General features: G+C 37.7%; 8 protein-coding genes and 5 pseudogenes across 9 annotated transcripts; 3 read left to right on the forward strand and 10 right to left on the reverse strand.

Moving 5' to 3' along the window:
- Positions 1-16,852: 16,852 nt before the first annotated feature.
- On the forward strand, positions 16,853-17,827 carry LOC147358605 (olfactory receptor 5D3-like; annotated as a pseudogene).
- Positions 17,828-25,264: 7,437 nt separating this feature from the next.
- LOC147358606 (olfactory receptor 1165-like) lies at positions 25,265-27,069 on the forward strand. 2 transcript variants are annotated; one of them, XM_086342076.1, is made up of 2 exons: positions 25,265-25,280; positions 26,135-27,069. In XM_086342076.1, the coding sequence occupies exons 1-2, from the start codon at positions 25,265-25,267 to the stop codon at positions 27,067-27,069; spliced, it is 951 nt and encodes a 316-aa protein (XP_086198202.1). The 2 variants fall into 2 exon arrangements, with proteins under 2 accessions (XP_086198202.1, XP_086198201.1); XM_086342075.1 differs by lacking the exon at positions 25,265-25,280 and having other exon boundaries at positions 26,028-27,069.
- A 10,147-nt stretch (positions 27,070-37,216) lies between these two features.
- LOC147358607 (olfactory receptor 1165-like) lies at positions 37,217-38,164 on the forward strand. The gene has a single exon (XM_086342077.1). The coding sequence runs from the start codon at positions 37,217-37,219 to the stop codon at positions 38,162-38,164; it is 948 nt and encodes a 315-aa protein (XP_086198203.1).
- Positions 38,165-51,971: 13,807 nt separating this feature from the next.
- LOC147358608 (olfactory receptor 5W2-like) lies at positions 51,972-53,015 on the reverse strand. The gene has a single exon (XM_086338195.1). It carries the CDS (start codon positions 52,914-52,916, stop codon positions 51,972-51,974), a length of 945 nt encoding a protein of 314 aa, XP_086194321.1. The 5' UTR covers positions 52,917-53,015.
- A 16,739-nt stretch (positions 53,016-69,754) lies between these two features.
- On the reverse strand, positions 69,755-70,832 carry LOC147358609 (olfactory receptor 5W2-like). The gene has a single exon (XM_086342079.1). The coding sequence runs from the start codon at positions 70,815-70,817 to the stop codon at positions 69,888-69,890; it is 930 nt and encodes a 309-aa protein (XP_086198205.1). The 5' UTR covers positions 70,818-70,832; the 3' UTR covers positions 69,755-69,887.
- Positions 70,833-75,313: 4,481 nt separating this feature from the next.
- LOC147358610 (olfactory receptor 5W2-like) lies at positions 75,314-76,246 on the reverse strand (annotated as a pseudogene).
- A 4,494-nt stretch (positions 76,247-80,740) lies between these two features.
- On the reverse strand, positions 80,741-81,673 carry LOC147358611 (olfactory receptor 5W2-like; annotated as a pseudogene).
- A 4,488-nt stretch (positions 81,674-86,161) lies between these two features.
- Positions 86,162-87,109, reverse strand: LOC147358612 (olfactory receptor 5W2-like). Its single transcript, XM_086342080.1, has one exon. The coding sequence runs from the start codon at positions 87,092-87,094 to the stop codon at positions 86,162-86,164; it is 933 nt and encodes a 310-aa protein (XP_086198206.1). The 5' UTR covers positions 87,095-87,109.
- Positions 87,110-91,582: 4,473 nt separating this feature from the next.
- On the reverse strand, positions 91,583-92,530 carry LOC147358613 (olfactory receptor 5W2-like). Its single transcript, XM_086342081.1, has one exon. It carries the CDS (start codon positions 92,513-92,515, stop codon positions 91,583-91,585), a length of 933 nt encoding a protein of 310 aa, XP_086198207.1. The 5' UTR covers positions 92,516-92,530.
- A 4,468-nt stretch (positions 92,531-96,998) lies between these two features.
- Positions 96,999-97,931, reverse strand: LOC147358614 (olfactory receptor 5W2-like; annotated as a pseudogene).
- Positions 97,932-112,289: 14,358 nt separating this feature from the next.
- On the reverse strand, positions 112,290-113,237 carry LOC147358615 (olfactory receptor 5W2-like). The gene has a single exon (XM_086342083.1). The coding sequence runs from the start codon at positions 113,208-113,210 to the stop codon at positions 112,290-112,292; it is 921 nt and encodes a 306-aa protein (XP_086198209.1). The 5' UTR covers positions 113,211-113,237.
- Positions 113,238-124,103: 10,866 nt separating this feature from the next.
- Positions 124,104-125,069, reverse strand: LOC147358616 (olfactory receptor 5W2-like). The gene has a single exon (XM_086342084.1). The coding sequence runs from the start codon at positions 125,031-125,033 to the stop codon at positions 124,104-124,106; it is 930 nt and encodes a 309-aa protein (XP_086198210.1). The 5' UTR covers positions 125,034-125,069.
- Positions 125,070-134,676: 9,607 nt separating this feature from the next.
- On the reverse strand, positions 134,677-139,283 carry LOC147358617 (olfactory receptor 5W2-like; annotated as a pseudogene).
- Between the last annotated feature and the right edge of the window lie 4,896 nt (positions 139,284-144,179).

Genomic DNA, 144,179 nt, shown 5'->3' on the forward strand with positions numbered 1-144,179 from the left:
AGTGCCAAGTGGTTTATAGTCTTGGATCTCAAAGATGCATTTTTTTTTGCATACCACTGGCTAAAGAATCCCAATATCTTTTTGCCTTTGAGTGGGAGGCCCCAGGAGAAAAACACCAACAGATGACTTGGACAGTATTACCTCAGGGGTTAAGAGATAGTCCCCACCTGTTTGGACAGACCCTTAGCTGGCATCTCCTAGATCTGGACCTGGGACCTAATGGGAAAATATTACAATATGTAGATGACCTACTAATCTGCTCTCCAGATGAGAAAAGTGCCCAACAACATGCAATTCAGGTTCTAAACTTCTTGGCAGAAAGGGGATATAAAGTCTCCCATGCTAAGGCACAGATGGTCGAGACAAAGGTCACTTACCTGGGAGTTCAGATTACACACGGGTCTAGGAGGCTGTCCTCTGATCGGGTACAAGGAATTATCCAGTTGCCCTCCCCCATGACTCAAAAACAATTGGGAGCTTTCCTGGGGCTAACTGGTTATTGTAGAATATGAATACCCAACTATGGTCTAATTGCCCAGCCCTTATATGAAAGCTTAAAGGGACGAGATGATTCAATCCCACTGATTTGGGGAACTCCTCAAAAGAAGGCAGAGGCTACACTAAAACAGGCCTTAACTCAGGCACCTGCGTTGAGGTTAGATCCAGAAAAAGTATCCCAACTTTATGTCCATGAAAGAGAGGGAATAGCCTTGGGAGTGTTAACTCAAAGGTTGGGATCTGAGCCCCAGCCTGTAGCTTACTTACCCAAGAGGCTCGATCCAACTACCTGAGGCTGGCTCCCCTGCTTTCAAAATCTTGCAGCTACTGCAATCATGATAGAAGATGCTTTAAAACTCTCCTTCGGAGGAAAACTAACTATTTTTACCAGCCACCAAGTAAAACAACTCCTAAATGGGAGAGGCCATTTATGGATGTCTGATCAAAGAATCCTCAGATATCAAGTAATGCTGATGGAAAATCTATGCCTCACTATATCCCCTTGTGAGGTTCTTAACCCAGCCACACTCCTACCAATCCCTGAGGGCTCTCTCCCTTTTCACTCTTGTCTAGAAACCTTGGACCACTGGACAAAACCCCGAGAGGGATTGTCAGAAGATCCTCTGACCAATCCTGAGGAAATCTGGTACACTGATGGGAGCAGCTTTGTCTTGGATGGAAAAAGAAGAGCCGGGTATGCAGTAGTCTCCAATTTTGAGACCATAGAGGCTAAGCCTCTGCCACCAGGTACTTCAGCCCAATTAGCTGATCTCATAGCCCTGACTCGAGCTTTAGAGCTGGGAAAAGGAAAAAGAATAGCCATTTACACTGACTCCAAGTATGCCTTTCTGGTGCTACATGCACATGTGGCTATTTGGAAAGAAAGGGGCCACTTGACCACCTGAGGGTCCCCAATCAAATATGGTGATCAGATTCTTTGACTCTTGGAGGCAGTCCAACTGCCCACTGAGGTTTCAGTCTCCCACTATAAAGGACACCAAAAAGGGAGCATGGAAGTGGTACGAGGGAACCAAGCAGCTGATCAGGCAGCTAGGAGAGCAGCATTACAGAACCATGACCTAATAGGGATTGCCATCTTAGTTCCACAGACTAATTTGCCAGAAACTCCTTCATATACTGAAGGTGAGACTCTTAAAGCTAAGAGAGAGGGCTTTTAAGAAGATCATATGGGGTGGTTCCAAAAGGAGGGACTCCTTTTTCTGCCTGGGAACCTCCAATGAAAGTTGGTTAACTCCTTACATGCCACTACTCATTTAGGAGAAAAGGCCCTCCAAAGATTACTAGAAAGGTCCTTCAGAGGAACAAGCTTCCAAACAACTGTAAGACAGGTGATCTCCTCTTGTCCCACTTGCCAATTAAACAACCCCCAAGGAGCTAGAAGATCCCAGCTGGCCCAGCCCGTCCAATGACGTGGGGCCTACCCAGGAGAGGACTGGCAGATGGACTTCACCCAGATGTCAGTTTCTCAAGGGTATAAATATCTATTAGTTATGATAGATACATTCACAGGATGGATTGAAGGCTTTCCCACCCAGACTGAGAAGGCTGAGGAGGTGGTAAAAAAAACTGTTCCATTAAATCATTCCAAGATTTGGTCTGCCCAGGTCATTACAAAGTGAGAATGGGACATCATTTACTTCTAAGGTTACCCAAGGGGTCTCGAAAGCATTGGGCATTACTTAATATCTCCATTGTGCCTGGAGGCCTCAATCTTTAGGAAAAGTAGAAAGAGCCAATCAATTCTTAAAATCAGTGATAAACAGATCGACTGTTAAACAAACAACATCCATTTTGCTTAGTTTTTGATCATTTTCATTTTGTTATAAGAAACTTCAACTGCTTCCTGTTTGAAGTGGGAAACTCAGTAAGGAAGAATTCAAAAGATTTTAAGACTACCTTACAGGATTGCTTCATGATAACAAACAGAGCCATGAGAAATGTTTTAAGTGTGAAAGATTACTTCCTCAGGGTTTTGGTATTTTTGTTGTTGTTGTTGCTGTTGTTTTTTCCTGGGTGCACCTTTCTCAATGATCTCCCCTGATAGATAAGAAATAATTGCTTGTTTCTGGAGGAATAAAAAGAAGGAATATCCTCAAAAAAAAAAAAAAAAAAAAGATAACCCAAGAGACCTCCCTGGGATGGAAGGAGGCTTTTTCAATAGCTCTCCATGCACCCGCATTGCCCCTAAGGAACAGGTTGGTCTTAGTCCTTATGAGATGCTATATGGGAGACCTTTTGTTTATGTCAATGACCTCTTCCTAGATCCAGAGGTTCAGACCCTCCAGTCTTATACCATGGCCATTGGACAATTCCAACAGGATATATGCTTGTGAGGTATGAACCAGGACCCAAAAGATTATCTAAAGAGTCACCACTATATGCTCCAGGAACTCAAGTCCTAATTAAAGTCTGGAAAGATGGGTCCCCAAAGGCTCACCTCCAGCCCACATGGAAGGGCCCCTACCCTGTAATACTTTCTACCCCCACAGCAGTTAAGGTACCAGGATATGACTCCTGGATTCACTACTCATGAGTCAAGCCATGGAAGAAAACAGAAGAGGACACTCGATACACCTGTGAGCCCCTGGGAGATCTCAGATACCTATTCAGAACTACCAGTGAGTGTCATTCTAAAGAACACCCCCAAAATCTGGTTTCTGGGGATAAAATTTCTCAGGATAACTCTGAAGAGCCAACACAGCTTGACAGAGACTGTACTCCAAAACAGACAGGAGATAGATCTTCTGATCCCTGAACAAGGAGGGACTTGAGCCATCCTGGCCATGTGAATTTAAAAATGACCAATGTCCCTACTAGTCCTTGTTATGATTATTCCATGTACTGTCAATTGTCTAACCTGTTTTGTCTCTGCCCAGGTCAACCAGCTACAACATGCAGTGCCAGTTCAACAAAGATATAAAACTACAGCTGACCACGGAAAATATCACACACCCTTGGACACTGCTATAAGGACTCTGAGGATTGAGACTAGCAAGAGGGGAAGGCCCAATGCCCCTCACCATCCCAGTTCAGCAGGAAGTAGCCATAAAGACCTCGACACCCCTAATCCCAAAGAACTGGGCCTCCCATCTCTTGAGGGGGGAATGTTAGGTAGATAGAATAGGGAAAAGGAGTCCAAAATGGCGGTGGCTAAAAGACAAGGAAGGTCGAACGAAGGGCCAAGGACCAGAGTGAAGACTTCAGGCAGAACAAACAGCACTCCTGGCTAAGCCCAATTTGCATAGGGCAGGCCCAGGTGGAGAAAAAAAACATATAAAAGGAGGAGCCAAAGCACTTTCTCACGGACTCTCTCTCTCCCGCGTGCATGCGTGCGCTCTCTCTCTCTCTCACTCTCTCTCTCCTGCTATCTTCTAAATAAAATAGAGCTGTAACACTGATTTGCTTAAGAGCTATAACACGGTTTGTCCAAGACACAAGAGCTGTGAAGCGCCGAAGGCTTTAATGTCCCTCGCTCCAAATCTTTGTTGTGACGAGACAAAGAACCAAGGAACATACACTCGCGTGACACAACCAACTCTTTTTTGGCATAATGTCTTTTTTCTATTCATGTTTTATTTTACATTTATGAAATATTTTTAATATTTCCAAATAATTATTTAAGGAGATTTAGTTCAATTCAGAGTGTTAACGGTTTTTGTCTGTTCTGAGTGTGTCTCTGTGTACATATGGTGTTATTACAGGGACATATTCATTGTTTGGAATATTTTGACACATTTTATGCTTTTCCCCCCCTCCCTTTATAGTAGCATTGTATGGATACAGATTTTTTCTTTTCTTTTTTTGATAACTTAGTGGAGTAAGTTTTGGGTTTTCTGTGGCTTACAAGAATTCTAGTTTAGTGCTGTTTTCTTCTGTAGTGTAGTGAAATGAAGTATATGTGAATACACACACACACATACATATACTCACACTTATACACAGATATGTATGAATGTATCTATTTTGTTGTCAGTCAGTTGCTAAGTCGTGTCTGACTCTTAGAGATCCCATGGACTGCAGCATGCCAAGCTTCCCTGTTCTTCACTATCCCTCAGAATTTGCTCAAATTCATGTCCAGTGAGTCAGTGATGCCATCCAACCATCTCATCCTCAGCCACTCTCTTCTTTTGCCTTCAATCTTTCCCAGCATCAGGATCTTTTCCAATGCATTGGCTCTTCACACCACGTGGCTAGAGTACTAGAGTTTCAGCTTCATCATCGGCATATACCTAAATCTATATATAAATCCCTCTCTATGTAAAATGCATGGTTGTTGAGAGATTTTGATTATCAGTTTTTTGCGTGTATGTTTCTTTTATCTTGTTTCTGGAAGATCCTTAACACAATTTACTCATTTTGCTTCTGTTAACATTTATAACTCTATGGTCATCCTTTTCCTTTCCTCCTCTGTCTTAGAAAGAAATTTCCCTGAAGTTTGCACCTCAAATTCTATACAATTGCTAGCCTTTTTCTTGCAGCCAGTGCTGCTTCCTATCAGACTTTTGACCTGCTTTCAATTACTGGTTATGTGAGTAGAACTTTATTATTTATTTTACCTGTTTTGTCCCTTTTATACTAATAAGATCTCCACTTTCCTTTTCTCTTTTCTAAACTGTGTCTTCAGATTTCTTCATTTACACACTTAGAATTATGGTAATTTGAGACCCAGAGGTCTTTGCACTTCTCATGAGTATTTATTTACTTACAGGTAAATTTCACTTCATGCAGTTATCTTTCCCACAGTGATGCAAAAGTATGGTTTATTCATTTGACTCCCCTGGTCTGAAAAGTTTTTGGGAGGATGAGTGGGAAGATTAAATTTTAAGTCTTAACAGTATCTTAAGGACTTTTAATAGCTCTTGCCAGAAGAATGCTTTATCTATTTTAATTTTTTAATTAAATTTATCTAATTTAATTTTTTAATACTGATAATTGATATCAGTATGCTATATCATGTAATTTATTTTGATTATCACCTACATTATATCTCATATAGTAATTTTTGCTATGGTAGTCTATATTATTCCTTTGTAATTTTTTAAAGGCATGATTTTACAGTTTTAAATGGACTGCTTTATTTACTCTTGTATTTGCTAATAACCAAAAAATGATAAGTTTGCTATTAAAATTGTTGTGTTTTACTTATGGGCTAAGATATAGTCAATTTTTAAAATTGCTTAAGAAAGATTGTAAAAAATTCTATTGCTTACTAGTAGATTTCTGTGATATATATGTAATTGTGTTATTTGGGATTATAACAGAAACACAATCACACACACACACACACACACACATATATATATATATCATATATTGTTTTTAGTTTGAATTTAGAGTCTATTTCTCTTTTCATTTCCTATAGTTTTGGCTTATGAATATTTTTGCTTTGTCATTGAATTATATATATATATATATGTTAATAACATAACTTTGTTATGCATTCTTGTTTTTGTAATATATTAATAGTATTTGCTTTTGTAAGTATTTTAATATTTATACTAATATCTGCACATATTATTAACCATACTTTTGTGTATTTCTTATAAAATTAATTGAAATGAAGTGTTAACACTCTTCCTCACCTAAACTATGTGATTATGTAAGTGATCAAGAGCCAACACATCGCTCCTAGTTCAAAAACGAAAATTGGAAAAACAAAGATAAAAATCAAAGGTGAGTTGATGCTTGAATGTGATCTAGTAAATTGCCATCTTTGAACACTGGTTTCCTTATTCCTGAAAGAGACTACCAACTAACAAATTACCAACTAACAAAACAAAACAAAAAAAATGAAAAACAGAATTATTTTTTATTCTATGGACCTAGAAAATAAGGGGCTTCCCTGGTGGCTCAGATAATAAATAATTCACCTGTAATGTAGGAGACCCAGGTTCAATGCCTAGGTCAGGAAGTTCCCCTGGAGGAGGAAATGGCTACCCGCTCCAATACTCTTGCCTGGAGAGTCCCATGGACAGAGGAGCCTGGTGGGCTACAGTCTGTGGGGTCACAAAAGAGTTGGACACGACTGAGCAGCCACGCACACACAAACCTGGAAGACAACGTCTCAGTTAGTTCAGAGAAACTGCCCTGAAAAGGGAAGGGAGGAGTCAGAATGTAAATGCATTGTGCAACAAAACCCAGGTAGTCAAACCATTAGAAGATTACTGGAAATTAAAGAAAACCAGATAGCTCACGTTAATAAATTTAGGGCTTTTCTGCGCCTGGGAAGAGGGAACAGTCTGGGCTCCTTGATATCACCCCTTTGAGCTGCACCTTAACTACTTAGGGTCAGGACCCTGGTCTTTTGTATCCTGTGTTCCCTCGGGTGCAGCTCTGTTTCCATCCAGAGTTCCTCAGGGCTCACCAGCCTGAGCGAGAGGTGGGGGTGCAGGAGCCCTGCTGATGGCTTGATGGCCTCAGCATCCTCTGTCGGTCGACACGACAGGTCACAGTTTTCCTTCACAGAATAAAATGTTTTCAAAGTTACATTTAAATCACGAACATCTTGCTTTCTATCGATTTCTGCTACTTTCCCTAAAGCAATCAATGCATATTATGTGTGCCTTGGTTTAAATTACAGTGTCACTCTGCCATCTAGTGGATATGCTATTTGCACCACTTGTTAGGGAAAGAAATTCATACTCTTTGCCACTAATTTGCAGAGGGATTTTATGCTACTTGTGGCTCAGAAGGTAAAGGATCCGTCTAGAGTGTGAGAGATTCTGGGTTCGATTCCTGGATCAGGAAGATACCCTGGAGAAAAGAATGACAACCCACCCCAGTATTCTTGTCTGGAGAATTCCAGGCGCAGAGGAGCCTAGCGGGCTACAGTCCACAGGGTTGCAAAGAGTCAACCATGACTGAGCGATTAGCACTTTATACTCTTTGATCCTATGAAAAAATTCTACCAATTACTATGTAATTTTGCTAAGAATGAGACCAAAAATAGATAATGTAGGGTCAAACTGGGAATGTTGGGGGAAAATAAAACCAACATTTCCTTCCCATTATGTCAAACTAGTATTTAAACTGTATATGAACTTAAGGGGAAAAAATAATCTCTTGTGTAATGAGAAATAATACTGGACTGAGATGATCAGATTTACTTTAATTCTTTAATCTTTTCTGAAATATGTGCCAGACTGGAGGCCCAGACAGATCAAAGAAAGATAAATAAAACTGCCTTTGCGCACACTGAGTGGCCCAAGACACCAGGGTGCCCATGATAGCCTGCACTTCACACTTGCCATTCTCAGAAGTATCTACACATAAATACATGTGGGGGAAAAAAGTGCAAGCGTTAGTTGCTCTGTCGTGTCTGACTCTTCATGACCTCATGGACTATAGCCCACCAGGCTCCTCCATTCATGTAATTCTCCAGGCAAGAATACTGGAGTGAGTAGCCATTTCCTTCTCCAGGGGAGAATCTATCCCAGTCTAGGGATAGAAGCCAGCTCTCCTGCATTGCAGGTCAAATCTTCACCATCTGAGCCACCAGGGATCTATCTAAAACTACGTATTTACATGTAATCCTGAATTTAGGAGGCTACTTTGAATTAAATTTCTTACTTTTTTAAAGTATGTTTTACCTACATACACTTATAGGAATGATCTCTTCAGTTATGTGCTGTGCTCAGTCACTCAGTTGTGTCCAACTCTTTGTGACTCCATGGACTAGAGTCCACCAAGCTCCTCTGTCCATGCGGATTCTCCAGGCAAAAATACTGGAGTGAGTTGCCATTTCCTCCTCCAGGGGATCTTCCCAACCCAGGGATTGAAACTGGGTCTCCTGCATTGCAGGAGGATTCTTAACCATCTGAGTCACCAGGGAAGCCCCTCCTCAGTTATAGGTGAAGATTAATAAATTTTGTATTGAACTGAGTCCTTATGTGTTAAGGTGGTTAGAATGTACTACTTAATTATAGTAATAGATATTTTATCAGATGGAGTAGTTAAATCAACCTGTTAAAGATGTGTAAATTATGGATTTTGAGAATTATACAGATAATTTTAAAACAGTATTTTGAGAACACCAAGCAAAAAGTGATCTTAGTGAAAGCTCTAGGCCAATGTGAGGATCAGTCACACAATATGGGACATGTAGAGAGACATTGTGGAGTTTAATATCTTTTCTGCATTCTTTCTGAAGAGTCTCCCCCTGCTTTTGAAAGTTTGTGTCTCTAGAGCCCCTTCTTATATACTTTTAGTGAAACTGGGCAACCCAGAGACTCTGAGTCATTCACACTATTCTGTTTATTGACACTGGATAAAAAAAGAAAGTTCTTTTATTGTTGTTGTTCTGAAATTACCTTCCTGTGGCTTTTAAAAGTTAATTCATTTAAAGTTAAATTTCTCTCCTCGGGACACAGAAAAAAAGGCCAGTGTTTCTTTCATATTCTAGCCTTGAAATATTTGAAGACAGTGGTAAGAGTCTCCTTTTGTTTTCCTTCTGTGTTCCAGATGCCTTCAGGTCCTGGATTGGTTTATCAGATGCTCTAGCTCCCATCTTACACCTCACTGTTTATTACTTCACACTGCAGGTGCCTATATAATTATTGCTAGTTTCTAGGAATCATTGACTCATCTGCAGTGAGATGTTGTCAAGAACATAATGTTTGTTTCTGAATCAAAATGAAAATGGGAGTTACTTCTTTCTGTTTACATCAACTACTAACCCAACCACATTGAATGCCATGATTATTATATTGAAACTGAATCAATTTCATTCCCATTGTCGACGCCGTTTTACAACCATAACCTCTTCATTACTACATACTTGTCCTGTGGGCATGGAACTCTATTTTAACTCTATTCAGCAGTTGGTACTAATCCTAATTGCATTCTTTACACAATTTAGATTCTCTGGTCCTCTGATCGTATCTCATAATTTTTGTTTTTGTTCAGTCTCGCAGTCATGTTAGACTCTTTGCAAACCCATGTCCTACAGCATGCCAGGCTTCTCTGTCCCTCACCATCTCCCAAAGTTTGCCCTGCATAAACTCTACTTCTAATTGAAAAAAAAAATGAACATTCAAACTCCTACCTTGGTTCAGACTGTCTTCTCTGCTTAAAATGTCTTTTGTTTTTCTTTCTTATCCCTTCAATCTCTCTTAACACTATAGTTTGACTCAAAGTTCAAAGTCCTATTGTGATTTTATTGATCAGGAAATATCTTGGTCATTATTCAAGTATCTCAACATGTGAAGAGCACTCTTAATATGCTTGACAAACACTTAATGAAAAATAAATGAGCAAAACACAAAAATATTATGCACAGTGGCAATGCAGAAAAATGCAGTATTTTTAAAAGCAAATTATTATTTGTCTCACTACATTACAATTTTACCATAACAATCCCATTGTTGACCTTCCCAGGTGGTGCTAGTGGTAAACAGCCCAACTGCCAATCCAAGAGAGACAAGTTTGATCCCTGGGCTGGGACGATAGACTGGAGGGGAGCACTGCAACCCACTCCAGAATTCTGCCTGGAGAATCCCATGGACAGAAGAGCCTGGCGGGCTTTAGTCCATACCCTCACACAGAGTCAGACACCACTATAGTGACTTAACACACATGCACCCAGTTACATTATCATAAGCCATAACTGAGAACAAGTTTAAGTACTCTGCATTGCCACTCAGAGGACATCTGCCCACTGATCTGGAAATAGTTTTAGACTTTGAACAATCAAGAAATGCATTCTATTGCATAGGTCGACAAGGTGTGATCTGCAAACCAAATCTGTCCCACTATCTTTTATAAATAAAATTTTATTGGAACAGAGTCATGCCTATTGATTTATGTATTGTCTACAGGTGAATGCATGCTGCAAGATGCAAAAGTGCATAGCTGAAATCGAGACTATGTGGCCCACAAAGGCTAAAGTATTTACTGTACAGCTTTTTCCAGAAAAAAGTGCTGCTTCTTGTTCTATTAAATTAAGTCACTGGAGTTGAGATGTTTATATGTTAAGATATGGTAGCTTCTTAAATAATAAATATGTCCCATAAACCTAGACTATAAATTGAAAAATAGAATACCAACTTTTTTACAATTTCAATAATAAATGTAAGAATAAAAAAGAATTGTGCTCATATTTGTAATAGTAATGCAAGTTGTATTATCTTAAGAAAACCAATGTTTTTTATAGAAAATGAAACACAACACAATGTTAAAGGATAAAAAACACTATAATATGATTCATATTGTATAAGTTTTACAACCAAACACATCAATATGTCCCTCAGATACAGAGAAAGTGAAAGTGGCTCAGTTGTTTAGACTCTTTGCGACCCCATGGACTATACAGTTCGTAGAATTCTCCAGGCCAGAATACTGGAGTGGGTAGCCTTTCCCTTCTCCAGGGGATCTGCCCGACCAGGAATTGAACTGGAGTCTCCTGAATTGCAGGAGGATTTGTTACCAATTGAGCTATGAGGGAAGCCCACAGATGCAGATACAGAGGGACAACCAGACATTCAACAAAAATTAAGAATCTTGGATTGTTATCCAATAGCTGATTTTGCTTTAGTATATTTCTGCATTTTGCAAGTATTTAAAGACAAAAATATAGTGTCTCATTCAACATTTTTAAAAGATCAATGGACTAGTGTGCATGATGAAATTGTTCCCCAAACTTTGGGAAAAAATGCATATGCAACCAAAATATCACAAGGGCATTATTTCATCTAATTGCCTCATTTGTGGTCTCAAGGCAATAGTTAAATCATATTCTCTAAGGTAAACCTCCTTAGGGTTTTGGTGGCATATATATGTGACAGTTTGATGTTATGGTTCAGCTTTTTTGGTCTCCTTTTCTCTTTGTCATGTCTGAATATATATTTAATACATTATAAGAGAAATTCATTTTTTTCTGAAATATTCATTGCAATATACTCTAGATTCCTGTTACTATTTTTCAGGCTTATTACTATATTTAAAAAATTGACTTCGCAGCAGAAATTTTCCTGGAATCCATTAAAATTAGAAGCTTTATTAAATGAGCCAGTCAAATTCTTCTACACTCAGGTGAGTTGAGTTTTATTTCACTTTAAAAGGAAAATAATATGTTTATAATATGTTCCATTAATCTTTGCAGGAGGCAAACAAACATGTGTATAAATCTAACTGCCAGGTTACCTGTTTAGCTGACTAGAAGTCTTTGATTATGTATCTTTCACCACATTTATTATTGTTCACCAGGCTACATCACTAGGAAATATTTTTGGTTTTTCTGAATTACAATATTTTCATTTCCTTTATACATATAAACTTTAATAATAAACATGAATCATAAATTGTTATTTGTGCTTATATGGATTATTGCCGGGAGCCAGAGTAGGGAGCTCCGCCCATGGCAAAGGTCATGAGGAAGGAGGCTCGGCATATGCAAAGGCAGGATCGAGCCTCAGGAGTCCCCCTGGATATTCTTGAGCATCTACCCCCAAAAACCAGAGTCTGCCTAATTTACTGCTTTGTGCTCTCACCTCTGACTTTACTGGGGGCTGTTCCCCACCACCATCTCACTCTCTCTGATAAAGAGTTAACTCACAGCTCCAGTTAATAAAGTTCCTGGGCATTCAGATCAGATCAGTCGCTCAGTCCTATCCGACTCTTTGCGACCCCATGAATCGCAGCACGCCAGGCCTCCCTGTCCATCACCAACTCCCAGAGTTCACTGAGACTCATGTCCATCGAGTCAGTGATGCCATCCAGCCATCTCATCCTCTGCCGTCCACTTCTCCTCTTTCCCCCAATCCCTCCCAGCATCAGAGTCTCTTCCAATGAGTCAACTCTTTGCATGAGGTGACCTAAGTACTGGAGTTTCAGCTTTAACATCATTCCTTCCAAAGACATCCCAGGGCTGATCTCCTTCAGAATGGACTGGTTGGATGTCCTTGCAGTCCAAGTCAAGAGTCTTCTCCAGCACCACAGTTCAAAAGCATCAGTTCTTCAGCGCTCAGCCTTCTTCACAGTCCAACTCTCACATCCATACATGACCACAGGAAAAACCATAGCCTTGACTAGACGGACCTTTGTTGGCAAAGGAATGGCTCTGCTTTTGAATGTGCTATCTAGGTTGGTCGTAACTTTCTTTCCAAGGAGTAAGCATCTTTTAATTTCATGGCTGCAGTCACTATCTGCAGTGATTTTGGAGCCCAGAAAAATAGTCTGACACTGTTTCCACTGTTTCCCCATCTATTTCTCATGAAGTGGTGGGACTGGATGCCATGATCTTCGTTTTCTGAATGTTGAGCTTTAAGCCAACTTTTTCACTCTCCTCTTTCACCTTCATCAAGAGGCTTTTGAGTTCCTCTTCACTTTCTGCCATAAGGGTGATGTCATCTGCATATCTGAGGTTATTAATATTTCTGCTGGCAATCTTGACTTCATCGTGTGCTTCCTCCAGTCCAACATTTCTCATGATGTACTCTGCATATAAGTTAAATAAACAGAGTGAAAATATACAGCCTTGACGAACTCCTTTTCCTATTTGGAACCAGTCTGTTGTTCCATGTCCAGTTCTAACTGTTGCTTCCTGACCTGCATACAAATTTCTCAAGAGGTGTATCAGGTGGTCTGGTATTCCCATGTCTTTCAGAATTTTCCACAGTTTATTGTGATCCACGCAGTCAAAGGCTTTGGCATAGTCAATAAAGCAGAAATAGCTGCTTTTCTGGAACTCTCTTGCTTTTTCCATGAACCAGAGGATGTTGGCAATTTGAACTCTGGTTCCTCTGCCTTTTCTCAAACCAGCCTGAACATCAGGAAGTTCATGGTTCACATATTGCTGAAGCCTGGCTTGGAGAATTTTGAGCATTACTTTACTAGCATGTGAGATGAGCGCAATTGTGTGGTATTTGAGCATTCTTTGGCATTGCCTTTCTTTGGGATTGGAATGAAAACTGACCTTTTCCAGTCCTGTGGACACTGCTGAGTGTTCCAAATTTGCTGGCATATTGAGTGCAGCACTTTCACAGCATCATGTTTCAGGATTTGGAATAGCTCAACTGGAATTCCACCACCTCCACTAGCTTTGTTCATAGTGATGCTTTCTAAGGCCCACTTCACTTCACATTCCAGGATGTCTGGCTCTAGGTCAGTGATCACACCATCATGATTATCTGGGTCATGAAGATCTTTTTTGTACAGTTCTTCTGTGTATTCTTGCCATCTCTTCTTAATATCTTCTGCTTCTGTTAGGACCATAGCATTTCTGTCCTTTATCGAGCCCATCTTTGCACAAAATGTTCCTTTGGTATCTCTGATTTTCTTTAAGAGATCTCTAGTCTTTTCCATTCTGTTGTTTTCCTCTACTTCTTTGCATTGATCACTGAAGAAGGCTTTCTTATCTCTTCTTGCTATTCTTTGGAACTCTGCATTCAGATGCTTATATCTTTCCTTTTCTCCTTTACTTTTCACTTCTCTTCTTTTCACAACTACTTGTAAGGCCTCCCCAGACAGCCGTTTTGCTTTTTTGCATTTCTTTTCTATGGGAATGGTCTTGATCCCTGTCTCCTGTACAGTGTCACGAACCTCAGTCCATAGTTCATCAGGCACTCTATCTATCAGATCTAGGCCCTTAAATCTACTTCTCACTTCCACTGTATAATCATAAGGGATTTGATTTAGGTCATACCTGAATAGTCTAGTGGTTTTCCCTACTTTCTTCAACTGAAGTCTGAATTTGGAAATAAGTAGTTCATGGTCTGAGCCACAGTCAGCTCCTGGTCTTGTTTTTGCTGACTGTATAGAGCTTCTCCATCTTTGGCTGCAAAGAATATAATCAATCTGATTTCGGTGTTGACCATCTGGTGATGTCCATGTGTAGAGTCTTCTCTTGTGTTGTTGGAAGAGGGTGTTTGCTATGACCAGTGCATTTTCTTGGCAAAACTCTATTAGTCTTTGCCCTGCTTCATTCCGTATTCCAAGGCCAAATTTGCCTGTTACTCCAGGTGTTTCTTGACTTCCTACTTTTGCATTCCAGTCCCCTATAATGAAAAGGACATCTTTTTTGAATGTTAGTTCTAAAAGGTCTTATAGTTCTTCATAGAACTGTTCAACTTCAGCTTCTTCAGCATTACTGGTCGGGGCATAGGCTTGCATTACTGTGATATTGAATGGTTTGCCTTGGAAACGAACAGAGATCATTCTGTCGTTTTTCAGATTGCATCCAAGTACTGCATTTCAGACTCTTTTGTTGACCATGACGGCCTCCATTCCTGAGCATTAAGAGTGTTTAAATCCAAACCCCTCAGATAGCACTCTAACTGGCCTGACAAATTTCCCTGGACTCCTACAGCTATGCATATGATTTGTTTACAGTCTCTCAGCCTAGAGGGGCATGGGAAGCTTAAGATATTCAAATAGCTTAGAGCCTCTCAGAGAGTTAGAAACTGTCAGATTGATGAGCCAATGTTTGCTGCCAAGTTTCCACATCCCCTGTATTGTATCCTTGAATGTGTATTAATTAATATAGTTGGTATGTAGAAAAAATAAGTAGTGGCCTTGGTGTTAGCAACTTTAGACCCTTAAAGTAATAAAATTTTTCCTTTGTTGTAAACCCACTGCACCTCTGCCCTATAGGAATGCAACTTTTTCTAACACCTTTGGAGGATGGTGCCAAACTGTAAAATAATTACTCTTAGAGAAAATGTCTTATGGTTGACAAACCTTTATCAGAGTCATAAAATGTTAATAGGCCTTCTGGCCAGAATATGATGTAAATCGCCTAAACCATTTGTATATGATAAATTTGCAGGGAAGGAACCCTGGTTTCGATAAGGATCAAAGACTGCTGACTTTGCATGATTTCACATCCCCTATTATCCTCTATGTGCAACTTAGGGTATAAAAGCCCCTGTTGAAAATAAAGCTATGGGCCTTGCTCACCGAAGCTTGGTCTCCCCATGGCATTCTTTCTTTCACATTCTGGCTGAGTCTCCATCTGGAGCACGGAGGTCCTCTGCGACCATTTATTTGCCTGGGCTTCTAAGACACACTTGAGAAGGTGCCTAAGGTGGGGCACCTTCTGCTATTTGAGAGGGTGCCTGTGGCCTCTGTGGTCAGAGCTAACCTGATGTCACAGGTTATATTGATTTTCTGCATAAACCAAGCTACTCAGCCTCTTTTCTCCACTGAGTTTTACTGCTGAGCGATCCTCATTCTATTACTCTTTATATCTTTGATGAATATTTAAATAAAGCCAGTGAACTTGCCGAAGCCGTCTCCCCTTCGAATTCCCTAGATCAGCTGGGGCTGAACCTTGGCAGATTATATCCTGGAATAATGCTCTAAGACACAAATTGAGGCTGAGATCTTATAATTTTATAGTTTCTAAAAAGCCTGTTACAGGACTGAGTACATAATGGGTCTGCAATGGGAAAATTATTCCAGGGTAATTGCACAGAAAATAAGATAAATACTATGCACAGCACCTGTGCTCACAGCTGGGCATGGCTGACACTTCCTGGGCTGCATGGGTGATTGGAAACATTGGCCCCAAGCCTGTTGACAAGTACAGAGTGTGGGAGGTGGAGTGAAAACTACATGTGTGGAGAAGGAGTGTGGGGAAGAAGGAACAAGTGTGCATCAGAAATTGTATTAATCTTTGGTGAAGATTTTCCTTTCAACCCTGGACTATTCAAACTTTGTTACCATAGACATAGGGAACATGTCCTGACTTTTGGAAAAAGTGTGTTCAGTTAGAGAATATGCACTCTATGATTTGTATGTTAAATTGAAACATACTCTCAGGGAATCAGGAATTAATCACATGTTTAGGAATGTAAAGGAACACCTGAAGAAAAAGAGTGGGGGAATATGTGAATGACATAGTTATACATATACAGGAAATCTTGAAGTGTTATATGTGTTCTTGGAGTATAAATTATATAAAACCTGAGTGAAAATAACAGAGTGTTTAATTTCAACTCCTAATGAGATATAGAATTTTTAGAGAATTCTATGTGGCATGAACTTCCCTTTATACTGAGTGCAATTTCAGGTTTAGGTAAGAATTTAGGAAGTAGCTTTGAAAAGAATGAATTTTAATGTCAGAAAAAGACAGTAGAGGCATTTTGGAAGAAAAGAGGCTAATTAAAAAAAAGAAAAAAAAAAAGAATTCAATGCACTCTTTTTCCCCGTAAGTACTCATTCTATACCTGGGTCAGGAAGATCCCCTGGAGGAGGGCATGACAACCCATCCAGTGTTCTTGCTCAGAGAATCTCATGGACAGAGGAACCTGGCAGGCTACAGTCCATGGAGTCACAAAAACGTCCGACAAGACAGTGAATAACACTACATTTCATTCAAATTTTGCTTCAGATTTCTCTAAATCAACTTTTATATTTTGTCCACAGGAACCAAGAAAACCAGAGTGCTGAAGTCACTTTCATTCTCTTGGGCTTCTCAGAATATCCTGAACTCCAGATACCCCTCTTCCTGTTACTCTTAACCATCTACTCTGTCACTGTGCTGAGGAACCTGGGCATGATCCTAATTATTACAATAAATCCCAAACTCCACACCCCTATGTATTACTTCCTCAGGCATTTGTCCTTTGTTGATCTCTGTTACTCAACAGTAGTTACACCCAAACTACTAGAAAACTTGATTGTGTAAGACAGAACCATCTCCTTCACAGGATGCATCATGCAATTCTTTGCCTGCATACTTGCGGTGACAGAGACGTTCCTGTTGGCAGTGATGGCATATGACCGATTTGTGGCCATTTGCAACCCTCTTCTCTACACCGTTGTGATGTCTCTGAAGCTTTGTTCCTTATTGGTGGGTGCATAATACACTTGGGGTATAGTCTGTTCCCTGACTCGTACCAACTTTTTATATGAATTGTCCTTTAGAGGAAATAATATCATAAATAACTTTGTCTGTGAGCATACAGCCATAGTTGCTGTTTCCTGCTCTGACCCCTACATTAGCCAGGAGATCATTTTCGTCTCTGCCACGTTTAATGAAACAAGCAGCCTGATGATTATTCTCACCTCCTACGTTTGCATTTTTATCACTGTCCTGAAGATGCCTTCAACTGGGGGGCGCCACAAAGCCTTCTCCGCCTGTGCCTCCCACCTGACGGCCATTACCATCTTCCACGGGACCAGCCTTTTCCTTCACTGTGTTCCTAACTCCAGAAGTTCATGGCTTATGGTCAAGGTGGCCTCTGTCTTTTACACAGTGGTCATCCCCATGCTGAACCCACTGATCTACAGCCTCAGGAACAAAGATATGAAAGAGTTGGTGAAGAAATTAATGAATATTAAATTGTTCTGTGATAAAATGCAAAGCTAGAAAGATTTTTTGAGAGTAAGTTTCTCGATAGCAAATCAAATCATGAACCTATTTTAACCTTGCAATTGACAGGCCAATTTCTGTTCACTTTTTTATTTTATTAAAGTAACTTTAAAATTACAAATAAAAATAAGAATAAAAGACTACTTAAACTAAAATTTTTATACTAATATTTAATTGATATTGTTTCTGTGTATAATATATGACTTTGTATTTATCCTGGTTAAATTTTGGTTTAATTCAAGTCATGCGAACTTTAGGACTTTTAAAAGGATCTGAAGAGTTATAGCCTACAATAAGGAAGTTTATGTCTTAATATAAAAGTAGTACGTTAAGAGCTGCTCAGCATAAAACTCCAAATATATTAAAACTTTATTAATTCCATAAGAAACACTTTGGCTTTGGAAGATTCCCAGGCAAATAAAGACAAATTTGAAATATATCTAACTTAAATAGTTCATAATATGGTATAGTTTAAATATAATTGATAATATAACCAGATATAAAATATTTTCTATGTGCTAGTGCAAGAAAATAATACAAATGTTGGAGATATAATATATATATATATATATATATATATCACTTAAGTTTTTCCACCTACATCATTGTGGCTGTGCATTTTAAAATTTATTTATCTATTTTACTGGAAATTTTACTTAGGTAATTTTTGATTAATTTTAAGTTACAGTATCTTTAAACCAGTTCTCCCATGATAGTATAATATAACAACCAACAAATTGATTAAGATTTAGTGTACATATTTCAGTAAAGCATTAGCTATTTATTGATGAAAACCAAACATTTATAAACTGCAGTAGGTTGCAACAACAGCTATCTTCGAAATACTGAGTTTACTGAGGCAGCTCTGCTGATAACGAGGCAGGTCACTCGAGCTTCAAGGCTGAGCTAATGGGACTAACTAACTTCCAGTCTACAGACCTGTATGTATGTCATGCTTCTTGGACCATTCTTATGTTGAAAGCAGTCAAGTCCCTGTTTGGGTCTCATCTACTAACTTTTTACAGGTCAAAGTTAAAAAAAAAAAAATTGGCTAAACTCAAAGGCAAGGTTTGAAAATTTTTGCTTCTTGTAGAGCTGTTATGTTTTAGGTCAGGGGTATAGGGTGGTATGAAGAAGTTGGCTCAATATTTGGGCATGTGTGATGCATGCCTTCTCAGTCAGGTCTGACATTGTGATGCCGTGGACTGTAACCCCCTGGGCTCCTCTGTACATGGAATTTTCCAGGCAAGAATACTGGAGTGGGTCGCCATTTCCTCCTCCAGGGGAACTTCCCAGTGCAGGAATCAAATCCAGGCCTCTCAGGGATTGAACCAGAGTCTCTGGCATCTCCTTCATTGGCAGGCAGATTCTTTACCACTAGCGCCACCTGGAAAGCCCTGGCTCAATATTCACCAAAGATTAGTTAAAACATTTACCTATTCAACCTTGATAATTCCAGGTAATTCTATATCAAATAACAGATAATCCATGACTATGACTGGTTTTACCAAAGGTTTTATAATTGATAGGTCATTGGATTGTTTTAAGCAAAAGCAATTGAGACTAAGTATAAGAACTTGCCTTTCCTATTTGTGTCTTACTAATCATTATCAAGGTTTATAAGCAGAAAGCAGGGAGGGGCCATGTGTTGTAGATATAATTCAACATATTAAATATTGTTTGTTTTCTCCCATGATTTAGAGTTTTCCATGAAAATTAAATATTTACCATAATGCTTTACACTAAATCATATATCTTTTATTGTTTAGGGATATACAACAAAATTCCCAACCCTCTTTATGTGTGGCGATAGTGATAAGAATTTAGCTTTTGCTTGTCATCCAAGGGTCATAACGGAATGTTCCTATCCAGTATAGGGAGCCCCGTCTGGTGTTCTGTGATGACCTGAAGAATGCAAGGAGGAGAGGGGAGGGAGCCTAGGATGGGAGCGGGTAGCCGTTCTCTTCTCCAGGTGATCTTTTCCCATCCAGGAATCAAACCCACATCTCTGGAATTGTAGGTAGATTCTTTACTATCTGAGCCACCAGGGAAGCCCTTACATAAGGGAAATTCAGAATCAAAAATTGTAAGAAGTTTAAAATATAAAATCTACTAGATTTAGTAGGAAATTAGTAAAAGAGCTCTTGATTCAAGTTTATAAAAACAGTTTCTTGATCTGTGATACCTATCTCCATTCTTCCATATTCTACTAACCATAGCATCCTCCACTCCTAAAGATGGTACATTTCCAGTGTGATCATTACTGTGAAATATCATGATTAATTTTTTCAATACTTAAAAAAACTAATTTCCTAGTATAACCTTCTAGTGAGGTTTATGTTTTCCCAAAGAAATTCAAGTGATAATTTTGGGGAAGACTTTCATAGATGAATATTTGGACAATATCTTTAGCTTTAAACACAGAACAAGCATCATGTGAATAAAAAAAAAAAATCAATGGTCTGTAGTAATATTATGGTTTAGAAATTACCCTTTGTGGATACTGTAATGTAATGTTCACTGAACCAAATGTCTTGAAAAACTGGGTGTCTGATGAAGAATACTGTCATAAAAGTTGTGACCACAGGAAATGGTGGAAAATGAGATATGGGTTCTTTTGATTGTCCTGGGGAACTTACAGTAGGAAACTACAAAATTCTGGGCATCAACACTTTGGCAAAATTTATTTTGAAATAAGTTGAAATATCTTATGGTCAGCAATACGTGAACCCTGAACTTCCAGATATTCAAGCTGGTTTTAGAAAAGGCAGAGGAACCAGAGATCAAATTGCCAACATCCACTGGATCATGAAAAAAGCAAGAGAGCTCCAGAAAAACATATATTTCTGCTTTATTGACTATGCCAAAGCCTTTGACTGTGTGGATCACAATAAACTGTGGAAAATTCTGAAAGAGATGGGAATACCAGACCACCTGACTTGCCTCTTGAGAAACCTATATGCAGGTCAGGAAGCAACAGTTAGAACTGGACAAGAAACAACAGACTGGTTCCAAATAGGAAAAGGAGTTCGTCAAGGCTGGTATTGTCACCCTGCTTATTTAACTTCTATGCAGAGTGCATCATGAGAAACGCTGGGCTGGAAGAAGCACAAGCTGGAATCAAGATTGCTGGCTGCTGCTGCTAAGTCACTTCAGTCATGTCTGACTCTGTGCCACCCCATGGACTGCAGCCTACCAGGCACCTGCGTCCATGGGATTTGCCAGGCGAGAGTACTGGAGTGGGTTGCCATTGCCTTCTCTGATAAGATTGCCAGGAGAAATATCAATAACCTCAGATATGCAGATGACACCACCCTTATGGCAGAAAGTGAAGAGGAACTAAAGAGCCTCTTGATGAAAATGAAAGAGGAGAGTGAAAAATTTGACTTAAAGCTCAACATTCAGAAAACTAAGATCATGGCATCTGGTCCCATCACTTCATGGGAAATAGATGGGGAAACAGTGGAAACAGTGTCAGACTTTTTTGGGGGGGCTCCAAAATCACTGCAGATGGTGACTGCAGCCATGAAATTAAAAGATGCTTACTCCTTGGAAGGAAAGTTATGACCAATCTAGATAGTATATTCAAAAGCAGACATTACTTTGCCAACAAAGATCCATCTAGTCAAGGCTCTGGTTTTTCCAGTAGTTATGTATGGATGTGAGTTGGATTGTGAAGTAGGCTGAGCACTGAAGAATTGATGCCTTTGAAGTGTGGTGTTGGAGAAGCCTCTTGAGAGTTCCTTGAACTGCAGGGAGATCCAACCAGTCCATTCTAAAGGAGATCAGTCCTGGGTGTTCTTTGGCAGGAATGATGCTAAAGCTGAAACTCCAGTACTTTGGCCACCTCATGCAAAGAGTTGACTCATTGGAAATGACTCTGATTCTGGGAGGGATTGGGGTCAGGAGGAGAAGGGGACGACAGAGGATGAGATGGCTGGATGGCATCACTGACTCGATGGACGTGAGTTTGAGTGAACCTCTGGATTTGGTGATGGACAGGGAGGCCTGGCGTGCAGCAGTTCATGCAGTCGCAAAGAGTTGGACATGACTGAGCGACTGAACTGACTTAACTGAACTGAGCCCCAAAAGAATCTTCTTTTTTATTAAACCACTAGGAAAGTTCCCTAAAGTTCTAAGTGGGAAAACTCTGTGTTAGAGACTATATAGTCCTTCACATTATAAAATAATTTTCTGTCTCACATGATCTGTGGCATTTTGCAATATTGATGGCATTCCAGTATACTATGGTCAGATCAGATCAGATCAGTCGTTCAGTCGTGTCCGACTCTTTGCGACCCCATGAATCGCAGCATGCCAGGCCTCCCTATCCATCACCAACTCCCGGAGCTCACTCAGACTCACGTCCATCGAGTCAGTGATGCCATTCAGCCATCTCATCCTCTGGTGTCCCCTTCTCCTCCTGCCCCCAATCCCTCCCAGCATCAGAGTCTTTTCCAATGAGTCAACTCTTCGCATGAGGTGGCCACAGTACTGGAGTTTCAGCTTTAGAATCATTCCTTCCAAAGACATCCCAGGGCTGATCTCCTTCAGAATGGACTGGTTGGATCTCCTTGCAGTCCAAGGGACTCTCAAGAGTCTTCTCCAACACCACAGTTCAAAAGCATCAATTCTTTGGTGCTCAGCCTTCTTCACAGTCCAACTCTCACATCCATACATGACCACTGGGAAAACCATAGCCTTGACTAGATGGACCTTTGTTGGCAAAGTAATGTCTCTGCTTTTGAATATGCTATCTAGGTTGGTCATAACTTTCTTTCCAAGGAGTAAGCGTCTTTTAATTTCATGGCTGCAGTCACCATCTGTAGTGATTTTGGAGCCCAGAAAAATAAAGTCTGACACTGTTTCCACTGTTTCCCCATCTATTTCCCATGAAGTGGTGGGACCGGATGCCATGATCTTATGATATTTCCCCCCAATTGCCTGTTTGTGTCTGTTAGGATACAGTCTGATTTTGTATTAGGCAAAAAAAAAAAAAAAAAAAAAAAAAATACTTCTCACTTTGAAATATTTCTTCAAAAATCTGTCTGGTTTCATTCACAATTTACTTTAATATCTCTCTAGCCTGGACTCTTGGAGAAGGCAATGGCACCCCACTCCAGTACTCTTGCCTGGAAAATCCCATGGACGGAGGAGCCCGGTAGGCTGCAGTCCATGGGGTCGCTAAGAGTCAGACACGACTAAGTGACTTCATTTTCACTTTTCACTTTCATGCATTGGAGAAGGAAATGGCAACCCACTCCAGTGTTCTGGCCTGGAGAATCCCAGGGATGGGGGAGCCTGGTGGGCTGCTGTCTATGGGGTCACACAGAGTGGGACACGACTGAAGTGACTTAGCAGCAGCATTCAATTCTGAACAAAATTTGGAAGACAGGAATTTAGAATCAGAGTAATACTTTATAGAATTAATAAAATTAAAAGTAGAACTTGTTGTACTAATTATCTTTGGTCTACATGGACTTCAGCTATTTTTATCACTTATATTTGACTTACTAATACAAAGCATACTAAGTAATCTATAAAATAGCAAAAAAGTCAAAAACCAAAAACCTTCTATTTCAAGAGATTCTCTTTTAAAAGGTTCCTTTGGTTGGAATTACAAGTATATTTGGTGATTCAATCCCTGGCCTGACCTACCTTCAGTTGAAATATCAGGCCAACTGCTTTGATGTGGCTGACAATAGATGCTCAAACAAGTAAGCAGACATTTTCTTTATTTCTTAGCCATCACATATTAAAAATAGCTTATACTTGTAAATGTGAAATTCTTGGCTAAATCTTCCAAACTTAGCTGCCCTAGAATTGTCAATCACTTTGAATAACTTGTGTAATTTTTTTTCTAATGCCCCACATATGTGTATATCAAGATTTCCTACACAGGAAACTGCGTGTGTATGTACGTGTGAAAGTGTGTATATGTTCAGTTGTGTCTGACATTTTGAGACCCTCTGGATTGTAGCCCACCAGCCTCCACTGTCCATGGAATTTTCCAGGCAAGAATAATGGAGTGGTTGCAATTTCCTCTTCCAAAGAAGCTATGTAGTAACATCTTATTGGGCCAATTACACGGTCTTCTTGGTATGTGACATAAAGGAGTAGGTGCAGGGATCACATGGATGAGTTTAAAATATTAGTGCTCTCACCTCTATGACTCTAGTACAAAATTATCGCTGGATCTATCACCGGGATCATCAGTCAGTCAGTCAGTTCAGTCACTCAGTCGTGTCCAACTCTCTGAGACCCCATGGACTGCAGCATGCCAGGCCTCCCTGTCCATCACCAACTCCCGGAGTTTACTCAAACTCATGACCATTGAGTCAGTGATGCCGCCCAACCATCTCACCCTCTGCGGTCCCCTTCTCCTCCTGCCTTCAATCTTTTCCAGCACCAGGGTCTTTTCAAATGAGTCAGGTCTTTGCATCAGGTGGCCAAAACATTGGAGTTTCAGCTTCAGCATCAGTCCTTCCAATGAAAATTCAGGACTGATTTTCTTTAGGATTGACTGGTTGGGCCTCCATGCAGTCTAAGTCAGTATCATGACACCTAATAAATCTCCACTCTACCAACCCTTAGCTGATGGCACTCGTATTCAGGGCATGACAAATAATAAGCCTACCTGGCTAAATGCAAAAATATGTATAGTATAATGTGCATTTTGTATAGTGTATTGTTAACTGTGTTTTCATATCAATATATGTAGAGAGACATAAGACTAAAAAGCATATCTTATCAGCCATAATTTAGGTTAGGGTCATTTGAAAATATGTTAATATAATTTTTCATCATTTTAAGAAGTATAGGCTCTGTATGGTCTTCCCAAGTGGTGCTAGTGGCAAAGAACTCTCCTGTCAATGCAGGAGACATAAAAGACATACGTGAAGTGAAGTGAAAGGCACTCAGTTGTGTCTGACTCTTTGTGACCTCATGAATTATACAGTCCATGGAATTCTCCAGGCCAGAATACTGGAGTGGGTAGCCTTGAAGAGGGGTTTAATTCCTGGGTCAGGAAGATCCCCTGGAGGAGGGCATGGCAGCCCGCCCCAGTATTATTGACTGGAGAATCCCATGGCCAGAGGAGCCTGGCAGGCTGCAGTCCATGGGATTGCAAAGAGCCCAACACAACTGAAGCGGCCTAGCATGCATGAACACAGCCTCTGTATAGAGGTGAATCATTTTAAGAACATCAGCAATAGATCAATGACAAAAGCAATCATACTGTAAATTACAGAAGAGGAAGTTTCCTTTAGTTATTCTGTTTGTAGCTCATGACAATAAACTCTGTAAGAATTCTTCAGGGTTTGAGTCCCCAGGGTTAGGTGGTTAGATATAAAACAAATTAAAATACCATCATGAAGTATAATTTCTAGGTCTATCTATTACTCAAGGGTGTGTTCATTCTCCTTCTGCAATTTCATGACTGTTGCAAAAAGTACAGGTGATATTTCTTGCTATCTTTATTAACTATATTTTGCAGGAATCATCAGCTTTTTGATGAAAGGACTGGAAATATTTAAACCAAAATTTCAATTTTGATACTCAACGTGTATGCAGCATATTAGTGTTAGCAAGGAATCCATTATAAAAATACACCAAGGATATCTGGCGTTGGTGAGTTGGTTCAACCTAGGATCATCCTTTCACCCTGATCTGAGGGATATGGAATCCAGAAGGTTTTTGGCAGAGGAAACCTATGGGAGCTGAAAACAGCAATATACAGACTAAATTCTACTTTTATTAGTCCCAGGACCATCGTGCATGTGCAGAAATTTACTATTATATATATATTTTTTTATGTATTAAAAGTGTTTAATCTTTCCCAGGTTAATTCTACTGTTATCATGTAACTGCCATTATCCAACCAGTAATTTGTTTAGTTCTTTTTTTTTTTTTTTCATTTTTTCTGATTTCCTTCTATATAGCCTGCGTTTTCATAGAATTATATTCTATCTTGGGTAATTTAATGCTCTAAGCATCACATTCATTTAGGAATCATTTATGTATAATACTACTATTGATGAATACTATTCTTTCTTATTTTCCAGGTAAAGAAACTAAAGTTCTAAAGGATAAAGCTAATTTCCCATAATCAAATTCACTTAAGTTGTAAAGACTTCAATCTGACACTTCAGAACATTCCTGGGTACACACTGATCACACTGCTTTCACTAGCTTAGGTTGAGCTATCTTCAGTTTCTTTCACTCCACCTTCTCATGTTCCACTGCTCAATTTTAATTCTTATTTATTTTTATTTTTTAAATCAAGAGCCATGGTACGGAATGAAGGAAATCAGAGCTCTGTGAGCATGTTCATCCTCTTGGGCTTCTCAGAATACCCACGCCTCCAGGCACCCCTTTTCTTGGTGTTCTTGACCATTTACACAATCACTCTGATGGGGAACCTTGGCATAATTGTGGTCATAAGGACCAGTCCCAAACTCCACACACCCATGTATTTTTTTCTCAGCCATCTATCCGTTTTGGATATTAGCTCTTCCAGTGTATTTACACCCAAACTCCTAGGTATCCTGGTTGTGGAAGACAGAGTTATCTCTTTCAAAGGGTGCATGGCACAGTTTTTCTTTGGCTGTGCATTTGTGATTACGGAGATGTCCATGCTAGCAGTGATGGCCTATGACCGGTTTGTGGCTGTTTGTAATCCCCTGCTCTACACAGTTGCTGTGTCTCCTAAGCTCTGCAGCCTCCTGGTCGCTGGGACTTACATGTGGGGTGGAATGTGTTCCTTGACAATCACATGGTCTCTTTTGGAGCTGTCCTTCTGTGATTCTAATGTCATACATCACTTTGGCTGTGAGTATTCTGCCATCATCTCTACTTCCTGTTCTGACACCCATTTCAGTCAACTGACATGTTTCATCATTTCTACACTCAATGAGGTGTGTAGCCTCCTGATTATCCTCACCTCCTATGCTTTCATAGTTGTCACAATCATCAAGATGCCTTCATCTGGTGGACTCCGAAAAGCCTTCTCCACCTGTGCCTCCCACCTGACTGCCATCACCATTTTCCATGGGACTGTCCTGCTCCTTTACTGTGTACCCAACTCCAAAAGCTCGTGGCTCCTTGTCAAAGTAGCCACTGTGTTTTTTACCGTCATGATTCCTATGCTGAACCCTCTTATCTATAGCCTTAGGAATAAAGATGTGAAAGAGACAGTCAGGAGGTTGATAACTATGAAACTGCTTTGTTCCTCAATATAATTCAGAAGTCCAATGGGAGTGAAAAACCACTTGAATTAAAGACAAGCTGTGTATTAGCCAAATAAATATGCTTGTGCTCATATTATGCCTAATAATTTTCATATATATCTCTGATGCTAGTTTATCTTTATTATAAATAAATATATGATTATGTTTCAAATAAATTGTATGTTGTATTTTAAATTTTTTTTGATGGTCAGATGAGCTACAATTCTCAGTTAATAGAGAAATAATACATTATGGAAGTCAGAGTGAAGAAAAGGGATATCTAGTTAGAGACTCATTCCTTATGCTACAGTTTATGTTGTGATTTGTAACAATGCTGCAAACACGGATAATAACTGTGTTTAGCATCAGGGTTAAGGTTAGGGTTAGTGTTAGGGTTAGGTTTAAACTTGCACTTAGGTTCTCATAACTAACTCTTCTGATTCAGTTTTATAAAATGCAACTTTTAGCTCTTCTCAAAACTTTATTTTACACCAAATAAAATGAGGAATTTTGAGTTAGCCTTATAAAAGTATTACCTGATTTTAAGCAAGAAGATCCTGAAAATAATAGCTAGTCTCTATAAGCATCACTCATTTTTTGGATACCAGTATAATATGGTTCAATCAAAGGTATTTAATTGAATACTGAGAAAAAGTTAAATGTATTTCTAGGGAGATATGATGATTACTCAGTGATAAAGCCCAAGTTAAGAACTGCTCTATTTTCTCTTCTTCTGACAAATACTTGTTCATGTCTCAGGTTTGCACTCATAATCCAAAGGAAAAGCAATGCTCTTCGTCAATAATGAAGCATGAAAAAATTATAATGGGATTAACAGAGATGCTTCTGAATAACTGGACCTAATCATGAATATACCTCATTCAGTTTAATAAGTCTTTCTTATATTCCTTTGAAGTTCCTGCCATTACCACATATTCTTAATTGTGGTAACTTTGAAGTAAATCTCACTATCCATTAGAGCAACTTCTGACATCTTTTCTTCCGTGTAAGTGGATCCTGTTTATCCTTGACCATTTCATTGTCATACAAACCTCAGTATTTATTGTGTTCATTCTTTTAAGGGCTGAGACTCTTAGGGGCTCTAAAATTTACGTGACTTGTTCTTTAGCTCTGCACGTTCAAGCATTCTTGGCTGTAGCCATGCCCTCTCTGCTTCATTCATCTATGCTCCTTCATAATCATTACACATTTCTGAAATTATGATGAGATCATATTAGCTGGTTTTTATTTTACCATTGTTTTAATTTATTCATTTTTATTTTTGGCTGTGCTGCACAGCATGTGAGGTCCTAATTTCTCAACCAGGCATCAAGTCCGTGCTCCTTGCAGTGGAAGCAAAGGATCTTAACCCCTGGACCCCAGGGAAATCCCACCGTTGTTTTTACTAATCTGGCTTTGCTATTTTATTTATTTCTCATTATCATTGCTATGACTGATTTGGTTTCTGAGGGAAGAGAGAGACAACAAAGGCATTTTATATGTTGAGTTCGACATATTGAGTTAAAAATAATTCAAATTCTATCTCTTTCTTTTCTGATTAGTGGAAAAATTGGCATTGATTATATTCTACAGGCATGGCAATAATAAGATATTGTGAAGAATCTATATTAATAAATTACAAATCTTAGTGAAATAAACACATTCCTTGAAAAAACAGCATTAAATCTTATACAATAAAAATAGAAAATATAAGTAAAATCTTATGTCTTAGTGTAATGGATGTCTGTGTGTGCTCAGTCATGTCTGACTCTCTGTGAACCCATGGACCTTAGCCTGCCAGGCTTCTCTGTCCATGGGATTTTCCTGGCAAGAGTACTGGAGTGGGTGGCCATGCCCTTCTCCGGGAAATCTCTCCTACCCGGGATCAAACTCCCATGTCCTGCATCTTCTGTATTGCAGTGACACTGAGTCACTGGGGAAGCCCAAAGTAATGGAATTTGTTTTCAAAAACTTCCTCACAAAGAAATCCTATGCCCTGTTTATTATGTTGGTGAATTTCCCCAAACATTTAAGAAATATGTCAATCATGCACAAATCTTTCTAGTGAATAGATTAAGAGAGGATACTTAATAGTGCTTTATATTCACTTAGTCAGATTTTAGCAATCAGTTCAAAGAAAGATATTATGAGAAATAAATTTATAGATCAATCTTTCTCATGAGGTTAGTGAATGAATATTCAAGACATAATATTAACACATTGGATATTGTTCCAGAAACTAAAAGTGGTTTAATAGTCATGAATTAATAACCATAAATCAACATATTAAAATAAAAGGGAAGATACATAATTCATGCAAATTACAGTTCTAGAAAAATAATTTGGTTAAATACAAAACTTATTCCACTCTGAATGGTTGATTTTTCTCAACTCACATTTAATAAAGTTGTTATTAGCTACAGGAAACTTTAAGTAATCCTCATATTAGCTATTGAAACTACTGTGATTAATTTAAAAATTTTTTGGCTGTAATACTATGTATATATCTAAATTAACATCTCTCAAGAATGTACAAATCCAAAGGCAGTTCCCCAGAGTTTTAATTGAAAAGTTCATACTTCTTAGATGGCTGTGACAAATATTTCTAGCATCCATGTCTTGAACAGAAATTAACCTCTTCCTGATAGTATGGGATTCTCTGGTGATTCAGATGGTAAAGAATCTACCTGCAATGCAGGAGACCAGGGTTCTATCCCTAGGTTGGGAAGATCCCTCGGAGAAGGGAATGGTCAGCTATTCCAGTAGTCTTGCAAGGAGAATTCCATGGACAGAGGAGCCTGGTGGAATACAGTCCATGGGGTCTCAAAGAGTCAGACGACTGAGTGACTAACATTTTCACTTTCTTGTTAGAGTATAGAATGCCAAAAATAGGTTATCATTGTGAAAAATATGACCTGTTGACCAGGATGATGAATACCAGAAATGGCTTTCTTTTGGTGTAATGAAGGTATTCAGGGCCTACAACTTAGCTATCAATAGTTTCTTGATAATCCTTATGCTTGCAGGAGACCTGTGTTCAGTCCCTGGGTTGGGAAGATCCCCTGGAGAAGGAAGTGGTAACCCACTTCAGTATTCTTGCCTGGAGAACTGCATGGACAGAGGACCCTGGCAGGCTACTACATGGGGTTGCAAAGAATCAGACACCACTGAGACACAGCACACACACACATACATGTTTGCGTGAATAAGTCTTGCAAATTACACTTTCAAATAGTTATTTATATTTGGTCACCATTAGAATACAATTATGCAATTGATGTTTTTATATATACTTATTTACACAGCACTACTTCATTCTGTTATTATTTTCTCATATTTTTGTTGTAGATTCCTTAGGACTTTCTGTATACAGAAACTAGCTGGCAAATAAAGAGAGTTTTACTTTCTATTTTTCAGTAATTGTAATTTTCTTTCCTTATTCAACAAAAATCTAAAATAAGATGTTAATTAAAAGTGGTTAAGGACATTATTTTCTTGGCTGTTATATACAGAGTTAGGAGAAAATCCAGTTATTTTACTTTAGGTAGGATTTTTTTCTATTTTATGTTTCTACACTAGACATAATATTAGCTAGTGGTATTTTTGTAGATGGTCTTTATCAGGTTGAAGGAATTTTCTTATATATCTTGTTTACTGCTATGCAGGTAATCATTTTTTTTTCCTTTCCGTCTGAGTCATTGTTTACTTTCCTATCATATATGGTAATATTTTATTTTCTAGTATTTCATTCAGTATTTCTATGATGAAGTACATTAGTTATCTTGATCTATGTTTTCTGTTTGTTTGTTTGTTTACAACATCTTTAGTGTTGGTGTTGATGGTTGTTGATTAGTTACTAAGTCGATTCTGACTCTTTTGCAACCCCGGTGACAGTAGCCTGGCAAGCTCCTCTATCCATGGATTCTTCAGGCAAGAATACTGGAGTGGATTGCCATTTCCTTCTCCAGGGGATCTTCCTAATACAGGAACAGAACATGTGTCCTCTGCCTACAGATAGATTCTTTACCTCTGAACCACCAGGGAAACCCATGAAACACCAGAGATGGACAAAAACTTAGAAAATGATCTGAAATATTGGAGGTGGCCCCTCCTCACTGTTAGAGATACCCACACGCTTTCTTTCCTGACGTGCCTCTCTGCCTTGCTTCTATCTTAACTAAACAGTTTCTCTGCATGCTCTCCCACTTGTTTTGCTATGTCTCTAAAAATAAACTTTGTACCTTCATTTACAATTTTTGCCTCCTTGAGAAATGCATTTTTTACTGGGGGACTTGTATACTTATAGCTGCTAGTAACCCGCATCTCAGCTATCAGTTTTTAAACTATGGAGTTCACACATTCTAAACTAATGAATCATTTTCAGGTTTTGCACATTGCTAATTGAGTTGTCTTTGCCTCTTCACACAAATCCTGAGCTCCTGAAGGTCAGGAAGCAGGCCAAAGAATTCTATCATGTGCTTGCACAATGCTGGGTTCTAGATATTTGTAGCTGAAAATCAAATCCAGAAATCTTTGGTTTCTATCATAGAGGTTTCTTAGAACCTCTGTCAGAAGCACCTGGGAAATCAGTTGAACTCACGGATATTTGGCAGAGAAACCCAGGAATGTTCATTTTAAACAAGCCTCTTGGAATATTCTTATGTACATGGATGTTTGGGAATTAGAGAGCTGTCACATACAAATAAACACAATCCTAAGTACGTGTTTCATACAAGGTATAGGCAAAATAGTAACAGCATCAAGTTTAAATAACATTTCCAGTTTTATTTCTTCCTCTAGCCCTTCCTCCCCTTCCTGTCTGAATCATCCTTCTGGAACAAAATTCTAATCAAGTCCTTCCTTCAACATAAACCTTCCCAGTTGTGAGACTATAAAACCCATGATCATAAACTTATCCTTTAAGAATCTTTATGGTCCAGTTGCAAAATGACATTACTTTTTAACTAAGAGCACAAACTCTGGGGCCAGACTGATGGAATTCAAATCCCAATGCCTCCAGTTTGAGTATGAGCTATATTAATGGGAAGAAGAAAAAGTGTTGCATACATCTCTTATTGCTCTGTTTATTCAAATATCCATGCACATTTTTTTTTTTCTACTTATTACTTAAATGCTTGACAGAATTTACAATTTAACAGTATGGGAATTAGGTTCTCTTTGTAGGAAGATTTTTAACTGAAAACTCAATTTCATAAGAAGATATAAGCTATTCATATTTTGTGTTTCATATTTGGTAAGTTTATTTGTATGGTTCAAATGATTTTTCTACATGAACTAGGTAGTTAAATTTTTTGAAAGAAAATTATACATAATACTCCCTAATTATTTTTTCTACATTGACAGCATCTGTAATGAAGTCCCAATATTTTCTTGAGTAGCATTGTGTTATGATCTATTATTTGTAATCAATTTATCTAACAGATTATTGATTTTATGTATCATTTTAAACATCAGAATTTTCATTTTGCTCAATCCCTTATTTCTATTTCACTGTCCATTTTCTATTTTGTTGATCACCATTCTCATCTTTTCCTCCTTCTATTTATTGTGAGATTAAAAGCTATGTTTGCTTTTTTATCTTCTTAAGATGGAATCACAGATCATCAAATTTCTTCTCTTAAGTAAAACATTCAGGAAGTAGGTGCTATTTTAAATAGAATGAAGTATTAATAGAGAGAGTACAAAAATGTTGACCTCATGAGCGACAAATAGAAGTCTAAACTAGCCCTTAAGATTCCCCACCATTTGGTGTACACATATCTTCAACTAGCCATTCAATTACACATTAATCTGGGAGCTGCTGGCAAATAATTTTAAATTATAACTAGTTTTAAATCAGTTGATCATAAGAAAAGAAGACTATCCTGATTGGTGGGTCTCATATAATCTGATGATTTGTTAAAAATGCTTGCTGCTGCTGCTGCTGCTAAGTTGCTTCAGTCGTATCTGATTCTGTGGGACCCCATAGACAGCAGCTTACCATGCTCCCCCGTCCCTGGGATTCTCCAGGCAAGAACACTGGATTGGGTTGCAATTTCCTTCTCCAATGCATGAAAGTGAAAAGTGAACGTGAAGTCCCTAGTCGTGCTTGAATCCCTCTTTAAGCGATGCATGAATTTTAAGAGGGTGTTGAAAGAGAAATTTGAAGTGTGAGAGTGACTTGAATGGAGAAAACAAAGCAGATACCTAGGAGTGGATTCTAGGAACTGTGAATAACCCCAAAACAGATGTCAAGGAAATAATACCCTATTCCTACAACTTCAAGGAACAGAATTATTCCAACAACATGAATGAGCTTGGAAGAGAACCAGTTTCTAGATGAGAAACTTGATGACACTTTGATTTCAGCCTTGCAATAACTTGAATAAAGGGACCAGGTGTATTTTGCCTAACTTTGGGCATACAAAATTGTGAATTAATAAATGAATGTTTTTCAAGCCACTGAATCTGCAGCAGTTTATTATGATGAAATAGACCATTCGTATACCACATAATTGATAGGTTTTATCAATCACATTATTGAAAAATATATACTCAACAAGTTTTAATAAAACAGGGAAACACTGGGATACAATAGTAACTGCAAATGGCATAATATCATATTTCTATTCAGTGTGATATTGAATGTGTTTTTTACAAAAATGTAGATGTCCAAATAATAAAACTTAGAGGAAAGACTGAAATAAACATAACACAGAAACAACACTATGCCTGGTCTATTGAATAGTAATTGTGATTTTCTCTTTCTGAATTTTGGAATTCACGTATTCCATGATAAATATAAATATAAACAGGCTGATTGCTAGTGTTATTTTTCTAAGATGAGAAGATAAACATGCTCAAGCTTCCTAAATGATTTAATGATTTAAAATAAATTATACTCTAAATGAGGATTATGGGATTTTCTTTAAATTGTCTTGTTTGTAGCTCATGGAAAACACCCCAATCACAATTGTCTGGGGTGTGAATCCCCAAAGTCACTCAGGTAGACTTAAATATACAGCGTGATCCCTAAGTTTAGTCACAAGTGTGGCTCACCCTCGGGAGTGCCTCTATTTTTTAATGAGAACAAAATGTAATTTTCTTGATGACTTTACTGAAATATACTTTGGAAGAGGTTACAATACTCTTATTACAAGCTACAACAATTTTCATTAAATATAAGTATTTTTGTTAAATACTTTTCAAGATTCTTATTTAAAGAAGTCTTCAGTAAATTAATCTATAAAGACTACATGACTTCTGGTGAGTTGTTTAAGTGATTTACTTTAATTCTGATGTGGGAAACTCTGAAATCAACAATATTTTTGGCAGAGAAACACCTATGCAACCCTAGTAGCAATGAAGTGGTATTCATTTAATTCATTGCAGGGGAAGAATACAAGATATTGAACTTATTTCTTCTATCGTTAAGATTCATGGGACGCATTTAATTTGGAACTTTGCGTATATAGCTGAATGAAGTCCTTGATGGACATTCAAGTAGTACTATTTGTTTTCAATTAAAAATAAAAAAATTTGGGAAATATTAAAAAGAAATCTTTAAAACTGTAGAGAAATATGCTAGACTTTGCATTAAATTTTTTAATTTCTTTTTTAATTTATTTTATTTTATTTAACTTTACAATATTGTATTGGTTTTGCCACATATCAAAATTAATCTGCCACAGGTATACATGTGTTCCCCATCCTGAACCCTCCTCGCTCCTCCCTCTCCATACCATCCCTCTGGGTTGTCCCAGTGCACCAGCCCCAAGCATCCAGTATCGTTCATCGAACCTGGACTGGCGACTCGTTTCATATATGATATTATACATATTTCATTAAATTTTTTGAGTTTAAAATCATGCAGGTGAAAGCAAGTTGGAACAGTACAGCAAACTTGAGTTCTGAATTAAACCCCAAAGTAGTCTCAAATATGTTGCCTGGTATTTGGTATTAAAAGGTAATAATGGTTTTATATACCAAAAAGTGTGTATTTTGTGCACAAAAATCAAAATTGCTGCAGTGAGTAAAACAAAAGAAGTAGCAATCAAGCAGTCTAGATCATGCAGTGATACTGTGCATGCTAAGTCACTTCAGTCCTTTCTGACTCTTTATAAACAACCCTACAGACTGTAGCCCACTAGGCTCCTCTGTCCAAGGGATTCTCCAAGCAAGAATAGCAGAGTGTGTTGCCATACACTCCTCCAGGGGATTTTTCCCAACCCAGGGATAGAACCTGTGTCTCTTTTGTCTGCTGCATTGGTAGTTTAGTTCTTTTAGAGTTCACAGAAATCCAGACAGAAGAGTTCAGATTATAGGTAGTTTGTATGGAAATGATTTTGAATATGGGTAAGCATTTGAGCATGATTTTAAACTAAGATTGAATGAAAATTAGTCCTGAAGATGGCTGTAGGTAGGCTAAATAAAGATAGCTGCTAAATAGAGGTGTGGTAGGTAGCAATAAAGATGGGAGTGTATTTTGAAGAATATGTTCATTTTGCCCTGATTAAATTTTTCACAGCCTTAACCTTGGATGGAAAGGAAATCATAGAGATACAGACAAGGACAGGGAAAAATGGACAAAACAAATCTTATGCCTTGACGGCTTGAGACATTAATGGAAATGTGCAGCTAAGAAGGAAACATTAGAAAAGAATTAAGTAAGAAGAAGATTTCCTCTGTGTATGCATTTTTTCTATTCCTTAGTCACTATTTGCCCCATTTCAGACTTCGTAAAATTATAGGTGATGCTACATTGTAGAATATTTTGAGGTTATGTATTTCAAATTCAAAGTAAACATGAAAAACAGCATAGAAAACAAGAGAAGAAACTAAATTTGGTGGGGGCCATTTATTACATGTGAAATTCAAGTCTTAAATGTTTAGAAAATACTTAAAGTTGGACTTCCTTGATAGCTCAGCTGCTAAAGAATCTGCCTGCAATGCATGGGACTCCAGGTCGATTCCTGGGTTGGGAAGATCTGCTGGAGAAGGGATAGGCTACCAACTCCAGTATTTCTGGTCTTCCCTTGTGACTCAGCTGGTAAAAAATCTACGCGTAATGTGGGAGACCTGGGTCAATCCCTGCGTTGGGAAGATCCCCTGGAGAAGGGAATGGCTACCCACTCCAGTATTCTAAACTAAATTTGATGTGGGGCAATTATTACATGTGAAATTAAAGTCTTAAATGTTTTAGAAAATAATTCACTAATTTAAGTTATATTTTATACATAATTGTGTAGTAAAAACAAATTTTTAGAATTATATTCTAAAGGTAAGGTTTCAGAGAGCTTAACTTGTCAGAGACATATTAATAAGTGACTGAGGTTTAATTTGAAGGCAAGTTGACCTGATTAAAGAGTCTAGATTGTTAACAAGACATCATTCATATTCTCTAGGAGATACAATATGAGATCTTTTACCAAGGGTTGGCCAGTTGGTAAAATCATTAGGAAAGGTAAACCTGAGGCTTCTCTGATGAGATGGGTGCTGAATCTCTCAGTTGTATGACTTGCGACTCCATGGACTGTCGCCCGCCAGGCTCCTCCGTCCATCAGAGTTCACCAGCAAGGATACTGGAGTGGGTTGCCAGTTCTGTCCCCTGCGGATATTCCTGACCGAGGATTGAACTCATGTCCCTTGCATCTCCTGCACTATCAGGAGGATTCTTTACCACCACACTACCGGGGAAGCCTCTCTTTGATCGGAGAGCACTAAGGAAAAGTGAGAGAAAAACAGGACATCTTGAGCAGTTAGAATGGCCTGAGCAAACATAAGAATTTGCAAGTGCAATCAACAAGTTCAATTAAATGAAGCTAAAGAAAGTAATTATCCATGTAGAAAAAAGGGAGACAGAGCTGAGAAGGTTGAGAAAATTGAAACAAAGACAAATTATGAGTCACTGTGACACTCAGTTCTCTCCAGTCCACCCTCTCCTTGCCCCTCCATCAGAAGCAGACTTGCACTCTCCACACCTGTAGACACATGGTATACCGTTTGGGCTCCAACTGTGTCTTATTTGCATTCCTGGGAAATTCCAGACTTCACCACTGCAGACCAGTCCCCTGTCCAGGCTGGGAAAAAAATACCCTCTATTTCTGTCATGTCTGGTTGCTTAGGGTGAACTCTCTGGTTTTCCCTGGCAGGAACCATAATGATGGATATGAGAAATCAGAGTGCTGGAATCACCTTCATCCTCTCGGGCTTCTCAGAATACCCGCAGCTCCAGGTGCCCCTCTTCTTGGTCTTCTTGGCCGTCTATACTGTCTCTGTGGTGGGGAATCTGGGTATGATTGTGATCATCAGAATCAATCCCAAACTTCACACCCCCATGTACTTCTTTCTCAGACATCTCTCCTTTCTTGATTTTTGTTACTCTTCTGTAACCACACCCAAACTCTTAGAGATCTTGGTTGCGGACACAAGGACTATCTCCTACGTGGGTTGCATGATGCAATTCTTCCTTGGTTGCACACTTGTGATTACGGAGACGTTCATGTTAGCAGTGATGGCCTATGACCGGTTTGTGGCTGTTTGTAACCCCCTGCTCTACACAGTTGCTATGTCTCCTAAGCTCTGCAGCCTCCTGGTCGCTGGAACCTACACATGGGGTGGACTGTGTTCCTTGACTATCACGTGTTCTCTTTTGAAGCTGACCTTCTGCGGTTCTAATGTCATACATCACTTTGGCTGTGAGTATTCTGCCATCATCTCTGCCGCTTGCTCTGACTCTTATTTCAGTAAGATGACATGTTTTATCATTGCTACTCTCAATGAGGTGTGTAGCCTCCTGATTATCCTTGCCTCTTATATTTTCATAATTGTCACAATCATCAAGCTACCCTCAGCTGGTGGACTCCAAAAAGCCTTCTCCACCTGTGCCTCCCACCTGACCGCCATCACCATTTTCCATGGGGTCATGCTTCTTCTCTATTGTGTACCCAACTCCGGAAGCTCATGGCTCTTCATCAAAGTAGCCACTGTGCTTTACACAGTAGTGATCCCCATGCTAAATCCCCTTATCTACAGCCTTAGAAATAATGATGTGAAGGAGACCATCAGAAAATTAGTCAACACCAAAATGTTTTCTCACCCAATGTAATTTTGAGTGAGAAGAGAGATAGAGGTTCTTTATTTTTATTTTTTAATATTAATTTATTTATTTTAATTGGAGGTTAATTACTTTACAATATTGTATTGGTTTTTTCATACATCAACATGAATCCGCCACAGGTATACACGTGTTCCCCATCCTGAACCCCCATCCATCCTCCCTCCTTGTAACATCCCTCTGGGTCGTCTCAGTGCACCAACCCCAAGCATCCAGTATCATGCATTGAACCTGGACTGTCGATTTGTTTCATATATGATATTACACATGTTTCCACATCATTCCCCCAAATCATCCCACCCTCTCCCTCTCCCACAGAGTCCAAAAGACTGTTCTTTGTGCTTTATACAGTATGTTGATGGTTATTACGTTTTCCTTCGAATGTGTGCTTCTCCGCTGATTAGTGTCCTACTCTTTGTGACCCGTTCTCTGTCCATGGGGAATCTCATGTCAAGAATACTGGAGTGGGTTGCCATGCCCTCCTCCAGGGGATCTTTCCAAGCCAGGGATGGAACTCATGTCTCCCAAAGTGCAAGTTGATTCTTTAGTGTCTGAGACACAATGGGATACAATCTCTTGAGAAAATTATATATATATATATATATATATACATACATATATATATCACATGAATATAATGTGATTTTTAAACTGTACTGTGATTTTAAAATCTCACCTTCAGTTTAAAAGAAAAAAAGAAATAAAATTATGTTTATGTCTCACATTCAGAGTGTTTTAGGCAAAATAAATAATGATCATCTAATGCTGTCCATGGGCTTCCCTGTGGCTTAGATGGTAAAGAATCTGCCTGGAATATGGGAGACCTGGGTTCTTTCCCTGGGTAGGGAAGATCCCCTAGAAGAGGGCATGACAACCCACTCCAGTATTCTTGCCTGGAAAATGCCCACGGGCAGAGGAGCCTGGTGGACTACAGTCCATGGGGTCATAAAGAGTTGGATAAAACTGAGCAACTAAGCACAGCACAGCAAAAGGCTGTCCACATTCTAAAATCCTCAGAATTTGAAAATGATTTCTGTTCCATGTCTTTTTTCTGTTTCTCTTCCTTTCCTTTCTCTTTTTCTGTCAAATTATGAAATGTGATAAATAGGTAGACAAGTAATTTTGTATAATCATCCTGTATGTTACTTTCTTCAAGAAATTAAAGACATTATCAGTTCTTCACAGCATATCTGTAAGCATTTTTCTAGTCACTGTGCCTCTCTGATGCCTCTAGAAGCAAACTCCATTGCGGTGTTCAGAGATTTTTCTTCTAAACAGAGAATAGGTTATGAGAGTTAAAACTTAACTTTATCACTTTTTAAATTTGTATTATTAAAACTTTAGAGTATATTCCCTTATGTCTGGCTTATTTGGCTCAGCATTTTGTTTCAAAAGAATTTTTAAGGGATTGACTGTAACAGTAGTTCCATTTTTGGTGCTGAAGAATTTCCACAAAATAAATACATTGATATGATAATATGTTTATTCATACTACCACTACAAATGGAATTTGGCTATTTCTTCTTCTTTATTGATGTATTATTTATTTACAGTGCTATAATAATTTTAGATGCACAACATAGTGATTCATTATGTTTTTAGATTATACACTATTAAAACTTAGTGGCTCAGTGGGTAAAGAACCTGCCTGCAATGCAGGTGATGCTAGAGATATGGGTTTGATTCCTGGGTGGGGAAGATCCCCTAGAGGAGGGCACGACAACCCAATCCCATGGGCAGAGGAGCCTGGTGGGCTAGAGTCCATGGGCTTGCAAAGAGTTGGACACAACTGAAGTGACTGAGCACAGCACAGCACACAAAGGATAATAGGTAAAACTTACGGCGCTAGACAGCGGTATCCTTGTAGCTTATCTATTTTATACAGAGTATTTTGTATAGTTTATACTCCAAAATTGCCCCTCCTCCTTTCCTCTATAAAGTCTGCAAATAATTGCAAGTCTCTCAAACAATTGTTGGAGAGAATTAAAGGGAAATATTGTGCATTGTGGCTGAGAATGTAAATTGGTATAGCCAATTGCATACTGTATGGAAAACAGTATGGAGTTTTGTACACACACACACACACACACACAAAAGGTAAAAATAGAACTACCATATGAGCAGCAATTTCACTCCTGGCTATTTCACCTTTTTTGTCTTTAATGGAAATGCTGCATGAACATTTTTTACAGAAGTATGTGCTAGTGCCGGGGTCCAGCCCAGGCTGATCCAGAGTATTCGAAGGGGAGACGGCGTCAGCGACCTATTCAAATGGTAATTAGAGATATAAAGAGTGATAATATGAGGATAGCTCAGTAGGAAAATTCAGTGGAGAAAAGAGGCTGAGTAGCTTGGTTTACGTGGGAGACCAATAAAACTTCAAGACAAGAAGTTTGCACCACTTACGTAGGCCGCAGGCGCCCTCTCGAATAGCGGAAGGTGCCCCACCCTAGACACCTGCTCAAGTGGGTCTTAGAAGCCCAGGCATAATTAGTAAGCATGGTGGGTTCCGCACTCCAGATGGAGACTTCAGCCAGAATTTAAAGGGAAGAATGACATGGGGAGACCAAGCGTTGGTGAGCAAGGCCCATAGCTTTATTTTATACACCCTAAGTTACACATAGAGGATAATAGGGGATGCAAAGTCAGCAGTTTTTGATCCTTATCAAAAACCAGGGTTTCTTTCCTGCAAATTTATCGTATACAAATGGTTTAGGTGATTTACATCATCTTCTGGCCAGAAGGCCTACTAACATTTTATGACTCTTGACAAGGACTTATCAACAAAGACTTATTTTCTTTAAGAGTAATTATTTTAAGGTTTGGCGCCATCTTCCAAAGATAAAATTGCATTCCTATAGGGCGGATGTTTAATGGGTTTACAACAAAGGAAAGAATTTATTACCTTAAGGGTCTAAAGTTACTAACACCAAGGCCACTACTTATTTTTTCTACATACCAACTATTAATTAATACATATTCAAGGATACAATTCAGGGGATGTGAAAAGTTGGCAGCAAGCATTGGCTCATCAATGAAATCTTTTACTAGTTTTATTCTGACAGTTTCTAACTCTCTGAGAGGCTCTAAGCTATTTGAATATCTTAAGCTTCCCCGTGCCTCTCGAGGCTGGGAGACTGTAAACAATCGTATGCATAGCTGTAGGAGTCCGGGTAAACTTGTCAGGCGAGTTAGAGAGCCATCTGAGGGGTTTGGATTTAAATACTCCTAATTGCCCAGGAACTTTATTAATTGGAGCTGTAAGTTAACTCTTTGACAGAGAGAGCGAGATGGTGGTGGGGGACAGCCCCCAGTAAAGTCAGAGGTGAGAGCACAAAGCAATAAAGTAGGCAGACTCTGGTTTTTTGGGGGTAGATGCTCGAGAATATCCGGGGAGACTCCCGAGGCTTGATCCCGCCTTTGCGTACGCCGAGCCTCCTTCTTCATGACCTTTGTCAACAGCGGAATGTCTCTCGCTGGCTCCCGGCATGCTAGATTGCACATGAGCACTCACTGTGGGAGGTATGCCCTGTCTCTGAGTGTTCTGGATGGAAGGGAGCTTGTTTTCCAATATTGTGCTTGGTGCCATCAAACAAGTTTCCAATGTAGATGGATTCATTTAAATTCCAGCTATCTTGTATGTGGGTTCTAATTATTGTCCATTCTTGCCAACATTTAAAATGGTCATCAGTTCAGTTCAGTTCAGTCACTCAGTCGTGTCCGACTCTTTGTGACCCCATGAATCGCAGCACGCCAGGCCTCCCTGTCCATCACCAACTCCCAGAGTTCACTCAGACTCACGTCCATCGAGTCAGTGATGCCAGTCTGTGAGTAGGGGTACTTCATTTTGGTGATGAATTCAATTCCACTTTACTAATGTAGCTGAATTCCTATAATTTAGTTATTAGTCATTTGACTTGTTTTACTTCTATGTGAAGGGCCTATTCAGGTTTTTTTTTTAAACCTATTTTTCTATTATGTTGTTAATATTTTATTATGAAATATGTATTTCATTATGCATTGTAAATAAAAGTCCTTTGATGTGTGTATCATGAATATTTTCTCCTAGATTGTGGCTTGTCTATTCACTCTGTTGGTGATGTATTTAGGGGCACACATTTCCTTATGTTTAATGAATTAATGAATCAATGTTTATCAAACCATTTCTTTACACAGTGAAGTGCTTTTAATGGCTTATTTAAGCTCCACTTCTTAACACCAAAATAATAAAGTTATTCACGTTTTATGTGCTAAATTATCACAAATTTCATACAGTATTATATTTATACTTTACCCCTCTATTATCAATTCAGGGTTTTCTTTTCTCTTTTTACATTGATTTTTAAATTTATTTCAAACAAAGAGTAAAGTTTGATGGAGCATGACTATAAGCTAATTTTATATTTTGACTTATTGGCCTACTTATTTACTTATTACTTATTGGCCTATATTTACCCCAGAAATACTTATTGAAAAATTCACTCATTTTAACACTGCTCTTGGTGCCAGAATATTCATAAAGTAAACGTCAGTATAGCTATAGTTCTGTATGCTTCTAGGTGTTTTATAATCAGAACTGCCCTTAACTCATAGGCTTTGACATCACGTTGAGCAACTCTTAAAAAGTTACTCTTAATCTTGCAGAGTGTTTAAGATATTCTTTATCTTTACCTGTTAAAACAAACTTTAGAATTATTCTTGTTTAGATTTAGTGTAGAAATACAGTCAAATTGTAGATTGATTTGCAGAGAATGATGTTTGCATCCTCAAGTCTTCTAGATCATAAGCATGCTACATTATTATGTTTATTTATATTTACTTCATGTTTTACAATATAAGATATATCATATTTTTTATAAAGTTCTTACATATTTTAAAAAATCTGGATGTGTGATTATTATTCATACTATTTTAAATGTCATTTGTAAAATGTGTATTGTTTTTCAATTAGGATTCAATGCATTTTGGCAACTCTAAAAATATCTCTTAATAATTTTATAATTTATTTGTAGATTATTTCAGATTTTCAACATGCATATCATACAAATTCTAATCAAATGTTTTCTGGATATGTTGTTTCCAATGTTATTCCTTTTATTTTTTTCTTGTGTTTGGTTGACTAGCTGAAAACATTAGTACAATTTTGAATAAACAGTAAAAGTGGGTATCCTTGACTTCCTCATCTAACAAGGAAAGTATCAATACTTAACATTTCATGCTTAAAGTGTTAAGCAAATTTATCTCATGTATTTTTTTGCATGTGTCTGTTTGTTATATTTTATTTTGTAGTGAGTGAATGTTGAATTTATCAACCTAATTTTCCTCATATTAGCTCCTTTAATATTTTGATGTGTTAAGTTATATTTATAAAAAAATTCTAATCAAAATATGTGTTTTTTCCTGAGAATATTACTATAAGCATTATATATTTATCTTTTCCTTAGTTGATTGGTTTAATGCATCAATATTTAATGTATGATTTAAAATTCTATGATCATTAGTAAGATTGTTCTGTAATTTTCTTTTATTGTCCTTTGCTTGTTAGTTTTTACCATCAAGAGTATATTTGTCTCTTACAACAAAAATGGTAAGACAGTCTTATTATTCAATTCAGTGTATATTATGTAGAAATGAAAAACAGAGTGTGATAGGGAGATACACAAGGACAGTATTCATATCAAAAACACCTATAAGTTAATTGCTATTCAGTTCAATTCAATCACTCAGTTGTGTTCGACTCTACGACCTGATGGACTGCAGCATACCAGGCCTCCCTGTCCATCACCAAGTCCTGGAGCCTACTCAAACTCATGTCGATCGCATCAGTAATGCCATCCAACCATCTCATTCTCTGTCCTCTACTTCTCTCACCCTCAATCTTTCCCAGAATCAGGGTCTTTTCCAATGAATCAGCTCTTCACATCAGGTGGCCAAATTATTGGAGTTTCAGCTTCAACACCAGTCCTTCCAATCAATATTCAGAACTGATTTCCTTTAGGATGGGCTGGTTGAATCTCCTTGCACTCCAAGGGACTCACAAGAGTCTTCTCCAACACCACTTGCCTCCTGCAGGTACCTTATAACTAGCGCCACCTGGGAAGCCCTCTATAGTATGCTCAGTTCCAAATGCTCATAAGTGATTGTTCAAGTAGAGTCTGTTTTATACCATGCCAACCCTCACACTGAACTCAGTGACGTACAATATCCATACTGACATACTCACTGACATAATAGCTTGAAATATAAAAACATGAAACACCTTGTAAGGAAGTTAATAGGCTCCAAATATTGTAGTGCTCAATCCACTGTTAATAAATATATTTCTATTAAATCATGTATGTGCCTATTCAATACCACCTTCCAAGAAAATTCTTTTTTGAAAATCTAATGTAAAGAGATAATTACTCTTTATCCCCTTAATGTTAATTTTTTCCTTAGAAACAGATGATATGTTAAATACATGCAATAATTTATTTGTCTCATCCCCTTCTCCCTCTATACACTCCAAGAGAGTAGAAATTTCTGGTATTATTATTTTATATCTCTGATGCCTAGAAATTTACCTAGAAAACACATTTAGCCTTCAATGAATACTTGCTGGATGAATAAAAATTAAAATTTCTGACTAAATTCATCATATTTAGTACGGTGCTCACCTAGGTAAGGGAGCTTCTTTGGTGACTCAGATGTTAAAGAATCCCCCTGCAATGCAGGAGACCCAGGTCAATCCCTGGGTCAGGAAGATGCCCTGGAGAAAAATGGCAACCAACTCCAGTATTCTTGTCTGGAGAATCCCATGGACAGAGTAGCCTGGGTACAGTCCATGGGGTCACAAAGAGATGGACACGACTAGGTGACTAAGTCTTCACCTGGGGAAGACTTTAGATGATGTCTCCTTAATGAACATAGTTGTCACATGAGATTTAAAAGCTAAAATAACATTAGTGATACACTCATTGACTTTTATGAGTGCTTCTATTGCTGAGTACTGTAACTTGGAATATATTTCTTTGTCTACGTTTAAGTCTTTAGCTGTAGCTGCATACTCTATAAACATTTGACTCTCTTGCAGTTTTCGGAACCACAAAATGACACTTCCATTATCAAAAGGGTCTTTCACAAATAGTCCTTTAATGTAGTTTATTAACACTTGTTGTTGTTGCTGTTGCTGCGTCACTTCAGTCGTGTCCCACTCTGTGCGACCCCATGGACTGCAGCCTACCAGGCTTCTCCGTCTATGGGATTCTCCAGGCAAGAACACTGGAGTGGGTTGCCATTTCCTTCTCCAATGCATGAAAGTGGAAAATGAAAGTGAAGTCGCTCAGTTGTGTCTGACTCTTAGCGACCCCATGGACTGCAGCCTACCAGGCTCCTCCATCCATGGGATTTTCCAGGCAACAGTACTGGAGTGGGGTGCCATTGCCTTCTCCCTTATTAACACTGGTCATGTTCAATTTAGGGATCTTGCCCTTTCTAAGCTAATACAGATTTCAGAAATTCTGAAGAGTTTATTCAAAATTCTCCAAGTCAGGCTTCAACAATACCTGAACCGTGAACTTCCAGATGTTCAAGCTGGTTTTAGAAAAGGCAGAGGAACAAGAGATCAAATTGCCAACATCCGCTGGATCATCGAAAAAGCAAGAGAGTTCCAGAAAAACATCTATTTATGCTTTATTGACTATGCCAAAGTCTTTGTGTGGATCACAACAAACTGTGGAAAATTCTGAAGGAGATGGGAATGCAGACCACTGGACCTGCCTCTTGAGAAACCTGTATGCAGGTCAGGAAGCAACAGTTAGAACTGGACATGGAACAACAGACTGGTTCCAAATAGGAAAAGGAGTACGTCAAGGCTGTATATTGTCACCCTGTTTATTTAACTTATATGCAGAGTACATAATGAGAAATGCTGGGCTGGAGGAAGCACAAGCTGAAATCAAGATTGCTGGGAGAAATATCAATAACCTCAGATATGCAGATGACACCACCCTTATGGCAGAAACTGAAGAACTAAAGAGTCTCTTGGTGAAAGTGAAAGAGGAGAGTGAAAAAGTTGGCTTAAAGCTCACCATTCAGAAAACGAAAATCATGGCATCTGGTCCCATCACTTCATGGAATTAGATACGAAAACAGTGGAAACAGTGGCTGACTTAAATTTTTTGGGCTCCAAAATCACTGCAGATGGTGATTGCAGCCGTGAAATTAAAAGATGCTTACTCCTTGGAAGGAAAGTTATGGCCAACCTAGACAGCATATTAAAAACAGAGACATTACTTTGCCAACAAAGGTCCGTCTAGTCAAGGCTATGGTTTTTCCTGTAGTCGTGTATCGATGTGAGAGTTGGACTATAAAGAAAGCTGAGCACCAAAGAATTGATGCTTTTGAGGTGTGGTGTTGGAGAAGACTCTTGAGAGTCTCTTGGTCTGCAAGGAGATCCAACCAGTCCATCCTAAAGGAGATCAGTCCTGGGCATTCATTGGAAGGACTGATGTTGAAGCTGAAACTCAAATCCTTTGGCCATCTGATGTGAAGAGCTGACTCATTTGAAAAGACTCTGATGCTGGGAAAGATTGAGGGCAGGAGGAGAAGGGGACGCCAGAGGATGAGATGGTTGGATGGCATCACCAACTCAATGGACATTGGTTTGGGTAAACTCTGGGGGTTGGCGATGGACAGGGAGCCCTGGTGTGCTGTGGTTCATGGGGTCGCAAAGAATCGGACACAACTGAGCGACTGAACTGAAGTGAAACTGAGGGTGTTTGTGTCACTCAAGAGCTTTACTACCATTATCTACTTCTCTAGTCACAGATTTGAACGTTGGAGTTTGTCCTTGGTTACTTCATTATGATTCTTTTCCAAAATCACTTTTTCCATCAGGCACTTCTCTGTTTCCAGGGATATCAGATCTCTTAGGGTTTCACTCTTTTGAGGAGCACTTAAATTCTTGTCTTGTTCCTTATCTTTGAGGGAAAGATTTTACCTTTTCATTATTTAATGTGATGTAAGTGGAGTTTGTCACATATGCCCTTTATTTATGTTGAGATAGGTTTCCTCTCTAGCTGGTTTGCTGAGAATTTAATCATGAAAAAAAGTTTGAATTTTGTCATTTGTTTTCTGCATTTATTGATATGATTATATTCCTTATACTTGTGTTTGTTAATGTGGTATATCACATTATTCAATTTGCACACGTTGAACTGTCTTTGCATGCTTGGAATAAATAACACTTGATCATAGTGTATGATCTTTTCAATGCAGTTTTGAATTTGGTTTTCTGATATTTATGTTCGTCAGGAATATTCACCCTTTATTTTCATTACTTGTTGTGTTTTGTCTGGTATTGAGATCAAGGTAATGCTGGATTCATAAAGTGAGTTTGGAAGTACTGCCTATGGTTCTATTTTTTTTTTTTTGGAAAAGTTTAAAAATTATTAATTCTTCAAATGTTAGAATTCACCAGTGAAGCCTTGTGGTCCTGGACTTATCTTTTTTGGGGAGCTTTGGATAACTGATTCAATCTCCTTATTAGTAATTTGTCTATTTGGATTTTTTATTTTTCATCGTTCAGTCTTTGTAGGGTGTTACGCTCTAGGAATTAAACAATTTCTTCTAAGTCATTTGATTTTTTTTGTTTGGGGGGGGAGGGATGTATATTGTTCATAGTAGTTTCTTATGATCCTTGGTTTTTGTGTAGTATCAAGGGTCATATCCCTTCTGCCATTTATAGTACTATTTATTTGAGACTTCTCCCTTATTCTTGATAAATTTAGCTATTTTTTCCTCCATTTTGCTTACCTTTTCATAAGTACAGCCTTTATGTTGATTGACTTTTTCTATTTCATTTGTTTTAACTCTGATCTTTGTTTTTTCTTTTCTATTACTAACTTTTGACTTAGCGTGTTCTACTTTTCTAGTTCCTTGGGGTATAAAAGGTCTAGCTTTTTTTTTTCTTCTTCTTCTTAATGTAAGCATTTTTTCACTGCAAACTTTTCTCTTAAAGCTGTGTTTTTTGTAATTTGTTATTGTACTCTAATTTTTGGCATTATATTTTTCTATTTCCATTTGTCTCAGTATACTTTTTAATTCTTTTTTGATTTCTTCTCTGAACTACTGGTTGTTCAGGGATATGTTTAATCACCATACATTTGCTTTAAACTTATTTCTCTAACTGATTTCTAGTTTTATACTGTTGTGGTTGGGAAAGTGTTTGATATGGTTTAAATTTTCTGTGGCATTCTTGAATGAAGGTCTTACTGTCAGAGTCAGATGATCTGGAGACATGTCAACCCTTAAAGTCTTAGTCACTCAGTCATGTCAGACTCTTTGTTACCTCATGGACTGTAACCCACTAGGCACCTATGTCCATGGAATTCTCCAGGCAAGAATACTGACGTGGGTACCCATTCCCTTCTCCAAGGGATCTTTATGACCCAGGGATCAAAGCCAGGTCTCCTATATTCCAGGCAGATTCTTTACCACATCCCTTGGATAGTCATAAAAGCTGAAGTATATCTATGTGTACCAGTTCCTTCCAGGGAGATACTGGTAAATTGAGGTGGAAGGACCTCAGACAATTGAATAAGTCAATTTTAATTTTATAATTCCATTTATAGGACTTAAAATATTCTTACCTTTAGTTCACATCCACTAGATCTCATAACAGCCAGTTTGTATATCAAATGAATCTTTAGATGCCCTGACTTTATTTTTTGGGGCTCCAAAATCACTGCAGATGGTGTCTGCAGCCATGAAATTAAAAGGCACTTACTCTTTGGAAAGAAAGTTATGTTCAACCTAGATAGCATATTCAAAAGCAGAGACATTACTTTGCCAACAAAGGTCCGTCTAATCAAGGCTATGGTTTTTCCTGTGGTCATGTATGCATGTGAGAGTTGGACTGTGAAGAAAGCTGAGCACCAAAGAATTGATGCTTTTGAACTGTGGTGTTGGAGAAGACTCTTGAGAGTCCCTTGGACTGCAAGGAGATCCAACCAGTCCATTCTGAAGGAGATCAGCCCTGGGATTTCTTTGGAAGGAATGATGCTAAAGCTGAAACTCCAGTACTTTGGCCACGTCATGCGAAGAGTTGACTCATTTGAAAAGACCACGATGCTGGGAAAGATTGAGGGCAGGAGGAGAAGAGGAGGACAGAGGATGATATGGCTGGATGGCATCACTGACTCGATGGACGTGAGTCTGAGTTAACTCCGGGAGTTGGTGTTGGACAAGGAGGCCTGGCGTCCTGCGATTCATGGGGTCGCAAAGAGTCGGACATGACTGAGTGACTGAACTGAACTGAACTGATACAGGGTAGTCAAATAGAGAGAAATTACCTAACCAGATTACACATTTATATTCTCTAAATTAGCAACAATCCACGAACACTCCATTTTTCTTGGACAATATATCTCAAAAAATGATTTCTACCATGTTTCTGCTGATAAATAATAGTTTTAAAATATTGTGTGTAAATTGAGAAAACATAGCACAGGTGAAAACCCCTGAAGTCTTTTATTTAAAAACAAAAACAAAAACAAAAAACCTCTTCATAAGTTCTTTCCAGTATGATTCTGTATAAGAGGTCAATGTCTCACAAATGCCCCCTGTGGTAGCCAGAGAACCTTCTTGGGCTTTAATTTCATTATGAAATGTTTTTGCACAAAGACACTCTACAATGATAGCTAGAAGATCTAAGAAACAGTGGTTTTTTTAACTTTTGCAACTGTAATAAATAAGTGCATGAATTTTACATGCTTCTTCAAATATATGTATTGTTTAGACATGTTGATTCAGTGCTTTAGCATCAGATTCTAGAGCAGAAACCAACAAAATAGATACATATTAAGAATGTATCCAGATGAATGCTCTTTACTTCTAGTGTGATATGTATCTTCTTTATAAATCAGTACCCTGGTATTCACAACCATTTTATATTCTTTCTTAAAATTTATTATATATATGTATTCAAGCCACACACCATATCTTCAGTTAATTTTTATTTTGTTAATTATTTATGTCTAATAAACACTCACAAATGTTATCTACTCTTTTTATTCCTTCCTTTTTCTTTACTTAATTCTCTCTCTCTCTTTCCTTCTCCATTTGTGTCCCAAACATTAGGTAAGTCCTTTGGATAATACAGACAGAATATAGAATCCTTGAGCAAAGATTGTTCACAATCTCATACTGTAGGCCATGATTTCACAAACAGGACACTATTAAATAGAGTGATTAAAGAAAATGGTTGTTTGTGAACTATAAAAAGGAACATTTAATCAGAGCTAAGAAGGGGAGGAGTTGATAGCTAATTATTAAAGAAATCTATGCAATTTACCAAAGCACTGTAAATTGCTTTCAGTTTTGGATTTCTTAATTCTAAAAAGGTGTGTGTATGTATGTGTCTGTGTGTTCAGTTGCATCCAATTCTTTGTGACCCCAGGGACCACAGCCTGCCAGGCTCCTCAGTACATGGAACTTTCCAAGCAAGAATATTGGATCAAGTTGCCATTTCCTATTCCAGAGGATCTACCTGACCTAAGGGTTAAATCCAACTCTCCTGCATCTCTTGCATTGGCAGGCAGATTGTTTAGCACTGAGCTACTGGGAATCCCCTGAAAAGTTATGTTGTTGTTGTTGTTCAGTCACTCAGTCGTGTCTGACTCTTTGTGACCCCACAGACTGCAGCACACCAGGCTTCCCTGTTCTTCACCATCTCTCGGAGTTTGCTCAAACTCATGCCCATTGAGTTGGTGATGCCATCCAACCATCTCATCCTCTGTCGTCCCCTTCTCCTCCTGCTCTCAATCTTTCCCAGTATTAGGGTCTTTTCTAATGAGTCATCTCTGTGCATCAGGTGGCCAAAGTACTAGAACTTCAGCTTCAGTTTCAGCATCAGTCCTTCCAGTGAATTTTCAGGATTGATTTCCTTTAGGATTGACTGGTTTGATCTCCTTGCTGTCCAAGGGACTCTCAAGCATCTTCTCCAACACCACAGTTCAAAAGCATCAGTTCTTCAGCGCTCAGCCTTCTTTATGGTCCAACTCTCACACCCATACAGTTCAGTTCAGTCACTCAGTCATGTCCGACTCTTTGCAACCGCATGAATTGCAGCACGCCAGGCCTCCCTGTCCATCACCAACTCCCGGAGTTTACTCAAACTCATGTCCATCGAGTCAGTGATGCCATCCAGCCATCTCACCCAACTCAAGACCTCTATAAGTATCAAATTATCTTCCTAGAATAATTTCCTTCCCAAATTTTTGGATCTGACAATTAATATCTCCATTCAAGAAAACCTTTATTCTGCACACTATGTTTTGACATTTGTTCCTAGATTTTTGACCCTACTTTTTTTTTTAATTAATGAAAGTCTTAAACTTTACTATGAATTGTATGTGTGGTTAGTTAGTAAATGTTTCTTTATTCATCTAGATTATAACGTCCATTTTTATACAAACTAATGGGTTTTTAAAGAAATGTAAAGCACTTAGAGGCAGACAAAGAAGAATTAAATAGTTGCTAAATATTAATACACTTAAAATAATAATGTTTGAATGAATGGATACACAGAAAAAGTATGATAGAATTTGAAGAGCCAGGAAGTTTTACACAGAGTTTCATAGATAAGGTCAAGACATATAATGAAGCATGACAAGTTTTGAAAACTGCAACAATTTCCTATGGCTGAGCTTTAGTATAGATACTCATTTATTAAATAATTTGATAAAATTATATTTCTCGTGTATCATACCATATAATTTTGCAAAAATAATAACTACTATATGTGTGTGTATATGTGTTATATAAATCTTTGAAACCATCTTTTATTTTTTAGTTTTCCTAGGGCATTTTTCACATCCTTGTTACGTAGGCTATAAATCAGGGGATTTAACATGGGAATCATAAGGGTGTAAAACAATGAGGTCATTTTGTCTTGATCTAAAGAGTAGATTGAACTTGGCCTAAAGTACATAAAAAGCATAGTTCCCTGGAAAATTGCCACAGCAGTTAGGTGGGAGGCGCAGGTAGAGAAAGCTTTGAACCTCCCCTCTGCAGAATGGATCTTTGAGACTGCAAGGATGATATAACAGTAAGAGATAAGAACTCCTGAAATTGAGCTCAATTCAATAACACCAAAAACAATAAATACTGTCAATTCATTGACTTGTGTATCAGAGCAGGAAAGAAGGTAGAGTGGAGGTAAGTCACAGAAGAAGTGGTTAATCTCATTTGACCCACAAAAGCATAAGTGGAATGCTAATGTCGTGTGGATCAAAGCATCTGTCATTCCCACAAGGTAAACCCCAGCCACGAGCAGGGAGCACACCCCACTGGACATGCTGAGCGCATAGAGCAAGGGGCTGCTGATGGCCTTGTATCGATCATAGGCCATCACTGCCAGCAGGAGACACTCAGAATCTGCAAAGGTACAGGCAACCAAGAACTGTAGGGCACAGCCATAGAAGGGGATTGGTTTGTTCTTGGCCAAAAGGTCAACCAGCATCTTGGGCCCAATTGCTGTGGAATAGCAGAGGTCACAGAAAGAGAGGTGGCTGAGGAAAAAGTACATTGGCGTTTGCAGCTGGGGATCCATTCTAATCAAAATTATCATTCCAAGATTTCCCAGAAGATTAATGAGATAAACAACTAGCAACATGGCAAATAAGGTCACTTTCACTTCCAAATCACTGGTAATCCCCAAGAAAATGAATTCAGTCACAGAGGAGCAATTTTCTTTCTCCATTCTTTAATTTTTCTTATCTAAATTTTTGACAAAATGATCAGGAAAAGTATAGATAAATGTATGGACATCTGCAGAATATCTGTAAAGGAGAGCACAGTCTCTTTGTGTAACTGTCATTTTATACTCAGAAAATTACCCAATAATGTACTTACTTTTTGAAGGAACATTTTTACCTACCTGGAAAAATAAAAACAAACAACAACAACAAAAAAACACTATATTACACATTGAAAAAGTTTTATCTAAGTCTGCATGTCATTATGATGTATATAAAACTCTATGAGTTTTTCATTTTCCTAGGTTTTTGCCTTCTTATCTCTGGAGGTATAATTGGAAGAATTAATGTCTTATTTTATGTTCAAAATACCATAGAAGAAACACCAGTGTTTGAAACCTGGCTGTCAGTTATAGGATTAAGCATTTTCCATCTCTGGAAATAGTCATTTGGGCACAAAAATTTGTTACCATTGTTATGTTTCTCAAAATACAGCTCAGATAATGTTGGTTTGAAATGATTTTCTATACATTCTAGAGCATATCAGCAACTATTCATAATGAAAATTATGTTACTGTCCTGGTCTAAGTTACCTTCAGCATTTGGTAGACATAAAATAAGCATTATTGGCCTTTACTATAGAAACATGTTGCTCCTTTGTCACAATTCTCATCACTGATCTCTGCTTCGCCCTGGTGCCAGAGGATCAGAGGATGGATCCCTTGACCAGCCAAAGAAAAACGATACAAAGAAGTGAAAACAACAGAATTTAACACACGCATTTGTGTCTCTTTGATTTTAATTGACTTTTATATTAAAAAGAAAATGAGATGAGGTATAATAAACACTTCTGATATGTACAGTGTCCTCCTTGTGTGTATGTATTTGCATGTGTCATGTCTGCATGTATGCACGTCTCTGTTGATATAAGAATTAGCATATTGGTGACAGATTTTCTTTAAGTATATATTGGCATATGATTTACATGGAGTTAAGTTTGCAAATATTGCTATTTATAGTGTTCTGACTATATTATTTTTTAAATAAAATTTTAAAAAGTATGTATATGCTTCCCCAGTGACAAAGAGTAAAGGCTTTCCCGTGAATCTAAATTAAAAGTAACTAATTAAACAATCATTTTATAGATGCTAGAGACAGATTCTTCCAGTTCTGAGAAGATAATATTTTCTGACTTTTAAACTCATGAGTTTATTATATTGAATTGGTAGGCATAAGTAATTAATTGATAAATCTCTCATTTTTAAATGCTGTTTTTCTCCTATATTCTTACATCTGGAGATTCAAGAACATACCTGGAATAAGCAGGTCTTTCTGTCCTTGCTACTGATGTCTAAAAAATAAACAGCTAACCTTTTATTTTGCCAGGTAGCATTTAGGACTTAAGTCTCTGAAGCGTCCATCCTCTGGCTCAGTGTTTGCTAACATTTGGTTAATTATATTTTCTGCTTTGTATTTTCCCCCATGAAAACAGTAACAACCTTTGCAAAAATTAAGCTTTATTTCTTCACTATTGTCAACATATTGATCTGACAGTATGAAAAATACAGATTATGTTTATTTTAAGCTGCACAGTTACACTGAATCTAAACTCTCCTTACCTAGTCAAAGCAGAGATCTGATGAATTACAAGATTTCCCAACTTAGTAATTTACATCTTCCTATTATTCTTTTTGTTTCTTCCTTTTTGAAATATTCACCTTCCTCATGTCATTTAGGAATATTTCCAGTAATAAAAGTATATGAAGAAATGTCAAAGCAATGCATGAAAAGCCAACAGATTTAAATAATCAGTACCTAAAATCAATTCATTTTGATGAGTGCAATGATTTGATGTAGTTTGTGGGAATACTTGGATTCAACTAACAAACGTTATAAATGAAAAGTGGGGGAAATGTACTTGTTTTACACCTGCACTATATCTTTTTAGAACAAAGATTGACTCAGGTGTTAAAGCTTTTTTATGACTCATAATTTCCTCTCTTATTAGAGAGGCAAAAACAAGATATCTGCACTAAAGAGAATTGATGATGCATTTAAGTCCTCTTAGGCTTCAAAATCACTGCAGATGGTGACTACAGCCATGAAATTAAAAATTGTGCCTTGGAAGAAAAGGTATGACTAACCTTGGAAGGAAAGTTATGACCAATCTAGATAGCATATTGTAAAGCAGAGACATTACTTTGCCAACAAAGGTCCATCTAGTCAAGGCTATGGTTTTTCCAGGGGTCAAGTATGGATGCGAGAGTTGGACTGTGAAGAAAGCTGAGCACTGAAGAATTGATCAGTGCTCACTGATCAAAAACACCACAGCTTTTGAACTGTGGTGTTGGAGAAGACTCTTGAGAGTCCCTTGGACTGCAAGGAGATCCAACCAGTCCATCCTAAAGGAGATCAGTCCTGAATGTTCATTGGAAGGACTGATGCTAAAGCTGAAACTCCAATACTTTGGCCACCTGATGCGAAGAGTTGACTCATTGGAAAAGACTCTGATGCTGGGAGGGATTGGGGGCAGGAGGAGAAGGGGATGACAGAGGATGAGTTGGAAGGATGGCATCACCGACTCGATGGATGTGAGCTAGAGTGAACTCCAGGTGTTAGTGATGGACAGGGAGGCCTGGCATGCTGCAGTTCATGGGGTCGCAGAGTTGGACATGACTGAGCAACATAACAGCAGCAGCAGCAGCAGGCATAAAATACTTTACTTACAAATTTATTTTCCCAAAACAGTAGCTATTTGTTCTAGAGTCTTGAAATCATTACCTGGAAACCTTACCTGAGATGAGCAGGTCTTGGGTAGCTGAATAAGCAGATAGACTTTTATTTTACCAGGCACACTGGGACTTAAATCCCTCTGCTAGTGTGTCTAGGTTTTGACAATATGCAAATACATCATTACATTTATTTCTGCTTCTGTGTATCCCCCTGTGAATTCAGAAATAACTGGGCAAAGTCTGAACTTTTATGCTTCAATATTGTCACCAAGTTAATCTATGGTACGAAGAAGACTGCAAAAAGTACGTAAGGTGTTCCCCACAGTTACGCTCTATCTGGTCAAAAAGGTGCAAAACTTGAGAGTTGTGAGTTAAATTTTATTGGGGGAAAAATGAGGACTGCAGCCTGGGAGACAGCATCTCAGGTAGCTCTGAGAGATTTCTCCAAAGAGGCACTGGGAGAAGGTCAATATATGAAATTTTGATGAAGGGAGAGTTCTATGCAATCAAATGCTTATTTTACAAATGGTTTTCTGCTGGTTACAAGGAGCTAATGTCTCGTGAAGGGATTTAGTGATTTTTCTAGATATTAAGGGATGCAAGGATTAGGATCATAAAATCAGTTTCTGAAAATCAGTTCGGTTCAGTTCAGTCGCTCAGTCGTGTCCGACTCTTTGCAATCCCATGAAACGCAGCACGCCAGGCCTCCCTGTCCATCACCAACTCCCAGAGTTCACTCAAACTCATGTCCACTGAGTCCGTGATGCCATCCAGCCACCTCATCCTCTGTTGTCCCCTTCTCCTCCTGCCCCCAATCCCTCCCAGCATCAGGGTCTTTTCCAATGAGTCAACTCTTCCCATGAGGTGGCCAAAGTACTGGAGTTTCAGCTTTGCATCATTCCTTCCAAAGAAATCCCAGGGCTGATCTCCTTCAGAATGGACTGGTTGGATCTCCTTGCAGTCCAAGGGACTCTCAAGAGTCTTCTCCAACACCACAGTTCAAAAGTATCAATTCTTCGGTGCTCAGCTTTCTTCACAGTCCAACTCTCACATCCATACATGACCATTGGAAAAACCATAGCCTTGACTAGATAGACCTTTGTTGGCAAAGTAATGTCTCTGCTTTTCAATATGCTCTCTAGGTTGGTCATAACTTTTCTTCCAAGGAGTAAACGTCTTTTAATTTCATGGCTGCAGTCACCATCTGCAGTGATTTTGGAGCCCTCAAAAAGAAAATATCTAACATCTAAAGACCAAGTTCCACCAGTTTCCCTGGGGCACAGAGTGCCTCCCTCTGCACCCTGAATTCCCCTCGGGGGTGTCACAGACCAGCAGCTGCTGCAGCACAGGGTTCAGTCTCCACACAAGCAGATGGCAAACACCCTTGTTGTTGTTCAGTTGTTGGCAAAGATTTTTGTCAAGTGCTAATTCGTAGTTGACACCTTCATAAATATTCTCCTTCTTTAGTCAGAAATAAAATAGATCCTTCTTTTCCAAATTCTTTGGATTGTTCATTGTGTTTTTGAAGCATTCTCTGAAACTACCTCATGTGGAGGTATTACTACACTTTGATCATATTTATTTTTATTTAAATGTTACATATATATAAATATATATGCATTTTCATATAACTAGTTCTTTGGGTTTAAATATATTTTCAAGGTTGCTCACCCATCACCATTATCTCCTTCTGGAACATTTGCGTCAATGAGACACTCATGCTAGTGTCTGTCACTACCTCTTCTTCCCTCCCCCAGCTCTGGCAACCACTAGTCTGCTTTCTGAGTCTAAGTGATTGCATATTCTGGCCATCTCACGTAAAAAGAATCATGAAATAATGTGTGTCTATGTGTGTGTTTCTCCTGTCAGATTTCTTTTCTTCAGTTAAATGTCTAAGGTTAAATCAAGTCGCTGAATGCATTGGAATTTCGTTTCATTAAATGGCACTACAATATTGCATTTTATAGATACAACACATTTTATTGATCCATTCTTCAGACAGATGGATGTTGGCTTGTCTCTACTCTTAATCTATTATGAATAATGATGTTTTAACATTTATGTCAACTTTGCCTTTCTAGGCAGCCTTCAAAACCAAACATCAGCTTATTCCCATCCTTCAATCTCATACTGATAGCTTACAGTGAACAATTTGGGAGTTGTGATCTCCAAAGAAGATTTAGCTTCAGGACCAGGGACAAGGCTTGATCACGCAGAGCTTTTGTGTGGCAGAAGTTTTATTACAGTGAAAAAAGACAGAGAAAGCTTCTGACATAGGCATCAGAAGGGGGTGGAGAGTGTCCCACTCACTAGTTTTAACAATCCCTTATATACTTTTACCAAACCCATTCCCCCAACATACATCTTAAATTAACAAAAAACATGTATAATATCATATAAGAAATGAATCACCAGTCCAGGTTCGATGCAGGATACAGGAAGCTTGGGGCTGGTGCACTGGGATGACCCAGAGGGATGGTATGGAGAGGGAGGGGGAAGGGGGTTCAGGATGGGGAACATGTGTACACCCATGGTGGATGCATGTTGATGTATGGCAAAACCAATACAATATTGTAAAGTAAAAATAATAATAATAATAATAAAATAATAATAAATTAAAATAATAATAAAAATTAAAAAAATAAAACTAGAAATAGAAAGGTATTACCAGACCCACTCCCACAACATAGGTTTTAAAACAGCAAGATTAGTCAGAAGGTTCTTGTTAAGAAGTAGAAACATGTCCTTAAGCAAGATACGTTGTTGTTACATAATCATTCAATTCAGTTCAGTCACTCAGTCGTGTCCGACTCTTTGCAACCCCATGAATTGCACACACCAGACCTCCCTGTCCATCACTAACACCCGGAGTTCACTCAAACTCACATCCATCAAGTCGGTGATGTCACCCAGCCATCTCATCCTCTGTCGTCCCCTTCTCCTCCTGCCTCCAATCCCTCCCAGCATCAGAGTTTTTCCAGTGAGTCAACTCTTTGCATGAAGTAGCCAAAGTACTGGAGTTTAAGCTTCAGCATCACTCCTTCGAAAGAACCCCCAGGTCTGATCTCTTTAGAATAGAATGGTTGGATCTCCTTGTAGTCCAAGGGAACCTCAAGAGTCTTCTCCAACACCACAGTACAAAAGCATCAATTCTTTAGAGCTCAGCTTTCTTCACAGTCCAACTCTCATATCCATGCATGACCACTGGAAAAACCATAGCCTTGACTAGACGGACCTTTGTTGGCAAAGGAATGTTTCTGCTTTTGAATATGCTATCTAGGTAGATCATAACTTTCCTTCCAAGGAGTAAGCGTCTTTTAATTTCACGGCTGCAATCACCGTCTGCAATGATTTTAGAGCCCAGAAAAGTAAAGTCTGACACTGTTTCCACTGTTTCCCCATCAATTTCCCATGAAATGATGGGACTAGATGCCATGATCTTAGTTTTCTGTATGTTGAGCTTTAAGCCAACTTTTTCATTCTCCTCTTTCACTTTCATCAAGAGGCTTTTTAGTTCTTCTTCACTTTCTGCCATGAGGGTGGTGTCATCTGCATATCTGAGGTTATTGATATTTCTCCCAGCAATCTTGACTCCAGCTTGTGCTTCTTCCAGTCCAGCCTTCTCATGATGTACTCTGCATATAAGTTAAATAAGCAGGGTGACAATACCAGCCTTGATGTACTACTTTTCCTATTTGGAACCAGTCTGTTGTTCCATGTCCAATTCTAATTGTTTCTTCCTGACCTGCATACAGGTTTCTCAAGAGGCAGGTCAGATGGTCTGGTATTCCCATCTCTTTCAGAATTTTCCACAGTTTATTGTGATCCACACAGTCAAAGCCTTTGGCATAGTCAATAAAGCAGAAACAGATGTTTTTCTGGAACTCTCTTGCTTTTTCTGTGATCCAGCAGATGTTGGCAATTTGGTCTCTGGTTCCTCTGCCTTCTCTAAAACCAGTTTGAACATCTGGAAGTCATGGATCACGTACTGCTGAAGCCTGGCTTGGAGAATTTTGAGCATTACTTTACTAGTGTGTGATGAGTGCAATTGTGCAATAGTTTGAGCATTCTTTGGCATTGCCTTTCTTTGGGATTGGAATGAAAACTGACCTTTTCCAGTCCTGTGGCCACTGCTGCATTTTCCAAATTTGCTGGCATATTGAGTGCAGCACTTTCACAGCATCATCTTTCAGGATTTGAAATAGCTCAACTGGAATTCCATCACCTCCACTAGCTTTGTTCTTATTGATGCTTTCTAAGGCCTAATTGACTTCACATTCCAGGATGTCTGGCTCTAGGTCAGTGATCACATCATCGTGATTATCTGGGTCATGAAGATCTTTTTTGTACAGTTCTTCTGTGTATACTTGCCACCTTTTCTTAATAAATCTGCTTCTGTTAGGTCCATACCATTTCTGTCTTTTATCAAGCCCATCTTTGCATGAAATATTCCCTTGGTATCTCTAATTTTCTTGAAGAGATCACTAGTCTTTCTGATTCTGTTGTCTTCTACTATTTCTTTGCATTGATCAACAAGGAAGACTGTTTTATCTCTTCTTGATATTCTTTGGAACTCTGCATTCAGATGCTTATATCTTTCCTTTTCTCCTTTGCTTTTGGCTTCTCTTTAGATCCCAATACTAAAATATGACCAGTACTCCTGTGGACATATTGTTGAGGCAAAGCTTCAGTTCAGTTCAGTCACTCAGTTGTGTCCGACTCTTTGTGACTACATGAATTGCAGCACGCCAAGCCTTCCTGTCCATCACTAACTCCTGGAGTTCACTCAAACTCATGTCCACTGAGTCAGTGATGCCATCCAGCCATCTCAGTCTCTGTCGTCCCCTTCTCCTCCTGCCCCCAATCCCTCCTAGCATCAGGGTCTTTTCCAATGAGTCAACTCTTCTCATGAAGTGGCCAAAGTATTGGAGTTTAAGCTTCAGCAGCAGTCCTTCCAATGAACACCCAGGACTGATCTCCTTTAGGATGAACTGATTGGATCTCCTTGCAGTCCAAGGGACTCTGAAGAGTCTTCTCCAACACCACAGTACAAAAGCATCAATTCTTCGGCGCTCAGCTTTCTTCACAGTCCAACTCTCACACCCATAGATGACCACTGGAAGAATTATAACCTTGACTAGATGGACCTTTGTTGTCAAAGGAATGTCTCTGCTTTTGAATATGCTGTCTAGGTTGGTCATAACTTTCCTTCCAAGGAGTAAGTGTCTTTTAATTTCATGGGTGCTATCACCATCTGCAGTGATTTTGGAGGTCCCAAAAAGAAAGTCTGACACTGTTTCCACTGTTTCCACATCTATTTGCCATGAAGTGATGGGACTGGATGCCATGATCTTAGTTTTGTGAATGTTGAGCTTTAAGCCAACTTTTTCACTCTGCAAAGCTTAAACCACAACTAATTTTTAATAGTTCCCCACTAAAATCCAGAAGGTGATAAGCTTGTTTCAAAAGAATTTTACTATCATCATTTGCTTCTCTGTTACACATACAGTGTATATAGAATTGTCCTTGATCACCTAATTCTATTCCTATCTTTTGTAATTTCTCCCTCAGTTACTTCCATTCCTTACAGGGTATAAAAATCCCTTGAGTTACATTTTGTTCTGTCAGAACCTTGCTATAGCTTTTTAACAGGGCTGCTCCTCAAAACCATGAGGACTAGCATCATTTTGATCTACTCCCACTCAACAACTGAAACCTGAATTTGGGTAGCTGCATTATTATTACAAGCTGGATAACCTGATATATCTCACAATGGGATTTGTGTTTCATTAAAAATGAAGATCTTAAATAGCTTAAAAGCTTATCTTAAGGAGAAAACATATTCCTCAGATATAAGCAAGTGGGGAAAAAAAAAATCTATACTTAGAGTTTCCCTGGTGCCTTGGTGACACTAAAGCAATTCTGTGTAGGCAAATACTACCCAGATCAAGATCTTCTTCAGAATGTAGTTTTCTGGTCCCCAAATCTATAATGATATAAAATGCATTGCATGGTTCTGAACTGAAGTACATTGTAGCTCTCTCTTGCTCTGAGAAAGACTAGGAGAGCCAGTGGTTGTATAAAGACAGTGCTGTTCTACAAGCAAGGCAGCAGTTTTAGTAACATAAAGATTAATAACACATTGAGAAACTCTAGACAGTATGCACTATATCAATTTCATAAATATATAATGAACACTTGTACAAGAAACTTTTCATTTTAAAAATAAAAATTAACAGTCTTCTACAATCTCATAGTGAATATACTGTGTTTATGGAAAGCCATTTTTAGAGTATAATATACACATTAAAAAGGCATTTTCTAGGTTTAGAAAAGGCAGAAGAACACGAGATCAAATTGCCAACATCTCTTGGATCATCAAAAAAGCAAGAGAGTTCCAGAAAAACATATATTTCTGTTTTATTGACTATGCCAAAGCCTGTGACTGTGTGGATCACAATAAACTGTGGAAAATTCTGAAAGAGATGGGAATACCAGACCACCTGATCTGCTTCTTGAGAAGCTCATATGCAGGTCAGGAAGCAACAGTTAGAACTGGACATGGAACAACAGACTGGTTCCAAATAGGAAAAGGAGTATGTTAAGGGTGTATATCGTCACCCTGCTTATTTAACTTATATACAGAGTACGTCATGAGAAATGCTGGGCTGGAAGAAGCACAAGCTGGAATGAAGATTGACGGGAGAAATATCAATAACCTCAGATATGCAGATGACACCACCCTTATGGCAGAAAGTGAAGAACTAACGAGCCTCTCGATGAAAGTGAAAGAGGAGAGTGAAAAAGTTGGCTTAAAGCTCAACATACAGAAAACGAAGATCATGGCATCTGGTCCTATCACTTCTTGGGAAATTGATGGGGAAACAGTGGAAACAGTGTCAGACTTTATTTTTTTGGGCTCCAAAATCACTGCAGATGGTGATTGCAGCCATGAAATTAAAAGATGCTTACTCCTTGGAGAAAAGTTATGACCAACTTAGCATATTCAAAAGCAGAGACATTCCTTTGCCAACAAAGGTCCGTCTAGTCAAGGCTATGGTTTTTCTAGTGGTGCTGTATTAATGGGAGAGTTGAACTATAAAGAAAGCTGAGTGCCAAAGAATTGATGCTTTTGTACTGTGGTGTTGGAGAAGACTCTTGAGAGTCCCCTGGACTGCAAGGGAATCCAACCAGTCCATCCTAAAGGAGATTGGTCCTGAGTGTTCATTGGAAGGACTGATGTTGAAGCTGAAACTCCAATATTTTGGCCACCTCATGCAAAGAGTTGACTCATTGGAAAAGACTCTGATGCTGGGAAAGATTTTGGGTCATAGGAGAAGGGGATGACAGAGGATGAGATGGTTGGATAACATCAGCGACTCAATGGACATGAGTTTGGGTAAACTCTGGGAGTTGGTGATGGACAGGGAGGCCTGGCATGCTGCAGTCCATGGGGCCACAAAGAGTTGGACATGACTGAGCGACTGAACTGATACACATAGAAGGTTTTCCCAGGTGGCTCTAGTGGTAAAGAATCCTCCTACCAATGCAGGAGTCATAAGAGAGTATGGTTCAAACCATGGGTTGTGAAGATCCCCTTGAGAAGGATGTGGCCACCCACTCCAGTATTCTTGCCTGGAGAATCCCTTGGACAGAGAAATTGGGCAGGCTACAGTCCATAGGGTCACATAGAGTCAGACATGTCTGAAGCAACTTAGCATGAATGCATTCATAAATATAGAAAATTTTAATCTAAAAATGTATACTGCAAGGAAACTTTCAAAAATGGAAAGATTCCTACACCCAAAACCAGAAAAAAAGGCACATTGCTAAATTCCCAGAAATTCTCCACACAGCCACCAGAAATGATGTGCAATGTGATATGGTAGTTTGTATATTTTTGAAGTATACAGTAGTGAAATCATAGAGCTTTTGCTCTTTTATGTCTGGGTTTTTTTCATCGATATTTTATTTGTGAAATTTTTCTACATTATCATATACAGAAGTCATTCATTCATTCTCATTGTTGTATAGTTTTATTACACACAGACTTTGATAACATTGCTTATCAAGGGTCAGTGAACCTGACTCATAATGTTTTATTAGAGCTGGGGCATACCATTTATTCATATATTATGGACAGGTGCTTTTGTGATACAGGGCAAAACTGTTTAGTTGTGACTAATATTTATGGCCTAAAATCCTAAAATATACACTATTAAATATTTCAAGGGCTTCCCAGGTGGTGCTAGTGGTAAATAACCCAGCTGCCAATGCAGGAGACATAAGAGACACAAGTTTGATCCCTGGGCTGGGAATATTTCCTGGAGGAGGTCATAGCAACCCACTCTAGTATTCTTGCCTGGAGGATCCCATGGACAGAGGAGCCTGGTGGGTTACAGTCCATGGCGTCACAAAGAGTCAGACACAACCGAAGCCACTTAGTATGCACACAAATACTTCAAAGAAAAGTTTGTCAAGTCATGATCTAATGTGCTGAAACAAATTTGAACTGGTCCCATTTTTACATGATTTCAAATAACCCAATGATGAATATTTCTGTACATGTATTTCAGTGGATGTATTCATTCTTCACTCTTGGGCATAATTCTAGGAAAGGTATTTGGGGTTCTCGAACATTTATGTCCAGCTATGGTAATAAGAGACTGTCATGGTGTTTACTAAGTGAGGTGGCAATTCTCAATCTATTGTCAATGTGTAAAAGCCACGGCTGATTCACATCCTCAGATACTGCACTTGGTTACACTTTGCCATTTGGTCAGTCAGTCAGTTCAGTCGCTCAGTCGTGTCCTACCCTTTGTGACCCCATGGACTGCAGCATGCCAGGCTTCACTGTCCATCACCGACTCTCGGAGCTTGCTCAAACTCACCTTCATCAAATTGGTGATGCCATCAAAACATCTCATCCTCTGTCGTCCCCTTTTCCTCCTGTCTTCAACCTTTCCCAGCATCAGGGTCTTTTTCAATGAGTCAGTTCTTCACATCAGGTGGTATTGGAGTTTCAGCTTCAGCATCAGTCCTTCCAATGAACATTCAGGACTGATTTCCTTGAGGATTGACTGGTTTGATCTCCTCCTTGCATGATACAATTTCTAACATTTTATTTAAGTTTTATTTACTTCAGTGCTAAATAGTTGGATATCCACTTTTGGGATGAGTATGAGTTTCTGAATCTGAATAACAGAATACACAATAGGGTCACATTTGAAAATGTTTGCCCTTCTGAAACTTATACTACTTAGATGGCTTTGTGTCACCACTACTTTGGGTTAAACAGACTACACATATCAAACAATTTCTTGTTTGAATATCAAGTGATTCTTTTTCTCTTTTTTTGTAATTTTCAAGTCCTTTCCAATACTGGGGGTGAATTTATACAGAAGTAGAATCATGTTTTATACAGACAGATTGTACCAGCTGGAAAGGACCTTAGAGATAATCTAGCTGAAGCCTCTATTTAACTTCAGGGAACCTGAGGGATAGAAAGGAACAGTGATGTGTTAAATTTAGAGTGGACTTGCTGTCTGGGCCATAGCATGTTTCTAACTAAAGAGAGAGATGTCCAGGGAGGTTAAACGTTGCTGCCTCTGGCTATAACACAGAACCTCCTATTTACTGGTGTACTGAACATTATTACTTCACAATTTATAATGAATATACTTGTGCAACCCATAATTAGTATGCCTCTATCTGTCCTCTATGTTAGACATTTACCCATATCTAACATTGATTTTGCCATATTTACACTTCTTTATTTCAGTGGCAAGGATGAAGGAAGAGGTCAAGATATATGACTATAATATTAACACATGACACACTCATTGATAAATTGCATTTGGATATTGATATTTACCATCACACACTGCACTGGTTGTGTGAGAAGAATGTGGTGTTGAAAGATTAAATGGGAAAAGAATGAAGACTATTGAGATAGACAGAGTGTTAACATACTATATTAGTAAACCAATAATTAATGGCAGAATATTGAAACCATGGGCTTCCCTTGTGGCTCAGCTGGTAAAGAATTCACCTGCAGTGCGGGAGCCCTGGGTTTGATCCCTGGGTTGGGAAGATCCCCTGGAGAAGGGAACGGTTACCCACTCCAGTATTTTGGCCTGGAGAATTCCATGGACTGTTTAGTCCATGAGGTGGCAATGAGTCAGACACGACTGAATGTCTTTCACTCACTCATTGACACCATATTTTATCTGACTTTAATATGTTCCAGTCAATGTTTTCTGCCATGTTACTCCTCATAAGCAGCAGTTCAAAAGAAGTTTGAATAAATTAATAAAATATACCAGAAATAGAAACCTATAAACCTTTTATAATATAGCATAGCTATCTTATGGTGTTTTTACCATGAGAACTCTTCTTAACATGCCGTAGTGTTTACAAATACCACCATGAAAGACAAAGGAATTTCATAGGCTTTATTTTTTCATTCTGAAATATTTTTATGTAAGGACATTTTACAATGGCAGCTGGAAAATTTAAGGCCATCTGAGGCTTTTAACTTTGCAATTTTAATGTGTAAATAAGAGTGTTCTTCAGTAGTTTATGATATTTCAAATATATGATTGGATTGTAGCCTAGCTTTATCAGCAAACTGATTCAGTATTTTAGCCTTCAGGAAGCCATATCAAAGTCAGATGTAATAGTCAAATATTAAGATGTTATAGCTTCTTACTTGTAGTGCAATTAACAAATACATGTGTCTTTATAAGAATATTATCTTAGTGTCCATTACAATTTTATGCACCTTCCAAAAAACTGTTGTGTATATACATACAATATGTATACACTGTTGTGAGATATGTGTCTATGTGTGTGTGTGTGTTAAGATACTTAACAAATCTTTAGTTAATTTTGTGTTATTGAGACATAATGAAGTGAAGTCTCTCAGTCGTGTCCGACTCTTTGCAACCCCGTGGACTGTAGCCCACCAGGCTCCTTTGTCCATGGGATTCTCCAGGCAAGAATACTGGAGTGGGTTGCCATTTCCTTCTCCAGGGGATTTTCCCGACCCAGGGATCGAACTCAGGTCTCCCGCATTGTGGGCAGATGCTTTAACCTCTGAGCCACAGGGCTAGTCAATAGTAAAAAAATGTTGCCTACTGTTTTTAGGTAAATTCATGTTTATTTATTTTATACCCCAGGCAAAATTCAGTGCTTGGTTAACAAGGATGGAATGCTAGTTCTTTAGCAAAGAATGCTCACAAACAGGTGATATAAAGTAATGCCTTAAAAGTGATTGTTTGTAAACCATAGAGAAGTGGGCATTTAACCAGGGTTGAAGATGAGGAGGAAGGAAAGAAATTATCTTGGAAGAAGTGCAGAAGAATTGGTAGTTGATAACAACAGCACAATATTGTACTTTAACAATTAGACAGCTGTTCTATATGTCTTTAAAATCTAATCTTTAGACATCTTATTTTTATATAACTTTAACTTATATGCAGAGTACATCATGAGAAACGCTGAGCTGGAAGAAGCATAAGCTGGAATCAAGATTGCCAGGAGAAATATCAATAACCTTAGATATGCACATGACACCACCCTTATGGCAGAAAGTGAAGAGGAACTAAAGAGCCTCTTCATGAACGTGAAAGAGGAGAGTGAAAAAGTTGGCTTAAAGCTCAACATTCAGAAAACTAAGATCATGGCATCTGGTCCCATCACTTCATGGCAAATAGATGGGGAAACAGTGGTAACAGTGTCAGACTTTATTTTTTGGGGCTCCAAAATCACTGCAGATGGTGATTGCAGCCATGAAATTAAAAGACGCTTATTCCTTGGAAGCAAAGTTATGACCAACCTAGACAGAATACTCAAAAGCAGAGATATTACTTTGCCAACAAAGGTCCATCTAGTCAAGGCTATGGTTTTTCCAGTGGTCATGTATGGATGTGAGAATTGGACTGTGAAGAAAGCTGAGTGCCGAAGAATTAATGCTTTTGTACTGTGGTTTTGGAGAAGACTCTTGAGAGTCCCTTGGACTGCAAGGAGATCCAATCAGTCCATCATAAGGAGATCAGTCCTGCATGTTCATTGGAAGGACTGATGTTGAAGCTGAAACACCAATACTTTGGCCACCTGATGCAAAGAGTTGACTCTTTGGAAAAGACTCTGATGCTGAGAGGGATTAGGGGCAGGAGAAGAAAGGGACAACAGAGGATGAGTTGGCTGGATGGCATCACCGACTAGATGGACATGAGTTTGGGTGGACTCTGGGAGCCGGTGATGGACAGGGAGGCCTGGTGTGCAAAGAGTTGCAAAGAGTCAGACACGACTGAGTGACTCAAATGAACTGAACTGATTCAAATGTAATTGGCTAATACCATGTTTAATTATAAGTACACAATGTGATATATGTGTACATTGTGAAATGATTACCACAATAAGGTTGATTAACACAAGCTTCATCTCACAGTGTTACCATTTTGGGTGTGTGTATAGTGAGGACAGTTAAGGTCTACTTTTTTTTTTTTTGATAATTTCTCAATTTTCCATTATTGTTAACTAGATATACCATATACATTATTTATTTTTTTTTAATTTTTTAGTTTTTCTTTTTTTTAAATTTTATTTTATTTTTGAACTTTACAAAATAGTATTAGTTTTGCCAAATATTGAAATGAATCTGCCACAGGTATACATGTGTTCCCCATCCTGAACCCTCCTCCCTCCTCCCTCACCATACCATCCCTCTGGGTCGTCCCAGTGCACCAGCCCCAAGCATCCAGTATCGTGCATCGAACCTGGACTGGCAACTAGTTTCATACGTGATATTATACATGTTTCAATGCCATTCTCCCAAATCTTCCCACCCTCTCCCTCTCCTACAGAGTCCATAAGACTGTTCTATACATCAGTGTCTCTTTTGCTGTCTCGTACACAGGGTTATTGTTACCATCCTTCTAAATTCCATATATATGCATTAGTGTACTGTATTGGTGTTTTTCTTTCTGGCTTACTTCACTCTGTATAATAGGCTCCAGTTTCATCCACCTCATTAGAACTGATTCAAATGTATTACTCAGCCATTAAAAAGAATACATTTGAATCAGTTCTAATGAGGTGGATGAAACTAGATATACCGTATACATTTAGATTCCCCTAAATTATTCATCAAATAACAAAGTGTATACACTTTTACCAATATCACGAATATCCCTTACAAGAGGTAAGGGTCCTAGCAACATTCAACTCACTCACATCTTTTTTTTTTTTGACTATAGCACTCAGCTTGCTGGGATCTTAGTTCCCTGATCAGGGATCAAACTGGACCCAGTTAGTGAAAGCACTGAGTTCTAATCACTGGTCTGTCAGGGAGTTTCTGAATTTGACCTTTTAGATTCTACATATTTGTGAGATCATATAGTACTTGTCTTCCTCTCTATTAATATTTCACTTAACACATGACCTCACAGTTCTTCCATGTTGTAGAAAACATGACTTCTAAAAGACATAGACATGTACACTCAGTTCAGTCACTCAGTTGTGTCCACCTCTTTGTGACCCCATGGACTGCAGCACGCCAGGCCTCCCTGTCTGTCACCAATGCCTGGAGTTTACTTAAACTCATATCCATTGAGTCAGTAATGCCACTTTAAGATCTGAATAACTGTCAGATTCTCTGACTACAAACTTTTCATTTCCCAGATTGAATCTTTTTAAGATTTGACTGAATATCTCTATCCAAAGTATCTTTTTGAATAGTTTTAGATATTTTTGTTTTGAAATTATAGCCCTTTATGTTTATGTCATGATGAATTTGAGGCCAATTATGAATTACTTGACTGTTTTTTTAAATTTGTTTTTAGTACTAACTTCCGTAGTGCAGAAACTATAAGATCTACAATAATATATAAAAAGGCTACAGGCTCAAAGATCACTGAGCAAATGCACAATAAATCTTAGTGTAATTGAAAACAATGTTTTAATTAAACACTGAACAAAAATTACTACAATGAAAAAGACAGAAAAGTTTTTCACATAGTCAAAGTGCTATACGCACACACACACACACACATATAAATCCTTAAAACATAATGAAACAGGAGATGTGTGGGGGAAACAAAGTTAGGATTTAAAACAAATATCACCTTAAGAATTTGAGAAATTATTATTCTCATGTATCCTATCATTTAATTTTAGTAAAACAGTAAACAATATATATATATGAATGCATATGTGTACACAAATGCCTAATACAAATAACTAAAACCATTTATTTTTCAATTTTTCCAGGGCCTGTTTTACATCCTTGTTCCTTAGGCTGTAAATCAGAGGGTTTAACATGGGAATCACGAGGGTGTAAAACAATGAGGTCATTTTGTCTTCATCTAGAGAGTAGGATGAACTCGGCCTGAAATACATGAAGAGCAGAGTTCCCTGGAAAATGGCCACAGCAGTTAGGTGGGAGGTGCAGGTGGAGAAAGCTTTGAACCTCCCTTCAGCAGAGTGGATCTTCAAGACTGATAGGATGATATAACAATAAGAGACAAGGACTCCTGAAATGGAGCTTAATTCAATAAAGCCAAAAATCATGAATATCACTAACTCATTGAGCTGTGTGTCTGAGCAAGATATCAACAGGAAAGGAGGAACATCACAAAAAAAGTGGTTAATCTCATTTGACCCACAGAAGCATAAACGGAATGCTAATGTCGTGTTTATCAAACCATCTATCATTCCCACCAGGTAAACCCCAGCCACGAGCAGGGAGCACACCCCGCTGGACATGCTGACTGCATAGAGCAAGGGGCTGCTGATGGCCTTGTACCGGTCATAAGCCATCACTGCCAGCAGGAGACACTCAGAATCTACAAAGGTACAGAGAACCAAGAATTGCAGAGCGCAGCCATAGGAGGGGATTGATTTGTTCTTGGAAAATAGGTCCACCAGCATCTTAGGGCCGATGGCTGTGGAATAGCAGAGGTCACAGAAGGAGAGGTGGCTGAGGAAAAAGTACATGGGTGTGTGCAGCTGGGGATCCATCCTAATCAGGGTGATCATTCCGAGATTTGCCAGAAGATTAATGAGATAAACAGGTAGAAACATTGTAAATAGGATCACTTTGTTCTCAGTGTTATCAGTAATTCCCAAGAAAAAGAATTCAGTCAAGGAGGAGCAATTCTCTCTTTCCATTCTTCTTAGATCTTGTGCAAATTTTTGAGAAAGTTATCAAGAAAATCACATATGCATGTTTAATGCTTCTGCACATCAAAAAAAAAAAATCATAAGGAAGACCATTTTTTTCCCTTAATTGCCTTTTTATACTTAGAAAATAATCCAGTCTTGTACCTACTCTTCAAAGACGCATAACTCTCTATTCTGCAATAATAAAAGGCATATGAGGAAGACCTTTGAGAACGTTTCAAGTGAATCTAGATGCCATTCATGAGGTTGCTACTTTCTACAAATTCTTCTCTGAGCCTTATTTTTCTTATATCAGAGAGAAAAGCTGGATGATTTTACCTTTCTTCAATTCTTTAAAACCACATGGAAGACACGCCAGTGTTATCAAGACCAGATTCAAGACTTCGGACTGAGCTTTCTCTGGGTTTAAAAATATTCACTTGAGTCCAAAAAAAAAAAAAAAAATGATCACTATTTTTTGTCTCTCAAAAAGACATGACTGGTTTAAGAAGGTTCTTCTTAGTTCCATAAACAGTGAGTACATCACTGACTAGTAATAATAAAAATCATTATGTTACTGGTCTTAGCTTATCTTCTGCTTAGCATCTGGTGAGACACGAAATAAGTTATTACTGACCTGTTCCTAGAAATTTGCTATTGCTTTCCCATAACGCTCGTTACCTCTTTGTGGAGAGGTGACCGTCTAGGGTGACTCTCTTGACCAGTGGAAGAAAAGAGCTAAAAGGAAGTGAAAACAACAGAATGTGCCACATATATTTGCATCACTTTAGATTTTAAATGACTTTCAGTTTAATTGAATGTAAATTAGATGAGGGACAATAAATGCTTCTAAAATGCAAAGACCTTGCTCTCTCTGCTGTGTTTGTGTGTATGCCTGTGTATATATCTTAATGTAAGTGAAAGCAATGGACTTTTTCTTTAGACCTAAGTTAATAAAGTACGTGGTCAACATGGAGGAGAATTTGTACATGTTTTTGTTTTTAATTGTGGTATGCATACTGTGAAACAAAGCACACCTTAATTGTTTTGTTTCTATAAAACAAAATACACTTTAAATTCATGTACAGTTGCTCATTGAAAAAAGGAGCAAAGACTTTTATGTGATCCAGCAGGAAAATAAAATTACATTATGAATGTTAACAAGTTCAGACAGATTCTTCCAATTTTGTGAAGAACATGGTATTTCTGCCATTAAATGCAGACTTTAGTGAGTATGTAGGCATAAAGTCCTTCACTTACAAACTCTTATTTTCCTCCCAATTTAAATATTTTCTCTTATTTTTCTTCAGTTAGGATCTGGAAACGTACCTGGAAAGAGCAGGTCTTGGGTAGCTGAACAGTAATGAGCATTTGGTCTTTTATTTCACCAGGTATGTTGGGATTTAAATCCCTGTGCTATGGCCCTCAGGCTTTAGTGTTATTCAAACACTTCATTAATTATATTTCTGCTTCCGTATATTCCCCTGGCAGAGGAAGACATGGCTAGATAGCATTACTGACTCAATGGATGTTAATTTGAGCAAACTCTGGGAGATAGTGGAGGAGAGAGGAGCCTGGTGCGCTGCCATCCCTGAGGCTGCCAAGAGTCAGACAGACTTTGAAACAGAACAACCACCACAACATTCCCCTGTGAATTCAGAAACAACTTAGCAGAAGAGGAGTTTTTGTGCTTCATTATTGTGTCCAAATTGCTCTATGGAAGGAAGGATACTGCAAGTGATTTGTATGGTGTGTGTCAGCTACCCGGAAACTGTCTCCTCCTTCTCTAGTCAAAGAGGAAACTTAGTGAAATTCTAAAAGATCCTCCTTCATCCAACCCTTTTTGATTGTTCATTGTGTTTTTGAAATATTCCCCTTCACTGCCTCATGTTGGAATATTACACTTTGATCATATTTTCTTGTATCTTGAAGTGTAATCCTGCATCATAAAATCATCCTTCTAATGTATACAGTTCTTTGATTTTTAGTGCACTTTCAAGTTTGTTCACTTTTTACTACTATCTACTTCCTGAACATCTTCATCAGCCCACGAAGAAATCTACACCTTCTAGCTCTCACTCTCCTTTCCTTCCTCTCAAGCCTGGCAACTGCTAATCTTCTTTTTGATTCTATGTGGTTTCCTACTATTGGCCTTGCGTAAAAAGAGAATCATGCTGTGTGTGTGTGTGTGTGAGCGCTTTCTGTTAGGTTTATTTTCTTCAGTAAAATATTTTCAAGTTTCATCCATGTTGTTACATGTGTTAGAATTTTGTTTCATTATGTGGCTGAATAGCATTTCATGTTATGGATATAACACACTTTGGCAATCCATTTTTCAGAAGGATGAACACTAGCTTGTTTCTACTTTTCAGCTGATATGACTAATGACACTATAAACATTCCTGTCAATCCCTTTCAAGACAGCCCTCATTACCAAATACCAGCTTTTTCCCATTCTCCAGCCACATATCATCCAAGGACATTTCACTGATTTTGTGACTTCATCACATTGTCTAAAAAGTGCACTCTTTTCTGAATTATGTTTATTTTATTTAAGATTTTTTTTACTACATTAAAGGCCACAGAAATAAAATCAATGGTTGCTTTGTATTCCCTAAACTACATGGTACTAGTATTTGTAAAGGTAGTGGTTTCTAAATATTTATTGTTATGCATTTTTCACTATCAAATGAAGACCAAAGAATAATTGCAAGGATAAAAACATACTTGCTTTGGGAATTTTTCTATGTATAAAGATCATATGAGTGAAGATGTCTCATTTTAAAAATTGTCCATGGTGATGATTTTTGTTTTGCATTTCTTTTTTAATTTATTTTACTTTTTAACTTTAAAATATTGTATTGGTTTTTCCATATATCAACATGAATCTGCCACAGGTAAATCAACAGAGATCTATTATTTTTCTTAAAATAATTTGTTTACTATTTTTATATTAGTTATATATTGGAAATTATATATATATATATATATATATATATATATATATATATATATATATATATATATAAAATTGGAAAAAAATATCTTGGATGTTACACTTTTATGTCCTCCTTAAGTCCTCCTAAACAGATAGCAATGGAGTTCTCCATTCTTCTAAAACATGGTCTACCATCTTGGTATCTGGTGTGATTGGGCTGCTTCCTAAGGTCACAGAAAGTAAAATAATGCCTTAAGTAGATGGTTGCTTGTGGAACGCAAAGAGACAAAGAAAGATGTTTAACCAGGGCTGAAAATGAGGAAAAAGGAAAGGAAATTATCTTAGATGATATGACACAGTGACAGCCCAATAATGTACTTTACCAAGGCTTTTCCCATTGCTCTTTGTAACCTAATTTTCAACTTCCTTTCTTCTTTTTTCCCCTGATTTATTCAGAACTAACTGTCAAATAGCATTTACATCCATTAGATATACAAAGTGATGATTTGAATTATGTATGCATTGTGAAATGATTACCACACTAAAATTGGTTAACACATTCATCACCTCACATAGTTACCATTGTAATGTGTGTATAGTGAGAACATTTAAGGTCTACTTTTGTAGTTAATTTCAAGCTTATAATATGGTATTGTTAGCTAGAGTCACCATGTGTATTAGATCCCCAGAACTTATTCATCAAATGTAATAGCAAAAAGTTTGCACACTTTGAACAGCATCACCCATTTCTCCCACCTTCCAACTCCTAGCAACCAATAATCTCTTCCTGTTTCTATGAGTTCATTCTACCTTTGTAGATTCCACATACACATGAGATCATACAGTACTAGCTTTTCCCTGACTGACATAGTTTACTTAGATTAAGATCCTTGCGATGATCCCATGTTGCAGAACACATGACTTCTTTACTGCTGAAGACAGGGGATTCTCTGTTTCAAGACCTGTCCAATTGTCACATCCTCTGACTGCTATCTTTTCCTCACCCAAAATGGATCTTTCTTAGATAGGAGACGGAATATCTTTATCCAAAGATGCTTTTACTTTACACTAGTTTTAGATACTTTGCTTTTGGATTTACAGCACTCAATTTTTTTATTCCAGGATGACTTTAAGTCTAATTATGACTTACTTGACTATTTAGTTCATTAGTGTCTAATACTAGCACCAGCTTAAGTTCATTAATACAGAATCTAAAAAATGTACTATAAAATATAAAGAACCTAAGTGGTGGAAGATTGCTCAATACATGTATAATGTCTTAGTGAAATTGAAATAATGTTTGAATGGAAAATTACTCCAGAATTAGCACAACTAGAAATGTCAAAAGCTTTTTCAAACATAGCATGTGCCTTATAGAAACTCTGGCTACATACTAAGCATAACATTTGAGGGCAACTGCAGTATCTCTGAAGAGTGGTGTTTAATACAAATAATTATTCATTTAAGAATCTGAAAAAAATTATGTTTCTCATGTATCATACCATATAATTGTAATTAAGCAATTACTATGTGTGTAGCCATATGTACAGATATATAATAAAAATATTTAAAAATATAGTTTATTTTTAAATTTTTATAGGGCCTCTTTTACATCTTTGTTTCGCAAACTATAAATCAGAGGGTTTAACACGGGAATCACAAGGGTGTAAAACAATGAGGTCATTTTGTCTTCATCTAGAGAGTAGGATGAACTCGGCCTGAAATACATGAAGAGCAGAGTTCCCTGGAAAATGGCCACAGCAGTTAGGTGGGAGGTACAGGTGGAGAAAGCTTTGAACCTCCCTTCAGCAGAGTGGATCTTCAAGACTGATAGGATGATATAACAATAAGAGACAAGGACTCCTGAAATGGAGCTTAATTCAATAAAGCCAAAAATCATGAATATCACTAACTCATTGAGCTGTGTGTCTGAGCAAGATATCAACAGGAGAGGAGGAACATCACAAAAAAAGTGGTTAATCTCATTTGACCCACAGAAGCATAAGCGGAATGCTAATGTCATGTGTATCAAACCATCTATCATTCCCACCAGGTAAACCCCAGCCATGAGCAGGGAGCACACCTCGCTGGACATGCTGACTGCATAGAGCAAGGGGCTGCTGATGGCCTTGTACCGGTCATAGGCCATCACTGCCAGCAGGAGACACTCAGAATCTACAAAGGTACAGAAAACCAAGAATTGCAGAGCACAGCCACAGAAAGAGATTGACTTGTTCGTGGCAAAAAGGTCTACCAGCATCTTAGGGCCGATGGCTGTGGAATAGCAGAGGTCACAGAAGGAGAGGTGGCTGAGGAAAAAGTACATGGGTGTGTGCAGCTGGGGATCCATCCTAATCAGGGTGATCATTCCGAGATTTGCCAGAAGATTAATGAGATAAACAGGTAGAAACATTGTAAATAGGATCACTTTGTTCTCAGTGTTATCAGTAATTCCCAAGAAAATGAATTCAGTCAAGGAGGAGCAATTCTCTCTTTCCATTCTTCTTAGATCTTGTGCAAACTTTTGAGAAAGTTATCAAGAAAATCACATATGCATGTTTAATGCTTCTGCACATCAAAAAAAAATCATAAGGCAGAGTATGTTTTTTTTTCCCTTAATTGCCTTTTTATACTTAGAAAATAATCCAGTCTTGTACCTACTCTTTAAAGAGGCATAAATGTCTATTCTGCAGTAATAAAATGCATACGAGGAAGACCTTTGAGAACATTTCAAGTCAATCTAGATGCCATTCATGAGGTTGCTACTTTCTTCAAATTCTTCTCTGAGCCTTATTTTTCTTATATCAGAGAGAAGAGCTGGATGATTTTACCTTTCTTCAATTCTTTAAAACCACATGGAAGAGACGCCAGTGTTATCAAGACCAGATTCTAAGACTCCGGACTAAGCTTTGCCTTTGTTTAACAATATTCACTTGAGTCCAAAAAAAAATAAAAATGATCACTATTTTTTGTCTCTCAAAAAGACATGACTGGTTTAAGAAGGTTCTTCTTAGTTCCATAAACAGTGAGTACATCACTGACTAGTAATAATAAAAATCATTATGTTACTGGTCTTAGCTTATCTTCTGCTTAGCATCTGGTGAGACACGAAATAAGTTATTACTGACCTGTTCCTAGAAATTTGCTATTGCTTTCCCATAACGCTCGTTACCTCTTTGTGGAGAGGTGACCGTCTAGGGTGACTCTCTTGACCAGTGGAAGAAAAGAGCTAAAAGGAAGTGAAAACAACAGAATGTGCCACATATATTTGCATCACTTTAGATTTTAAATGACTTTCAGTTTAATTGAATGTAAATTAGATGAGGGACAATAAATGCTTCTAAAATGCAAAGACCTTGCTCTCTCTGCTGTGTTTGTGTGTATGCCTGTGTATATATCTTAATGTAAGTGAAAGCAATGGACTTTTTCTTTAGACCTAAGTTAATAAAGTACGTGGTCAACATGGAGGAGAATTTGTACATGTTTTTGTTTTTAATTGTGGTATGCATACTGTGAAACAAAGCACACCTTAATTGTTTTGTTTCTATAAAACAAAATACACTTTAAATTCATGTACAGTTGCTCATTGAAAAAAGGAGCAAAGACTTTTATGTGATCCAGCAGGAAAATAAAATTACATTATGAATGTTAACAAGTTCAGACAGATTCTTCCAATTTTGTGAAGAACATGGTATTTCTGCCATTAAATGCAGACTTTAGTGAGTATGTAGGCATAAAGTCCTTCACTTACAAACTCTTATTTTCCTCCCAATTTAAATATTTTCTCTTATTTTTCTTCAGTTAGGATCTGGAAACGTACCTGGAAAGAGCAGGTCTTGGGTAGCTGAACAGTAATGAGCATTTGGTCTTTTATTTCACCAGGTATGTTGGGACTTAAATCCCTGTGCTATGGCCCTCAGGCTTTAGTGTTATTCAAAGACTTCATTAATTATATTTCTGCTTCCGTATATTCCCCTGGCAGAGGAAGACATGGCTAGATAGCATTACTGACTCAATGGATGTTAATTTGAGCAAACTCTGGGAGATAGTGGAGGAGAGAGGAGCCTGGTGCGCTGCCATCCCTGAGGCTGCCAAGAGTCAGACAGACTTTGAAACAGAACAACCACCACAACATTCCCCTGTGAATTCAGAAACAACTTAGCAGAAGAGGAGTTTTTGTGCTTCATTATTGTGTCCAAATTGCTCTATGGAAGGAAGGATACTGCAAGTGATTTGTATGGTGTGTGTCAGCTACCCGGAAACTGTCTCCTCCTTCTCTAGTCAAAGAGGAAACTTAGTGAAATTCTAAAAGATCCTCCTTCATCCAACCCTTTTTGATTGTTCATTGTGTTTTTGAAATATTCCCCTTCACTGCCTCATGTTGGAATATTACACTTTGATCATATTTTCTTGTATCTTGAAGTGTAATCCTGCATCATAAAATCATCCTTCTAATGTATACAGTTCTTTGATTTTTAGTGCACTTTCAAGTTTGTTCACTTTTTACTACTATCTACTTCCTGAACATCTTCATCAGCCCACGAAGAAATCTACACCTTCTAGCTCTCACTCTCCTTTCCTTCCTCTCAAGCCTGGCAACTGCTAATCTTCTTTTTGATTCTATGTGGTTTCCTACTATTGGCCTTGCGTAAAAAGAGAATCATGCTGTGTGTGTGTGTGTGTGAGCGCTTTCTGTTAGGTTTATTTTCTTCAGTAAAATATTTTCAAGTTTCATCCATGTTGTTACATGTGTTAGAATTTTGTTTCATTATGTGGCTGAATAGCATTTCATGTTATGGATATAACACACTTTGGCAATCCATTTTTCAGAAGGATGAACACTAGCTTGTTTCTACTTTTCAGCTGATATGACTAATGACACTATAAACATTCCTGTCAATCCCTTTCAAGACAGCCCTCATTACCAAATACCAGCTTTTTCCCATTCTCCAGCCACATATCATCCAAGGACATTTCACTGATTTTGTGACTTCATCACATTGTCTAAAAAGTGCACTCTTTTCTGAATTATGTTTATTTTATTTAAGATTTTTTTTACTACATTAAAGGCCACAGAAATAAAATCAATGGTTGCTTTGTATTCCCTAAACTACATGGTACTAGTATTTGTAAAGGTAGTGGTTTCTAAATATTTATTGTTATGCATTTTTCACTATCAAATGAAGACCAAAGAATAATTGCAAGGATAAAAACATACTTGCTTTGGGAATTTTTCTATGTATAAAGATCATATGAGTGAAGATGTCTCATTTTAAAAATTGTCCATGGTGATGATTTTTGTTTTGCATTTCTTTTTTAATTTATTTTACTTTTTAACTTTAAAATATTGTATTGGTTTTTCCATATATCAACATGAATCTGCCACAGGTAAATCAACAGAGATCTATTATTTTTCTTAAAATAATTTGTTTACTATTTTTATATTAGTTATATATTGGAAATTATATATATATATATATATATATATATATATATATATATATATATATATATATAAAATTGGAAAAAAATATCTTGGATGTTACACTTTTATGTCCTCCTTAAGTCCTCCTAAACAGATAGCAATGGAGTTCTCCATTCTTCTAAAACATGGTCTACCATCTTGGTATCTGGTGTGATTGGGCTGCTTCCTAAGGTCACAGAAAGTAAAATAATGCCTTAAGTAGATGGTTGCTTGTGGAACGCAAAGAGACAAAGAAAGATGTTTAACCAGGGCTGAAAATGAGGAAAAAGGAAAGGAAATTATCTTAGATGATATGACACAGTGACAGCCCAATAATGTACTTTACCAAGGCTTTTCCCATTGCTCTTTGTAACCTAATTTTCAACTTCCTTTCTTCTTTTTTCCCCTGATTTATTCAGAACTAACTGTCAAATAGCATTTACATCCATTAGATATACAAAGTGATGATTTGAATTATGTATGCATTGTGAAATGATTACCACACTAAAATTGGTTAACACATTCATCACCTCACATAGTTACCATTGTAATGTGTGTATAGTGAGAACATTTAAGGTCTACTTTTGTAGTTAATTTCAAGCTTATAATATGGTATTGTTAGCTAGAGTCACCATGTGTATTAGATCCCCAGAACTTATTCATCAAATGTAATAGCAAAAAGTTTGCACACTTTGAACAGCATCACCCATTTCTCCCACCTTCCAACTCCTAGCAACCAATAATCTCTTCCTGTTTCTATGAGTTCATTCTACCTTTGTAGATTCCACATACACATGAGATCATACAGTACTAGCTTTTCCCTGACTGACATAGTTTACTTAGATTAAGATCCTTGCGATGATCCCATGTTGCAGAACACATGACTTCTTTACTGCTGAAGACAGGGGATTCTCTGTTTCAAGACCTGTCCAATTGTCACATCCTCTGACTGCTATCTTTTCCTCACCCAAAATGGATCTTTCTTAGATAGGAGACGGAATATCTTTATCCAAAGATGCTTTTACTTTACACTAGTTTTAGATACTTTGCTTTTGGATTTACAGCACTCAATTTTTTTATTCCAGGATGACTTTAAGTCTAATTATGACTTACTTGACTATTTAGTTCATTAGTGTCTAATACTAGCACCAGCTTAAGTTCATTAATACAGAATCTAAAAAATGTACTATAAAATATAAAGAACCTAAGTGGTGGAAGATTGCTCAATACATGTATAATGTCTTAGTGAAATTGAAATAATGTTTGAATGGAAAATTACTCCAGAATTAGCACAACTAGAAATGTCAAAAGCTTTTTCAAACATAGCATGTGCCTTATAGAAACTCTGGCTACATACTAAGCATAACATTTGAGGGCAACTGCAGTATCTCTGAAGAGTGGTGTTTAATACAAATAATTATTCATTTAAGAATCTGAAAAAAATTATGTTTCTCATGTATCATACCATATAATTGTAATTAAGCAATTACTATGTGTGTAGCCATATGTACAGATATATAATAAAAATATTTAAAAATATAGTTTATTTTTAAATTTTTATAGGGCCTCTTTTACATCTTTGTTTCGCAAACTATAAATCAGAGGGTTTAACACGGGAATCACAAGGGTGTAAAACAATGAGGTCATTTTGTCTTCATCTAGAGAGTAGGATGAACTCGGCCTGAAATACATGAAGAGCAGAGTTCCCTGGAAAATGGCCACAGCAGTTAGGTGGGAGGTACAGGTGGAGAAAGCTTTGAACCTCCCTTCAGCAGAGTGGATCTTCAAGACTGATAGGATGATATAACAATAAGAGACAAGGACTCCTGAAATGGAGCTTAATTCAATAAAGCCAAAAATCATGAATATCACTAACTCATTGAGCTGTGTGTCTGAGCAAGATATCAACAGGAGAGGAGGAACATCACAAAAAAAGTGGTTAATCTCATTTGACCCACAGAAGCATAAGCGGAATGCTAATGTCATGTGTATCAAACCATCTATCATTCCCACCAGGTAAACCCCAGCCATGAGCAGGGAGCACACCTCGCTGGACATGCTGACTGCATAGAGCAAGGGGCTGCTGATGGCCTTGTACCGGTCATAGGCCATCACTGCCAGCAGGAGACACTCAGAATCTACAAAGGTACAGAAAACCAAGAATTGCAGAGCACAGCCACAGAAAGAGATTGACTTGTTCGTGGCAAAAAGGTCTACCAGCATCTTAGGGCCGATGGCTGTGGAATAGCAGAGGTCACAGAAGGAGAGGTGGCTGAGGAAAAAGTACATGGGTGTGTGCAGCTGGGGATCCATCCTAATCAGGGTGATCATTCCGAGATTTGCCAGAAGATTAATGAGATAAACAGGTAGAAACATTGTAAATAGGATCACTTTGTTCTCAGTGTTATCAGTAATTCCCAAGAAAATGAATTCAGTCAAGGAGGAGCAATTCTCTCTTTCCATTCTTCTTAGATCTTGTGCAAACTTTTGAGAAAGTTATCAAGAAAATCACATATGCATGTTTAATGCTTCTGCACATCAAAAAAAAATCATAAGGCAGAGTATGTTTTTTTTTCCCTTAATTGCCTTTTTATACTTAGAAAATAATCCAGTCTTGTACCTACTCTTTAAAGAGGCATAAATGTCTATTCTGCAGTAATAAAATGCATACGAGGAAGACCTTTGAGAACATTTCAAGTCAATCTAGATGCCATTCATGAGGTTGCTACTTTCTTCAAATTCTTCTCTGAGCCTTATTTTTCTTATATCAGAGAGAAGAGCTGGATGATTTTACCTTTCTTCAATTCTTTAAAACCACATGGAAGAGACGCCAGTGTTATCAAGACCAGATTCTAAGACTCCGGACTAAGCTTTGCCTTTGTTTAACAATATTCACTTGAGTCCAAAAAAAAATAAAAATGATCACTATTTTTTGTCTCTCAAAAAGACATGACTGGTTTAAGAATGTTCTTCTTAGTTCCATAAACAGTGAGTACATCACTGACTAGTAATAATAAAAATCATTATGTTACTGGTCTTAGCTTATCTTCTGCTTAGCATCTGGTGAGACACGAAATAAGTTATTACTGACCTGTTCCTAGAAATTTGCTATTGCTTTCCCATAACGCTCGTTACCTCTTTGTGGAGAGGTGACCGTCTAGGGTGACTCTCTTGACCAGTGGAAGAAAAGAGCTAAAAGGAAGTGAAAACAACAGAATGTGCCACATATATTTGCATCACTTTAGATTTTAAATGACTTTCAGTTTAATTGAATGTAAATTAGATGAGGGACAATAAATGCTTCTAAAATGCAAAGACCTTGCTCTCTCTGCTGTGTTTGTGTGTATGCCTGTGTATATATCTTAATGTAAGTGAAAGCAATGGACTTTTTCTTTAGACCTAAGTTAATAAAGTACGTGGTCAACATGGAGGAGAATTTGTACATGTTTTTGTTTTTAATTGTGGTATGCATACTGTGAAACAAAGCACACCTTAATTGTTTTGTTTCTATAAAACAAAATACACTTTAAATTCATGTACAGTTGCTCATTGAAAAAAGGAGCAAAGACTTTTATGTGATCCAGCAGGAAAATAAAATTACATTATGAATGTTAACAAGTTCAGACAGATTCTTCCAATTTTGTGAAGAACATGGTATTTCTGCCATTAAATGCAGACTTTAGTGAGTATGTAGGCATAAAGTCCTTCACTTACAAACTCTTATTTTCCTCCCAATTTAAATATTTTCTCTTATTTTTCTTCAGTTAGGATCTGGAAACGTACCTGGAAAGAGCAGGTCTTGGGTAGCTGAACAGTAATGAGCATTTGGTCTTTTATTTCACCAGGTATGTTGGGACTTAAATCCCTGTGCTATGGCCCTCAGGCTTTAGTGTTATTCAAAGACTTCATTAATTATATTTCTGCTTCCGTATATTCCCCTGGCAGAGGAAGACATGGCTAGATAGCATTACTGACTCAATGGATGTTAATTTGAGCAAACTCTGGGAGATAGTGGAGGAGAGAGGAGCCTGGTGCGCTGCCATCCCTGAGGCTGCCAAGAGTCAGACAGACTTTGAAACAGAACAACCACCACAACATTCCCCTGTGAATTCAGAAACAACTTAGCAGAAGAGGAGTTTTTGTGCTTCATTATTGTGTCCAAATTGCTCTATGGAAGGAAGGATACTGCAAGTGATTTGTATGGTGTGTGTCAGCTACCCGGAAACTGTCTCCTCCTTCTCTAGTCAAAGAGGAAACTTAGTGAAATTCTAAAAGATCCTCCTTCATCCAACCCTTTTTGATTGTTCATTGTGTTTTTGAAATATTCCCCTTCACTGCCTCATGTTGGAATATTACACTTTGATCATATTTTCTTGTATCTTGAAGTGTAATCCTGCATCATAAAATCATCCTTCTAATGTATACAGTTCTTTGATTTTTAGTGCACTTTCAAGTTTGTTCACTTTTTACTACTATCTACTTCCTGAACATCTTCATCAGCCCACGAAGAAATCTACACCTTCTAGCTCTCACTCTCCTTTCCTTCCTCTCAAGCCTGGCAACTGCTAATCTTCTTTTTGATTCTATGTGGTTTCCTACTATTGGCCTTGCGTAAAAAGAGAATCATGCTGTGTGTGTGTGTGTGTGAGCGCTTTCTGTTAGGTTTATTTTCTTCAGTAAAATATTTTCAAGTTTCATCCATGTTGTTACATGTGTTAGAATTTTGTTTCATTATGTGGCTGAATAGCATTTCATGTTATGGATATAACACACTTTGGCAATCCATTTTTCAGAAGGATGAACACTAGCTTGTTTCTACTTTTCAGCTGATATGACTAATGACACTATAAACATTCCTGTCAATCCCTTTCAAGACAGCCCTCATTACCAAATACCAGCTTTTTCCCATTCTCCAGCCACATATCATCCAAGGACATTTCACTGATTTTGTGACTTCATCACATTGTCTAAAAAGTGCACTCTTTTCTGAATTATGTTTATTTTATTTAAGATTTTTTTTACTACATTAAAGGCCACAGAAATAAAATCAATGGTTGCTTTGTATTCCCTAAACTACATGGTACTAGTATTTGTAAAGGTAGTGGTTTCTAAATATTTATTGTTATGCATTTTTCACTATCAAATGAAGACCAAAGAATAATTGCAAGGATAAAAACATACTTGCTTTGGGAATTTTTCTATGTATAAAGATCATATGAGTGAAGATGTCTCATTTTAAAAATTGTCCATGGTGATGATTTTTGTTTTGCATTTCTTTTTTAATTTATTTTACTTTTTAACTTTAAAATATTGTATTGGTTTTTCCATATATCAACATGAATCTGCCACAGGTAAATCAACAGAGATCTATTATTTTTCTTAAAATAATTTGTTTACTATTTTTATATTAGTTATATATTGGAAATTATATATATATATATATATATATATATATATATATATATATATATATAAAATTGGAAAAAAATATCTTGGATGTTACACTTTTATGTCCTCCTTAAGTCCTCCTAAACAGATAGCAATGGAGTTCTCCATTCTTCTAAAACATGGTCTACCATCTTGGTATCTGGTGTGATTGGGCTGCTTCCTAAGGTCACAGAAAGTAAAATAATGCCTTAAGTAGATGGTTGCTTGTGGAACGCAAAGAGACAAAGAAAGATGTTTAACCAGGGCTGAAAATGAGGAAAAAGGAAAGGAAATTATCTTAGATGATATGACACAGTGACAGCCCAATAATGTACTTTACCAAGGCTTTTCCCATTGCTCTTTGTAACCTAATTTTCAACTTCCTTTCTTCTTTTTTCCCCTGATTTATTCAGAACTAACTGTCAAATAGCATTTACATCCATTAGATATACAAAGTGATGATTTGAATTATGTATGCATTGTGAAATGATTACCACACTAAAATTGGTTAACACATTCATCACCTCACATAGTTACCATTGTAATGTGTGTATAGTGAGAACATTTAAGGTCTACTTTTGTAGTTAATTTCAAGCTTATAATATGGTATTGTTAGCTAGAGTCACCATGTGTATTAGATCCCCAGAACTTTTTCATCAAATGTAATAGCAAAAAGTTTGCACACTTTGAACAGCATCACCCATTTCTCCCACCTTCCAACTCCTAGCAACCAATAATCTCTTCCTGTTTCTATGAGTTCATTCTACCTTTGTAGATTCCACATACACATGAGATCATACAGTACTAGCTTTTCCCTGACTGACATAGTTTACTTAGATTAAGATCCTTGCGATGATCCCATGTTGCAGAACACATGACTTCTTTACTGCTGAAGACAGGGGATTCTCTGTTTCAAGACCTGTCCAATTGTCACATCCTCTGACTGCTATCTTTTCCTCACCCAAAATGGATCTTTCTTAGATAGGAGACGGAATATCTTTATCCAAAGATGCTTTTACTTTACACTAGTTTTAGATACTTTGCTTTTGGATTTACAGCACTCAATTTTTTTATTCCAGGATGACTTTAAGTCTAATTATGACTTACTTGACTATTTAGTTCATTAGTGTCTAATACTAGCACCAGCTTAAGTTCATTAATACAGAATCTAAAAAATGTACTATAAAATATAAAGAACCTAAGTGGTGGAAGATTGCTCAATACATGTATAATGTCTTAGTGAAATTGAAATAATGTTTGAATGGAAAATTACTCCAGAATTAGCACAACTAGAAATGTCAAAAGCTTTTTCAAACATAGCATGTGCCTTATAGAAACTCTGGCTACATACTAAGCATAACATTTGAGGGCAACTGCAGTATCTCTGAAGAGTGGTGTTTAATACAAATAATTATTCATTTAAGAATCTGAAAAAAATTATGTTTCTCATGTATCATACCATATAATTGTAATTAAGCAATTACTATGTGTGTAGCCATATGTACAGATATATAATAAAAATATTTAAAAATATAGTTTATTTTTAAATTTTTCTAGGGCCTCTTTTACATCTTTGTTTCGCAAACTATAAATCAGAGGGTTTAACATGGGAATCACAAGGGTGTAAAACAATGAGGTCATTTTGTCTTCATCTAGAGAGTAGGATGAACTCGGCCTGAAATACATGAAGAGCAGAGTTCCCTGGAAAATGGCCACAGCAGTTAGGTGGGAGGTACAGGTGGAGAAAGCTTTGAACCTCCCTTCAGCAGAGTGGATCTTCAAGACTGATAGGATGATATAACAATAAGAGACAAGGACTCCTGAAATGGAGCTTAATTCAATAAAGCCAAAAATCATGAATATCACTAACTCATTGAGCTGTGTGTCTGAGCAAGATATCAACAGGAGAGGAGGAACATCACAAAAAAAGTGGTTAATCTCATTTGACCCACAGAAGCATAAGCGGAATGCTAATGTCATGTGTATCAAACCATCTATCATTCCCACCAGGTAAACCCCAGCCATGAGCAGGGAGCACACCTCGCTGGACATGCTGACTGCATAGAGCAAGGGGCTGCTGATGGCCTTGTACCGGTCATAGGCCATCACTGCCAGCAGGAGACACTCAGAATCTACAAAGGTACAGAAAACCAAGAATTGCAGAGCACAGCCACAGAAAGAGATTGACTTGTTCGTGGCAAAAAGGTCTACCAGCATCTTAGGGCCGATGGCTGTGGAATAGCAGAGGTCACAGAAGGAGAGGTGGCTGAGGAAAAAGTACATGGGTGTGTGCAGCTGGGGATCCATCCTAATCAGGGTGATCATTCCGAGATTTGCCAGAAGATTAATGAGATAAACAGGTAGAAACATTGTAAATAGGATCACTTTGTTCTCAGTGTTATCAGTAATTCCCAAGAAAATGAATTCAGTCAAGGAGGAGCAATTCTCTCTTTCCATTCTTCTTAGATCTTGTGCAAACTTTTGAGAAAGTTATCAAGAAAATCACATATGCATGTTTAATGCTTCTGCACATCAAAAAAAAATCATAAGGCAGAGTATGTTTTTTTTTCCCTTAATTGCCTTTTTATACTTAGAAAATAATCCAGTCTTGTACCTACTCTTTAAAGAGGCATAAATGTCTATTCTGCAGTAATAAAATGCATACGAGGAAGACCTTTGAGAACATTTCAAGTCAATCTAGATGCCATTCATGAGGTTGCTACTTTCTTCAAATTCTTCTCTGAGCCTTATTTTTCTTATATCAGAGAGAAGAGCTGGATGATTTTACCTTTCTTCAATTCTTTAAAACCACATGGAAGAGACGCCAGTGTTATCAAGACCAGATTCTAAGACTCCGGACTAAGCTTTGCCTTTGTTTAACAATATTCACTTGAGTCCAAAAAAAAATAAAAATGATCACTATTTTTTGTCTCTCAAAAAGACATGACTGGTTTAAGAATGTTCTTCTTAGTTCCATAAACAGTGAGTACATCACTGACTAGTAATAATAAAAATCATTATGTTACTGGTCTTAGCTTATCTTCTGCTTAGCATCTGGTGAGACACGAAATAAGTTATTACTGACCTGTTCCTAGAAATTTGCTATTGCTTTCCCATAACGCTCGTTACCTCTTTGTGGAGAGGTGACCGTCTAGGGTGACTCTCTTGACCAGTGGAAGAAAAGAGCTAAAAGGAAGTGAAAACAACAGAATGTGCCACATATATTTGCATCACTTTAGATTTTAAATGACTTTCAGTTTAATTGAATGTAAATTAGATGAGGGACAATAAATGCTTCTAAAATGCAAAGACCTTGCTCTCTCTGCTGTGTTTGTGTGTATGCCTGTGTATATATCTTAATGTAAGTGAAAGCAATGGACTTTTTCTTTAGACCTAAGTTAATAAAGTACGTGGTCAACATGGAGGAGAATTTGTACATGTTTTTGTTTTTAATTGTGGTATGCATACTGTGAAACAAAGCACACCTTAATTGTTTTGTTTCTATAAAACAAAATACACTTTAAATTCATGTACAGTTGCTCATTGAAAAAAGGAGCAAAGACTTTTATGTGATCCAGCAGGAAAATAAAATTACATTATGAATGTTAACAAGTTCAGACAGATTCTTCCAATTTTGTGAAGAACATGGTATTTCTGCCATTAAATGCAGACTTTAGTGAGTATGTAGGCATAAAGTCCTTCACTTACAAACTCTTATTTTCCTCCCAATTTAAATATTTTCTCTTATTTTTCTTCAGTTAGGATCTGGAAACGTACCTGGAAAGAGCAGGTCTTGGGTAGCTGAACAGTAATGAGCATTTGGTCTTTTATTTCACCAGGTATGTTGGGACTTAAATCCCTGTGCTATGGCCCTCAGGCTTTAGTGTTATTCAAAGACTTCATTAATTATATTTCTGCTTCCGTATATTCCCCTGGCAGAGGAAGACATGGCTAGATAGCATTACTGACTCAATGGATGTTAATTTGAGCAAACTCTGGGAGATAGTGGAGGAGAGAGGAGCCTGGTGCGCTGCCATCCCTGAGGCTGCCAAGAGTCAGACAGACTTTGAAACAGAACAACCACCACAACATTCCCCTGTGAATTCAGAAACAACTTAGCAGAAGAGGAGTTTTTGTGCTTCATTATTGTGTCCAAATTGCTCTATGGAAGGAAGGATACTGCAAGTGATTTGTATGGTGTGTGTCAGCTACCCGGAAACTGTCTCCTCCTTCTCTAGTCAAAGAGGAAACTTAGTGAAATTCTAAAAGATCCTCCTTCATCCAACCCTTTTTGATTGTTCATTGTGTTTTTGAAATATTCCCCTTCACTGCCTCATGTTGGAATATTACACTTTGATCATATTTTCTTGTATCTTGAAGTGTAATCCTGCATCATAAAATCATCCTTCTAATGTATACAGTTCTTTGATTTTTAGTGCACTTTCAAGTTTGTTCACTTTTTACTACTATCTACTTCCTGAACATCTTCATCAGCCCACGAAGAAATCTACACCTTCTAGCTCTCACTCTCCTTTCCTTCCTCTCAAGCCTGGCAACTGCTAATCTTCTTTTTGATTCTATGTGGTTTCCTACTATTGGCCTTGCGTAAAAAGAGAATCATGCTGTGTGTGTGTGTGTGTGAGCGCTTTCTGTTAGGTTTATTTTCTTCAGTAAAATATTTTCAAGTTTCATCCATGTTGTTACATGTGTTAGAATTTTGTTTCATTATGTGGCTGAATAGCATTTCATGTTATGGATATAACACACTTTGGCAATCCATTTTTCAGAAGGATGAACACTAGCTTGTTTCTACTTTTCAGCTGATATGACTAATGACACTATAAACATTCCTGTCAATCCCTTTCAAGACAGCCCTCATTACCAAATACCAGCTTTTTCCCATTCTCCAGCCACATATCATCCAAGGACATTTCACTGATTTTGTGACTTCATCACATTGTCTAAAAAGTGCACTCTTTTCTGAATTATGTTTATTTTATTTAAGATTTTTTTTACTACATTAAAGGCCACAGAAATAAAATCAATGGTTGCTTTGTATTCCCTAAACTACATGGTACTAGTATTTGTAAAGGTAGTGGTTTCTAAATATTTATTGTTATGCATTTTTCACTATCAAATGAAGACCAAAGAATAATTGCAAGGATAAAAACATACTTGCTTTGGGAATTTTTCTATGTATAAAGATCATATGAGTGAAGATGTCTCATTTTAAAAATTGTCCATGGTGATGATTTTTGTTTTGCATTTCTTTTTTAATTTATTTTACTTTTTAACTTTAAAATATTGTATTGGTTTTTCCATATATCAACATGAATCTGCCACAGGTAAATCAACAGAGATCTATTATTTTTCTTAAAATAATTTGTTTACTATTTTTATATTAGTTATATATTGGAAATTATATATATATATATATATATATATATATATATATATATATATATATAAAATTGGAAAAAAATATCTTGGATGTTACACTTTTATGTCCTCCTTAAGTCCTCCTAAACAGATAGCAATGGAGTTCTCCATTCTTCTAAAACATGGTCTACCATCTTGGTATCTGGTGTGATTGGGCTGCTTCCTAAGGTCACAGAAAGTAAAATAATGCCTTAAGTAGATGGTTGCTTGTGGAACGCAAAGAGACAAAGAAAGATGTTTAACCAGGGCTGAAAATGAGGAAAAAGGAAAGGAAATTATCTTAGATGATATGACACAGTGACAGCCCAATAATGTACTTTACCAAGGCTTTTCCCATTGCTCTTTGTAACCTAATTTTCAACTTCCTTTCTTCTTTTTTCCCCTGATTTATTCAGAACTAACTGTCAAATAGCATTTACATCCATTAGATATACAAAGTGATGATTTGAATTATGTATGCATTGTGAAATGATTACCACACTAAAATTGGTTAACACATTCATCACCTCACATAGTTACCATTGTAATGTGTGTATAGTGAGAACATTTAAGGTCTACTTTTGTAGTTAATTTCAAGCTTATAATATGGTATTGTTAGCTAGAGTCACCATGTGTATTAGATCCCCAGAACTTTTTCATCAAATGTAATAGCAAAAAGTTTGCACACTTTGAACAGCATCACCCATTTCTCCCACCTTCCAACTCCTAGCAACCAATAATCTCTTCCTGTTTCTATGAGTTCATTCTACCTTTGTAGATTCCACATACACATGAGATCATACAGTACTAGCTTTTCCCTGACTGACATAGTTTACTTAGATTAAGATCCTTGCGATGATCCCATGTTGCAGAACACATGACTTCTTTACTGCTGAAGACAGGGGATTCTCTGTTTCAAGACCTGTCCAATTGTCACATCCTCTGACTGCTATCTTTTCCTCACCCAAAATGGATCTTTCTTAGATAGGAGACGGAATATCTTTATCCAAAGATGCTTTTACTTTACACTAGTTTTAGATACTTTGCTTTTGGATTTACAGCACTCAATTTTTTTATTCCAGGATGACTTTAAGTCTAATTATGACTTACTTGACTATTTAGTTCATTAGTGTCTAATACTAGCACCAGCTTAAGTTCATTAATACAGAATCTAAAAAATGTACTATAAAATATAAAGAACCTAAGTGGTGGAAGATTGCTCAATACATGTATAATGTCTTAGTGAAATTGAAATAATGTTTGAATGGAAAATTACTCCAGAATTAGCACAACTAGAAATGTCAAAAGCTTTTTCAAACATAGCATGTGCCTTATAGAAACTCTGGCTACATACTAAGCATAACATTTGAGGGCAACTGCAGTATCTCTGAAGAGTGGTGTTTAATACAAATAATTATTCATTTAAGAATCTGAAAAAAATTATGTTTCTCATGTATCATACCATATAATTGTAATTAAGCAATTACTATGTGTGTAGCCATATGTACAGATATATAATAAAAATATTTAAAAATATAGTTTATTTTTAAATTTTTCTAGGGCCTCTTTTACATCTTTGTTTCGCAAACTATAAATCAGAGGGTTTAACATGGGAATCACAAGGGTGTAAAACAATGAGGTCATTTTGTCTTCATCTAGAGAGTAGGATGAACTCGGCCTGAAATACATGAAGAGCAGAGTTCCCTGGAAAATGGCCACAGCAGTTAGGTGGGAGGTACAGGTGGAGAAAGCTTTGAACCTCCCTTCAGCAGAGTGGATCTTCAAGACTGATAGGATGATATAACAATAAGAGACAAGGACTCCTGAAATGGAGCTTAATTCAATAAAGCCAAAAATCATGAATATCACTAACTCATTGAGCTGTGTGTCTGAGCAAGATATCAACAGGAGAGGAGGAACATCACAAAAAAAGTGGTTAATCTCATTTGACCCACAGAAGCATAAGCGGAATGCTAATGTCATGTGTATCAAACCATCTATCATTCCCACCAGGTAAACCCCAGCCATGAGCAGGGAGCACACCTCGCTGGACATGCTGACTGCATAGAGCAAGGGGCTGCTGATGGCCTTGTACCGGTCATAGGCCATCACTGCCAGCAGGAGACACTCAGAATCTACAAAGGTACAGAAAACCAAGAATTGCAGAGCACAGCCACAGAAAGAGATTGACTTGTTCGTGGCAAAAAGGTCTACCAGCATCTTAGGGCCGATGGCTGTGGAATAGCAGAGGTCACAGAAGGAGAGGTGGCTGAGGAAAAAGTACATGGGTGTGTGCAGCTGGGGATCCATCCTAATCAGGGTGATCATTCCGAGATTTGCCAGAAGATTAATGAGATAAACAGGTAGAAACATTGTAAATAGGATCACTTTGTTCTCAGTGTTATCAGTAATTCCCAAGAAAATGAATTCAGTCAAGGAGGAGCAATTCTCTCTTTCCATTCTTCTTAGATCTTGTGCAAACTTTTGAGAAAGTTATCAAGAAAATCACATATGCATGTTTAATGCTTCTGCACATCAAAAAAAAATCATAAGGCAGAGTATGTTTTTTTTTCCCTTAATTGCCTTTTTATACTTAGAAAATAATCCAGTCTTGTACCTACTCTTTAAAGAGGCATAAATGTCTATTCTGCAGTAATAAAATGCATACGAGGAAGACCTTTGAGAACATTTCAAGTCAATCTAGATGCCATTCATGAGGTTGCTACTTTCTTCAAATTCTTCTCTGAGCCTTATTTTTCTTATATCAGAGAGAAGAGCTGGATGATTTTACCTTTCTTCAATTCTTTAAAACCACATGGAAGACACGCCAGTGTTATCAAGACCAGATTCTAAGACTCCGGACTAAGCTTTGCCTTTGTTTAACAATATTCACTTGAGTCCAAAAAAAAATAAAAATGATCACTATTTTTTGTCTCTCAAAAAGACATGACTGGTTTAAGAAGGTTCTTCTTAGTTCCATAAACAGTGAGTACATCACTGACTAGTAATAATAAAAATCATTATGTTACTGGTCTTAGCTTATCTTCTGCTTAGCATCTGGTGAGACACGAAATAAGTTATTACTGACCTGTTCCTAGAAATTTGCTATTGCTTTCCCATAACGCTCGTTACCTCTTTGTGGAGAGGTGACCGTCTAGGGTGACTCTCTTGACCAGTGGAAGAAAAGAGCTAAAAGGAAGTGAAAACAACAGAATGTGCCACATATATTTGCATCACTTTAGATTTTAAATGACTTTCAGTTTAATTGAATGTAAATTAGATGAGGGACAATAAATGCTTCTAAAATGCAAAGACCTTGCTCTCTCTGCTGTGTTTGTGTGTATGCCTGTGTATATATCTTAATGTAAGTGAAAGCAATGGACTTTTTCTTTAGACCTAAGTTAATAAAGTACATGGTCTACATGAAGGAGAATTTGTACATGTTTTTGTTTTTAATTGTGGTATGCATACTGTGAAACAAAGCACACCTTAATTGTTTTGTTTCTATAAAACAAAATACACTTTAAATTCATGTACAGTTGCTCATTGAAAAAAGGAGCAAAGACTTTTATGTGATCCAGCAGGAAAATAAAATTACATTATGAATGTTAACAAGTTCAGACAGATTCTTCCAATTTTGTGAAGAACATGGTATTTCTGCCATTAAATGCAGACTTTAGTGAGTATGTAGGCATAAAGTCCTTCACTTACAAACTCTTATTTTCCTCCCAATTTAAATATTTTCTCTTATTTTTCTTCAGTTAGGATCTGGAAACGTACCTGGAAAGAGCAGGTCTTGGGTAGCTGAACAGTAATGAGCATTTGGTCTTTTATTTCACCAGGTATGTTGGGACTTAAATCCCTGTGCTATGGCCCTCAGGCTTTAGTGTTATTCAAAGACTTCATTAATTATATTTCTGCTTCCGTATATTCCCCTGGCAGAGGAAGACATGGCTAGATAGCATTACTGACTCAATGGATGTTAATTTGAGCAAACTCTGGGAGATAGTGGAGGAGAGAGGAGCCTGGTGCGCTGCCATCCCTGAGGCTGCCAAGAGTCAGACAGACTTTGAAACAGAACAACCACCACAACATTCCCCTGTGAATTCAGAAACAACTTAGCAGAAGAGGAGTTTTTGTGCTTCATTATTGTGTCCAAATTGCTCTATGGAAGGAAGGATACTGCAAGTGATTTGTATGGTGTGTGTCAGCTACCCGGAAACTGTCTCCTCCTTCTCTAGTCAAAGAGGAAACTTAGTGAAATTCTAAAAGATCCTCCTTCATCCAACCCTTTTTGATTGTTCATTGTGTTTTTGAAATATTCCCCTTCACTGCCTCATGTTGGAATATTACACTTTGATCATATTTTCTTGTATCTTGAAGTGTAATCCTGCATCATAAAATCATCCTTCTAATGTATACAGTTCTTTGATTTTTAGTGCACTTTCAAGTTTGTTCACTTTTTACTACTATCTACTTCCTGAACATCTTCATCAGCCCACGAAGAAATCTACACCTTCTAGCTCTCACTCTCCTTTCCTTCCTCTCAAGCCTGGCAACTGCTAATCTTCTTTTTGATTCTATGTGGTTTCCTACTATTGGCCTTGCGTAAAAAGAGAATCATGCTGTGTGTGTGTGTGTGTGAGCGCTTTCTGTTAGGTTTATTTTCTTCAGTAAAATATTTTCAAGTTTCATCCATGTTGTTACATGTGTTAGAATTTTGTTTCATTATGTGGCTGAATAGCATTTCATGTTATGGATATAACACACTTTGGCAATCCATTTTTCAGAAGGATGAACACTAGCTTGTTTCTACTTTTCAGCTGATATGACTAATGACACTATAAACATTCCTGTCAATCCCTTTCAAGACAGCCCTCATTACCAAATACCAGCTTTTTCCCATTCTCCAGCCACATATCATCCAAGGACATTTCACTGATTTTGTGACTTCATCACATTGTCTAAAAAGTGCACTCTTTTCTGAATTATGTTTATTTTATTTAAGATTTTTTTTACTACATTAAAGGCCACAGAAATAAAATCAATGGTTGCTTTGTATTCCCTAAACTACATGGTACTAGTATTTGTAAAGGTAGTGGTTTCTAAATATTTATTGTTATGCATTTTTCACTATCAAATGAAGACCAAAGAATAATTGCAAGGATAAAAACATACTTGCTTTGGGAATTTTTCTATGTATAAAGATCATATGAGTGAAGATGTCTCATTTTAAAAATTGTCCATGGTGATGATTTTTGTTTTGCATTTCTTTTTTAATTTATTTTACTTTTTAACTTTAAAATATTGTATTGGTTTTTCCATATATCAACATGAATCTGCCACAGGTAAATCAACAGAGATCTATTATTTTTCTTAAAATAATTTGTTTACTATTTTTATATTAGTTATATATTGGAAATTATATATATATATATATATATATATATATATATAAAATTGGAAAAACATATCTTGGATGTTACACTTTTATGTCCTCCTTAAGTCCTCCCAAACTGATAGCAATGGAATTCTCCATTCTCCTAAAACATGGTCTACCATCTTGGTATCTGGTGTGATTGGGCTGCTTCCTAAGGTCACAGAAAGTAAAATAATGCCTTAAGTAGATGGTTGTTTGTGGAACGCAAAGAGACAAAGAAAGATGTTTAACCAGGGCTGAAAATGAGGAAAAAGGAAAGGAAATTACCTTAGATGATATGACACAGTGTTGATAGCTGATAGTGACAGCCCAATAATGTACTTTACCAAGGCTTTTCCCATTGCTCTTTGTAACCTAATTTTCAACTTCCTTTCTTCTTTTTTCCCCTGATTTATTCAGATATAACTGTCAAATAGCATTTACATCCATTAGATATACAAAGTGATGATTTGAATACATTGTGAAATGATTACCACACTAAAATTGGTTAACACATTCATCACCTCACATAGTTACCACTATAGTGTGTGTATAGTGAGAACATTTAAGGTCTACTTTTGTAGGTAATTTCAAGCTTATAATATGGTATGGTTAACTGGAGTCACCATGTATATTAGATCCCCAGAACTTATTCATCAAATGTAATAGCAAAAAGTTTGCACACTTTGAACAGCATCACCCATTTCTCCCACCTTCCAACTCCTAGCAACCAATAATCTTCTTCTTGTTTCTATGAGTTCATTCTACCTTTGTAGATTCCACATACACATGAGATCATACAGTACTAGCTTTTCCCTGACTGACATAGTTTACTTAGATTAAGATCCTTGCGATAATCCCATGTTGCAGAAAACATGACTTCTTTACTGCTGAAGACAGGGGATTCTCTGTTTCAAGACCTGTCCAATTGTCACATCCTCTGACTGCTATCTTTTCCTCACCCAAAATGGATCTTTCTTAGATAGGAGACGGAATATCTTTATCCAAAGATGCTTTTACTTTACACTAGTTTTAGATACTTTGCTTTTGGATTTACAGCACTCAATTTTTTATTCCAGGATGACTTTAAGTCTAATTATGACTTACTTGACTATTTAGTTCATTAGTGTCTAATACTAGCACCAGCTTAAGTTCATTAATACAGAATCTTAAAAAAATGTTCTATAAAATATAAAGAACCTAAGTGGTGGAAGATTGCTCAATACATGTATAATGTCTTAGTGAAATTGAAATAATGTTTGAATGGAAAATTACTCCAGAATTAGCACAACTAGAAATGTCAAAAGCTTTTTCAAACATAGCAAGTGCCTTATAGAAACTGGCTACATACTAAGCATAACATTTGAGGGCAACTGCAGTATCTCTGAAGAGTGGTGTTTAATACAAATAATTATTCATTTAAGAATCTGAAAAAAATTATGTTTCTCATGTATCATACCATATAATTGTAATTAAGCAATTACTATGTGTGTAGCCATATGTACAGATATATAATAAAAATATTTAAAAATATAGTTTATTTTTAAATTTTTATAGGGCCTCTTTTACATCTTTGTTCCTCAAACTATAAATCAGAGGGTTTAACATGGGAATCACAAGGGTGTAAAACAATGAGGTCATTTTGTCTTCATCTAGAGAGTAGGATGAACTCGGCCTGAAATATATGAAGAGCAGAGTTCCCTGGAAAATTGCCACTGCAATTAGGTGGGAAGTGCAGGTGGAGAAAGCTTTGAATCTCCCCTCAGCAGAGTGGATTTTCAAGACTGAAAGTATGATATAACAATAAGAGACAAGAACTCCTGAAATTGTACTCAGCTCAATGAAACCGAAAACAATGAACAACACCAACTCATTGACCTGTATATCAGAGCAGGAAAGGAGGAAAAGTGGAGGTAAGTCGCAGAAGAAATGGTTAATCACATTTGACCCACAGAAACATAAGCGGAATGCTAATGTCGTGTGTATCAGAGCATCTGCCATTCCCACCAGGTAAACCCCAGCCACAAGCAGGGAGCAGACCCTGCTGGACATGCTGACTGCATAGAGCAAGGGGCTGCTGATGGCCTTGTACCGGTCATAGGCCATCACTGCCAGCAGGAGACACTCAGAATCTGCAAAGATACAGAAGACCAAGAATTGCAGAGCGCAGCCACAGAAAGAGATTGACTTGTTCTTGGCAAATAGGTCCATCAGCATCTTAGGGCCAATGGCTGTGGAATAGCAGAGGTCACAGAAGGAGAGGTGGCTGAGGAAAAAGTACATGGGTGTGTGCAGCTGGGGATCCATTCTAATCAGGGTGATCATTCCGAGATTTGCCAAAAGATTGATGAGATAAAAAAGGAAAAACATTGTAAATAGGATCACTTTGTTCTCAGTGTTCTCAGTAATTCCTAAGAAAATGAACTCAGTAAAGGAGGAGCAATTCTCTCTACTCATTCTTCTTTGTTCTTGTCTAAAGTTTTAGCAAGTGATCAAGAAAATGACACCTGGATGTGTAACATTTCTGCACATCTGCAAAATGTCATAAGACAGAGCATGATTTTTTTCTATATTTTTATATTTAGAAAATAATTAATGTCAGGTGTATGTATGCTTGAAGAGGGATAGCTGTATATTAAGCAGTAATAAAAATTATCTGGAATTGAGCTTTGAGAAATAGTGATGTAAATTTAGATATCATTCATGAGGTATGCTACTTTCTACAAGCTCTTCTCTGAGCATTATTTTCCTTATCTCAGTGGGTAGATATCGATAAATTTCACTCTCCTTATCTCTTCAAAATAATTTGTAAGAGACATCAGTGATAGAGAAGCCAGGTTTAAGACATGAGACTAAGAATTTTCTATGCTTGAAAATATTCACTTGAATACAAAAAATTATTAGAAAATATAATCACAAAATTTATGTTTCTCAAAATCACATGATCAATTTAAGAGTCTTTAACTTAGTTACAGAAACAATGAGTATAACACTGACTAGCATTAATAATGGAGAAGGCAATGGCACCCAACTCCAGTACTCTTGCTTGGAAAATCCCATGGATGGAGGAGCCTGGTGGGCTGAAGTCCATGGGGTCACGAAGAGTAGGATAGGGCTGAGCGACTTCACTTTCACTTTTCACTTTCATGCATGGGAGAAGGAAATGGCAACCCACTCCAGTGTTCTTGCCTGGAGAATCCCCGGGATGGCAGAGCCTGGTGGGCTGCCGTCTCTGGGGTCACGCAGAGTCGGACACAACTGAGGCGACTTAGCAGCAGCAGCATTAATAAAAAAAAATTATTATGGTACAGATTTTAGTTTATGTTGCATTTAGTATTTGGAGATACATGAAATAAGTATTATTTACCTTTTTGCTAGAAATTTGTGATTGCTTTCCCACAATGCTCATTATCTCTTTTTGTAGTAGTTGTAGTCAAGGGATGAATCTATTGACCAGTGGAAGAAAAAAAGTTAAAAGGAAGTAAAAGCAACAGAATGTACCACATACATTTGCATCACTTTAGATTTTAAATCTCCTTTCTGGATTCAATTTATGATAGGAACATATTTCTGTCTCAGTTTGTAAACACTGGACCTTTCAGAGATGGCTTAGTTATTTCAGCACCAAAGTATCAAATCAGTAGTTTAAAAAAAGATTCAGCATAGCAGTTGGCAGAGGTAATTTGGAGGTAAATGGAGTCCATGAGTGAGAAAACAATAAAAAAGTGTAGGAAAAATAGCATGCCATAAAAAAGAAATCTGAAGAAAAAGCCAAATGCTTTTTCTGGGTCATCAACAAGGATTTGTAGGGACTTCCTAGAGGAAGGTGAGCTTCCTGGGGCTGTGGGAGGCCTGGGAGAGAATTAACTAGGCCTGACCTTGGGGCTAAGTCGCTAAGTTGCCTTTCCCCTGTAAAATAACATCCTTCCTGTGGTTGGGAGAAGGCCCGGCCTGCAGGCCTGCCAAGGTTAAGGCAGTGGTGAAGGAAAGAGCGGAAAGGTTTAGCACGGGGATGGTTCTGTCAGAACAGAGGTTGATGTGGGCGACCAGCTGTCCCAGTTTGTCTGGGATTAAGAAGTCTCCTAAGTGCAGAGCTGTCACTGAGCCTGGACCAGGAAGGCATTAGCAGCCTTATGTCTATTCATTGCCAGGTAGCTCATGCTCTTTCCCCTGAAATCTCAGATCCTGTTACCCCATATGAGCTTTCATAAGTATATCAGCAAATGTTACGCAACTCCCCAAAGTACAGGCATAGCTTGTGTAGTTGTGCTTCACTTTATTGGGCTTCTTGCATGCTGTATTTTTCACAGACTGAAGGATTGTGGCACTCCTTCATTGAGCAAGTCTACTGGCATCATTTTTCCAACAGCATTTGCTCACTTTGTGTCTTTGGGTCACATGTTGGTAATGCTCACAATATTTCAAACTTTTTCATTATTACTATGTTTGTTATGGTGATCAGTGATCTTTGACGTTACTGTTGTGATTGTTCTGGTATTTTTTAGCAATAAAGTGATTTTAAATAATAAAAAAATCTCCTTTAATTTAATAAAATATAAATGAAAAGAGTGACAATAAATACTTCTAAAATACATAGACTTCTCCCTATGTTGTATGTATGTATTTATGTGTGTGAATGTGTATATACATATTTAATGTATCTGAGAATAGAGTATAAGTAATAGACGTTTTCCTTTAGTTCACTTCAGTTCAGTCGCTCAGTCATATCCGACTCTTTGAGACCCCCAGGGCATATGGTGCATGTGGAGATGAACTTGTACGTGTTTTTATTTTTACTGTGGTACCTACACTATTTTTTAAATAAAACAATATATACCTTAAATTGTTTTTTAATACTTACCAAATGATAAAAAGAGTGAAGGCTTTCCCATGAACCAAGAACAAAATGAAATAAAAGTAATTATTCATGGATACTAACAAGTTCATACTCATTCAGTTCTGAGAAGAAATATTATTACTAGCCATTAAATGCAGATTTTAGAGAATAGGAAGGCATAAAATATTGCATTTACAAAACTTTTTCTCAAAAAGTTAAGTATTTTCCCCTATATTCTTTAAGTTAGGATCTAGAAACCTACCTGAGATGAGCAGGGCTTGAGTAGCTGAACAACAACCAGTGTGTGTTAGTCACTCAGTCGAGTCCAGCTCTTTGTGACCCCATGTGACCCTCTCTGGCTCCTCTGTCCATGGAATTCTCCAGGCAAGAATATTGGAGTGGGTTGCTATTCCCTTCTCCCAGGGATCTTCCCCATCAGGGATCAAACCTAGGTCTCTTGTACTGCAAGCAGGCGCTTTACCATCTGAGCCACCAGGGAAGAACAACAGGCAGATGGCCTTTTATTTTACCAGGTACGATGGGACTTAAATCCCAGTGCTACTGCCCTTAGGCTTTGATGTTATACAAACACTTCATAAATTATATTTCTCTTTCTCTATATTCCCTTGAGAATTCAAAACAACTTAGCACCAGCTAAGTTTTTGTGCTTCACTATTGTTACCAAATTGCTCTGTGTTAGGAAGAAAACTGCAAATTTTAGGACTGCTTAACAGTTACCCTGAAACCATTTCCTCCTTCTCTAGTGAAACAGGAAACCTAAGGAAACTCAAAAAAAGGTCCCTCCCTCCATCACTTCTAACTTCTTCACATTATTCATTGTGTTTTAAAAAAAATTCTCTTTCATACCTCATTTAGGAGTATTACTACAATCCTATTGTATTTTCTTTTATATTAAAATATAATGCTCATATCACATATACCATAAAATTCACCCTTTTAATGTATATAGGTTATTTTATTTTATTTTATTAGTTTTATTGTGTTTTCAAGGCTTTTCAGTCACCACTACTATCTACCTCCAGAACATCTTCATCAGTTCAGTAAGAAGCCCACACCTATTAGCTCTCATTCCCTGTCCCTGCTGACCCCAGCCCTGGCAACCACTTATCCATATTCTGACTCTGAGCAGTTTCTTATTCTCAGTCTTGCATATAAACAGAATTATGCAATATGTGTTGTATTTTTTCTTCTCTCAAGCTTCTTTTCTTCAGTGAAAAATTATCAAGGCTCATCCATGTGTCAGAATCAGGATTCTGTTTCATTGAAGGGCACAATAATATTTCCTTTTATGGATATTACACACTTACTGACCCATTGTTCAGTTGGATAAATGTTGGGTTGTTTCTCCTCTTTATCTGTCATGGATAATGATGCTATGTTATTCTTGTCAATGCTACCTTTCAAGGCAGCCATCATCACCAAACCTTATCTTACTCCTATCTTCCAACCACATGCCAAAGGATATTTCATTGATTTTATGTCTCCCTCACATTCTCTAAACTATGCACTTTTTTTCTGAGTTATGTTAATTTGTTCTTGTAAGAAGGTCTGCTAAATTTAAGACTTCATAAATTACAGCAATGATTATTTTGTATTTTCTAAACTTAATGGCACAAGGATTTGAAAAAGTAGTATTTTCTAAATATTTGCCATTAAGTATTTATGACTATAAGGGTAGAAAATAGTGTGCTGTGCTTAGAGTTGCTCAATCATCTCCAACTCTGCAACCTCCTGGACCATAATCAGCCAGGATCCTCTGTCCATGGGGTTTTCCCAGCAAGTATACTGATACTCCTCCAGTCTATCTTCCCAAAACCAAGGATTGAACCTGTGTCTCCTGCATCTCCTGCATTGGCTGGAAGATTCTTTACCACTGAGCCACATGGGAAAACAATGTAAAAAATAGCAGTATACCTGCTTTGAAAATTTTTCTACAGATATAGCTCAATTGTACAAAAAAGGTCTTAATGACCTGGATAACCACGATGGTGTGGACACAAACTTAGAGCCAGACATCCTAGAGTGTGAAACCAAGTGGGCCTTGGAAAACAGTACTATGAACAAAGCTAGTGGAGGTGATGGAATTCTTGGTGAGTTATTTCAAATCTTAAAAAGATGTTGTGAAAGTGCTGCATTCAATATGTCAGCAAAATTGGGAAACTCACAAGACTGGAAAAGGTCAGATTTTATTCCAATCTGAAAGAAGGGCAATGGCAAAGAATTCTCAGATCAGATCAGATCAGTCGCTCAGTCGTGTCTGACTCTTTGTGACTCCATGAATCGCAGCACACCAGGCCTCCCTGTCCACCATGCGATTGTGCTCATTACACATGCTTGCAAGGAAATGCTCAAAATCCTTCAAGCTAGGCTTCAACAGACATGAACTAAGAACTTCCAGGTGTACAAGCTGGCTTTAGAAAGGGCAGTGGAACCAGAGATCAAATTGCCAACATCAGTTATTCCAGAAAAAAATATTTACTTCTGCTTCATTGACTGTGCAAAAGCCTTCGACTGTGTGGATCACAATGAACTGTGGAAAATTCTTTAAGAGATGCAAATACTATACCACATTACCTGCCTCCTGATAAACCTGTATGCGGTCAAGAAACAACAGTCAGGATCAGACTTACATCAAGGTTGCATATTGTCACCATGTTTATTTAGTTTGTATATGCAGAGTACAAATTTCCAGATAGGATGAAGCCCAAGCTGAATCAAGATTGCCTTAAGAAATATCAACAACCTCAGATATGCAGATGATACCACTCTAATGGCAGAAATGAAGAGGAACTAAAGAGTCTCTTGATGAAGGTAAAAGAACAGAGTGAAAACATGTCTTAAAACTCAACATTCAAAAAACAAAGATTACGGCATCTGGTCCCATCACTTCATGGCAAATAGATGGGGAAAAAGTGGAAGCAGTGATAGATTTTATTTTCTTGGGTTCCCAAGTCACTATGGACATTGAAATTAAAAGATGCTTGCTCCTTGGAAGGAAAGCTATGACAAACCTAGAGAGTGTATTAAAAAGCAGAGATATCACTTTGCTGACAAAGACCCAACAGCTAAAGCTATGGTTTTCCCAGTAGTCATGTAAGGTTGTGAGAGTAGGACCATAAAAAAGGTTGAGGGCTGAAAAATAGATGCTTTCAAATTGTGGTGCTCGAGAAGACTCTTAAAAGTCCCTTCAACAACAAAGGGATCAAATCAGTCAATCCTGAAAGAAATCAACCCTGAATATTCACTGCAAAGACTGATGCTGATGCTGAAGTTCCAATATTTTGGCTATCTGCTATGAAGAGACAACTCACTGGAAAAGACCTTGATGCTGGGAAAGATTGAGGGCAGGAGGAGAAGGGGGTTACAGTGTATGAGATTGTTGGATGGCATCACTGACTCATTAGACATGAGTTTAAGCAAACTCAGAGAGATACTGGAAGATAGGAGAGCCTGGCATGCTACAGCTCATGGGGTCACAAAGAGTCCAACATGACTTGGCAACTGAACAATAATAACAATATTGGAAAGTGAGGAAAATGTTTGAAAATCATGTATCTATATATCTGACAAAGAACTTGTATCCAAACTTTATGAAAATCTCTCATAAATAATAAAAATCAAATTAATAAGACTTATACAAAGGATTGGACAGATAATCTCACCAAGAAGACGTATAAATAGCAAGGTCATGTGTAACAGTTTGCTCAGCATCTTTACTTGTTAGGGACTTGACAATAAAGTAAATTAAAAATACTGATCATGCCTAATTTTCTGTTTTATCTGAATTTTCATTTGGTATTTAACAGGAACAAAGATTATATTTTTATTTGTTTGGGCTACATTTCTATTTGTTTGTTTCATGTTTTTTTTGTGTGTTTTTTTCTGTAAACCTAAGAAATTCACCAAGCTAAATTTCATATCATTAGTACATTTTTAATTTGGGAAAAAGATTCATAGGGACAATTGTTGATTCATTTTTAATGTATTGCCATTCTTGGTGTGATCAACCCAATACTCAAATATCTAATGTATTACTGTGGAGATATTGTTAAGAAAAAGCTCAAACCACATAGCTAATTACTAATAATTTTCCACTGGTTAAAATCAAGACACTGATGCATTTATGTCACAAAAGAATTTCAGTGTCATTATTAACCTCTCTGGCACATATTTGCTATATGTAGAATTGTCCTTGATTACCTAATTCTATTTCTATCCAAATTAATTTTCCCTCAGGTACTTCCTGATATTCTGGGATTCAAAAATCCCTAGAGTTGCATTTTATTCCCCCAGAACCTGACTTTAGCTTTCTAACAGCTCCTCAAAACCATGTAGACTATTGTGCCTTCAATCTGTTCCCACCTAGCCACTTAAAACTGAGTTTGGGTAGCTACATTACAATTGTAAGTTGGATAAACTAAAGTATTTCCCAAAGGGATCTATGTCTAATTAAAAATGGAGACCTTAAATAATTGGAAAGCATGTTTCAAGGAGAAAATATATCCCTCTGGTACAAACAAGTGAGAGAAAAACAATCTATACTTAGGGTTTCTCTAGTGCCCCTGGTGACAGTAAAATTGTGTGTAGGCAAATGTCTGCTCAGAAGGTTACCTTTTCAGGACACAGTTGTGTGTTCCTCAAACTTGGAGTATTGAGATGCAGAGTTCACTGCATGATCGGGTACCAAAGTTCATTATGTCCCACTGTTGGTGGGAGAAAGACTAGGAGAACCTGTGAACGGATACAGACTGTGCTGTTCTACAAACAGAGCAACGCTCTAGTAGCATAAAGATTAATTATGCACTGAGATAATCTATGACACAATGCACTACATCATTTTCACAAATATATCAACACTTATTTGCACAAGAAACTGTTAGATAAAAAATAATTAAAATTTAACAACCTGCAGTGAGCATACTTTGTTTATGGAAATTTTCTTTTTAGAGTATGATACACATAAAGAAAACATTCTTCTATAAAAGTATAATACAAGAAAATTTTTGATAATGAAAAGATCTTAATCCCAGAACACCAAAGATAAAACATGCCTAGTGTCTCAGAAACTGTCATCCCACCTCTATCACAAATTGATGTCCAATACAGTACTTTGTGCTTCCCTGATGGCTCAGTGGTAAAGAATCTGCCTGCAATACAGGAGACACGGATTCTGTCCCTGGGTCAGGAAGATCACCTGGGAAGAGGAAATGGCAACAAACTCCAGTATTCTTGTCTAAGGAACCCCATGAATAGAGCAGCCTTGTGGATCTATGGGATTGCAAAAGAGTCAGACAAGACTTAGCAACTAAACTACCACCACCACCACAATAATTTAGTTTTAATAGTTTGAGTTATATAGTAGTATAATCATAGATTTTGTATTTTTGTTTCTGACTTCTTTCACTCAATATTATTTTAATGTCCTCTGCCGGCATTCAGAAGTTGTTTTGTGGGATTCATTTTGATATTTGGCAAAACTAATACAATTATGTAAAGTTTAAAAATAAAATAAAATTAATTAAAAAAATATTATTTTAATGAAATTTCTCTACACTTTTGTATCTCAAGGCAGTTCATTCATCCTCATTGTTGTGTAGTTTTCCTAGGTATAAACTTACCACATAGTAATTTATTTAATACAAGAGCATGTGTCAGCATACATGACCTATAAGTTTTCAGTGGAACTGAACATACCATTTATTTACATACTATTCATGGTTGCTTTCATGATTCAGAGAAAACCTGAGGGTTGTGACGAAGTTTATCAACTGTGACCTCTAAAATGTACATTATTTAACACTACCGAAAAGTTTGTTAGGTCTTTAAGATGTTGAAGAAAATTGAGTTTAAGAAGAGATTAGTTCTATATTATTATAAATAAAGCAATGAGGAATATTTTGTGTACATCTTTTGGTTGTCATAGTCGCTCATTTCTTTTGGGTAACATTCAAAGAATTGCATCTTTCGAGTTGTATGACATGTACATGTCCAGCTATATTAGACCCCCCTTAGAGATTTACAAAGTGTAGCAACAAGTCTTGTTCTACTGTTAATGTGAAAAAGTCATGGTTGTTCCACATCCTCACCAAGAGTGTCTAATTCAAATATTTGCATCTTGCAATTTTTTAGATTGATTGGTTTGATCAATTTGATCAAACCAGTCAATCCTAAGGAAATCAACCCTGGATATTCACTGGAAGGACTGGTGCTGAAACTGAAGCTCCAATACTTTGACCACCTGATGTGAAGAGCTGACTCATTGGCAAAGACTCTGATGGTGGGAAAGAATGAGGGCAAGAGAAGGGGGCGACAGAGGATGAAATGGCTGAATGGCACCACTGTCTCAATGGACATGAGCTTGAGCAAACTCTGGGAGATTGTGAAAGACAGGGAAACATGGCGCTGCAGTTCATGGGGTCACAGATAATTGGACATGACTTAGTTACTGAACAATGAAGAAAAATCTTTCCGATCAGATCAGATCAGATTAGTCTCTCAGTCGTGTCCTAGTCTTTGCGACCCCATGAATCGCAGCACATCAGGCCTCCCTGTCCATCACCAACTCCCAGAGTTCACTGAGACTCATGTCCATTGAGTCAGTGATGCCATCCAGCCATCTCATCCTCTGTCGTCCCCTTCTCCTCTTGCTCCCAATCTTTCCCAGCATCAGAGTCTTTCCCAATGAGTCAACTTTTCGCATGAAGTGGCCAAAGTACTGGAGTTTCAGCTTTAGCATCATTCCTTCCAAAGACATCTCAGGGCTGATCTCCTTCAGAATGGACTGGTTGGATCTCCTTGTAATCCAAGGGACTCTCAAGAGTCTTCTCCAACACCACAGTTCAAAAGCATCAATTCTTTGGCACTCAGCCTTCTTCACAGTCCAACTCTCACATCCATACATGACCGCAGGAAAAATCATAGCCTTGACTAGACGAACCTTTGTTGGCAAAGTAATGTCTCTGCTGTTGAATATGCTATCCAGGTTGGTCATAACCTTCCTTCCAAGGAGTAAGTGTCTTTTAATTTCATGGCTGCAGTCACCATCTGCAATGATTTTGGAGCCCAGAAAAATAAAGTCTGACACTGTTTCCACTGTTTCCCCATCTACTTGCCATGAAGTGGTGGGATCGGATGCCATGATCTTCGTTTTCTGAATGTTGAGCTTTAAGCCAACTTTTTCACTCTCCTCTTTCACTTTCATCAAGAGGCTTTTGAGTTCCTCTTCACTTTCTGCCATAAGGGTGGTGTCATCTGCATATCTGAGGTTATTGATACTTCTCCCGGCAATCTTGATTCCAGCTTGTGTTTCTTCCAGCCTAGCATTTATCATGATGTACTCTGCATATAAGTTCAATAAGCAGGGTGACAATATACAGCCTTGACGTACTCCTTTTCCTATTTGGAACCAGTCTGTTGTTCCATGTCCAGTTCTAACTGTTGCTTCCTGACCTGCATACAGATTTCTCAAGAGGCAGATCAGGTGGTCTGGTATTCCCATCTCTTGAAGAATTTTCCACAGTTTATTGGGATCCACACAGTCAAAGTCTTTGGCATAGTCAAGAAAGCAGAAATAGATGTTTTTCTGGAACTCTCTTGCTTTTTCCATGATCCAGTGGATGTTGGCAATTTGATCTCTGGTTCCTCTGCCTTTTCTACAACCAGCTTGAACATCAGGAAGTTCATGGTTCACATACTGCTGAAGCCTGGCTTGGAGAATTTTGAGCATTACTTTACTAGCGTGTGAGATGAGTGCAATTGTGAGATAGTGTGAGCATTTTTTGGCATTGCCTTTCTTTGGAATTGGAATGAAAACTGACCTTTTCCAGTCCTGTGGCCACTGCTGAGTTTTCCAAATGTGCTGGCATATTGAGTGCAGCACTTTCACAGCATCATCTTTCAGGATTTGGAATAGCTCAAGCGGAATTCTATCACCTCCACCAGCTTTGTTTGTAATGATGCTTTCTAAGGCCCACTTGACTTCACATTCCAGGATGTCTGGCTCTAGGTCAGTGATCACACCATCATGATTATCTGGGTCGTAAAGATCTTTTTGTACAGTTCTTCTGTGTATTCTCACCATCTCTTCTTAATATCTTCTGCTTCTATTAGGTCCATACCATTTCTGTCCTTTAACGAGCCTATCTTTGCATGAAGTGTTCCTTTGGTATCTCTGATTTTTTTTTAATCTTTTTTTCTTGAAGAGATCTCTAGTCTTTCCCACTCTGTTGTTTTCCTCTATTTCTTTGCATTGATCGCTGAAGAAGGCTTTCTTATATCTTCTTGCTATTCTTTGGAACTCTGCATTCAGATGCTTATGTCTTTCCTTTTCTCCTTTGCTTTTCACTTCTCTTCTTTTCACAGCTATTTGTAAGGCCTCCCCAGATAGCCATTTAGCTTTTTTGCATTTCTTTTTCATGGGGATGGTCTTGATCCCTGTCTCCTGTACAATGTCACGAAACTCCATCCACAGTTCATCAGGCACTCTATCTATCAGATCTAGGCCCTTAAATCTATTTCTCACTTCCACTGTATAATCATAAAGGATTTGCTTTAGGTCATACCTGAATGGTCTAGTGGTTTTCCCTACTTTCTTCAATTTAAGTCTGAATTTGACAATAAGGAGTTCATGGTCTGAGCCACAGTCAGCTCCTGGTCTTGTTTTTGCTGACTGTATAGAGCTTCTCCATCTTTGGCTGCAAAGAATATAATAAATCTTTAGATGAATCATAATACTGTGTTTATTTACTGTTAACTTTTAATTTGTTTTACTTATTGGAGGGCTAATAAATTTGGATATCCACTTCTGTGAGGAGTCTATGTGATCCTGAATTTGAATAACAAGCCACACTGAATAGGCATGATTAAAAGCCTGTGGCTTCCTGAAACTCATTGTATCCCCAAAGCTTCATGTCATCACTATTGCAGGTTAATACTGCAATAATATTGCAGTCTAGATTAATAGTATAATTTTTTTTTGCTTTGAAATTAAATGATTTCTTTTTTTTTTTAATTTTCCAAATTTCTAGTACTTTTCAATAGTAGGCATGGATTTAAACATCATGGATGGAGAAGCCTGGTAGGCTGCAGTCCATGGGGTCACACAGAGTCAGCCATGACTGAAGCGACTTAGCAGCAGCAGCAGCAGCAGAGTCATATGTATTTTGTAGACAAAGAGTGTATCAGCTGGAGACGACATTAAAGTTAATCTAGTTGAATTGTTATTTTACACAGGGGGCTCAGAGACATTGAAAAGAAGTTTTGTTTTAAAGTTAGAGTTGCACTGTTACCTGCATCATAGCACATTTCTAGAGAGAGATAACTGGGGACGTTAAATGTTGCTGCCTCTATATTTAACACAGAAATTTGCACTTATTGAATTGCTGAACACTCATACTGCTTTATTTTTACAAATATAGTTATACAGCCAGTGACCCACATGTATCTCTCTGTTTTCTGCATTGGACATATGCTCAAACCTGTCATTGTTGCATCATATTTGTACTTAAGTATTTCAGTGGCAGAGGCTTCTTTTGTGGCTCAACACTTAAAGAATCTACCTGCGATTCAGGAGACATAAGAGATGTGGGTTTGATCCCTGGGTCTGGAAGATGTCCTGGAGAAGGAAATGGCAACTCACTGCAGTATTCTTGCCTAGAGAATTCCATGGACAGAAGAGCCTGGAACATTCCATGGGGCTGCAAAGAGTCAGACCTTCCCCTAAATATGTTGTGTATGTAATGTATATACTGCAATATACATATATATTTATACTATTCCTCTGGTAATTTTTTACTGACATATAATTAACACCCAAAAATGTATGCAGTGTTTTAATTTATTAGGTGTCTATTTATTTTCCTTTTGTGACCCAGACAACATGGAGTGTTTTGGATAACAGTATGGAATGCTCAGTCCTTCAACAAAGAATTCTCACAAATAGGATGAAATAACATAACACTTAAGTAGATGACTGTTCATCACAAAAAGACAGAGACATTAAAACAGGCATGAGAAGAGGAAACAAGGAAAGGAAATTATCATGGAGGAAGTGATGAAGTTGATAGTTGATTAAAAAAAAAAAAAACTAAGTTGATGGCATCCAGCCCCATTACTGCATGGTGAATAGAAGCGGAAAGTGTGGAAGCAGTGACAGATTTCCTCTTCTTGGGCTCCAAATCACTGTGGAGGGTGACTGCAGCCATGATAGCAGAAGACAATTGCTTCTTGGCAGGAAAGCATTGACAAACCCAGACAGTGTGTTGAAAAGCAGAGCCATTACTCTGCCATGTGGTCAAGGATATGGTCTTCCCAGTGGTCACATATGGTTGTGGGAGCTGGACCGTAAAGAAAGCAGAGTGACAAAGAATTGAAGCCCTGGAACGGTGGTGCTGGAGAAGACTCCTGAAGGTCCCTTGGACAGCATGGAGACCAAACCTGTCAATCTTAAGTGAGATCAACCCTGAATATTCACTGGAAGGACTGATGCTGAAGCTGAAGTTCCAATATTTTGGTCATCTGATGCGAACAGATCACTCATTGGAAAAATCCCTGATGCTGAGAAAGATAGAGCAGAAGGAAAAGAGGACATCAGAGGATGAGATGGCTGATTGGCATCACTGATGCAATGAATGTGAAGTTGTGCAAACTCTGGGCCATGGTGAGGGACAGGGAGGCCGGGTGTGCTACAGACCATGGGGTTGCAAAGAGTCGGACGTGACTGAGCGACTGAACAACAACAACGACAGCATGATGATGCACGATACTAATGTTCTGTCCGTTGGTCCTTATAGCCTTCTTTCTTTCCTTTTATCCAAGCTTTATCAATTAAAATTGACAAATAGCACATATAAGGTATTCAAAATGAAGATCTGATATATGTATGTGTTGTGAAATGGTCACCACTGTATGGCTAGTAAACAGTTCATTAATTCATGGAGTTAACATTTAGAGTGTGTGTATATGATGAGGACCATTAACATCTATTCTCCTGGCAAATTTCAAGTTTATAACATAGAATTATTATTTAGAGTCATCATATACATTAGATCCCCAGAACTTAAACACTGAATAATAGTAAGTTTGGCCATTATTACTCATTTCGCCCACCTTTGAGACCTTGGAAAAAACCACCAGTCTACTCTCTAATTCTATAAGTTTGAACTTTTAAGATTCAACATATATGTGAAACTATACAGTGTTTACCTTTATCTGTCTGCCTATTTTAGTCAGCATAATGCATTTATGGTTCTTCCATAAGTGGTAAACAAAGCTTCTTGAATTCTACAAGACACAGTCTTGTCCCTCTCAAGACCCATCTAATTGTCAGATCCTCTGCCCACTATCATTTTGTCTCCCAAGTAGAATAATTGTTAGATCCAAGACTGAATATATCTATCAAAAGATACACTAGTTTTAGATTTTATTTTGGATTTACAATCCTCATTTTTTACTTCATAATGATTTTGAGATTTCTTATAAGTTATATAGTTATTTAATCAATTAATGCCTCTTATTAGCATTAGCTTATATTCATTTGTATAGAAAGTACAGTATATGCCACAGAACATAAAGAGACTCAAAGATTTCTCAGGAAATTCAATAATTCTTAAGGTAGCTGAAATATTATTCAAATGAAAGAATAAACCTGCAAAATTTAACAAAATTAGAAAATTCTGGAAAGTTTTCAACAAAGGGAAAGCACCATATGTAAATTCTTGATACATGAATCGAAGTATGCAATATTTCAGAACTAAAATATTTCTAAAACTTAGACTTTATAACAACAAATTCTCATTTGAACTGTTTAAGACAATTTTGTTTCTCTTGCATCATGCAGTATAAGTGATTCTATATATATATATATATATATATATATATATGATATAAACACAAAAACAACAGTATGTGTGTACTTGTGACTATGAGAGTGTGTGAAATATAAACCTTTAAAATCACATTTAAAGTTTCAGTTTTTGCAGGGCCTGTTTCACATCCTTGTTCCTTAGGCTGTAAATCAGAGGGTTCAACATGGGAATCACGAGGGTGTAAAACAATGAGGACATTTTGTCTTCATCTAGAGAGTAGGATGAACTCGGCCTGAAATACATGAAAAATACAGTTCCCTGGAAAATTGCCACAGCAGTTAGGTGGGAGGTGCAGGTGGAGAAAGCTCTGAACCTTCCTTCAGCAGAGTGGATCTTCAAGACTGCTAGAATGATATAACAATAAGAGACAAGGACTCCTGAAATGGAGGTCAGTTCAACACAGCCAAAAAAAATGAATAATGCCAATTCATTGACCCGTGTATCAGAGCATGAAAGGGAGAGAAGTGGAGGTAAGTCACAAAAAAAGTGGTTAATCACATTTGACCCACAGAAGCATAAGCGGAATGCTAATGTCGTGTGTATCAAAGTATCTATAATTCCCAACAGGTAAACCCCCGCCATGAGCAGGGAGCACAGCCTGCTGGACATGCTGACTGCATAGAGCAAGGGGCTGCTGATGGCTTTGTACCGGTCATAGGCCATCACTGCCAGCAGGAGACACTCACAATCTATAAAGTTAGAGAAGACCAAAAATTGCAGAGCACAGCCACAGAAGGAGATTGATCTCTTTTTGGCTAAAAGATCCACCAGCATCTTGGGGCCAATGGCTGTGGAATAGCAGAGATCACAGAAGGAGAGGTGGCTGAGGAAAAAGTACATGGGTGTGTGCAGTTGGGGATCCATCCTAATCAAAATAATCATTCCCAGATTTGCCAAAAGGTTAATGAGATAGACAATAACAAACATGATAAATAAGATCATCCTGACTTCAGGCTTATCCGTAATTCCCCACAATATGAACTCAGTTAAGGAGGAGCAGTTTCCTCTTTTCATTCTTCTGTCTTCTTGTCTAAACTTTTGAGGAAATGATCAAGAAAATGATACATGTAAGGGAACCACCTTGGGGTGTTCACAAAATATCTGCAGGGAAGAACACAATTTATTTCTACAATGGTCTTTTTTTTTTTTTTAATATTTTCAGCCTGGTGTCTCTAACATGAGTGTTTTTTGCACACTGTTTTGAAGACGTGATGAGATATCAGTTCATCCAAATATCCCTCTTGATACAAGGAAGGTAGTGCTCAGAGGAACTGAAGAGTTCATGACAACAACCAGTCAATCCCCAAAGGAAATCGGCCCTGATTATTCATTGGAAGGACCCGCTGATGCTGAAGCTGAAGCTCCAATACTTTGGCCACCTGTTGCAAAGAACTAACTCATTAGATTCATTCAACCAATTCATTAGAAAAGATCCTAATGCTGGGAAAGATTGAATGCAGAAGAAGAGGGAGCAGAAGATGAGATGGTTAGATAACATCACCAACTCAACTGACATAGATTTGAACAAACTCCAAGAGACAGTGAAGGACAGGGAAGCCTAGAGAGCTGCAGTCCATGGGGTCACAAAGAGTCAGACACGACGTTGTGACTGAACAACAACAACACAGGCAGTAGCATACCACAGAAATTACATCTAGATTTGCACAGAAGTTTCTCAACTGCCTATCTCAGATATTTTTATTATTATCAGATTGATAGCAATACCTCTTTAAAGAATGCCCATTGATCAAGTCATTTTCTGAGTGTGTGCCTGCATGCGTGCTCTGTCGCTAAACTCTGTTTGACTCGTTGTGTTCTCATAGACTGCAGCCCTCCAGGCTCCCTATCCATGGGATTTTCCAGGCAAGATTCTTATCCCATGGAGAGGGAAGCCTGGTGGGCTGCAGTTCATGAGATCACAAAGAGTGAGACAAAACTTAGCGACAGAGCATACACTCAGAAAATGACTAAGTCGGTGGGCATTCTTTAAAGAGGTATTGCTATCTATCCGATAATAATAAAAAAGACCCGAGATAGATAGCTGAAAAACTTTGTCTATTTCTAGATGTTCTTCCTAACTAAACTACTGCCATAAGCTCTATAATTTCTCTGAGCACTGTATTCTTTGTATCGAGAAGGATATTTAGATGAATTGACATCTCGTTACATTGCCAAAGCAGTGTGAAAAAAAACACCGATGCTAGAGACAGCAGGCTGGAAGTATATGAACAGCCATTTACTATGCTGAAAAAATTCCTTGGATACAAAATTTTATTTTCATTATCATGTTGCACATAAAACATAATTTAAAATATTTATTATTAGTTTTACAATCTATTAGTATACCATGCACTGGTAGCAATGAAAATAATTGTTATTGATCCTAGTCTTTAGTATTTAGTGAGACATGAAATAAGTAGCATTGAAACCTTGCTCGAAAAATTCATCACTGCTTTGCCACATGACTTATTACCTATTTATAGAGTTTCTGTTGCCAAAGGAGGAGTCTCTTAAACAACAAAAAATGCTGAAATGAAGTGAAAACCACAGAATCTAACACCTACTATTGCATCTCTTTGGATTTTAAGGGACTTTTATATTATAAAAGTGGAAATAGGTTTAGGGACAATAAATGCTCCTGCGATACATAGGTTTCTCTGTCTAGTATGTATGCACTATGTGTCTGTCATGTTTGCATGCAGATTACATGTCTCTGACATACACAAAAACAGTGAGTGTGTAAGGAATTTTTTCTTTTGACCTTAGTAGCTATGGGGCATCACATGAAGATGAATATGCACATTTTAATTTTTAAATGCACCTGTACAGTATATTTTTAAATAAAAGAGAACAAACCCACCAAGCCCCCTTTAAATTCACCTATCTGCTACTCTGATTATAAAAGAAGTAATATCTTTCCTATAAACCAGAATCAAAATAAATTAACTTAATAGTTATATTATGGATATTAACAAGTACAGAATCTGCCAGTTCTGAGAAGAAAATATTGTTCCTGGACATTAAATTACAGAATGTATTCAACTGAGTAAACAGGTATAAAATGTTTTATTTATAAATTGATTTTCCCCCAATTGTGAATGTTTTTGTCCTATGTTCTTTAAATCAGGACCTCAAAACCTACCTGAGATGAGCTGGTCTTAGGTAGCTGAACAGATAGCAGATAGCATTTTATTTTACTAGGTACATTGGGATTTAAATCCCTGGGCCACTGCCTTTGGGTTTTGGTGTTGTACAAACATGTCATTAATTATGTTTCTGCTTCTGCATATTGGCTCATGGATTCAGGGACAAATTTAGCACAGGATGACCTTGTATACATCAATTATTTAGTGACCTTGTCACTAAATTAATCTAGCATAAGGGGGGCTTCCCTCGTAGCTCAATTGGTAAAGGATCTGCCTGCAATTCAGGAGACCCAGGTTTGATTCCTGGGTCAGAAAGATCCCTGGAGAAGGAAATGGCAACCCACTCCAGTACTCTTGCCTGGAAAATCCCATGGATAGAGAAGCCTGGCAAGCTACAGTCCATGGGGTTCCAAGGGTTGTGCACGACTTAGTGACTAAACCACCACCACCAAGGATTAAGCAGTATGAGTGAATATAGAGAGAAATGTTTCCATAATATATGATGAAAATATTTAAAAAAAAAAAAAAGAAAGAAAACAAAAAGTGAGCAAAAAAAAATTGAACAAATATTCTCAACAAGATGATAAATAAGCAAAAGGTTAATGCTTAAGAATTTCATTCTTATGTGAATCAGTAGGTATTAAGGCAGTGGCATGGAGACGGCAGTGGCACCCCACTCCAGCACTCTTGCCTGGAAAATCCCATGGGCGGAAGAGCCTGGTAGGCTGCAGTCCATGGGGCCACTAAGAGTCAGACACGACTGAGCGACTTCACTTTCACTTTTCACTTTCATGCATTGGAGAAGGAAATGGCAACCCACTCCAGTGTTCTTGCCTGGAGAATCCCAGGGACGGGGGAGCCTGGTGGGCTGCCGTCTATGGGGTCGCACAGAGTCGGACACGACTAAAGCGACTTAGCAGCAGCAGCAGCAGTAGCAGCAAGGCAGTGGCAATAAAGCCACAATAAGATAACATGACCTAAATGTTAATGGACTGAAATTAAATACTGATCATAACTAATGTTCTGTTTCATCTGAATTCTCATTTGCGAAATACACAGACTTTCTTATCAGTTTGGGTGTTTTCTCAGTTCTTTTCAATTTTTTTGTTTGTTTTTCTACTTTTTTTCTTATGAATCTGAGAAATTATTTATGCTAAAATTCATAAATGTAGTACATGTATAATTTTGTAAAAGTGATTCTCAATTTTTTAAAATGCCTTTATATATGTCATTGTCATTCTTGCCTATGAGGAGCTCAACACTAAAATGTCACCTGTAACCTGTGGAGACATCATTGAGGCAAATCTCAAACCACAATATGATTGCTAATAATTCCCCACTAAAATTAAGAAGGGCTCCCAGGTAGCTCAGTGGTGGATAATCCAACTACCAATGCAGGAGACTCAGAAGACAGATGCTCGATACCTGGGTCAGTAAGATCCCCAGAGGAGGAAATGGCACCCCACTCCAGTATTCTTGCCTGGAAAATTCCATGGACAGAGGAGCCTGGCAGGCTACAATCCAGGGGTTGCAAAGAGTCGGACATGACTGAGCATGCACACACACACACACACACACATGTGCACACACACACACACAAAATCAAGAAACTGATTATGTTTCAAAAGCGTTTTGCTACCATTACTTCTCTGTTATACATATGGTGTATGTAAAATTGTTCTCAATCCCCTAATTCTACTCCTATCCACATTAATTTTTCCCTCAGGTACATCCCTATCTTTAGGGATGCAAAAATCCCTTGGGTTACATTTTGTTCAGCCAGAAGCAAGTGTTAATTTTTTGACAGGCCTGCTCCTCAAAAACATGTGGACTAACATCATTTCTATCTTCCCCCACATAACAATTTAAACCTGAGTTTGGGCAGCTACATTATAAATTGCAAGGTGGGTAACCTAAAATATCTCCCAATGGGGTTGGTGCTTCATTAAAAATGGAGATTTTAAGTAATCAAAAAACTAAGGAGAAAATGTATGCTTCAGATACAAGTGAGGAAAAAAAAGTGATTAGGTTTTTCCTGGTGCCTCTGCTGACACGAAAACAATTTTATGTCGGCAAATACTACCCAAAGGTGATCTTTTTTTTTTTAATATAATGGTCAGTTCCTCAAACCTTGAGTAGTATGATAGAGAGCTCATTGCATGGTCTGGTATTAAAGTACATTTGAGCTCCCCGCTGCTGTGAGAGTGGCCAGGAGAGTCAGCGGGTGGACGAACGCAGTGCTGTTCTACAAGCAAGGCAGCGCTTTCAGTGATATAAAGATTAATAATGTACTGAGATACTTTGACACTTATACTCTACATCAATTTCATAAGTCTATATGAATAATCATTTTATATAAGAAAATTTTAGACTTAAAATATTAATATTTTTATAATCTCATGGAAAAAAAATAAACAGTGATTTTAAAGTATAATATACATACAGAAAAAATTTCCATCTAAAAATGTAGATTGCAAAAAATCTTTCAAAAATGGAAAGATTCCTGCACCCAGAACCAAATCAAAAAAAAAATTATTAGATTCTCAGAAACTGTCTCTACATCCATCAGAAATTGATTTTCCATATGATATGTGAGTTTGTTTATTTTTATTTATTTTTTTATATTTTATTTTATTTTTTAACTTTACAATATTGTATTGGTTTTGCCATATATCAACATGAATCCGCCACAGGTATACACGTGCTCCCCATGCTGAACCCTCCTCCCTCCTCCCTCCTCCCTCCCAGTACCATCCCTCTGGGTCATCCCAGTGCACCAGCCCCAAGCATCTAGTATCGTGCATCGAACCTGGACTGGCGACTCGTTTCATATATGATATTATATGTGTTTCAATGCCATTTTCCCAAATCATCCCACCCTTGCCCTTTCCCACAGAGTCCAAAAGACTGTTCTATACATCAGTGTCTCTTTTGCTGTCTCGTATACAGGGTTATCATTACCATATTTCTAAATTCCATATATATGCATTAGTATACTGTATTGGTGTTTTTCTTTCTGGCTTACTTCATTCTGTATAATAGGCTCCAGTTTCATCCACCTCATTAGAACTGATTCAAATGTATTCTTTTAAAATTTTTAAGGTACATAGTAGTGAAATCATACAGATTTTACACTCTTATGTCTGACTTTTTTCACTTAAGATTATGTTTGTGAAGTTTTCCCATGCTCTTGTATGAGGATGTAGTTATTCATTCTCATTGCTGTGTACTTTTCCAGCATACAAACTTATCATAAAGTCATTTGTCTAATCTAAAGCAGGAGTCAGTGAACTCGACCTGTTAAGTTTTATTGGAGCTGTGACACACCATTCATTCATGTATTACGGATGGCTGCTTTTGTGATAGAGGACAAAACAGTTGTACCAAGATTTTATGGTCTACAAACCTAAAATATACATTATTAAATACTTTCAAAAAAGTATGTCAAGTCTTGATCTAATGTATTAAAAGAAATGAGTTGCTTTTGATGTTACACTACTGTAATTAATACAATGGTGAACATTTATATGAATGTCTTTTGGGTGCATATTCATTCTATATGCTTGGACATACTTCTAGGAATAATATTTTTGGTCTTAGGACATTTATTTGTTCAGCTATAGGAGACTCAGGCAATGGCACCCCACCCCAGTACTCTTGCCAGGAAAATCCCATGGGTGGAGGAGCCTGGTAGGCTGCAGTCCATGGAGTCGCTGAGGGTTGGACACGACTGAACGACTTCACGTTCACTTTTCACTTTCATGCATTGGAGAAGGAAATGGCAACCTACTCCAGTGTTTTTGCCTGGAGAATGCCAGGGACGGGGGAGCCTGGTGGGCTGCTGTCTATGGGGTTGCACAGAGTCGGACACGACTGAAGTGACTTAGCAGCAGGAGACTCAGACATAGAATCTCACCGGGTGCAGTGTCAAGTCTCAATCTACTGTCAGTGCATAAAACCATGCTTGTTTCACGTCCTCAACAATAGGAGATTCTTGTTTACTATTTGGTGTGTAAATAAGTACTTTTGCCATTTGGTAAATGTCAACACAGCTCTTAACATTTTATTTCACTTCCATTTACTTCAGCACTAATAAAGTCGGATATCTATCCGCTTCTATAAGTGAAAGTTTGCAGCCTCAAGCCAGGAGCTACTCCAGAATTCATGACCTCCAGAGGAAAGGATTTTGATCTGGAGTCAGAGAGGAGGCTTGATCACTTGAAGTTTTTGTGTAATAAAGTTTTATTAAAGTATAAAGGGATAGAGCAAGCTCTGACATCAGAAGGGGGCAGAAAGAGTGACCCCCTTGCTAGCTTTTAGCAAGGAGTTATATATTTGTTACAGAATCACCTCAGAACTGAGAGAGTTGTATCAGGCCCCTCTCCCACAACATGCATTTTTGAGACAGCCCGGGGCACAAGGTGAGTCATCCCCGGCCATAAAACAATTGACATGAACCTTAAAGAAAGGAAGATTTCCAGGCTATTACATAGTTTCATTAGCACAGCTCAAGAGAACATTCCCATGAGTAAGACATAGGGATTTGTTGAGCCATTATCAGTTCAAGGTTTGAGAAAAGTTAAGTCCAGGCTGAACCAGGGGTCTTTCTGACAACACAGAATTTAAAACAAACCTTCTTTTAATTTTGTACAGAGAGGGAACAAACAAAACAAACAAAAAACACCTGCCACTTGCATTCTATTTCCTCTGCTTGGGGATCCCTAGCCTTCCTGCCTGTTACCCTCTCATAAGGAGTCCATGAGATGTTGAACTTGGATAACAGGGCATGTAAAACAGCTGTTTTTAAAGTTTTTGGCCTCCTAAAACTCACACTGTCTTAATGGCTTCATGTAACTGACATTTCAGGTCGAGTGAGTGAGTGAAAGTCACTCAGTCATGTCCAACTCTTTGCAACCCCATGTACTATACAGTCCATGGAATTCTCCAGGCAGAATACTGGAGTGGGTAGCCTTTCCCTTCTCCAAGGCATCTTCCCAATCCAGGGATCAAACCCAGGTCTCCCTCATTTCAGGCAGATTCTTTACCAGCTGAGACACAAGGGAAGCCCTAGAATACTGGAGTGGGTAGCCTATCTCTACTCCAGGGCATCTTCCCGACCCAGTAATTGAACTGGGGTCTCCTGCACTGCAAGCGGATTCTTTACCAACTGAGATACCCGGCCTATATGTTCAGATCAATTCTTTGACTGAATGTGAAGTGACTCTCTGTTTTTTCTTTATATTCTTTCCAGTCATATGGATGGATTTATACCACAATAAAGCCATATTTTATAGAGGCAGATCATACCACCTGAAAAGAGCCTTAGAGGTAATATAGCTTAAACCCCTCTTCTACACAGGGTGATCTGAGAGGTATAAAGCAAGAGTGAGTATTTAGAGTGGTGTTCCTGCCTAGTTTATAGCATGGTTCTAACTAAAGAGAAAGACATCCATGGTGGTTAAAGATTTCTGCCTCTAGCTTTAACCCAGAGAAGGCAATGGCAGCCCACTCCAGTAACTTGCCTGGAAAATCCCATGGATGGAGGAGCCTGGTAGGCTGCAGTCCATGGGGTCGCTAAGAGTCAGACACGACTGAGCGACTTCACTTTCACTTTCCACTTTCATGCATTGGAGAAGGAAATGGCAACCCACTCCAGTGTTCTTGCCTGGAGAATCCCAGGGACAGAGGAGCCTGGTGGGCTGCCCTCTATGGGGTCACACAGAGTCGGACACGGCTGAAGCGACTTAGCAGCAGCAGCAGCAGCTTTAACCCAGATCCTCCTACTTACCAGTGTGTTGAACATTACTGCTTTTCTATTTATAATGAGTATACTTGTACAGCTGTAACAAGTATGAGTCTGTCCTCTGCATTAGACATTTACCAAATCTAACATTGCTTTGCCATGATTTAGTTCAGTTCAGTCTCTCAGTCGTGTCTGACTCTTGGCGACCCCATGGACTGCAACACCCCAGACTTTCTTGTCCCTCCCCAACTCCCAGAGCTTGCTCAAACTCATGCCATTGAGTTGGTGATTGCCATGTTTATGCTAAAGTATTTCAGTGGCAAGTATGAAGAAAGAGGTCAAGATATAGGAATTTGACTGTAATATTAAAACATTACACATATCATTGATAAATTGCAATTGAACAATGATATTTTCCATGAGCCATTGTTGCATGTATGAGGATAAAGTGATGTGAAGACATTATAATGGTAAAGAATGAAGAATACTGAAATTTACAAGCTAGAATAAAGTTTTTGATGTATTGTTCCCTTTTTTTCACAGATTACTCTCAAGAAAGAAGAATCATTTTGCCCATATTCCTATCTGAGTTAGAAATTATTTTTAAAAAATTTCCATAATTTCTCATTAGTTTTTTCAATTTCAGGAGAGGAAGCCTACAATTAACTGAATCAGTCAGTTCTATTTTTGGAATTCCATTTAATGGGCTTAAAATTTTCTTCTATTTATATATTCCCCACCAGATACAATATAATGGGGTAGTATTTATGTTGAATTAGTCTTTAGATGGTGACATAAAACTGATTATATATATGAGGATGGATTAATTAGATCCATGTTTATTAATCTCTGAATTAATAGTAGTCCACTGACACCGTATTTTAACTATATTTCTGACTATATTTGCTGCCATTTTGCTGCTCATCAGTTCAGTTCAGTTCAGTCACTCAGTCGTGTCCGACTCTTTGCGACCCCATGGACTATAGCCTACCAGGCTCCTCTGTCCATGGGATTTTCCAGGAAATAGTACTGGAGTGGATACAACAAGTCAAAAGAAGTCTAAGTGAATTGATGAAGTATGCCAGGAGTACACATATTTAAGTCTTTTCTATTATGCAAGAATCATCCTAATTTTTTCACTATGAGAATTTTTCTTAACATGGCATAGTGCTTTACAAATACCACCCTGAACAACAGAGGAATTATGTAGGCTTTATTTTTCCATTCTGAAATATTGTCACATAAGGTCATTTTACAATGGCAGCAGGAAAATTGAAGACCATCAGAGGCTTTTAATTGTATAATTGCAATGGATAAATATGTCTCTTTCAGTACATTATGGTATTTTAAATACATGGTCACATCCTAGCTTTCTCAACAAACTAATTTAGTGCTTTAGCCTTCAGGAAACCAGATCAGAAGCAGATGAAATAGTCAAATAGCAAGAACTTAGAGCTTATTCTTTCTAGTGAAATTAATAAGCATGTCTTTATAGTATATTATCCTAATGTTTAAAACTATTTTATGGACCTTCCAAACAAACATGTGTATATGTGTTCAATATGTTAACCATATTCTGATATACATTTTTAAGCTACTTATCAAACCCTCATTTAATTTTGTACTAATGACATATAATTAGCAGTGAAAAAGTGTTGTCTTCTATTTTTAGTTTATTATATATTTGTTTATTTGATCTTCCAGACAACATGTAGTGCTTTGTTTATACAATGCAATGCTCAGTCTTTAGGAAAGAACTCTGATAAACAGGGTGATATAAAGCAATCTTTTACATAGGTGGTTTTTTGTAAACCACAAAGAGACAAAGAGGGGTATTTAATCAGAGCTAAGAGTAAGGAAAATGGGAAGGAAATTGGTGTGCAGAGAGTCACAGAAGAATCGATAGCTGATAATGAAGCACAATTATGTACTTTACCATGATTCTGTCCACTGTCCCTTAACTTCTTTTACGCTTTTTTTTAAAACTGTATTCAGATAAAATTGACAAATAACATGCTTATGATATAGGGCATGAAGATTTAATATATGTGTACATTGTGAGATAATTACTACAAAAAGTTAGTTAACACATTCATCAATTTACATAGCTATCATTTTGAGTGTGCCTGCCAAGAACACCTTTAAGAACTACTCTCTCAGCAAATTTCAGTCTTACAATACACAATTGTTAACTAGAGTTACAGTGCACATTAGACCCCCAGAACTTATTCATCAAGTAACAGAAAGTTTGTAAACTTTGATCAACATCACCCATTGCTCCCACCTTTCAGCCGATAGCAACAGCCGATCTACTCTCTATTCCTATGTGCTTGACCAGTTGGATTCTATGTGTTTGTGAGACCGTGCAGTACTTGTCTTCCTCTGTATGGATTATTCCACTTAGCATATGCCCCTCATGGTTCTTCCATGTTGTAGCCAATATAACTTCTAACAGGCATGGACTCGTACACTTCAAAATCTGAGTAACTGTCAGATCCTCTGCCTGCTATTTTTTCATCTCCCAAATTGAATCCTTTTCCGAATATCCAAAGATACCTTTCCTTTAGACTAGTTTTAGATATTTTTACTTTTGAATAATAGACCACTATGTGTTATCTCATGATGAATTTCAGGCTTATAATGAATTACTTGACTGTTTAGTTAATACATTATTAATACCAGCTTATATTTAGTAGTATTTAAGCTACAAGATGTATTGTAGTACATAAAGAACTGAAAAGCTCAAAGATCAATGAACAAAATGCACTACATATCTTAGTGTAATTTAAATAGTGCTTGAAAATTAACATATTGAAAAAGGTCAGAAAAGTTTTTCCCAGAAACTAATACCACATACAAATTCTGGAAATATAAAGAAGCATGACAGGTGGGGGAAATAGAAATATACTTCAAATAGAAATTATGTTTCTCATGTAACCTCCCATTTAATTTTAATAAGTCAACAATCAGCATATATGCATGGATGTGTATGTGTGTACATACATAAAATATACAATTTTAAAACCATTTATCCTTCAATTTTTTCAGAGTTTGTTTCACATCCTTGTTCCTTAGGCTATAAATCAGAGGGTTTAACATGGGAATCACAAGGGTGTAAAACAAAGAGGTCATTTTGTCTTCATCTAGTGAGTAGGAAGAACTTGACCTGAAATACATGAAGAGCATTGTTCCCTGGAAAATTGCCACAGAAGTTAGGTGAGAGATGCAGGTAGAGAAAGCTTTGAACCCCGCTTTGGCAGAGTGGATCTTCAAGACTGATAGGATAATATAACAGTAAGAGACAAGAACTCCTGAAATTGTACTCAGTTCAATGAAGCCAAAAGCAGTAAATATCAGTAACTCATTGACCTGTGTATCTGAGCAAGATAGCAATAGAAGAGGAGCAACATCACAAAAAAAGTGATTAATCTCATTTGACCCACAGAAACATAAGCGGAATGCTAATGTCATGTGTATCAACGTCTCTGCTATACTCACCAGGTAAACCCCAGCCATGAGCAGGGAGCACACCCCACTGGACATGCTGACTGCATAGAGCAAGGGGCTGCTGATGGCCTTGTACCGGTCATAAGCCATCACTGCCAGCAGGAGACACTCACAATCTATAAAGGTATAGAGCACCAATAACTGCAGGGCACAGCCATAGAAGGGAATTGATTTGTTCTTAGCCAATAGATCCACCAGCATCTTGGGGCCAACTGCTGTGGAAATGCTGAGGTCACAGAAGGAGAGGTGGCTGAGGAAAAAGTACATGGGTGTGTGCAGCTGCGGATCCATCCTAATCAGGGTGATCATTCCAAGATTTGCCAGAAGAGTAATGAGATAAACAAGGAGGAACATGGTAAATAGAATAACTTTGGTCTTGGTGTTATCAGTAATTCCCAAGAAAATGAATTCAGTTAAGGAGGAGCAATTCCCTGTGTCCATTCTTCTTTGTTCTTGTGTAAACTTTTGGAGAAAATGATCAAGAAAATGATACTTGCATGTGCGACACTTCAGCATCTACAAAATGTCAAAATACAGAATATTTTTCTTGTATCTTTTTATACTTAGAAAATTATTCAGTCATGCACCCACTCTTTAAAGAGGCATGGCTCTCTATTCTGCAATAATAAAAAAGTCTCTGAGAAAGACCTTTGAGAAATTGGATGTAAATCTAGATGTCATTCATGAGGTTTTTTTTTTTTTTTTTTTTACTTTCTATAAGCTCTTCTCTGAGTGTTAGTTTCTTCATCCCAGGGAGCAGATTTAGAGAAATTTGACTCTTTACCTCTTGAGAAAAACCTAGAAGAGACACCAGTGTTAGAGAGACCAGGCCATAAGATATAGGACTGAGCATTTATGAGGGCTGAAAATAGTCTAGATACAAAGAACGATAACAATTTTTATGCTTCTCAAAAAAGCATGATTGGTTTCAGAGAATTTTATTTAATTCCAGAAACAGCGAGTACATCAATGACTAGTAATAAAAAATAATTATATTCCTGGATTTAGTTTATGCTATGATCAGTATTTTCTTGGACATGAATTAAGTATTATTGACCTGATTTTCTAGAAATTTATTCTTGCTTCCCCACAATGCTCATTACCTCTTTGTGGAGTGGCAGTTGTCAAAAGGTGAACCTCTTTTAACGAGTGGAAAAAAGAGCTGAAAGGAAGTGAAAACAAGAATTTATTGTATGATTCGCATCATTTTAGATTTTAAATGGCCCGTTAGTTACTAAAGTGGAAATAAGATGAGGGATAATAATGTTTCTAAAATGCATAGACTTTCCTCTTTGTTATATGTGTGTATGTGTATACAGGTTAATGTTTATAAGAATAGAATGGGAGCAATGAACTTTTTTTCCCCTCAGACCTAAGTAAACATGGCACGTGGTTCACATGGAGATGAATTTGTACATGGTTTTATTTTTACTGTGGTACCTACTCTATTTTAATAAAGAAAACATACTTTAAATTCATGTGTACATTTTTCCAATGATTAAAAAGTAGATATTTCCTGTGAAGAAAAAGCAAAATAAAATAAACAGTTGCATTCTGGATATTAACAAGTTCAGGTTCTTGTGATTCTGAGATCAAAATATTTCTAGCCATTGATTTCAGATTTTCATGAGTAGGCAGGCACAAAAATGTTATGTATTTTCTTCTATATTCTTTAAGTTAGGAACTGGAAACCTACCTGAGATGAGCAGGTCTTGGCTAGCTGAACAATAAGCAGATCGCCTCTTATTTTACCAGGTACATTGGGGCTTAAATCCCTGTGCTACTGCCCCTCTGTTTTGATCTTATGCAAACATTTCATTAATTATACTTCTGCTTCTGTATTTTCCCCTGAGAATTCAGAACAGGCTGCATTTTCATACTTCACTACTGTCATCAAATTGATCTATGGTAAAAAGAAAACTGCAAAATTTTTTTGTATGATGTGCTTCACAGTTATGAAATGGTTTTGTCCTTCTTTAGTTAAAGAGTAAACCTACTGAAACTCAAAAAGATCCTCCCTCCATTATTTTCGTTTTGTTAGATTTGTTCATAGTGTTTGAGTCTCCTTCACATCTCATTTAAAGATATTACCACACTTGGTTCATGTTTCAGTATTTACTGAAATGTAATATGTACATTATAAAATTCACCCTTCTAATGTATACAGTTCTTTGTTTTTACTATATTTTTAAGGTTCTTAGGTTATCACCAGTATTTACTTCCACAACATTTTCATTATTACAATAAGAAATCCATATTTATTAGCTGTCACTTTCCCTTCCTTCCTCCTTGAGCCCTGGTAACTACTAATACTAATTTACTTTCTGATTCTTTGTGCTTTCCAATTCTCAGCCTCCTTTTTTTAAAAATTTTATTTTATTTTTTAACTTTACAATATTGTATTGGTTTTGCCATATATCAACATGAATCCACCACAGGTATACACGTGTTCCCCACCCTGAACCCTCCTCCCTCCTCCCTCCCCGTACCATCCCTGCACGATACTGGATGCTTGGGACTGGTGCACTGGGATGACTCAGCCTCCTTTTAAACAGAAATATGCAACATGCTTTTTGTTTGTTTGTTTTTGTTGTTGTTACTCATCAGCCTTATTTTCTTCATTGAAACATATTCAAGATTCCTCTATATTGCATATTTATCCTTCTTTGAATTTTTGCCACACTTCACCTGTTTTGACAAACAAAATTAGTGGAAATATTATAAGTCACTTCTGGGTCTTGTCTTGAAGAAGACAGTATGTGAAAGCCATGAATTACTGTTACAACTAGCCATCTGATTAAGCAGTGTGGCACATTCTGAGATTACATGAACTGAAAGGGGAGAATTTGGGTTCATCTTTCTAGACATTTTCATCTAATTTCAATTATTAAAGTACTTGCAACCTAGCCAGTCTTTCCACTGAATATTTCATGCAACCTCAGTAAACACGGGAAAGAACAAAATAAGGAGTCAGTGGCCATTCTCTTAAGTTATTTAGTTTTGAAATACAGTTTATGTAGGAAGAGATAACTAGAACAGTGTGCAAAAATAAATCAGAGAAACACGCTTTTGAATATATATAAATGCATGTATATTCAAGGGTTTCTGACTGCCTAACAGAAGATGTGAGTTCGACCCCTGGGTTGGGAAGAGCCTCTGAAGTAGAAAATGGCAACCCACTCCAGTATTCTTGCCTGGGAAATTTGGGCAGAGGAGCCTGGCAAGCTATCATCCATGGGGTCACAAAGAGTAAGACATGACTGAGCATACCTGGTCAGTGGTCCTTCTCAAGTTATCTAGTTTTGGCATGTAGTTTATGTAGCAAGAGATTAGTGGAAGAATGTGCAAAAATAAATCAGAGAAGCAAGCTTTTGAATATATATATATATATATAAATGCATGTATATTCAAAGATTGAGGAAAAATGTTTGAAAACTATCTATCTATCTATATATCTGACAAAGAACTTGTAGCCAAAGTATATGAACAGTCCTCATAGACATTAAGACAACAAACAATCTAATAAAAATGAACAAATTTTTCAGGGAATGTTTAACAGGAGGATTCCTACGTGCTGTTTCTCATAAATCCTCTGTTCCTTAGTTTCTCTTGTCAGAAACCAGTGGAGTGGCAAGCTGCTCCCAGGACTGAGGTCGTGATGAGACAGGCTTGAATCTCCTTCAGTAATCCTTCTCTTTACGACAAAACTGCTTAGTCTCGATCCTCTTTCTTGAGATATGGACTGTCTCCTGACATTGGGACCATTATTAATCCCTTGTTCCCTTGGTAATGGTTGCTGTACATTTGGTTTTCTGATCTTTATCATTCTCAAAGAAATTTCTTGTACAACAGCCTATATATACTCACAGGAAGATCATTAAAGCACCTTTGCCCCATCAGAGCTTGGATCCCTGTATCTTTCTTTCTCTCTCTCTCTCCCCCTCCCTTTGGCTCTCTCTTTCACTTTCTTATCCCTTTCTTTCACTTTCACTCCCTTTGGCTCTCTCTTTCACTTTCACGTCGACTCCAGACCACCAGGTTCCAGTCCACTAAAGGACCCCAACACAAATTAAGTCTCATCAAGAAGATATACACAAAGAAACTCACTTCAGACCTAGAGACACATAAGAAACTCACTTCAGACCTAGAGACACATACAGACTGAAAATGAGGGGATATAAGAAGATACTCCACATACAAATGAAAATCAAAGGAAGCTGGAAAAGCAATATTCATATCAGACAAAATTGACTTTAAATTAAAGAATGTTAAAAGAGACAAGGAAAGACACTACACAATGACCAAAGGATCAATCCATGAAGAAGACATAACAATTGTAAATATATATGTACTCAATACAAGAGCACTTCAATATATAAGGCAAGTGCTAATATCTATAAAAGGAGAAATTAGCAGTAACACAACAATAGTGGGGAACTTTAACACTCAAATTACACCAACGGATGGATCACCCAGGCAGAAAATTAATAAGTAAACCAAGTCTTAAATGACACAACAGACCAGATAGATTTGATATTTGTAGGACATTCCATCTGAAAGAAGCAGAATAAACATTCATCTCAAGTAAACACAGAATATTTTCCACAATAGGTCATATCATGGATCACAAACCAAGACTTGGTAAATTTTTAAAAATTGAAATAATAACAAGCATCTGTTTCCAATGACAATATGAGAAATCCATTGCAAACAAAGAGGAAATCGAAAAATACTTAGAGACAAATGACAACAAAAACAAGACAATCCAAAACCCAAGGTGCTCAGCAAAAACGGTTCTAAGAAGGTAGCTTATTGCAATACAGTCTTACCTCAGGAAACAAGAAAAATCACAAATAAACAACCTTACATTACACTTCAAGCAACTAGAGAAAGAATAAACAAAACCTGACGTTAATAGAAGGAACCAAAACATAAAGATCAGAGCATAAATAAATGAAAAACATAAAGAAAATAATAACAAAGGTCAGTGAAATTAAAAGCTGGTTCTTTTAGAATATAAAGTTGATAAACCTTCAGTCAGACTCATCAAGAGAAGCAAAGAGAAGACTCAAGTCAATATAATTAGAAATGAAAGACGAGAAGTAACAACTGACATTACAGATATTTTCCATCAGTCACTGGTGACGTGCAAGAGGGATGTGTTATGGAAAGAAGAAGGAAAGTTAGTGATGAGGACTGAAGTAGACAGCCTAGAATACATCAGAGTCTTTTGATATGCTGTTCCCTATTTTTGTGGAATTTCAAGAATTTTCATGGAATAGAAGAGTAACTCCATGCCATTGCCACAACTTGGATTTGAATTGTGAATTTCCTAAAAAACACTCAATTCTTCTTTAAGTTATCCAATTTCAGATGAGGAAGCCTATTGTAATCAAATGTTGTCTGCTTCAATACTATTTTTGACTTCCATTTAATTGGCTTAATTTTTTTTCATATCATATTTATTAGATCCAATAAAATGGACAAATATGTAGGTCACATCAGTCTTTAGATGCTGTAATATACATCTTTTTTGGGTGTTAGTTCTAAAAGGTCTTGTAGGTCTTCATAGAACCATTCAACTTCAGCTTCTTCAGTGTTACTGATTGGGGCATAGACTTGGATTGCTGTGATATTGAATGGTTTGCCTTGGAAACGAACAGAGATCATTCTGTCGTTTTTGAGATTGCATCCAAGTACTGCATTTTGGACTCTTTTGTTGACTATGATGGCTACTCCATTTCTTCTGAGGGATTCCTGCCCACAGTAGTAGATATAATGGTCATCTGAGTTAAATTCACCCATTCCAGTCCATTTTAGGTCACTGATTCCTAGAATGTTGACATTCACTCTTGCCATCTCTTGTTTGACCACTTCCAATTTGCCTTGATTCATGGACCTGACATTCCAGGTTCCTATGCAATATTGATCTTTACAGCATCATACCTTGCTTCTATCACCAGTCACATCCATAGCTGGGTATTCTTTTTGCTTTGGCTCCATCCCTTCATTCTTTCTGGAGTTATTTCTCCACTTATCTCCAGTAGCATATTGGGCACCTACTGATCTGGGGAGTTTCTCTTTCAGTATCCTATCATTTTGCCTTTTCATACTGTTCGTGGGGTTCTCAAGGCAAGAATACTGAAGTGGTTTGCCAATCACTTCTTCAGTGGACCACATTCTGTCAGATCTCTCCACCATGACCCGCCCATCTTGGGTTGCCCCACGGGCATGGCTTAGTTTCATTGCGTTAGACAAGGCTGTGGTCCTAATGTGATTAGATTGATTAGTTTTCTGTGAGTATGATTTGAGTGTGTCTGCCCTCTGATGCCCTCTTGCAACACCTACCATCTTACTTGGGTTTCTCTTACCTTGGGCATGGAGTATCTTTTCACGGCTACTCCAGGAAAGCACAGCCACTGCTCCTTACCTTGGACAAGGGGTATCTCCTCACCACTGCCCTTCCTGACCTTCAAGGTGGGATAGCTCCTCTAGGCCCTCCTGCGCCCACACAGCCACGGCTCCTTGGACGTGGGGTGGGTCCACCTGGCCGCCGCCCCTGGCCTCGGGTGTGGGGTTGCTCCTCCCAGCCGCTGCCCTTGGCCTTGGGCTTGGGGGCATGGAGTAGCTCCTCCCGGCCACTGTCCCGACCTCGGAATCTGGGTAATTCCTCTCATCGCTGCCCCTGACCTTGGACGTGGAGTAGCTTTTTATTATAGGGGACTGGAATGCAAAAGTAGGAAGTCAAAAAACACCTGGAGTAACAGGCAAATTTGGCCTTGGAATACGGAATGAAGCAGGGCAAAGACTAATAGAGTTTTGCCAAGAAAATGCACTGGTCATAGCAAACACCCTCTTCCAACAACACAAGAGAAGACTCTATACATGGACATCACCAGATGGTCAACACCGAAATCAGATTGATTATATTCTTTGCAGCCAAAGATGGAGAAGCTCTATACAGTCAGCAAAAACAAGACCAAGAGCTAACTGTGGCTCAGACCATGAACTCCTTATTGCCAAATTCAGACATAAATTGAAGAAAGTAGGGAAAACCACTAGAGCATTCAGGTATGACCTAAATAAAATCCCTTATGATTATACAGTGGAAGTTAGAAATAGATTTAAGGGCCTAGATAGATAGACTGCCTATGGAATGAGGTTCGTGACATTGTACAGGAGATAGGGATCAAGACCATCCGCATGGAAAAGAAATGCAAAAAAGCAAAATGGCTGTCTGGGGAGGCCTTACAAATAGCTGTGAAAAGAAGAGAAGCAAAAAGCAAAGGAGAAAAGGAAAGATGTAAGCATCTGAATGCAGAGTTCCAAAGACTAGCAAGAAGAGATAAGAAAGCCTTCTTCAGCAATCAATGCAAAGAAGTAGAGGAAAACAACAGAATGGAAAAGACTAGAGATCTCTTCAAGAAAATCAGAGATACCAAAGGAACAATTCATGCAAAGATGGGCTCGATAAAGGACAGAAATGATATGGACCTAACAGAAGTAGAAGATATTAAGAAGAGACGGCAAGAATACACAGAAGAACTGTACAAAGAAGATCTTCATGACCCAGATAATCATGATGGTGTGATCACTGACCTAGAGCCAGACATCCTGGAATGTGAAGTCAAGTGGACCTTAGAAAGCATCACTATGAACAAAGCTAGTGGAGGTGATGGAATTCCAGTTGAACTATTTCAAATCCTGAAAGATGATGCTGTGAAAGTGCTGCACTAATATGCCAGCAAATTTGGAAAGCAGCAGTGGCCACAGGACTGGAAAAGGTCAGTTTTCATTCCAATCCCAAAGAAAGGCAATGTCAAAGAATGCTCAAAGTACTGCACAATTGCACTCATCTCACACGCTAGTAAAGTACTGGTCAAAATTCTCCAAGCCAGGCTTCAGCAATACATGAACCATGAACTTCCTGATGTTCAAGCTGGTTTTAGAAAAGGCAGAGGAACCAGAGATCAAATTGCCAACATCTGCTGGATCACGGCAAAAGCAAGAGAGTTCCAGAAAAACATCTATTTCTCCTTTATTGACTATGCCAAAGCCTTTGACTGTGTGGATCCCAATAAACTGTGGAAAATTCTGAAAGAGATGGGAATACCAGACCACCTGATCTGCCTCTTGAGTAATCTGTATGCAGATCAGGAAGCAACAGTTAGAACTGGACATGGAACAACAGACTGGTTCCAAATAGGAAAAGGAGTACGTCAAGGTTGTATATTGTCACCCTGCTTATTTAACTTCTATGCAGAGTACATCATGAGAAATGCTGGACTGGAAGAAGCACAAGCTGGAATCAAGATTGCCAAGAGAAATATCAATAACCTCAGACATGCAGATGACACCACCCTTATGGCAGAAACTGAAGAGGAACTCAAAAGCCTTTTGACGAAAGTGAAAGTGGAGAGTGAAAAAGTTGGCTTAAAGCTCAACATTCTGAAAACGAAGATCATGGCATCTGGTCCCACCACTTCATGGGAAATAGATGGGGAAACAGTGGAAACAGTGTCAGACTTTATTTTTCTGGGCTCCAAAATCACTGCATATGGTGACTGCAGCCATGAAATTAAAAGACGCTTACTCCTTGGAAGGAAAGTTATGACCAACCTAGATAGCATATTCAAAAGCAGAGACATTACTTTGCCAACAAAGTTTCACCTAGTCAAGGCTATGGTTTTTCTTGTGGTCATGTATGGATGTGAGAGTTGGACTGTGAAGAAGGCTGAGCGCCGAAGAATTGATGCTTTTGAACTGTGGTGTTGGAGAAGACTCTTGAGGGTGCCTTGAACTGCAAGGAGATCCAACCAGTCCGTTCTGAAGGAGATGAGCCCTGGGTGTTCTTTGGAAGGAATGATGTTAAAGCTGAAACTCCAGTACTTTGGCCACTTCTTGCAAAGAGTTGACTCATTGGAAAAGACTTTGATGCTGGTAGGGATTGGGGGCAGGAGGAGAAGGGGACGACAGAAGACGATATGGCTGGATGGCATCACTGACTCGATGGACATGAGTCTCAGTTAACTCCGGGAGTTGGTAATGGACAGGGAGGCATGGCATGCTGCGATTCATGGGGTCACAAAGAGTTGGACACGACTGAGTGACTGAACTGAACTGAACTGAATACACATCTGACATTTAAATGGAGACAAATTAACTAGATTACATGTGTATTTACTGCACAATACCTGCCAATCCACTGATGCCCTGTTTGCCTTAGACTTTAATTTTCAGACAATATTTTCAGTTAGGCTGCCTTTTATGAGCAACAGTTTCAAAAGAATTTGGTGAACTGATAAAATATGGTAGAAATAGAAACCTATACATCTTTTATATAAAATAAAAGTTTTATAAGTTTATAGCTTTTTCCAAAATAAAAAGTTTTCCTAACATGCCATAATGTTTTTCAAATGCCCATAAATTTTTTATCTCATGATGATTTTGTGGCTTGTTTATTACTAAACTGCTTAGTTCATTAATGTCTACTACTACTATCAGCTTAAATTCATTAGTATAAGTATATATTAGTATAATCTATAAGATGTGCTATAAAATATAAAAAACCTGAGTTCTGAAAGATCGCTCAGTAAATATTTGATTTACTTTATGACAAAACCTTTAAGACATTGCATAATGTTTTAGTGAGACTGAAATAATGTTTGAATGACAAATGAACCAAAAATTAACATAAGTAGAAAAGTCAAAAAGTTTTTCAAAAGCAGTAAGTTCCATATATAAACCCTGCCCATATACTAAGCATGATATCTGAGGAAACTTGCAATATTTCTTAACAGTGAAGCTGTTCTTAGTCACTCAGTCATGTTTGACTCTTTGCAACCCCATGGACTGTAGCTCACCAGGCTCTTCTCTCTACAGGGATTTTCCAGGCAAGAATACTGGAGTGGGTTGCCATTTCCTCTTTCATTCTTAACAATGGAGTTTAATACAAATAATTATTCACTTAGGAACTTGATAAAATTGTTTCTCATGTGTCATGCCATAAAATTTTAATTAAAAAATTACTATATGTGTGTGGTTGTAGCCACATATGCATAGTACAAATATTTAAAAATATAGTTTAGCTTTCAATTTTACTAAGGCCTCTTTTCCATAGGCTAAATATCAGAGGGCTTAGCAGGGGAATCACAAGAGTGTAAAACAAAGAGGTCATTTTGTCTTCATCTAGAGAGTAGGATGAACTTGGCCTGAAACACATAAAAAGTAGAGTTCCCTGGAAGATTGACACTGCAGTTAAGTGGAAGGTGCCGGTGGTAAAAGCTTTGACTCTCCCTTCAGCAGAGTGGATCTTCAAGACTGAAAGGATGATATAAAAATAAGAGCAAGGGCCCCTGAAAGAGTACTAAGTTCAATAAAACCCAAAGCATGACCATCATTAACTCATTGACCTGTATATCTGAGCAGGACGGGGAAAAAAAAAAAAAAACAGAGGTAAATCACAGAAAAAAATGGTCAATCACATTTGACCCACAGAAACACAAATGGAATGCTAATGGCGTGTGTACCTGAGAAACTGGTATCCCCACCAGGAAAACCCCAGGCATGAGCAGGGAGCACACCCTGCTGGACATGCTGACTGCATAGAGCAAGGGGCTGCTTGACAACCTTGTACTGGTCATAGGCCATCACTGCCAGCAGGAGACACTCAGAATCGGCAAAGATACAGAAGACCAAGAATTGCAGAGCACAACCATGGGAACACATCGACTTGTTCTTGGCAAATAGGGAGAAATATCAATAACCTCAGATATGTAGATAACACCACCCTTATGGCAGAAAGTGGAGAAGAACTAAAGAGCCTCTTGATGAAAGTGAAAGAGGAGAGTAAAAAACTTGGCTTAAAATTCAACGTTCAAAAAACTAAGATCATGGCATTCTATCCCAACACTTTATAGCAAATAGATGGGGAAAGAATGGAAATGGTGACAGAGTTTATTTTCTTGGGCTCCAAAATCACTGTGGACAGTGACTGCAGCCATGAAATTAAAAGACACTTGCTCCTTGGAAGAAAAGCTATGACCAACCTAGACACCACATTAAAAAGCAGAGACATTACTTTGTCAACAAAGGTCCATCTAGTCAAAGCTATGGTTTTTCCAGTAGTCATGTATGGATATGAGAGTTGGACAAAAAGAAAGCTGAGCACCAAAGAATTGATACTTTTGAACTGTGGTGTTGGAGAAGATTCTTGAGAGTTCCTTGGACAGCAAGGAGATCCAACCAGTCAATCCTAAAGGAAATCAGTCCTGAATATTCATTGAAAGAAATGATGCTGAAGTGAAGCTCCAATACTTTGGCCACCTGATGCGAAGAACTGACTCATTGGAAAAGACTCTGTTGCTGGGATAGATTAAAGGCAGGAGGGGAAGGGGACAATAGAGGATGAGATGGTTGGATGACATTACCAACTCGATGGACATGAGTTTGAGCAAGCTTTGGGAGTTGGTGATGGACAGGGAAGCCTGGTGTGCTGCAGTCCATGGAGTCCAAAAGGGTCAGATGCGTTTGAACAACTGAACCGAACTGAATTTTGCAATAGTGTTTATGTAGCAAAAGATTTGGAGAAGGCAATGGCAATCGACTCCAGTACTCCAGTACTCTGGAAAATCCCACAGCGGAAGAGCCTGGTAGGCTACAGTCCATGGGGTCGCTAAGAGTCGAACACGACTGAGCGACTTCCCTTTCACTTTTCACTTTTATACATTGGAGAAGGAAATGGCAACCCACTCCAGTGTTCTTGCCTGGAGAATCCCAGGGATGGGGGAGCCTGGTGGGCAGCCGTCTATGATGTCGCATAGAGTCGGACACGACTAAAGCGACTTAGCAGCAGCAGCAGCAGCAGCAGCAGCAGCAGCAGCATAAGATTGGCCTTCCCTGGTAACACAGATGGTAAAGAATTCTCCTGCAGTAAGGGAGAGCTGGGTTCGATCTCTGGGTCTGGAAGATCCTCTGTAGAAGGGAATGGCAACCCATTCCAGTATACTGGCCTGGGAAATCCCATGGATAGAGGAGTTTGGGGGGCTACAGTTATGGGTCACAAAGATTCAGACATGACTGAGCAACTTTCACTCACTCACAGAAAAAAATAAATATAATCAGAGAGAAATATTTCCATAAAATAGAAAGTATTTAAAACCATTTATCCATATATATGACAAAGAACTTGGATCTACAATATACTAAAAGCTTTCTTCATTGGGGCGTGGAAACTTAAACAAAAAATGACCCCCACAAAAAAATAAAAATTAACAGAAACTGTCAAAAAAAAGAAGATACATAAGTAACAAGTTAATGCATGAGAGTTTGCTCAGCACCATTAGTTATTAAGGTAATGAGGATAAAGCCACAACACAAAAACATAATACAAGTGTCAAATGGACTGAAATTAATATACTGAGCATAACAAATTCCTTAATTGATTGGAAATCTCATTTGGGAACTAACAGGGACTGGCTTTCTTATCAGTTTGGGTGTTTTTCTTTGTTCTTTTTATTTGTTTGTTTTTCTACTTTTATTTTCTACAAATCAGGGAAATCATTTAGCTTAAATCCATGTAATTATTCCATATTTAATTTTGGAAATGAGATTCTTAATGGCAACTTTTGACGCCTTTTTAAATGTCATTGTTTTTCTCCATTCTGAGGATGTCAACACTGAAATACCAATTGTACTCCTGTGGAGCTATTGGTGAGGCAAAGTTCAAACCAAAACTAATTGCTAATGTTTTCCCAGTAAAATCAAGAACTTGATGCATTTATGTTTCAGAAGAATTTTACTATCATTCCACTTCTCTGTTTCACATTAGGTATATGTAGAATTGTTCTTGGTCACCTAATTATGGTGGTTGGTCGCTCAGTTGTGTCTGACTCTTTGCTACCCTGTGGACTCTATTTGCCAGGCTCATCTATCCATGGGATTCTCCAGGCAAGAATACTCTAGCGGGTTGCCATTCCCTCCTCCAGGGGATCTTCCTGACTCAGGGATCAAACCAGGGTCTCCTGTATTACAGGAAAATTCTTTACTGTCTGAATCACCAAGGAAGCTCTAATTATACTCCAATCCAAATTAATTTTCCCTCAGGAATCCCTGTCTTCTGGGGTGCAACTATTTGTTGCAACAACTATTTTGTTCAGCCAGTACCCAGCTTTAGCTTTTTAACAGGGCTGCTCCTCAAACCTGCTCCCAGGTGCTGTGAAAATGAGGGGAGAGCTAGTGGGTGGATAAAGACAGTGTTGTTCTACAAGCAAGGTGGCACTTTTAGTAACATAAAGATTAATAATATACTGAGATACTCTAGAAAGTATGCACTACATCCATTACATAAACATATAATAAACCCTCTACAAGAAACTTTTAGAATTAAAAATTAAAATTAATAGTTTCCTACAATCTCATAGTAAAACTACGGTGTTTATGGAATGCCATTTTAGATTATAATATACACATAGAAAATTTTCATCTAAATCAGTACTATTTATGGAATTCCATTTAATGGGCTTAAATTCCCTTCTCTTTATATTATTCCCCCTAGATCCAATAAAATGAGCCAATATTTTCAATGCAGTCTTTAATTGCTGAAATAAATATATATCATAAGCGTGAAAGATGATTAATTAATGTGTTCATTAACTCAATTAATGGCAATCCATCGACTCCCTATTTTGCTTGACTTTATTTATTTATTTATTGGGGGTATGTTTCATTTTATTTTATTTTATTTTTTAACTTTACAATATTGTATTGGTTTTGCCATATATCAACATGAATCCTCCACAGGTAAACACGTGTTCCCCATCCTGAACTTTAATACATTCCAGTCAATGTTTTCTGCCATATTTCTCCCCGTAAGTAACAATTCAAAAGACATTTGGCTGAACTGATAAAATATACCAGGAGTAGAAAATTTCAACCTTTTATATTATGCAATTATTGTAAGGTGTTTCCACTGTGAGAACTCTTTCTAACATGCTATCAGTTCAGTTCAGTTCAGTCACTCAGCCATGTCTGACTCTTTGTGACCCCAAGAATTGCAGCACGCCAGGCCTCCCTGTTCATCACCAACTCCTGGAGTTCACTCAGACTCACGTCCATCGAGTCAGTGATGCCATCCAGCCATCTCATCCTCTGTTGTCCCCTTTTCCTCCTGCCTGCAATCCCTCCAAGCATCAGGATCTTTTCCAATGAGTCAACTCTTTGCATAAGGTGGCCAAACTACTGGAGTTTCAGCTTTAGCATCATTCCTTCCAAAGAAATCCCAGGGCTGGTTTCTTTCAGAATGGACTGGTTGGATCCCTTTGCAGTCCAAGGGACTCTCAAAAGTCTTATCCAGCACCACAGTTTAAAAGCATCAGTTTTCTGGCGCTCAGCTTTCTTCACAGTCCAACTCTCACATCCATACATGACCACTGGAAAAGCCATAGCCTTGACTAGACGGACTTTTATTGGCAAAGTAATGTCTCTGCTCTTCAATATGCTGTCTAGGTTGGTCATAACTTTCCTTCCAAGGAGTAAGCGTCTTTTAATTTCATGGCTGCAGTCACCATCTGCAGTGATTTTGGAGCCCCCAAAAATAAAGTCTGACACTGTTTTCACAAATACCATTCTGAATAACAAAGGAATTTTGTAGGCATTATATTTCCATTCTGAAATATTTTCACACAAGGGCATTTTACAATGACGTCTAGAAAATTTAAGACAATCAGAGGTCTTTTAACCTTACACTTTTAATGGATAAATAAGAGTGTTCTTCAATACTTTATGGTATTTCAAATATATGTTTGTATCCTCACTTTCTGTGCTTTAGCCTTTAGGAAATCAGATTCAATGTATTTGAAGCATCAAATATCAAGAACTTATAATTTATTACATCTAGAGCAATTAATAAATATGTATGTCTTTATAAAAGTCTGTTAACTTTTGTCCACAACCATTTCTGCATCTTACCAAAACTGTTGTTATATGCATACAATAGTTATAGTCTATTGTGATATATAGGGCTTCCCTGGGGACTCAGCTGGTAAAGAATCCACCTGCATATTGTGATAAATATATATATATATATATATACACATATATATATACATACATATATATATATATATACATACATATATATATATGGCACTTAGCAAACTCTCAGTTAATTTTGTGTTTCTGAGACATAAGTAATAGCCAAAAAAGGTTGTCTAGTATATTTTTTAAATTTTTATTTATTATTATTATTATTTACTTTACAATATTGTATTGGTTTTGCCTATATTTGCTTATTTGATGCTTCAGGCAACTGTCAGTGCTTTGGTTAACAAGGATGGAATGCTTTGTTCTTTACCAAAGAATAAGCACAAACAGTGTGATATAAAACAATGCTTTAGGTAAGTGGGTGTTTGTGAACCACAAAGAGACAAAAAAAGGGCACTAAGGGCTGAGAATGAGAGAGAAGGAAGGAAAATCATCTTGGAAGAAGTGCAGAAGAATTGATATTTGATAACAAAACCATGATATTATATTTTAACAAATCTCTTTCTATATTTTCCATAGGGCTTTATAATCTAATCTTTAGACTTCTTTCCTTCTCATTTTTTAATATACCTATTTCAAATGTAATTGATATATATATAGTTACATATATATATATATAGTTATAAGGTATATAATGTGATGAAGTGATATACGTATACTTTGTGAAATGATTATCACAATAAGGTTAATTAATACATGCATAATCAAATCTGTATGCAGGTCAGGAAGCAACAGTTAGAATTGGACATGAAACAACAGACTGGTTCCAAATAGGAAAAGGAGTACCTCAAGGCTGTATATTGTCACCCTGCTTATTTAACTTATATGCACAGTACATCATGAGAAACGCTGGACTGGAAGAAACACAAGCTGGAATCAAGATTGCCAGGAGAAATATCAGTAATCTCAGATATGAAGATGACACCACCCTTATGGCAGAAAGTGAAGAGGAACTCAAAAGCCTCTTGATGAAAGTGAAAGTGGAGAGTGAAAAAGTTGGCTTAAACCTCAACATTCAGAAAACGAAGATCATGGCATCCGGTCCCATCACTTCATGGGAAATAGATAGGGAAACAGTGGAAACAGTGACAGACTTTATTTTTTGGGGCTCCAAAATCACTGCAGATGGTGACTGCAGCCATGAAATTAAAAGACACTCCTTGGAAGGAAACTTATGACCAACCTAGATAGCATATTGAAAAGCAGAGACATTAGTTTGCCAACAAAGGTCTGTCTAGTCAAGGCTATGGTTTTTCCTGTGGTCATGTATGGATGTGAGAGTTGGACTGTGAAGAAGGCTGAGCACTGAAGAATTGATGCTTTTGAACTGTGGTGTTGGAGAAGACTCTTGAGAGTCCCTTGGACTGCAAGGAGATCCAACCAGTCCATTCTGAAGGAGATCAGTCCTGGGATTTCTTTGGAGGGAATGATGCTAAAGCTGAAACTCCAGTACTTTGGCCACCTCATGCGAAGAACTGACTCTTTGGAAAAGACTCTGATGCTGGGAGGGATTGGGGGCAGGAGGAGAAGGGAACAACAGAGGATGAGATGGCTGGATGGCATCACTGATTCAATGGACGTGAGTCTCAGTGAACTCTGGGAGTTGGTGATGGACAGGGAGGCCTGGCGTGCTGCGATTCATGGGGTCACAAAGAGTCAGACATGACTGAGCAACTGATCTGATCTGATCTGATGATGAGGACAGTTAAAATCTACTCTTTCAGCAAATTTCAAGCTTATAATACAGTATTGTTAACTGGAGTCATCATGTAGATTAAATCCTCTAAACTTGTTCAATAAATAATAGAAAATTTTTGCACTTTGACCAATATCATCCTTTTCTCCTGTCTTTCAGCCCCTAGCAACAACCAATCTACTCTCTACATCTATGAAATTTATTTATTTACTTAGGCTGCACCACAAGGCTTGCAAGGATCTTAGTTCCCTGACCAGGAGTCACACCTGGGCCTGGTCACTGAAGCACCAAGTCCTATTCATTGGACTTCTAGGGAATTCCTGAGATTTACCTTTTAGATTCTATCTCTATGTGAGATCATGCAGTACTTATCTTCCTCTGTATGGATTATTTTACTTAGTATGTTGCCTTCACGGTTCTTCCATGTTATAGCACATATGACTTCTTCCAACAAACATGGGCTTGTATATTTCACAACCTGAATAACTGTCAAATCCTCTATCTACTATCCTTTCATCTCTCAAATTGAGTCTTATTTAGATTTGGCTGAATATCTCTATTCAAAGATGATTTTCTTTTGGACTAGATTTAGATATTTTTGCTTTGAAATTATAGCCCTGTATGTATTATTTCATGATGAATTTGAGGTTATAATGAGTTACTTGACCATTTAGTTAATATGTTATTTGTTTTAGCTTATATTTAGTAGTATTTAAACTGCAAGATCGGAGAAGGCAATGGCAACCCACTCCAGTACTCTTGCCTGGAAAATCCCATGGACGGAGGAGCCTGGTGGTCTCCCTGCAGTCCATGGGGTCACTACGAGTTGGGCACAACTGAGCAATTTCACTTTTACTTTTCACTTTCATGCATTGGGGAAGGAAATGGCAATCCACTCCAGTGTTCTTGCCTAGAGAATCCCAAGGACGGAGGAGCCTGGTAGGCTGCAGTTCATGGGGTCGCACAGAGTCGGACACGACTGAAGTGACTTAGCAGCAGCAGCAGCAAACTGCAAGATGGGCTATAATAAACCAATACAATATTGTAAAGTAGTTAGCCTCCAATTAAAATAAATAAATTCATATTAAAAAAAAGAATCTACATGCTCAAAGATCACTGAATAAATGCACAATAAGTCTCAGAATAATTGAAACAATGTTTGAATAAAAACTAAACAAAAATTAGCATAATGGAAAAGTCAGAAATTTTTTTTTTTCATTTAAACTAAATGCCATGTAGAAATTCTGGAAAGATAATTAAACATGACATGTGAGAGGAACAATAATAGATTTAAGATTGAGATTTAGTGTAATACTACTTTAAGAAAGTGAAAAATTATGTTTGTCATGTATTCTACCATATAATTTTAATAAATAATCTGTCACTATATGCATGTTTATTCACATACGCCTAACATAAATATTTAAGGCAATTTATTTTTCAATTTTTGTAGGGCCACTTTCACAGCCCTGTTTTGTATACTGTAAATCAGAGGGTTTAACATGGGAATCACAAGGGTGTAAAACAGCGAGGTCATTTTGTCTTGATCTAGAGAGTAGGAAGAACTTGGTCAGAAATTCATGAAGAGCAGAGTTCCCTGGAAAATTGCCACAGCAGTTAGGTGGGAGGTGCAGGTAGAGAAAGTTTGAATCTCCCATCAGTGGAGTGGATCTTCAAGACTGATAAGATAATATAACAATAAGAGACAAGGACTCCTGAAATGGTACTCAGTTCAATGAAGCCAAAAATCATGAATATCACTAACTCATTGACCTGTGTGTCTGAGCAAGATATCAACAGGAAAGGAGGAACATCACAAAAAAGTGGTTAATCACATTTGACCCACAGAAGCATAAGCGGAATGCTAATGTCATGTGTATCAAAGCGTCTCTTGAGCTACCCTGTAGCTCAGCTGGTAAAGAATAAACCTGCGATATAGGAGACCCCAGTTCAATTCCTGTGCCAGGAAGATTCCCTGGAGAATGGGTAGGCTACCCACTCCAATATTCTTGCACTTCCCTGGTGGCTCAGATGGTAAAGAATCTGCTTGCAATGTGGGAGACCTGGGTTTGATCCCTGGGTTGGGAATAAGCTCTTGGAGAAGGAAATAGCTACCCACCCCAGTATTCTAGCCTGGAGAATTCCATGGACTGTATAGTTCATGGGGTCACAAAGAGTCAGATATGACTGAGTGACTCACTTTCAATTGTTTCTGAAATATATAGACTCATCTCCATTGTGTTTGCATGCATTTATATGTGTGTCACATGTTTGCATGTGTGTGTGTCTTGGATAATATGTGAAAATTGGAATGTGAGTGATGTGTATATTTTTTAGACCTAAAGAATATGACATATTGTTCACATGAAGTTCAGTTTTTCACAGGTTGTTATTTGTAAGATGGAACCTCAACTACTTCTGAAATAAAGCAACAAGAACCTTCAAACTAATGTTTATACTTGGTTGTTGTTGTTGTTTAGTCACTAAGTCATGTTTGGGACTTTAGCGACCCCCTGGACTGTAGCCCACCAGGCTCCTCTGTCCATGGGATGCTGTATGGTTCAATATCATCTGACCATGGTCAACATGAAGAGTAACAGAATACAGCCCAGTTATTTAACCTGTGCCATTTTGAAATAGTGTCTATATAGCAAACGAAAGCTGAAGCAGTATGAATAGAATATAAGCAGGGGGAAATGTTTTGTTGATTATTAATTATTCCTGTTACATAATTTTATGAAGTGATGTGTATATGTTTGTATTATTATGTAATGCTATGTATTATTATGTAATATAGATGTTAGATTTATAGATGAAGTGAATAAAATATTTGCAAAATATTTTTGCAA

This window comes from Bos grunniens, chromosome 15 (genome assembly GCF_055505025.1).
Source record: "Bos grunniens cultivar Pamir isolate PY7600 chromosome 15, Bosgru_T2T1.0, whole genome shotgun sequence".
Lineage (NCBI taxonomy): Eukaryota > Metazoa > Chordata > Mammalia > Artiodactyla > Bovidae > Bos > Bos grunniens.

Coding starts and splice junctions, on each gene's coding strand:
- LOC147358612 (XM_086342080.1), bottom strand. CDS start 87,094: ATGGAAAGAGAGAATTGCTCCTCCTTGACTGAATTCATTTTCTTGGGA.
- LOC147358616 (XM_086342084.1), bottom strand. CDS start 125,033: ATGGACACAGGGAATTGCTCCTCCTTAACTGAATTCATTTTCTTGGGA.
- LOC147358609 (XM_086342079.1), bottom strand. CDS start 70,817: ATGGAAAGAGAGAATTGCTCCTCCTTGACTGAATTCTTTTTCTTGGGA.
- LOC147358615 (XM_086342083.1), bottom strand. CDS start 113,210: ATGAAAAGAGGAAACTGCTCCTCCTTAACTGAGTTCATATTGTGGGGA.
- LOC147358607 (XM_086342077.1), top strand. CDS start 37,217: ATGATGGATATGAGAAATCAGAGTGCTGGAATCACCTTCATCCTCTCG.
- LOC147358613 (XM_086342081.1), bottom strand. CDS start 92,515: ATGGAAAGAGAGAATTGCTCCTCCTTGACTGAATTCATTTTCTTGGGA.
- LOC147358608 (XM_086338195.1), bottom strand. CDS start 52,916: ATGGAGAAAGAAAATTGCTCCTCTGTGACTGAATTCATTTTCTTGGGG.